Source organism: Apostichopus japonicus, chromosome 8, assembly GCF_037975245.1.
Source record: "Apostichopus japonicus isolate 1M-3 chromosome 8, ASM3797524v1, whole genome shotgun sequence".
In the NCBI taxonomy this organism is placed as follows: domain Eukaryota; kingdom Metazoa; phylum Echinodermata; class Holothuroidea; order Aspidochirotida; family Stichopodidae; genus Apostichopus; species Apostichopus japonicus.
Genome location: NC_092568.1, coordinates 4,465,678 through 4,609,856, shown reverse-complemented (window position 1 = coordinate 4,609,856; position 144,179 = coordinate 4,465,678). Strand labels below are relative to the sequence as shown.

General features: G+C 36.6%; 4 protein-coding genes, 1 long non-coding RNA gene and 1 other non-coding gene across 9 annotated transcripts; 4 read left to right on the top strand and 2 right to left on the bottom strand.

The window, feature by feature from the left end:
• Positions 1-14,844: 14,844 nt before the first annotated feature.
• Positions 14,845-17,390, top strand: LOC139971583 (uncharacterized). Its single transcript, XM_071978197.1, has 4 exons — positions 14,845-15,130; positions 15,810-15,881; positions 16,011-16,103; positions 17,122-17,390. The coding sequence occupies exons 1-4, from the start codon at positions 14,986-14,988 to the stop codon at positions 17,325-17,327; spliced, it is 516 nt and encodes a 171-aa protein (XP_071834298.1). The 5' UTR covers positions 14,845-14,985; the 3' UTR covers positions 17,328-17,390.
• A 49,754-nt stretch (positions 17,391-67,144) lies between these two features.
• Positions 67,145-67,557, bottom strand: LOC139971558 (uncharacterized). The gene is made up of 2 exons (XR_011794420.1): positions 67,385-67,557; positions 67,145-67,303 (listed from the first exon to the last, which is right to left on the bottom strand). It is a non-coding gene; the product is annotated as an uncharacterized lncRNA (long non-coding RNA).
• A 5,975-nt stretch (positions 67,558-73,532) lies between these two features.
• Positions 73,533-81,985, top strand: LOC139970422 (ADP-dependent glucokinase-like). The gene is made up of 5 exons (XM_071976077.1): positions 73,533-74,054; positions 75,382-75,572; positions 77,723-77,819; positions 78,688-78,824; positions 80,040-81,985. Exons 1-5 carry the CDS (start codon positions 73,723-73,725, stop codon positions 80,705-80,707), a joined length of 1,425 nt encoding a protein of 474 aa, XP_071832178.1. The 5' UTR covers positions 73,533-73,722; the 3' UTR covers positions 80,708-81,985.
• A 2,238-nt stretch (positions 81,986-84,223) lies between these two features.
• Positions 84,224-119,528, bottom strand: LOC139970419 (neutral alpha-glucosidase AB-like). 4 transcript variants are annotated; one of them, XM_071976073.1, is made up of 27 exons: positions 119,449-119,528; positions 109,538-109,642; positions 108,594-108,830; positions 108,032-108,205; positions 105,687-105,717; positions 105,207-105,333; positions 103,742-103,838; positions 103,036-103,137; positions 102,375-102,453; positions 101,536-101,709; positions 101,000-101,061; positions 100,190-100,267; positions 99,364-99,439; positions 98,261-98,387; positions 94,791-95,014; positions 93,807-93,903; positions 93,577-93,678; positions 93,005-93,063; positions 92,209-92,393; positions 91,367-91,431; positions 90,386-90,462; positions 88,642-88,680; positions 88,051-88,125; positions 87,114-87,227; positions 86,602-86,711; positions 86,144-86,247; positions 84,224-85,421 (listed from the first exon to the last, which is right to left on the bottom strand). In XM_071976073.1, the coding sequence occupies exons 1-27, from the start codon at positions 119,511-119,513 to the stop codon at positions 85,315-85,317; spliced, it is 2,892 nt and encodes a 963-aa protein (XP_071832174.1). In that variant the 5' UTR covers positions 119,514-119,528; the 3' UTR covers positions 84,224-85,314. The 4 variants fall into 4 exon arrangements, with proteins under 4 accessions (XP_071832174.1, XP_071832175.1, XP_071832177.1 ...); XM_071976074.1 differs by lacking the exon at positions 119,449-119,528 and adding an exon at positions 117,142-117,268; XM_071976076.1 differs by lacking the exon at positions 119,449-119,528 and adding an exon at positions 116,777-116,805.
• Positions 119,529-120,924: 1,396 nt separating this feature from the next.
• LOC139971273 (glutamate carboxypeptidase 2-like) lies at positions 120,925-143,856 on the top strand. Its single transcript, XM_071977584.1, has 17 exons — positions 120,925-121,548; positions 126,077-126,233; positions 127,367-127,498; positions 131,041-131,166; positions 131,585-131,768; positions 132,523-132,613; positions 132,768-132,857; positions 133,663-133,748; positions 134,666-134,785; positions 135,183-135,268; positions 135,811-135,942; positions 137,347-137,429; positions 137,634-137,724; positions 138,185-138,443; positions 142,019-142,100; positions 142,273-142,365; positions 142,797-143,856. Exons 1-17 carry the CDS (start codon positions 121,328-121,330, stop codon positions 142,999-143,001), a joined length of 2,238 nt encoding a protein of 745 aa, XP_071833685.1. The 5' UTR covers positions 120,925-121,327; the 3' UTR covers positions 143,002-143,856.
• Trnac-aca (transfer RNA cysteine (anticodon ACA)) lies at positions 134,406-134,478 on the top strand. Its single transcript has one exon. It is a non-coding gene; the product is annotated as a tRNA-Cys (tRNA).
• Positions 143,857-144,179: the final 323 nt, after the last annotated feature.

The window sequence follows — 144,179 nt, the reverse complement described above, 5'->3', positions numbered from 1 at the left end:
GAACCACATCAGATTCGAGGGCCATGGGGTGAGGATGGTTCCAGACCCGGCCTTCATTGCCAAGAACCAGGCCCTGACCTTCTTGCCGGGAGACATCTTCATCCCGGAGATTAAAACCCTGTCATCAGTGGCCGAGGACAAACGATGGTGCCCAGTCAGGGCTTTGAAGTGGTATTTAAGCAGGACAGAGAAGTTAAGACAAACAACTTCCCTCTTTATCCTGCCACGACCACCCTACACATCGGCCTCCAAGGATACCCTGTCCAGATGGCTAGTGGAGACAATACGCCCGTTCACAACGGGGGCTGCCCGGCCAAGAGCCCACGACATCAGAGGGATCTCAGCCTCCACAGCCCTCTTTGCCGGTATCCCGATAGAGGACATCCTCAAGGCGGCAGCGTGGAAAACACCAACTACGTTCGTCGCCTGCTATCTAACTGACACACTACACGCCGAGGCGGCATTTGGTAGCGCGGTGATGCGAGGTCCGGCGGGTAATAGGTCCCACCCCTCGGGCCTCCCACCATCGGGCAGTGCCACTCGGTGCTAAGGTTGTGAGGAGACAGGTAAGCGAGGAGCGAAGTAAATATTCCAAAACTTACTGGTTTGGATATTTACGAGTGACGAGCTTACCTGTCTCCATTCCCGCCTCCCTCCCCCGAGGAAGGTGGGACACAGCCGGACGGGGGAGCGGTCGTTCGACTTGACTCACGACTCCAGGCACCACACCAGATAGACAGAGCCAACTACGACTAGAGAGTCTCCGGCCAGGTCTATCGGTGAGTGTAACTTTATGTTTTTCGTATGCGTTTATATTACATGTTCTACTACGTATACGCTCTCACCTAAGTTGTTTTTGCGGTTAACAGGTGTCGGGTCTTACAAATTAGGCTCCTTGTTAGGATAAGGGGTAGTTACGCCTGCAGGGTCCAGGAGAGTGTTCCCCCTGCTCCGCTGCGCCGGAGAGGGTTACACTCCCCCCTGCTAGGAAGGCGTCAGTGACTTTTTGTTAGGGGCTAACCTAAGGGAGTTTTCTCGACAGGAGTTGTTGGGGCTGGCTAGAGGGTCCTAGCCACCCCCTATCTTCGTAACCGTGAGGCCACTTTTTAGGAATGGTCTCATGAGAAAGGAGGAGTGACCGGGGGGGGCCCGGTCATAGAGGGCGCACAGTGTTATTATTTTACCAAGACTTTATAGGCACAGTAGAATGAAGTGCTAAGGTTGTGAGGAGACAGGTAAGCTCGTCACTCGTAAATATCCAAACCAGTAAGTTTTGGAATTTATATGCTAAAGGCCAACCGATGAAGGTGTTCCACTTAGTTAGTACCACAATGATGGTCAGGGCCTTTTTTGAGAAATTCTAAGTGGGGGGGGTGGCCATTTCACAAAAGGGACCATCTAAGCGAAGGGCCACAATCAGTTGGCGAATATAGTGTACCAAGAAAATCTATGCCAAAATGCCCCCCAGGTGGTGACAGCCCGATATTCATTAGGTTCTATATCCATGAGGTTCATTGTTCATAAGGTTCGCTATTCATAATGAGCCAAAAGGTTCATTGTTCATAAGGTTTGTTATTCATAATGAAAAAAAAAGGTTCGTTGTTCACAATTGGTAAAAGGGTTCGATATACATAATGATTAAAAAAGGCTCGTTATTCATAATAGGACGAAGGGTTCGATATTCATAATTTAGAGCAAAGGGTTCGTAATCCATAAATAGATATATATAGATTCATAATGGAACAGAGGGTCCGTTATTCATAATAGGCATAGCCGAAGAGGTTCAGTATCATTCACAATGAGGAAAAGGACCCCCTTTAGGAAATGTACAAGTTTATGCCGTTAATATGTCGAAAATGTAGGTTTTGCTGCAGGGGGTATACAGTAGGGTGAAGCATGGTCTTGATAGTGTGTGGCTCATATTCTCTGCAAAATTATGCATCCGCCCAGCATCTGGTGGTGCCCCCCATAGGACAGTTGTGCCCCCTGTGTCCCCCCTCTATGAATAAAAAGTATGTTGAGGCCAGTGGTTGAACACTATAGGCGTCTGCGAAAATAGAGGACGTCTTTTGCACTTGTATGATGCACTTCTCTCCTATGATGAATAACGAATCTTTTTTCACATCATGGATTTCGAACCCTTTGTTCAATTATGAATATCGGACCCTTTCTCCTTTTATGAATAACGAACCTTTTTTCCCATTATGAATAACGGACCCTTCGCTCCATTATGAATATCAGACCTTTCTTTCCATTATGAATAACGAAACCTTTTGTCTATTATGGATTACGAACCCTTTGTCCCATTATGAATAATGAACCTTTTTGTCCATTATGAATAACGAACCTTTTTGCCCATTATGAATATCGAACCTTTGTTTCCATTATGAATACTGGACCTTATGAATTATGATCCCTTTTTATTTTGAATAACGAACTTTATTTCCATTATGAATAGCGAACCTTTTTATAAAAATAATGCTTGTTATGAATAACGAACCTTATGAACAATGAACCTTATGAATAGTGGACCTTATGGATATAGGGCAGACCCCCTCCCCCCCCCCCCCCCCAGGTTGCCTGTAATGGTGTTACATGGTACTTCCCAGGCATTGCAAATTGCATCAAAACTTTTTTTGAGATGACATGTTTTATGAGAATTTTTGGGATTTTAGAAAGCTCCTAGATGAAATGTGGTGCAATATTCATAGGATATTCCTTAGTACTATGGTTGTGTGTGGGGAGGGGTGTCCTCTGAGAAATTTTTTGATTTAGAAACCTAGATGAAATATGGTGCAATATTTATAGGTAATTTCCCAGTATTTGTTGTGTGGAGAAAAGTTGGGGGAGGGGTGCGAGAGGATTAAGGGGTGTCCCCCTCCCTCTTTGAGAATTTTTGGATTTTAGAAAGCTCCTAGATGAGATATGGTGCAATAAAATAGGTTATAAGACAGTACTGGTTAGGTGTAGGAAACGTGGGGAGGAGTATAAGGGGAGGGATTCCCCTTTAGCACCCCATTTTGAAAATGTTATTTACTAGTACACTATGGTTGTGTGTGGGGAGGGGTGTCTATTGAGAATTTTTTGGATTTTAGAAACCTCCTTGTATTTTGGTGCAATATGTATATGTTATTTCCCAGGCCAGTAGTACTTGTTTATTTGAAAATGCTGACTCAATTGTTAAAAAAAACATCAACTTACAATACTCACATTTTTATAGTAGTAGTAAAAGCATGCTAGGCGGCCTAGTAATTTTTTTGTTGCGAAACTGAAGGTGGCACTGGAGTGTCATAGTATCATACCGATCTGGAGGTCGATGAGGTTTAGTCATTGTTATGGCAACAACGAAATATTAAAGTTTGCTATGGCATTCTGATGGTAGACATAGCTTATAAATGCCATAAGATGTCATGTGTAAATTAATTCTTAGGTTTGTGTTATCTTTTAAATTTTCTTTTAAATGCCGAAATAGGGACCTTTATTAGGGGTGGGGCCAAATGAGCTGACTGGGGGCCATGTAGGGGACTGGGGGGCCCTGATGATGGTCCCTTTTGTTAATATCTGAGTTAGTGGTGCATGGTAACTGGTTGTTTCCAAACCCCACCAGCTGTCATTAGCACGGGACCTCTTGCAGGAAAGCCCAACTTTAGTATTTTCTTCGTCTGCACTATACCCAGCAAATAATTTATCCAGTATCCCTTCTCATTTCGTACACAATCTGGTCAAATTCCTACACCAATGGAAAAATTGTGTAGCAGTTTTTTGCATGCATAACCCTAGTGTTTTCAACGATTTTAAGCTAAAGAAATGAAAAACCTCAGAACTGCTAAAAGCACTAAATTATTCCCTGGTACCCCCATTCTCCATGCTCTAAATATCAAAGCTGTTGTCTGGACCTGAGTCCTGACTCGGGTCCACTTTTGCTGGACTGGGACTCGGGGGGCCTTGGACTCAGCAGTCCACTAAATGAAATGCAAGTACTCAGATATAATTAATTAATTGTAACAATAATGTTATATCTGCACATCCCACATCAGCACTATAGTAAGCCTATCAGTTCTTCACCAAAGGTATATATAAGGATCTGCATCCATTTATATTAGTACTGTTAATGAGGTTACATCTCTATGTTCTGACATCTCTATGTTCTGACATCTCTATGTTCTGACATCTCTATGTTCCGACGTCTCTATGTTCCGACAATTTTTTTGGACTCAATTTTTTTTACCCAAATTTTTTAGGACTTAACTTTTTTTGGACCCAAATTTTTGACCAACATGTTTTCGGACCAACTTTTTTCGGACCAAAACAAACTCATAACAAACTTTGGGCCCTTCTTTTTCATGAAAAAAATTGTGGTGCGTCCAAAAAATTGTGTCCCCCAAAAAAAGGTAGGTCAGAAAAAATGTTGGTCCAAAAAATTGAGTCCCCCAAAAAAAATTGGGTCCCCAAAAATTTGGGGCCCAAAAAATTAAGTCCACCCAAAAATTTGGTCCTAAAAATGGGGGACCAAAAAGATTGAGTTTCCCCCAAAAAATTGGGTCAGAAAAAATTTTGGTCAAAAAAAATTAAGAGTCCAAACAAATTGTTGGAACATAGAGACATCGGAACATAGAGACATCGGAACATAGGGATGTCACCGTTAATCAGGATAAAATGAACATGCTATGAATTTATCTATGTTTTTCTAGCTCTGCACAGGTTCACTACACTCTTTTAAAAATTAATCACTATATACAATTGCTACCATGCAGTACCAGTTAATCTCTTTAAAAATAGGCCTCTGATTCCACTTAAGTCATATATGTACTGTAGTTAACAGAAAGTAATAGCAAGGAACTGAAAAGTCTGTATAGGCCCCAAAGTAAAGCACTCTATAATTGCTAGAAGTTTCCAAAGAGTACATTCCTGGAGGTCTTTACTTGCCAAATTGTTCTCAGATATTTGAAATGAACACATAAGAAGACTGAATGTCCCAGTGAGGTACATTTCCTCCAAGGTGGTAATAAAACAGTTTAAGAATTTTGATCAAATGTGACCATATTTGAATATCTGGCATATTTGGGGCCAATACAGCATAACATTAAGAATTTAGAAGATTGGGTTCTGAGAAGATTCTGTGCATCCCAAATGAACACTATAGTAAGCCTATCATTTCTTTGTAATAGGTATATGGATCTGTTTTCAGTGATATAAGTTGGGAAAAGTAAAACATTTCGAAACATTTCAAATTATTACACGTCTTAATTCTTCCAAATATTTTAGGCACCATAATACACGATTGTTTGCTTTGAATTTATCTACAGTAAAATCTAGCACTGTACACTATTTAACAAATTATACACTAAACACTTGCTAACATGCAGTACTAGTTAGTTTATCTCTTTAAATATAGGCTCTCACTTTAGTTTTATTGTTGACAGAAAGTTAGCCAGAACTTAAGAAGCTTAGCAGATTAGTTGTCTGTGAGCCACACTAAATTCAGTAGGGCTAACAGTGGGTTCTTTGTTATGCCTGAATAGTTTAGGACAGGCAATCAATGTACCTATCCATAGGAGCCAGATGAACCTGTAACAATGGAACTTGAACTAGTAAATGGTTGTGATTTACCAGGCTACTTAAAGGTAGTCTGTATAGTCCCCAATTATAGCACTCTACTTACTGTAGGGTGATCAATGTAGTAGTAATGTTGCTTTAAATGTTGCCTTAATTGCATAGGCATACAGGACCATTTCAGTTTGGGGGGGGGGGCAAAAATTGTTTTGCCCGAAAGTTATATATATATATATATATAATATATAACGAAAATCCACGTTTACTCCAAAAGAAAATATTATTAGAGAAAACCAGAGAAATAAGATATGACTCATAATTGACAAATAAGGAGTAAGTTTTAGAAAATATATCGGAATTTTCAGTCCCCCTGGGACCTTCGTCAGCAATACTTGGCAGTCGAATGAGAAGTACAAAATGTGACACAACGAAAGTATGACGCTAGATAAGTGTAAGTTGCAATGATGGAATTAAAACCAAATAAACCATGACTATACAGGAAGCGGAGAATTTTTGTTAGATTCTCTTTAAGAGAATCCTACTCCACACACTTGAACATTAGAACCGAAACAGTACCGCTTACTCATCAATTTTTAGAGCAAACTTTAGGTAAATTGTTTTTTTTACCCCGCTTGACTATATATGAAAAATGCATCAGTAGGGTCCACGGCCCGCTGAGCCCCTAGCATCATCTATATAGACTTAACCTTTTATGAGAGCTTCTGCCGGGTCTCTTGACCCTTATTTGTATACATGCCTTTTCATTTATTTGAAAAGATATAATTAAAATTAGGCTTAATTGGTATTCCGCCTGGAACAAGGCAGACATTTTGGGATTATGACAATTACACATTTTATGCTCACCTAGTTCTAACAATATAGTTTGTAGAAGACACTTTCAAGGTCTGTATTCCTTTAGAATAATCTCTTTCATGTTTAAGAAGCATAGATGCAACATGGTGCTATATTTGGCATCAAGGGCTGATTTTTCCCACTTATTGCTAATCATTTGAATATTGGTAAATGCATTTTGGGAAATGCATCTTGGGAATTCCCCCTCCCCCTCCCCCTTCCCCCACAAAATCAAACAAAAGGTACCACAAATGTTGTGATCTGATATTTAACTTTAATCAAAGGCATATTGTTTACTTAAAAATATCCTGGAACACAAAGATTTTGGCATTGGAAATTGCCACAGAAGCAATCTAATTTATAAAATCAAGGGCTTTGCGCCTTTGACACTCAATGTGATAATGACATTATGTCGCCAGCATAAGTCAAAACATTTTTTATTTAACCTTGGAAATGTGTTTGCCCCTGCCATGAAAACTTTCTGCGGATGCCCATGGATATACCACCCTTTTAGTGAAAGGTTTTGCCTTGTGACAATCAAAAATTTTGTTTCCTCCTCCCTTCCCCCTCCCCCCCCCCCTTCACAGCACAGAGAAGCACAGTACAGTACATGCCCACATAGCTGGAATCCATCTTTCAATGAGGTAGACACTCAGCTTGTATACACAGAGAAACATGCTTGGATTGTTTTAGTCTGGGAGCCTGTCCCATATGATTTCACCCCATTTAGCCCAGAAGGTTTGACCCCTTAAAGTTACTTAGACCATCTAGGTCATTCACAAAAAAATTGTCAGCTCAACCCCAGTGGTCGGGTTCGGACCCCAGACCCCCTGAAAAATAACCCCCCGGACGGGGTAATTTCACCCCATCTAGCCCATGGACCAAACTTTGTCAGAAGGAAGTAGTATGGCTGTACATTACAAAAAAGGCAAAACTGACAAATTTCCTGGTTGGGAAAGGGTTGTCAGACCCCCCACTAGGTCACCCCAGTCGGGTTGATTTCACCCCATCTAGCCCATGGACCAAACTTTTGCAATACCAAACTTTGTCAAAAGGTAGTAGTATGGATGTACATTACAAAAAAGGCAAAACTGACAAATTTCCTGGTTGGGAATGGGTTGTCAGACCCCCCACTAAGTCACCCCCAGTAGGGTTGATTTCACCCCATCTAGCCCATGGACCAAACTTTGTCAGAAGGAAGTAGTATGGCTGTACATTACAAAAAAGGCAAAACTGACAAAATTCCTAGTCGGGAAAGGGTTGTCAGACCCCCCACTAGGTCACCCCAGTCGGGTTGATTTCACCCCATCTAGCCCATGGACCAAACTTTTGCAATACCAAACTTTGTCAAAAGTTAGTAGTATGGATGTACATTACAAAAAGTGTAAAACTGACAAAATTCCCAGTCGGGAAGGGGTTGTCAGACCCCCCACTAAGTCACCACCAGTAGGGTTGATTTCATCCCATCTAGCCCATGGACCAAACTTTGTCAAAAGGAAGTAGTATTGATGTACATTACAAAAAGTGTAAAACTGGCAAAATTCCTAGTCGGGAAGGTGTTGTCAGACCCCCACAAAGGTCACCCTCACCCAACCCCAAAAGGCGAGTTGATTTCACCCCTTCTAGCCCATAGACCAAATTTTGTCAAAAGAAGGTAGTATGTCTGTACGTTAAAAAAAAGGAATATCTGACAAAATTGCTGTTCGGAAGGGGTTGTCAGACCCCTACAAAGAGCCCCTACCCAGTGTCTTTTACCCATGAACTGAGATGATAAAAATATAAACATAATTATTACAAAAATAAATATTTAATGATTATATTTATGAGAGGAGATATTCTATGTAATTCAAAAGAGCCTTCAATGTCCATTATGGCTTGCCTTTCTTAATTGCTTCATCTTTTTTGGTGACAAGCAGTCCAAAGTTGCTAGGCAAGGAAGTGACTGAAACACAATGATGCTCCTGTTTTTGGTCAGTTTAAAACATTTTGATTTTTTTTTACTATAGCACCTAAGTAAAAATTATGGGTAGGCATCCCTGGCCTAATAAACATACTGATATAGATGAGAATCTTGTGGGAGGAGTTTCTCCTGCCTTTTGCTGGAAATGTTTTAATTCATAAGACAATACATTGACCCTCTTTGTCTTATGTCTGTATTACTGTACAACCTTGCCCACATCCTGTTATGTGACCATAGTTGGTCCTCCACTTTCACCAAATTGCTCTATTCCCATGTTTTATTCATGTAAAAAATAAGACCTGCTATAGTTAATGGCCTGCAACCCAGTTATCTGCTTGGTCCCATAATATATGGTGTTACAGCAGAGGTGGAACAAAAAAATATTGGGGACCCTTTGGCATATTAGATATCGTTATTGGAACATTCTTCTAATTTCTGAAGCCTTTTCAAATAGTTATAGATATGACAGGTATATAATTGGTTAATCAAAGAAGTTTATTTGGGGGGGGGAGGCTTGACCACTCAATTATATTATTGAAGCTTCCCCCCCTCCCCTGCTTCAGCTGTTTTTGTGTTACGAATGCATACTTTCCTTGTGCAATTGTTTTCATTTCATTTTTGGCATTTCCTTAAATATATATGTATCCTATGGGTTAGATTTCTATAGTAGCTCACATTGTACTATTGCAACCAATAATTAAGTACTCATATTGTTTCTTTTTAAACCTACAATTGGTAACATATGCCAGTATAAAGATTATTTGGTTGAAATCAAGGAATATTTACAAAATCTGGAAGTTTAATTTGATTTACATCATAGGTGAAAAGGCAGTATTCCCCCCCCCCCAAAAAAAAAAAAAAAAAAAAAAACCAAGAGCATATTTCAACTATTTGATCTGTATTTAGTGTCTGATTTAGGGGGTGTTGTGGCGGGTGTACCCTTCCCCTTTCAGACCACCCCAAAAAAGTTGTGTTCCAGACAAGAATGCTGGAAAATAAGTGCATTATTCAAATCGTGCAGACACTACTTGTCTGAAAAATCAGATATCTGGATTTCCCTTTATTTTTATATCTAATAATTTTCACATTTTGAACCCAAATTTGGCAAATCAATCTTGATCGGGGCTTCATAACTGCGGTTTATCTGTCGAAAATCCTGTAACTGGTAAGCTTTACCTTAGCAATTTGTTTACAAATCACACTTTACTTAAAATATTTGCAGAAGAGGTGGATTGATAAGATGGACACAACAGAATTATGCAAGTGACCTGATGGTGAACAATGACAGAGACGTACTGTATCATAGGAACTAATCAAAAAGACATAGACCTTTAAGAATAACCATTTGCATTTTAAAACCTTTAAATCGCATTGTGCCCAATAACAGAAGGGCCTTAAAACTGAGTGAGGCCACATTCGCCATGTTTGTTCAAATGCAATGTTTGGTGGGGTTCTAGCTGTAACTATTTCCTCTTTTGTGGATGGTATTTCCTAAATTAAATTATCTTGTTAAATAATAATTATTATAGTTTTCCATGACTGTTTGTCATATTGAAGACACAAGTATGGTAATTGCCAGTCCAAACAACCATGTTGAACAAGCAAACTTATTCTACCAACATGAACTGGGACTGGTCCTGTTGAAAGCATGTTGTTATTTTCTACATTTTTCATGCAAAGGAATCTGCTTTACAAGTGTAAAAACTTTTCATATTTAACATTTGTTCCTGGTTCTACATGTATCCATTTCTTGCTTTTACGGTATATATTATGTTACACAAATACAAAAGTGGCCCATGTGACCAGAATGGGTACATCTTTGCTTTCAGACCATTTGGTAAGTTTTTCCATGTTTTATAATACAATGTCTTGAATACTTTCTTTAAACAAAATTCTGGTCTATGATTAGATTGCGTGAATTGAATTGGCTGGGTGGGGGCACCTTTTGGGGGGGTCCGAAAACCCCTTCCCGACCAGCAATTTTGTCAGATTTTCCTTTATTTTAATGTACAGACATACTAATTCCTTTCGACAAAGTTAAGTCTGTGGGCTAAGATGGGGTGAAATCAACCCGCCTTTTGGAGTGGGTGAGGGTGACATTTGTTGGGGTCTGACAACACCTCCCCGACTGGGAATTTTGTCAGTTTTACTTTTTGTAATGTACATCCATACTACTAACTTTTGACAAAGTTTGGTTTTGCCAAAGTTTGGTCCATGGGCTAGATGGGGTGAAATCAACCCGACTGGGGGTGACCTAGTGGGGGGTCTGACAACCCCTTCCCGACCAGGAATTTTGTCAGTTTTGCCTTTTTTGTAATGTACAGCCATACTACTTCCTTCTGACAAAGTTTGGTCCATGGGCTAGATAGGGTGAAATTAACCCGACTGGGGGTGACTTAGTGGGGGGTCTGACAACCCTTCCCCAACCAGGAATTTTGTCAGTTTTGCCTTTTTTGTAATGTACAGCCATACTACTTCCTTCTGACAAAGTTTGGTCCATGGGCTAGATGGGGTGAAATCAACCCGCCTTTTGGGGGGTGGGTCAGGGTAAACTTTGTGGGGGTCTGACATCACCTTCCCGACCAACAAGTTTGTCAGTTTTTCCATTTTTGTAACATACTACCATGTTACTTCCTTTTGCCAAAGTTTGGTCCATGGGCTAGATGGGGTGAAATCAACCCGACTGGGGGTGACTTAGTGGGGGGTCTGACAACCCCTTCCCGACCAGGAATTTTGTCAGTTTTGCCTTTTTTGTAATGTACAACCATACTACTTCCTTCTGACAAAGTTTGGTCCATGGGCTAGATGGGGTGAAATTAACCCGACTGGGGGTGACTTAGTGGGGGGTCTGACAACCCCTTCCCGACCAGGAATTTTGTCAGTTTTGCCTTTTTTGTAATGTACAACCATACTACTTCCTTCTGACAAAGTTTGGTCCATGGGCTAGATGGGGTGAAATTAACCCGCCCGGGGGGTCTTTTTCAGGGGGTCTGGGGTCCGAACCCGACCACTGGGGTTGAGCTGACAATTTTTTTGTGAATGACCTAGATGGTCTAAGTAACTTTAAGGGGTCAAACCTTCTGGGCTAAATGGGGTGAAATCATATGGGACAGGCTTTTGGCCTATTTGGGTTTAATTGTTATTTCAAAATTTCATCAATATGAAGGTGTGACATTGCAAAGAAATAAAAGACAATTTGGTTTCCTTGTGAGGTTATTTTACAATAAAATGCATAATTGGACTTAACTTACAGAAAATATTTATCATTACAGGCCTTACAAGTAGTTTGTGTCAGTGAAGTTACTTGGTGCATTCAAACTATCCATGGGAAAGGCAATTCTAGGATGAACAGGAAATTTTCCCATTTGGTAGTTATTATGTAGACAACAGTATACTCCCATCTTATAAGGAAGAAACCATTGAAATAGTGCACTTGTTTTCTTTGCAACTTCGAAAGGAATGTATCAGATTTCATTTATAAACATGCCTTACAGCCAGATTGAACTCTCATGAATTCACTGTGTATAGTCATTACAAGAAGACCATAGGCCTATGTGAGAGCTGGATGGGATCATATGTCTTGCTACTGGGAACAGTCACTAGAGAGGAGGAATGCATATGGTATCACTACAAGCATGTACTGTAACCCATTTGCACAGTGATAAAGCTTATGCATTTGGAAAGAGTCTGCATAGAGAAAATTCATGCTCTGTCCAGGGAGTTGTTATGGACAACTCCCTGGTTAGACCAGTAGTCTCATTTTATTCACAACAAATGGGCACTTTATGAATAAACCATTTACTTTTTTGGGGGGTCATGTTGGGGGGGGGGGTTTCTTTTAGTTTTGACTTCAAAGGTTTGTTAACTGCCAGGTACATTGTATTACTGTAGCGCTTCCATGGTATTAGCACATACAGTCTGCTTTATAGATAGTCAAGTTATCTGATTAAAATGTGAAACTCTCAGTACAATCTAAAGAAGAGAAGTTTATTTCACTGGTAGCATTGTATCAGACCTTAAATGTTTTGGTTCCTTGTATATCATATTTATTAACGGGGTCACAGCCTCACAGGGTCAAATGTGTGAATATGCAAATTGTAGAACTGCAAATTTAAGTTAGATTTTAACAGGTACATTACATGATGGTTATATTAAACTTGGTATCATGCATATTACTATTACAGAACTTAAGAAACCACAGTGGTTATTAACCTTTAACACACGGCTAAGTACCGTTGTCTTTGAGATATTGCTGCTCTTGTTGTTTTATCTTACTTGTTTTTTGAGTTAGTCATAAACTAACATTTTTTGTCAAGTTTTGCATTTCCACGGTAACTCACATTAATTTTTGATGTTTTTTGTTTTCTCTTTGTACCATATATTTTACTAACACAACATTACTTCTTCTATAGTAGTTACCACAATGCTGACGGCATACCTAAGTAAAAAAAAAAAAAAAAAAAATCAAAAATTTGCTTCATGTAGATTGTATAGGGAAAATTGAGTCGGTAACTCACGTACATATCTAAAAGCGCCAAAACTGGTAAACAAATTTTACTTAAAAAGTGTCCTCATACTAAGTGAACTCTAAGACAAGTGAAATTTGGTAGTTATACCTTACCTACTATAGTAAACATATAGGTTGCCAAAAAATTCCTATATCATTGTCCAGTTGCATAAAAATGATGCAAGACACGGTAACTCACGTTACAATTTGTCCACGCATAACAGTTAATAAAAAATAAGTTGCTGACACAATTCAATCTTACTAATTTTTATGTAACAGTTTCAAGCTTTAATAAAATTACTTCTTGTGTTCACTTTGTAACACAGTGTAACTGTTATTAACTTATTTGCAGTTTCATATTATGTAGGAATCACTGCAGTGCTCCATATCATTCAACAGTAGAGCCAATGAACAGTGGAGGAAATGGCCAAAACAATTGACATCAATGATAAAGTTTGTTAAATTGCAAGTGGCGAGGTTAAATAGGCCCTGTGATAGTATTGAGGAATATTTCATGTTGGATGTATCTATATGGTTATGGGTTACTATGTCTAACACTGTCTAACAGCATTAGCAGCCCCCGTTTCTTATATCTGGCCTAGCTTAATGTACCAAAATCAAAATTCCTTTTAGCATACGAAAGGGTTAAATTGTAAGACATTTACACGCACATTAACTAGTGTTTGCAAGGGGTATCCGGGTACCCACCCGTCGTGATACTACCCGGTTCCTAACTTATTACCCGAATCCTATGCAAAGTGTGACATTTTTTTTTGCATACCGATGGTTATGCAAGATTTTCCCATTGACTTAGTGTGGTGTTAGGCTACCATGTGGTCAAAGATAATAGCAATAATATAAGTATTCCATAGATATCTTTTAACTGTGTCACAATTTCAGCAAATAAACAGATGGTTAGGCTAGATTACCCGATTGACTTAGTGAGGTGTTAGGCTACCATGTGGAAGAAATTGAAAGAATTTTTACAATTATTATTTTTTCATTCATTTATTTCATAAATGGAAAGACTGACATTTACCAGATGTTATTAATGGATTATAGACGGGATAACTAAAAAATAGTAATAATCGCAAGTGGTTTTTAACTAATTGTTATTCCATAATTGTCTACTACACTGACATTATAAGCATGATAATACTGTATGATAACTCACGTAACATGGTAACTCACGTTACCATTTGCATCACCTACCCGACTTAAACATAGTGGGGTGCACAACATTTCTTTACTTGTTTCACATTTGAGATGATGAGTAGAAACCAAAATCCAATTATGAGATTTTTAATAGTGTCATATTTGATGTATGGGGAAAAAATAATAATTTCAATAACTCATGTTACATCAGCTACAGTACATAGAGGTTTGAATAAAGCAAAAAATATATTATTTTTGATTATATATTCAAAAGGTTGGTAGTGATATCTGAAGTTAGTGCACTATGTAAGCAATAAATAAACAAATCAGTTGAGTATTACCATTTAATTTCTTAGGAGAACAAAAACAAATCTGTTAATAATTTGTGCACAAAATTTGCATTACAGCATCCTTTCACTTCATATGCAAATTTCTAAAATTCAATCAATATTTAGGAAGGTATCATATTGATTCCACAAACTTGGATATGTTTGCAACAACATTTAACCAATGACAAAATGTGATTGCAGATTTTATATTTTGAGCCCATGTCCACTTTTTCATGGAAATGCCCATTGGACATTTCTGTAATTTTAGTTGAAGTGGCATTTCTTACATTATTTCAGTACTTCTCACTTAAAAGATGAGCTAGCTACTTGGAACTACATGGAGCCAGTATCGGGTGACGTATGTATAGGTTTATTTCAGGTTAGGATGTCTAAAACATCATTTCGCTTCTGCTTTTAACTGCTTTCAAAGTCACTGCATGTGTTTTCTTGATGTTATATGTTTTGTGATGTTATCTCTTTTTGTGTAGTTTCATAAAAGGATCACCACAACAGGACTGCTTCCATCATGTTGAACTAAAGTGCGATAAGGAAGGCTTTGAAGTGAGGTACAAGTGTTTGCCCTGGGGGAGCACCAAGCTCAATGGCTTGCTGAGCACTTGGGCCATTCTATGGCTGTTCACCATCAACATTATAGGCTTCCAAGCAGCACCCTAGAAAAGGCAAAAGTAGCAAAACTACTCATGGCAGTCGACTCTGGCAAGTCTTCAAATTTTGTTGGGAGGACCTTAGACGAGATCTCGTTGGACGAAATAGGTAAGTTTACAGAAGTTAAAACTGCAATGAGATGGCTGGGCTGTATAAATAAATCACCCGCACGTAGGAGAGCAGAACTACTGCACAACTATCGTATATGTGTAGATTTTGACTCGCAGATGAAACGCACCAAAACAAAAAATGAAATAAAAGTGACATTATGCAAAGTCTGCTGACAATGCTGGGGCATTTTGTACTACAGATCTTTGAAGATGACACCACCTATTTAAGAATGTATTTCTGATACTAGTCTGTACCTTGGGTCATTAGTTTTTAAAGACATATCCTTCATTCTCTAGATTCAAGTCACTAAACTGCAATATAGATGGTAGCTGCGGGTTGAATTTGTTGTTTGTGTGGAAAATTTATATATAAAAAAAAAAGCATGTTCATAAGTGCATCTTAAGTTTGCCTAACATTTATGTTTGGATCAATTACTGTTGATGTACTACTGGATTCAAAGTTTGCTAATATGAAAGCTGGGTAAATTTTAAAGAATGAGGGCAGTGAACCAATTAGTCTACTAAGTATGACATACTTAACAACTCTTATAACATTAGTTAGGGTCTTCCAAATCTTGTATAAAACAATCCTTACATTTTATGAGAAATCATGTTACTTTTTGAGTGTTATGTAGGTTGCTGAGCTAATTTCATAGAAAAAACTTTTTCCTCTACAGAACTTACTCAGGTCTTGGAGGAGGAAGGTGAAACAATTGAGCAGAATGAAAAGATGGATAAAATGACTTCAGGTGAGAAATGTCACTTGTTGTGGCTTTGATCTAAAGACCTACTTCATTGAATGAATCAAAGTTTTGATGTGTATTAGTTTTATGTGTGCTGCTGTAAATGTAATGCATAATTTTATTTCTGTTTTACAGAAATTCCTGAACATTCTGAACAGATGTGTAATAGAGCTAAGGATGCTCAGCCAAGTACCTCAAAAACAGAAAGGAAACCAAAAAACACTTCCGGTAAGAAATGTTAGTTGTGGCTTTGATGTATATTGAGTGATGAAGGCTACTGAGTAGACAGATGGACTGTCTGCGTACTTTGTATGTTTATGGATTTCTTTCTCACCTGGTGATGGAGAAAAAATGAGAATAACTAACTAACTTTCCAAATGCTCATCTTGGAAACACAAATTGAGAAGCACTAGCAAAGCCTAGTTTCATAACAAAATACTTAAACTTGAGGCATAAAATTTGCTATGGTTGGTGATAGTCGATTGAAACAAACTTATTTTAAGTACATTTATTTTCTATATATGTCCTGCTTTTTGAAGAGTGGTTAGCTCCTTTGTAGCAAACTTTAAGCAGCTTTTTGCATTTTGTCGCCATTTTCCACCCTTGTGACATGTCCATCAAGTTTTCTACATGTATCAATCACAAAAAAGCAAACTAAGATATTCAGCAATTCTTTTTCAGAAAATTTCTTTGAGACAATGTTGAAAGTTCTAACTTTTTTCCTTTAATTTCACCATTTGAAGTTAGATTTCTTCTTTTGTATGACGTTATGGCATTGTGAGGTCAATGAGGTTGTGAAAATCATACAAAAGGATGCAGAAAGTTGCAAACTTCTATTACCTAAATATTGATATATTTCTTGTCTTCAAGTATTATATAGATACTGCATACTTACTAAGACATGTCCTTGTTAAGTTTAAATTGTTATCTTGTCCTTTGATAAGAGAATAGTCTATCATATGCGTCCTAGCCACTTCATGTGTTGTTTCTGACAGGAATGTGTCATAAACTATGAATTCCACCTTCTGAAATTGATGAGTATACAGTATGAAAATATTAATATCTCAAAGAGTCAAGGAATTTATTTTGGTATGTTGCATGACTGATAGAAGTTATCCATTTATGTTTTTTGCAATGCCACAAAAATTTTCGACCTTGAGTCACTGTCTAATTTTGAAAATAACAATTATATTGATAAATGAAGTGACTTAGTTTTCCTGTATTTTTGCATTTCTCTCTTTAAAAGGCATTCCAAGAAAGTGGCCAGAAGAAGACAAGGATATTTTAACTAAACACTTCAAGAAATACATCAAGAGAGGGACCCTTCCTGGAAAGGATAAGATTTTAGTATGCATGGAAAATTATCCAGCCAATTTTTCAGGAAGGACCTGGAAAAACATTAAGGATTGCATTAGAAACATTTCGTCATCATTAAAACTGCCAAGCATTTAGACGCGACATTTTTAAATTTTTTGGCTTTGTGTAGATGCCAAAGTATAAGTATTTTCCTAGAGTGGCAATGGTTTATTAGAGAATACTGAGTACACTTTTTGAGTACAATATCTGCTATCTTTCTGCTACATTTTTTCTGTTGAGAAAATAGTCCAGAATTGTGTTTGAGAGTTTGTGGAGGGGGGGGGGGGGCGGGGACATTTGCTGACAAGTATTATACAAAATTGGGGACAAGCATTATTACAAAATGACAAAAGTCCAGCGTATTTTCATAAAGTGGCAATGCCAGCTGCACTGGCATTATTAGAGAATACTGAGTACAGAGAATATACAGTTATGCATTAAGCATATACACATTCCACCATATTTGTACAAAATGACAAAGTCCAGAGTAATTTCCTAGATTGGCAATGCCAGCTTCTCTGGCATTATTATAGAATACACAGTAAGGTTTTTTACTGAGTACACTTTCTGTTCCATTTTTTGCTGCAGAAAAAAAGTCCAAAAGTGTGTCTAATCTGAAGTATGTACCTAGACTGGCTATGCCAGCTTCACTTATAGAAAACACAAGCATTATAGGAGAATATACAGTTTAATGCATTAGGCATATACACATTCCACCATCTTTTTACAAAATGACAAAAGTCCAGCATATTTTCATAAAGTGGCAATGCCAGCTGCACTGGCATTATTAGAGAATACTGAGTGCATATTCTGTGTACACTTTCTGCTACAATTTTTTGTTCAGAAAAAAAGTCCTGAAGTGTGTCTGATAGATTGATAAATCATTAGAGAATACACAGTTAGGTATTCACTGAGTACACTTTTTGCTGCACTTTTGTTTTTGCAGGGAAAAAATGGCCAGAATTGTATCTGATAGCAGGTTGTGGGGAGTGGGGGGGGGTCATGAGCATTATATAGAACAATACACAGTTGTGCATTTGGTTTTGAAACAACTTTGTTTGTCATGGCTGCACTGCATTGATGTCAAATGGGGTGCCTTTGCCTACCTCAGTATTTGAGACAGTGGTCAGATGCTGGGGTATACACTGTAGTCCGTAGGACGGGGACATTAAATGGCGGTCCCGGTAGCAGGAATGGGAGCAAAATCACACACCTGCCTCGTTATCCTTTGAACACTTATCGTAAAGAGAAGGCTTGAAATAAGCCGGTGTTCGTCCACGATCTAACACGTATATATGGCCTCAAATAAGCTAATGTCAGGCTTCTTCATCTTTGGGTCTCTAAACTAAACTATTTAACATAAACAAGAGCATATACGCTTTCCATTATTTTTGTACAAATGACAAAGTCTAAAGTATTTTCCTGGAGTGGCAATGCTAGCTGCATTGGCATTATTGGAGAATATAATTTCCAAAAGTGTATCTGATTGTGTGTGGGGTGGGGGCACGATCATTATAGGAGAATATCCAGTAATACATTCCATATGCATTCCATCATCATTGTGCATTGACATTATTGGAGATTATAATTTTTTTTTTCTCAGAAATAAAGTCCAAAAGTGTATCTGATTGTGTGTAGGTGGGGGCACTAACGTTATGATAGGAGAATAAACAGTTATGCATTGAGCATATTCCACCATCTTTGTACAAAATGACAAAATTCCAAAGTATTTTCCTAGAATGGCAATGCCAGCTGCATGGCATTATTGGAGAATATGATTTTTTGTTTTCAGAATAAAAGTCCAAAAGTGTATCTAATTGTGCGTAGGTGGGGGCACGAGCATTATAGGAGAATATACAGTTATGCATTGAGCATATTCCACCATCTTTGTACAAATGATAAAGTCCAGAGTATTTTCCTAGAGTGGCAATGCCAACTGCATTGGCATTATTGGAGAATAAAGTTTTTTTCAGAAACAAAGTCCAAAAGTGTATGTGATTGTGTGTGGGTGGGGGCTCGAGCATTATAGGAGAATAAACAGTTATGCATTGAGCATATTCCACCATCTTTGTACAAAATGACAAAGTCCAGAGTATTTTCCTAGAGTGGCAATACCAGCTGCACTGGCAATAATGGAGAATATAATTTTAATTCAGAAAAAAAGTCCAAAAGTGTATCTAATTGTGCGTAGGTAGGGGCACGAGCATTGTAGGAGAATAAACAGTAATGCATTGAGCATATTCCACCATCTTTGTACAAAATGACAAAATTCCAAAGTATTTTCCTAGAGTGACAATGCCAGCTGCACTACCATTATTGGAGAATATAATTTTTTTTGGAAAAAAAGTCCAAAAGTGTATCTAATTGTGCGTAGGTGGGGGCACGATCATTATAGGAGAATAAACAGTTATGCATTGAGCATATTCCACCATCTTTGTACCAAATGACAAAGTCCCAGAGTATTTTCCTAGAGTGGCAATTCCAGCTGCACTGGCAATAATGGAGAATATAATTTTAATTCAGAAAAAAAGTCCAAAAGTGTATCTAATTGTGCGTAGGTGAGGGCACGAGCATTATAGGAGAATAAACAGTTATGCATTGAGCATACTCCACCATCTTTGTACAAAATGACAAAATTCCAAAGTATTTTTCTAGAGTGACAATGCCATCTGCACTACCATTATTGGAGAATATAATTTTTTTGGAAAAAAAGTCCAAAAGTGTATCTAATTGTGCGTAGGTGGGGGCACGATCATTATAGGAGAATATACAGTAATGCATTAAGCTTATATGCATTCCATCATCATTGTGCATTGGCATTATTGGAGATTATAATTTTGCATTGAGCATATTCCACTATCTTTGGGGAGGAGGGTGGGGGACACGAGCATTATAGAAAATACACAGTTCTGTATTGAACATAAGCATATATGCTTTCCATTATTTTTGTACAAAATAACAAAGTCCAAAGTAGTTTCCTAGAGTGACAATGCCAGCTTCACTTGCATTATCCGAGAATACACAGTTAGGTATTCACTGAGTACACTTTCTGCTACAATTTTTTGGCAGAAAAGATCAAAATCGTGTCTGATAATGGGTGATGTGGGGGTGGGGGTGGGGGAAATGAGCATTATAGGAGAATACACAGTTCGGCATTGAACATAAGCATATGCTTTCCATTATTTTTGTACAAAATAACAAAGTCCAGAGTATTTTCCTACATTGGCAATGCCAGCTTCACTTATAGAAAACACAGGTATTGCTGTATTTTGCTTCATTTTCCCCTGTAACACAAAGAGTACAATGTTTTTCACATTTGTTATTATGGTTATTATTAGTTATCACTTGTTTGTATTTGCTATTATCAGTTATTTTGGTTTTTATTGAACATAATTGAATATATAATTGAAATATATTTAACATGTGTGCAAAGTAGTTACCACTTCTTTAATGCTTTGTTGTCATCTTTCTATCTCTCAAATGTGTTGAGCTGCTAAGCTATTTATGCTAATTCAAGATTCACTTTGCAACACTGTGTTTGCAACACTGTAAAAGTGTTTAATGTAACAAAGTTAACTGTTATTATTTCTATGTGGTTTTCTGAGTCTAAAACAATTTTGCAGCTGCTCCATTTCTGAACCTTTTATTCTGAAACTAGTACTATGTATTTATGATGAAGCAAAAAGAAGTTACTATTTGGAGTTGATAAATCTGTTCTTTTCTATGACTCTTACACGGTTTTAGGGATCAAATGGCCCAAATCGGGCTCAAACACAGTCTTCATGAACAATATGTGTAACTTCATTTCTATGGTTACTCAAACACATGTTTACCTGCTCGACTTCAGTTGCCCAATCAGATCACATGAACAACTGAAACAAATGTCTACAGGAAATCTGTACACATGGATTATCTGTGAATTCCTCAAATTGCTTTCTGGGATAGCTGACGCATTTGTATCATGCAACCGGTGTCAAAGCTCAACCTCGTAATATTTCAACCAAGTTAGTGTACAAAATGTTAAAACGAAGTGGACTGACAGTATAAATCGAAACATTTCATCATATGGGCTATTTTTTAAAAGTGTGCTTATATTTTTTGCCCCTAACCCCTAAATAATTCATCAGGGCAATGCAGTGTTTGCAATTCCCACATCTGGCTGTGCAATCCCACAAAGAACATTTGTCTGCTGAGGAAATGCCCGAACTCTTTTCTTGCATATATGCAATTACTTAATGAGCAACTGATCCACTTGTTCATTAGCCTATATACACATAAAATTTTTTGAAAATTGATCAGTCACACAGAAATACGTCTTAGAAGAAAAGAAGCTTGTTTACATATCTTCTAGTATGGTTAGAAAATTAGACCTCGTTTCTTTAAAATTGGCAACACAATACTTAAGTTCAAGACATAATTAGGTGTAATAACTTTCCCATTCTGAAATACTGTCCAAACTAGTAATGGAGAAACATTTGCAGGAATTTAATGTCTCATAAATGATAACAAGACTGAAGTGAACAAAGCTTTTCAAGAAGACAATTACATTTACAGCACAACATGAGACTGATGATAAATAACGTTCAGTGATTTTGTATTATAGAATATTGAGAATCTGCAGCAATTGCTACTATGTTTCCATAAATTGTTTAACAGTCCCATTCAGGGTTTGCCAAATTTAAACTTTGACCATCCCAGTTTATTGCACTGAAATGTCAGTGAAAATAACACATTTCTGTGCATTTTTCATATCAATAGTCATTAGCTTTATTGAGTTATCTGTCGTTAAAAATGCTGAACTGAATAAATGCTGCCATAATTTTTAAGGAGGGTGTAGATTCTACAAACTTCGATCAATATATGCAAGTCCCGCCAAACAGATCACCCGCCAATCAAATCTCTCTGTGTTGTTTATGACCGTTATAAACCTAGGCCTTTACTATCACTTTCATGTTTAAGCTGTTCCTTCTCTTGAAAGGTATCTTTCTATCGGTTTTACCGATGTAGCTTGCAAATTGTGTAATTTGCTTCCATTGCAATGAATACGCAGGTGATTTCAGACGTTTCCTCCGTGGAATTTTAAATAGTGTTCGATACGAATGGAATTGCATTGAAGACTATTTTGTTTACATTTGTGTAATGAACCTTACTAAAATAGGCAGTCGCAGTGATATTAGGGTAAATCGATACCGCCATAAGGGCAACAGAAATATTTCTTTCGATTGTGACAGCTTTTCTCCATATACCCACCTGGTCAGAGTGAATTTAGGTTAACAAACATTGAATCTACTTCGGAAGTTTGTTTTCAGAAATTCATAAGCAAACTGTGAATTGGACTTTAATTTGATATTACCAATTGTAAGCCTGAATTGAAATACGATAGGCATGCAGATAGATAACACTGTTCAGTAAAATTAATTCCCAGAGAAAAGTTGTTTGACACAAGCAGGGAGCTGCTAGTAGCAGCTCCCTGACACAAGTACTGTCCACTGCCACACAGTAATACCTAATAAAGTAAAACATGATACCCTCCCACCAGGGAGCTGCTACTCTAACAGCAGCTCCCTGCTCCCACCCTCACCCTTCTGCCAATCAAGGTAGGCCATGTGTAGTTAATTTGAATGCCTTTGCCTACTGAAATAAAGGACTGAAGTCTTTGTGTTTCAGCTAATAAAAGACCTTGGCAGAAAGCTAATCCACCATGAAAGGGTCAATTACTTCCCCTAAGGCAGCTTTAATTGCTGTGTGTCCTTATGTGAGGACATTGCTACCTTCTACATGTGCAATATCAACAAACTGAGTTAAGCCACAAATTTGATTGTAACTTTGTGACTCTTTCAGCTCAAGCTTTTGAATGCCATAAGTTCTATAGGATCTCTGATTGGTCCTTCCTTGGTAGGCATGTACAGGGCAAACAAATGAGAACAGGGGATTCATGAAATAAGAAGAATGCAGTATCGTTGTGAAGAACTCATCACCCCCAGTACCACTGTGGATACTGTTGATAGGCTTGTTTTACATGCAATTTTTATGCACATTTCTAGTTATTAACTCTCACTATTTATTCCCATAGCTACTTTCAGATGAAATTGTTAATACTGGTGGATCCTGGGGGCCACGAGGGGGCTTAGCATACTAAAAAACTACCAAATTTATAGAAAATTCAAAACTCTCTTAAATGCAGCAACTTTCCAAGGGGGAAGGATTGTCCCCTTCTCTGAGACCCCTCTTCAGGACCACGGGTAGATACCCCCCACCCCCGCCCTCCCGAGGGCAATCAAAATAACTTAAAAAGAATTTTGATTTTGGACTTAACATATTACCAGTTTGCATGTAGGAACCCTGAAAATTATTTCTTAAACAGTTCTGGGGGGGGGGGGCGGTTCCTGCCCCTATGCCCCTCTACCAGTACCTGATCACTATCACTTCATTTTGGTCTTTTCCAAACGTGAATTCTGGAACCACTGATACCAGGAGCCCTATTAGAAGTGGCCCAATAAATGGGGATTGTGATTATAAAGGAGGCAGTGAGGCCTTGGCCCCAACACTGGTCGGTTGAGGGAAAATCACTTTCAACAGTTGGATAAAAAATATTCACCGGTGGAGGAGGGGGGAGCATGGGCTGAGGTAATTATTTTCTGGATATTCGATTTCATATTCCGCATTACAAACACAACCATTCCCAACGATCTAATTTGCCAAATTTAATGGGTGGAAATTATGCCCCGCCAAAATGTCATATTTAAGGCGCATTTTGTGGTCCATAGCATGGGACTCTCATGCAGAGACTGTTGCATTATTGCCACTAGTCTCCGGTTGGCTACATGAAGTTTTCCTTGTTCTCTCTAACCTAGGTAAGATTGTCCTCAATTTCTACCTTTTGGTCAAATTAGGTAATAATAAGCGAACCATAAATGTCTTGAGATCTTAAATGTGCTGGTTTTCTGCTGGTGTATATACTAAATGGTTAGCGAGGCCACAGCTGTGGGGTAATTTTGAGTGATGTCACAATTGACGTCACTTCGGGATTCCCCCAAATTGTTTCGTCCAGCTGCTACAGTTTGGCATACTTTGTATGTATGTCTTGGCCACATTTTACCATACTTCGTTTCTATGATCCAATACTGAAACAAACTGTCGCATTATTGCCATTAGTCACTGTTATTTGAAGATTTCCTTGTTCTCTCTCCCGTAGTGTCCTGACGTAGGAATACGCATCTGGCTGTTTGATGCAGGGTTTGTTGCAATTAATACGCAATTCATTCTGTTATGTGTAATTATCACTATCTCGATATTCAACAATTTCAGTTGATACTATGGTCTTGTACATTTATCAGAAGCCTTCCTTTGATTATATGGCAGATTTGCTGCGGAAAAGTGAAGAAGCCAATCAGGTTTGTCAAATGGGCTCATTTCCCCCAATATGGTATCCAAGCCCTCCATCCTCCAGTGAACTATCACTTGGTCTTAGATTGTTTTCTACAATGCAAGACGCATGACGTAGTATCATTGCCAAAACCTACATATAACATATTTCAATCAGAGTTGGCCTTGAATTTATTCCTCCACATGCCCTTTTTCCATAACACTCCACAGGATTTCTTGGTTTCTTCAAAGAAGTAGAATTTTGTTCTTTTCTCTGCGCAACTTACGTGATGTGTACTTAAGCATGCTATCTCATACAGCATGAGAGTAGCTAAACCAATTGTCATAACACAACTGCAGATTGCCAAAGCATAAAGTAAATATTTTTCTGACTTAAGCTACATGTCCGAGTGAGGAGGAGATCGATTTTTTTTTGTCAAATTTGGCTCTAACATGGAATGGCCCATGAAGTCATCTCCAGTTAATACTTTATTTATCAAAGTAATATTTGCATTGTTTGCAAGGTTGAAGGTTAAGGTCATGAGAAACAAATGGAATCTCACTGTCTGTATCCCACAAGGTAAATGAAGGTTTCTACTTTAGGGTGCTATTAGATACATTAAGGTATACTTATATCACATTATAGTTCTGTACCCCACAAGCCATACACGGGTTCTCAAATTATATTTAGGTCCTATAATTATGCAAATAATAAGTATTTTCCTGTACAGATTATCGCTATCAATTAGATGAATTCATATCAAGGAATTTCCATTGTTTGCTGGGTCGAAAATTTAAGTTCTTTAGAGAAAAATTGTATTTAATTTCACTCTCTGTACCCCACAAGGTATCCTGGCACTCATACAACATGACCAGAATACAGCATCAATAGGTGAATTTTCATATTCCAGTATAAAACCTGGGTCAAAGTTATTGTTTGGCATCTTATAGCAACGAAGGCATCTACTTTAGGCTGCAACTTAGATGCATTAAGGTATACTTATATCACATTTGAATTTTGTACCCCACAAGCTACACTTGTACTCATATAATATTTAGGTCCTACAATGAAAAGAATAAATTTACTGTACAGATTACCACTGTCAATTAGATGAATTCATATCAAGAAATTTCCATTGTTTGCTAGGTAGAAGGATTTAGTTCTTTTGAGCCAAATTGAAGTTTTATTTCACTTTCTGTACACCACAAGGTATCCTGGCACTCATACAACATGGCCAGAATACAGCATCAATAGGTGAATTTTCATTATCCAGTATAAAGCCAGGGTCAAAGTTATTGTTGGCTTCTAATAGCAATGAAGGCATCTACTTTAGGCTGCAACAAGGATGCATTAAGGTATATTTATATTACATTAAAGTTCTGTACCCCACAAGCTACACTTGAACTCATATAATCTTAGGTCCTACAATGGGAGTAAAAAAGTATTTTCCTGAACAGATTACAGCTGTCAATTAGATGAATTCATATCAAGGAACTGCCATTGTCTGCTAGGTCGAAAGTTTAAGTTCTTGTTAAGTTCTTGAGAGACAAATTGTAATTTAATTTCACAGTCTGTACCCCACAAGGTATCCCGACACTCATACCACATGACCAGAGTACAGTATCAAGTTAATTTTCATTATCCTGTATATAAAGCACTGTAAAAAATATTGTTGGCTACTCATAGCAATGAAGGCATCTACTCTAGGCTGCCATTTAGATGCATTAAGGTATGTTTATATCACATTAAAGTTCTGTACCCCACAAGCTACACTGGTACTCATATAATCTTAAGTCCAACGTTGCGAATAAAAATTTTACTGTACAGTATACCATGGTCAATCCATGAATTCATATCAAGGAATATCCATTGTTAGCTAGGTAGAAGGATTTAGTTCTTGTTAAGTTCTTGAGAGACAAATATTAATTTAATTTAACTGTCTGTACCCCACAAGGTATCCTGGCACTCATACCACATGACCAGAGTACAGTATCAACAAGTTAATATTTATTATCCAGTATATAAAGCACTGTTTAAAAATATTGTTGACTACACATAGCAATGAAGGCATCTACTTAAGGCTTCCACTTAGATGCATTAAGGTATATTTATATCACATTAAAGTTCTGTACCCCACAAGCTACACTGGTACTCATATAATATTAGATCCTACAATGCGAATGATAATTATTTTTCTCTATAGGTTATCGCAGTCAATAAGAGGAATTTATATTGAAGAATTTCCATTGTTTGCTAGGTAGATGGATTTAGTTCTTATTAAGTTCTTGAGAGACATATTGTAATTTAACTGTCTGTACCCCACAAGGTATCCTGGTACTCATACCACATTACCAGAATACAGCATCAATAGGTGAATTTTCATTACCCAGTATATAAAGCACTGTCAAAGTTATTGTTGGCTACTCATAGCAATGAAGGCATCTACTTTAGGCTGCCGCATAGATGCATTAAGGTATATTTTTTGCTAGGTAGAAGGATTTAGTTCTTGTTAAGTTATTGAGAGACAAATTTTAATTTAATTTAACTGTCTGTTCTCCACAAGGTATCCTGGCACTCATACAACATGACCAGAATATAACATCAATAGGTGAATTTTCATATTCCAGTATAAAACCAGGGTCAAAGTTATTGTTTGATTTCTAATAGCAATGGAGGCATCTACTCTAGCTGCCACTTAGATGCATTAAGGTGTATTTTTATCACATTTAAGTTTTGTACCCCACAAGCTACACTGGTACTCATATAATATTAGGTCCTACAATGCAAATGATAATTATTTTTCTGTATAGATTATCGCTGTCAATTAGTTAAATTTATATTGAAGAATTTTCATTGTTTGCTAGGTAGATGGATTTAGTTCTGATTAAGTTATTGAGAGACCAATTGTAATTTAACTGTCCGTACCCCGCAAGGTATCCTGGCACTCATACCACATGACCAGAGTACAGTACTACAAATTGTAATTTAACTGTCTGTACCCCACAAGGTATCCTGGCACTCATACAACATGACCAGAGTACAGTATCAACAAGTTAATATTTATTATCCGGCATATAAAGCACTGTAAAAAATATTGTTGGCTACTCATAGCACTGAAGGCATCTACTTTAGACTGCCGCAGAGATGCATTAAGGTATATTTTTGGCTAGGTAGAAGGATTTAGCTCTTGTTAAGTTTTTGAGAGACAAATTTTAATTTAATTGTCTGTCTGTACCCCACAAGGTATCCTGGCACTCATACAACATGACCAGAGTACAGTATCAACAAGTTAATATTTATTATCCAGTATATAAAGCACTGTCAAAGTTATTGTTGGCTACTCATAGCAATAAAGGCATCAACTTTAGGCTGCCACTTAGATGCATTAAGGTATATGTTTGGCTAGGTAGAAGGATTTAGTTCTTGTTAAGTTCTTGAGAGACAAATTTTAATTTAATTTAACTGTCTGTACCCCACAAGGTATCCTGGCACTCATACAACATGACCAGAATACAGCAACAATAGGTGAATTTTCATATTCCAGTATAGAACGAGGGTCAAAGTTATTGTTTGGCTTATAATAGCAATGGAGGCATCTACTCTAGTTGCCACTTAGATGCATTAAGGTATATTTATATCACATCAAACTTCTGTACCCCACAAGCTACACTGGTACTCATATAATATTAGGTCCTACAATGCGAATGATAAGTTTTATTCTGTATAGATTATCGCTGTCAATTAGATGAATTTATATTGAAGAGTTTTCATTGTTTGCTAGGTAGATGGATTTAGTTCTAATTAAGTTCTTGAGAGACATATTGTAATTGTAATTTAACTGTCTGTACCCCACAAGGTATCCTGGCACTCATACCACATGACCAGAACACAGCATCAATAGGTGAATTTTCATTATCCTGTATATAAATCACTGTCAAAGTTATTGTTGGCTACTCATAGCAATGAAGGCATCTACTTTAGGCTGCCATTTAGATGCATTATTTTTAAGGTATATTCATATGACATTTAAGTTTTGTACCCCACAAGCTACACTAGTACTCATATAATATTAGGTCCTACAATGCGAATGATAAGTTTTTTTCTGTATAGATTATCGCTGTCAATTAGATGAATTTATATTGAAGAGTTTTCATTGTTTGCTAGGTAGATGGATTTAGTTCTAATTAAGTTCTTGAGAGACATATTGTAATTGTAATTTAACTGTCTGTACCCCACAAGTTATCCTAGCACTCATACCACATGACCAGAGTACAGTATCAACAAGTTAATATTTATTTTCCAGTATATAAAGCACTGTCAAAGTTATTGTAGGCTACTCATAGCAATGAAGGCATCTCCTTTAAGTTGCCACTTACAGTAGAGGCATTAAGGTATATTTATATCACATTTAAGTTCTGTACCCCACAAGCTACACTGGTACTCATATAATATTAGATCCTACAATGGGAATGATAAGTATATTTCTCTATAGGTTATCGCAGTCAATAAGATGAATTTATATTGAAGAATTTCCATTGTTTGCTAGGTAGATCAATTTAGTTCTTATTAAGTTCTTGAGAGACATATTGTAATTTAACTGTCTGTATCCCACAAGGTATCCTGGTACTCATACCACATTACCAGAATACAGCATCAATAGGTGAATTTTCATTACCCAGTATATAAAGCACTGTCAAAGTTATTGTTGGCTACTCATAGCAATGACGGCATCTACTTTAGGCTGCCGCATAGATGCATTAAGGTATATTTTTTGCTAGGTAGAAGGATTTAGTTCTTGTTAAGTTCTTGAGAGACAAATTTTAATTTAATTTAACTGTCTGTTCTCCACAAGGTATCCTGGCACTCATACAACATGACCAGAATATAACATCAATAGGTGAATTTTCATATTCCAGTATAAAACCAGGGTCAAAGTTATTGTTTGATTTCTAATAGCAATGGAGGCATCTACTCTAGCTGCCACTTAGATGCATTAAGGTGTATTTTTATCACATTTAAGTTTTGTACCCCACAAGCTACACTGGTACTCATATAATATTAGGTCCTACAATGCAAATGATAATTATTTTTCTGTATAGATTATCGCTGTCAATTAGTTAAATTTATATTGAAGAATTTTCATTGTTTGCTAGGTAGATGGATTTAGTTCTGATTAAGTTATTGAGAGACCAATTGTAATTTAACTGTCCGTACCCCGCAAGGTATCCTGGCACTCATACCACATGACCAGAGTACAGTACTACAAATTGTAATTTAACTGTCTGTACCCCACAAGGTATCCTGGCACTCATACAACATGACCAGAGTACAGTATCAACAAGTTAATATTTATTATCCGGCATATAAAGCACTGTAAAATATATTGTTGGCTACTCATAGCACTGAAGGCATCTACTTTAGACTGCCGCAGAGATGCATTAAGGTATATTTTTGGCTAGGTAGAAGGATTTAGCTCTTGTTAATTTTTTTGAGAGACAAATTTTAATTTAATATAACTGTCTGTACCCCACAAGGTATCCTGGAACCCATACAACATGACCAGAATACAGCATCAATAGGTGAATTTTCATATTCCAGTGTAAAACCAGGGTCAAAGTTATTGTTTGGCTTCTAATAGCAATGGAGGCATCTACTCTAGCTGCCACTTAGATGCATTAAGGTGTATTTTTATCACATTTAAGTTTTGTACCCCACAAGCTACTCTGGTACTCATATAATATTAGGTCCTACAATGCGAATGATAACTATTTTTCTGTATGGATTATCGCTGTCAATGAGATGAATTTATATTGAAGAATTTTCATTGTTTGCTATATAGGTAGATGGATTTAGTTCTTATTAGGTTCTTGAAAGACAAATTGTAATTGAACTGTCTGTACCCCACAAGGTATCCTGGCACTCATACCACATGACCAGAGTACAGTAGGACAAATTGTAATTTAACTGTCTGTACCCCACAAGGTATCCTGGCACTCATACCACAAGAAAAGAGTACAGTATCAACAAGTTAATATTTATTATCCAGCATATAAAGCACTGCAAAAAATATTGTTGGCTACTCATAGCAATGACGACATCTACTTTAGGCTGCCATTTAGATGCATTAAGGTATGTTTATATGACATTTAAGTTCTGTACCCCACAAGCTACACTTGTACTCATATAATCTTAAGTCCTACAATGCGAATAAAAATTTTACTGTACCTAATACCACGGTCAATCAATGAATTCATATCAAGGAATATCCATTGTTTGCTAGGTAGAAGGATTTAGTTCTTGTTAAGTTCTTGAGAGACAAATTTTAATTTAAATGTCTGTACCCCACAAGGTATCCTGGTACTCATACCACATTACCAGAATACAGTATCAATAGGTGAATTTTCATATTCCAGTATAAAACCAAGGTCAAAGTTATTGTTGGCTTCTAATAGCAATGAAGGCATCTACTTTAGGCTGCCACTTAGATGCATTAAGGTATATTTATATCACATCAAAGTTCTGTACCCCACAAGCTACACTGGTACTCATATAATCTTAAGTCCTATGATGCAAATTATCAATTTACTATACAGATATCCATGGTAAACTCTTTGAATTCATATTGAAGGATTTCCATTGTTTGTTAGGTAGAAGGATTTAGTTCTTGTTAAGTTCTTGAGAGACAAATTGTAATTTAACTTGTCTGTACCCCACAAGGTATCCTGGCACTCATACCACATGACCAGAGTACAGTATCAACAAGTTAATAATTATTATCCAGTATATAAAGCACTGTAAAATATATTGTTGGCTACTCATAGCAATGAAGGCATCTACTTTAGGCTGCCATTTAGATGCATTAAGGTATGTTTATATGACATTTAAGTTCTGTACCCCACAAGCTACACTTGTACTCATATAATCTTAAGTCCTACAATGCGAATAAAAATGTTACTGTACAGAATACCACGGTCAATCAATGAATTCATATCAAGGAATATCCATTGTTTGCTAGGTAGATGGATTTAGTTCTTATTAAGTTCTTGAGAGACAAATTGTAATTTAAATGTCTGTACCCCACAAGGTATCCTGGTACTCATACCACATTACCAGAATACAGCATCAATAGGTGAATTTTCATTACCCAGTATATAAAGCACTGTCAAAGTTATTGTTGGCTACTCATAGCAATGAAGGCATCTACTTTAGGCTGCCGCATAGATGCATTAAGGTATATTTTTTGCTAGGTAGAAGGATTTAGTTCTTGTTAAGTTCTTGAGAGACAAATTTTAATTTAATTTAACTGTCTGTTCTCCACAAGGTATCCTGGCACTCATACAACATGACCAGAATATAACATCAATAGGTGAATTTTCATATTCCAGTATAAAACCAGGGTCAAAGTTATTGTTTGATTTCTAATAGCAATGGAGGCATCTACTCTAGCTGCCACTTAGATGCATTAAGGTGTATTTTTATCACATTTAAGTTTTGTACCCCACAAGCTACACTGGTACTCATATAATATTAGGTCCTACAATGCAAATGATAATTATTTTTCTGTATAGATTATCGCTGTCAATTAGTTAAATTTATATTGAAGAATTTTCATTGTTTGCTAGGTAGATGGATTTAGTTCTGATTAAGTTATTGAGAGACCAATTGTAATTTAACTGTCCGTACCCCGCAAGGTATCCTGGCACTCATACCACATGACCAGAGTACAGTACTACAAATTGTAATTTAACTGTCTGTACCCCACAAGGTATCCTGGCACTCATACAACATGACCAGAGTACAGTATCAACAAGTTAATATTTATTATCCGGCATATAAAGCACTGTAAAATATATTGTTGGCTACTCATAGCACTGAAGGCATCTACTTTAGACTGCCGCAGAGATGCATTAAGGTATATTTTTGGCTAGGTAGAAGGATTTAGCTCTTGTTAATTTTTTTGAGAGACAAATTTTAATTTAATATAACTGTCTGTACCCCACAAGGTATCCTGGAACCCATACAACATGACCAGAATACAGCATCAATAGGTGAATTTTCATATTCCAGTGTAAAACCAGGGTCAAAGTTATTGTTTGGCTTCTAATAGCAATGGAGGCATCTACTCTACCTGCCACTTAGATGCATTAAGGTGTATTTTTATCACATTTAAGTTTTGTACCCCACAAGCTACTCTGGTACTCATATAATATTAGGTCCTACAATGCGAATGATAACTATTTTTCTGTATGGATTATCGCTGTCAATGAGATGAATTTATATTGAAGAATTTTCATTGTTTGCTATATAGGTAGATGGATTTAGTTCTTATTAGGTTCTTGAAAGACAAATTGTAATTGAACTGTCTGTACCCCACAAGGTATCCTGGCACTCATACCACATGACCAGAGTACAGTAGGACAAATTGTAATTTAACTGTCTGTACCCCACAAGGTATCCTGGCACTCATACCACATGACCAGAGTACAGTATCAACAAGTTAATATTTATTATCCAGCATATAAAGCACTGCAAAAAATATTGTTGGCTACTCATAGCAATGAAGGCATCTACTTTAGGCTGCCATTTAGATGCATTAAGGTATGTTTATATGACATTTAAGTTCTGTACCCCACAAGCTACACTTGTACTCATATAATCTTAAGTCCTACAATGCGAATAAAAATTTTACTGTACAGAATACCACGGTCAATCAATGAATTCATATCAAGGAATATCCATTGTTTGCTAGGTAGATGGATTTAGTTCTTATTAAGTTCTTGAGAGACAAATTGTAATTTAAATGTCTGTACCCCACAAGGTATCCTGGTACTCATACCACATTACCAGAATACAGCATCAATAAGTGAATTTTCATTACCCAGTATATAAAGCACTGTCAAAGTTATTGTTGGCTACTCATAGCAATGAAGGCATCTACTTTAGGCTGCCGCATAGATGCATTAAGGTATATTTTTTGCTAGGTAGAAGGATTTAGTTCTTGTTAAGTTCTTGAGAGACAAATTTTAATTTAATTTAACTGTCTGTTCTCCACAAGGTATCCTGGCACTCATACAACATGACCAGAATATAACATCAATAGGTGAATTTTCATATTCCAGTATAAAACCAGGGTCAAAGTTATTGTTTGATTTCTAATAGCAATGGAGGCATCTACTCTAGCTGCCACTTAGATGCATTAAGGTGTATTTTTATCACATTTAAGTTTTGTACCCCACAAGCTACACTGGTACTCATATAATATTAGGTCCTACAATGCAAATGATAATTATTTTTCTGTATAGATTATCGCTGTCAATTAGTTAAATTTATATTGAAGAATTTTCATTGTTTGCTAGGTAGATGGATTTAGTTCTGATTAAGTTATTGAGAGACCAATTGTAATTTAACTGTCCGTACCCCGCAAGGTATCCTGGCACTCATACCACATGACCAGAGTACAGTACTACACATTGTAATTTAACTGTCTGTACCCCACAAGGTATCCTGGCACTCATACAACATGACCAGAGTACAGTATCAACAAGTTAATATTTATTATCCGGCATATAAAGCACTGTAAAATATATTGTTGGCTACTCATAGCACTGAAGGCATCTACTTTAGACTGCCGCAGAGATGCATTAAGGTATATTTTTGGCTAGGTAGAAGGATTTAGCTCTTGTTAATTTTTTTGAGAGACAAATTTTAATTTAATATAACTGTCTGTACCCCACAAGGTATCCTGGAACCCATACAACATGACCAGAATACAGCATCAATAGGTGAATTTTCATATTCCAGTGTAAAACCAGGGTCAAAGTTATTGTTTGGCTTCTAATAGCAATGGAGGCATCTACTCTAGCTGCCACTTAGATGCATTAAGGTGTATTTTTATCACATTTAAGTTTTGTACCCCACAAGCTACTCTGGTACTCATATAATATTAGGTCCTACAATGCGAATGATAACTATTTTTCTGTATGGATTATCGCTGTCAATGAGATGAATTTATATTGAAGAATTTTCATTGTTTGCTATATAGGTAGATGGATTTAGTTCTTATTAGGTTCTTGAAAGACAAATTGTAATTGAACTGTCTGTACCCCACAAGGTATCCTGGCACTCATACCACATGACCAGAGTACAGTAGGACAAATTGTAATTTAACTGTCTGTACCCCACAAGGTATCCTGGCACTCATACCACATGACCAGAGTACAGTATCAACAAGTTAATATTTATTATCCAGCATATAAAGCACTGCAAAAAATATTGTTGGCTACTCATAGCAATGAAGACATCTACTTTAGGCTGCCATTTAGATGCATTAAGGTATGTTTATATGACATTTAAGTTCTGTACCCCACAAGCTACACTTGTACTCATATAATCTTAAGTCCTACAATGCGAATAAAAATTTTACTGTACCTAATACCACGGTCAATCAATGAATTCATATCAAGGAATATCCATTGTTTGCTAGGTAGAAGGATTTAGTTCTTGTTAAGTTCTTGAGAGACAAATTTTAATTTAAATGTCTGTACCCCACAAGGTATCCTGGTACTCATACCACATTACCAGAATACAGTATCAATAGGTGAATTTTCATATTCCAGTATAAAACCAAGGTCAAAGTTATTGTTGGCTTCTAATAGCAATGAAGGCATCTACTTTAGGCTGCCACTTAGATGCATTAAGGTATATTTATATCACATCAAAGTTCTGTACCCCACAAGCTACACTGGTACTCATATAATCTTAAGTCCTATGATGCAAATTATCAATTTACTATACAGATATCCATGGTAAACTCTTTGAATTCATATTGAAGGATTTCCATTGTTTGTTAGGTAGAAGGATTTAGTTCTTGTTAAGTTCTTGAGAGACAAATTGTAATTTAACTTGTCTGTACCCCACAAGGTATCCTGGCACTCATACCACATGACCAGAGTACAGTATCAACAAGTTAATATTTATTATCCAGTATATAAAGCACTGTAAAATATATTGTTGGCTACTCATAGCAATGAAGGCATCTACTTAAGGCTGCCATTTAGATGCATTAAGGTATGTTTATATGACATTTAAGTTCTGTACCCCACAAGCTACACTTGTACTCATATAATCTTAAGTCCTACAATGCGAATAAAAATGTTACTGTACAGAATACCACGGTCAATCAATGAATTCATATCAAGGAATATCCATTGTTTGCTAGGTAGAAGGATTTAGTTCTTGTTAAGTTCTTGAGAGACAAATTTTAATTTAATAAAATTGTCTGTACCCCACAAGGTGTCCTGGCACTCATACAACATGACCAGAATACAGCATCAATAGGTGAATTTTCATATTCCAGTATAAAACCAGGGTCAAAGTTATTGTTTGGCTTCTAATAGCAATGGAGGCATCTACTCTAGCTGCCACTTAGATGCATTAAGGTGTATTTTTATCACATTTAAGTTTTGTACCCCACAAGCTACACTGGTACTCATATAATATTAGGTCCTACAATGCGAATGATAACTATTTTTCTGTATGGATTATCGCTGTCAATGAGATGAATTTATATTGAAGAATTTTCATTGTTTGCTATATAGGTAGATGGATTTAGTTCTTTTTAGGTTCTTGAGAGACAAATTGTAATTGAACTGTCTGTACCCCACAAGGTATCCTGGCACTCATACCACATGACCAGAGTACAGTAGGACAAATTGTAATTTAACTGTCTGTACCCCACAAGGTATCCTGGCACTCATACCACATGACCAGAGTACAGTATCAACAAGTTAATATTTATTATCCAGCATATAAAGCACTGCAAAAAATATTGTTGGCTACTCATAGCAATGAAGACATCTACTTTAGGCTGCCATTTAGATGCATTAAGGTATGTTTATATGACATTTAAGTTCTGTACCCCACAAGCTACACTTGTACTCATATAATCTTAAGTCCTACAATGCGAATAAAAATTTTACTGTACCTAATACCACGGTCAATCAATGAATTCATATCAAGGAATATCCATTGTTTGCTAGGTAGAAGGATTTAGTTCTTGTTAAGTTCTTGAGAGACCAAATTTTAATTTAAATGTCTGTACCCCACAAGGTATCCTGGCACTCATACCACATTACCAGAATACAGTATCAATAGGTGAATTTTCATATTCCAGTATAAAACCAAGGTCAAAGTTATTGTTGGCTTCTAATAGCAATGAAGGCATCTACTTTAGGCTGCCACTTAGATGCATTAAGGTATATTTATATCACATCAAAGTTCTGTACCCCACAAGCTACACTGGTACTCATATAATCTTAAGTCCTATGATGCAAATTATCAATTTACTATACAGATATCCATGGTAAACTCTTTGAATTCATATTGAAGGATTTCCATTGTTTGTTAGGTAGAAGGATTTAGTTCTTGTTAAGTTCTTGAGAGACAAATTGTAATTTAACTTGTCTGTACCCCACAAGGTATCCTGGCACTCATACCACATGACCAGAGTACAGTATCAACAAGTTAATATTTATTATCCAGTATATAAAGCACTGTAAAATATATTGTTGGCTACTCATAGCAATGAAGGCATCTACTTAAGGCTGCCATTTAGATGCATTAAGGTATGTTTATATGACATTTAAGTTCTGTACCCCACAAGCTACACTTGTACTCATATAATCTTAAGTCCTACAATGCGAATAAAAATGTTACTGTACAGAATACCACGGTCAATCAATGAATTCATATCAAGGAATATCCATTGTTTGCTAGGTAGAAGGATTTAGTTCTTGTTAAGTTCTTGAGAGACAAATTTTAATTTAATAAAATTGTCTGTACCCCACAAGGTGTCCTGGCACTCATACAACATGACCAGAATACAGCATCAATAGGTGAATTTTCATATTCCAGTATAAAACCAGGGTCAAAGTTATTGTTTTGCTATTAATAGCAATGGAGGCATCTACTCTAGCTGCCACTTAGATGCATTAAGGTGTATTTTTATCACATTTAAGTTTTGTACCCCACAAGCTACACTGGTACTCATATAATATTAGGTCCTACAATGCGAATGATAACTATTTTTCTGTATTCACTATCGCTGTCAATGAGATGAATTTATATTGAAGAATTTTCATTGTTTGCTAGGTAGATGGATTTAGTTCTTTTTAGGTTCTTGAGAGACAAATTGTAATTGAACTGTCTGTACCCCACAAGGTATCCTGGCACTCATACAACATGACCAGAGTACAGTATCAACAAGTTAATATTTATTATCCAGCATATAAAGCACTGTAAAAAATATTGTTGGCTACTCATAGCAATGAAGGCATCTACTTTAGGCTACCATTTAGTTGCATTGTTTTTAAGGTATATTTATATGACATTTAAGTTTTGTACCCCACAAGCTATACTGGTACTCATATAATGTTAGGTCCTACAATGCGAATGATAAGTATTTTTTTGTATAGATTATCGCTGTCAATTAGATGAATTTATATTGAAGAATTTCCATTGTTTGCTAGGTAGAAGGATTTAGTTCTTGTTAAGTTCTTGAGAGTCAAATTTTAATTTAAATGTCTGTACCCCACAAGGTATCCTGGTACTCATACCACATTACCAGAATACAGTATCAATAGGTGAATTTTCATATTCCAGTATAAAACCAAGGTCAAAGTTATTGTTGGCTTCTAATAGCAATGTTCAAAGGCATCTACTTTAGGCTGCCACTTAGATGCATTAAGGTGTATTTATATCACATTTAAGTTCTGTACCCCACAAGCTACACTGGTACTCATATAATATTAGGTCCTACAATGCGAATAATAAGTATTTTTTTGTGTATAGATTATCGCTGTCAATTAGATGAATTTATATTGAAGAATTTTCATTGTTTGCTACGTACAGTAGATGGCTTTAGTTCTTATTAAGTTCTTGAGAGACAAATTGTAATTTAACTGTCTGTACCCCACAAGGTATCCTGGCACTCATATCACATGACCAGAGTACAGTACGACAAATTGTAATTTAACTGTCTGTACCCCACAAGGTATCCTGGCACTCATACAACATGACCAGAATACAACATCAATAGGTGAATTTTCATATTCCAGTATAAAACCAGGGTCAAAGTTATTGTTTGGCTTCTAATAGCAATGGAGGCATCTACTCTAGCTGTCACTTAGATGCATTAAGGTATATTTATATCACATTTAAGTTCTGTACCCCACAAGCTACACTGGTACTCATATAATGTTAGGTCCTACAATGCGATTATTGCTGTCAATTAGATGAAATTTATATTGAAGAGTTTTCATTGTTTGCTAGGTAGATGGATTTACTTCTAATCAAGTTCTTGAGAGACATATTGTAATTGTAATTTAACTGTCTGTACCCCACAAGGTATCCTGGCACTCATACCACATGACCAGAATACAGCATCAATAGGTGAATTTTCATTATCCTGTATATAAAGCACTGTCAAAGTTATTGTAGGCTACTCATAGCAATGAAGGCATCTACTTAAGGCTTCCACTTAGATGCATTAAGGTATATTTATATCACATTAAAGTTCTGTACCCCACAAGCTACACTTGTACTCATATAATCTTAAGTCCTACAATGCGAATAAAAATTTTACTGTACAGATAACCGCGGTCAATCGGTGAATTCATATCAAGGAATATCCATAGTTTGCTAGGTAGAAGGATTTAGTTCTTGTTAAGTTCTTGAGAGACAAATTTTAATTTAAATGTCTGTACCCCACAAGGTATCCTGGTACTCATACCACATTACCAGAATACAGTATCAATAGGTGAATTTTCATATTCCAGTATAAAACCAAGGTCAAAGTTATTGTTGGCTTCTAATAGCAATGTTCAAAGGCATCTACTTTAGGCTGCCACTTAGATGCATTAAGGTGTATTTATATCACATTTAAGTTCTGTACCCCACAAGCTACACTGGTACTCATATAATATTAGGTCCTACAATGCGAATAATAAGTATTTTTTTGTGTATAGATTACCGCTGTCAATTAAATGAATTTATATTGAAGAATTTTCATTGTTTGCTACGTACAGTAGATGGCTTTAGTTCTTATTAAGTTCTTGAGAGACAAATTGTAATTTAACTGTCTGTACCCCACAAGGTATCCTGGCACTCATATCACATGACCAGAGTACAGTACGACAAATTGTAATTTAACTGTCTGTACCCCACAAGGTATCCTGGCACTCATACAACATGACCAGAATACAACATCAATAGGTGAATTTTCATATTCCAGTATAAAACAAGGGTCAAAGTTATTGTTTGGCTTCTAATAGCAATGGAGGCATCTACTCTAGCTGTCACTTAGATGCATTAAGGTATATTTATATCACATTTAAGTTCTGTACCCCACAAGCTACACTTGTACTCATATAATATTAGGTCCTACAATGCGAATGATAAGTTTCATTCTGTACAGATTATTGCTGTCAATTAGATGAATTTATATTGAAGAGTTTTCATTGTTTGCTAGGTAGATGGATTTAGTTCTAATCAAGTTCTTGAGAGACATATTGTAATTGTAATTTAACTGTCTGTACCCCACAAGGTATCCTGGCACTCATACCACATGACCAGAATACAGCATCAATAGGTGAATTTTCATTATCCTGTATATAAAGCACTGTCAAAGTTATTGTAGGCTACTCATAGCAATGAAGGCATCTACTTAAGGCTTCCACTTAGATGCATTAGGGTATATTTATATCACATTTAAGTTCTGTACCCCACAAGCTACACTTGTACTCATATAATCTTAAGTCCTACAATGCGAATGATAAGTTTTATTCTGTATAGATTATCGCTGTCAATGAGATGAATTTATATTGAAGAATTTTCATTGTTTGCTAGGTAGATGGATTTTGTTCTTATTAAGTTCTTGAGAGACAAATTGTAATTTAACTGTCTGTACCCCACAAGGTATCCTGGCACTCATACCACATGACCAGAGTACAGTACAACAAATTGTAATTTTACTGTCTGTACCCCACAAGGTATCCTGGCACTCATACCACATGACCAGAGTACAGTACAACAAATTGTAATTTAACTGTCTGTACCCCACAAGGTATCCTGGTACTCATACCATATTACCAGAATACAGTATCTATAGGTGAATTTTCATATTCCAGTATAAAACAAAGGTCAAAGTTATTGTTGGCTTCTAATAGCAATGAAGGCATCTACTTTAGGCTGCCATTTAGTTGCATTGTTTTTAAGGTATATTTATATGACATTTAAGTTTTGTACCCCACAAGCTACACTGGTACTCATATAATGTTAGGTCCTACAATGCGAATGATAAGTAGTTTTTTGTATAGATTATCGCTGTCAATTAGATGAATTTATATTGAAGAATTTCCATTGTTTGCTAGTTAGATGGATTTAGTTCTAATTAAGTTCTTGAGAGACATATTGTAATTGTAATTGAACTGTCTGTACCCCACAAGGTATCCTGGCACTCATACCACATGACCAGAATACAGCATCAATAGGTGAATTTTCATTATCCTGTATATAAAGCACTGTCCAAGTTATTGTAGGCTACTCATAGCAATGAAGGCATCTACTTAAGGCTTCCACTTAGATGCATTAAGGTATATTTATATCACATTAAAGTTCTGTACCCCACAAGCTACACTTGTACTCATATAATCTTAAGTCCTACAATGCGAATTAAAATTTTACTGTACAGATAACCGCGGTCAATCGGTGAATTCATATCAAGGAATATCCATAGTTTGCTAGGTAGAAGGATTTAGTTCTTGTTAAGTTCTTGAGAGACAAATTTTAATTTAAATGTCTGTACCCCACAAGGTATCCTGGTACTCATACCACATTACCAGAATACAGTATCAATAGGTGAATTTTCATATTCCAGTATAAAACCAAGGTCAAAGTTATTGTTGGCTTCTAATAGCAATGTTCAAAGGCATCTACTTTAGGCTGCCACTTAGATGCATTAAGGTGTATTTATATCACATTTAAGTTCTGTACCCCACAAGCTACACTGGTACTCATATAATATTAGGTCCTACAATGCGAATAATAAGTATTTTTTTGTGTATAGATTATCGCTGTCAATTAGATGAATTTATATTGAAGTATTTTCATTGTTTGCTACGTACAGTAGATGGCTTTAGTTCTTATTAAGTTCTTGAGAGACAAATTGTAATTTAACTGTCTGTACCCCACAAGGTATCCTGGCACTCATATCACATGACCAGAGTACAGTACGACAAATTGTAATTTAACTGTCTGTACCCCACAAGGTATCCTGGCACTCATACAACATGACCAGAATACAACATCAATAGGTGAATTTTCATATTCCAGTATAAAACCAGGGTCAAAGTTATTGTTTGGCTTCTAATAGCAATGGAGGCATCTACTCTAGCTGTCACTTAGATGCATTAAGGTATATTTATATCACATTTAAGTTCTGTACCCCACAAGCTACACTGGTACTCATATAATATTAGGTCCTACAATGCGAATGATAAGTTTCATTCTGTATAGATTATTGCTGTCAATTAGATGAATTTATATTGAAGAGTTTTCATTGTTTGCTAGGTAGATGGATTTAGTTCTAATCAAGTTCTTGAGAGACATATTGTAATTGTAATTTAACTGTCTGTACCCCACAAGGTATCCTGGCACTCATACCACATGACCAGAATACAGCATCAATAGGTGAATTTTCATTATCCTGTATATAAAGCACTGTCAAAGTTATTGTAGGCTACTCATAGCAATGAAGGCATCTGCTTAAGGCTTCCACTTAGATGCATTAAGGTATATTTATATCACATTTAAGTTCTGTACCCCACAAGCTACACTGGTACTCATATAATCTTAAGTCCTACAATGCGAATGATAAGTTTTATTCTGTATAGATTATCGCTGTCAATGAGATGAATTTATATTGAAGAATTTTCATTGTTTGCTAGGTAGATGGATTTTGTTCTTATTAAGTTCTTGAGAGACAAATTGTAATTTAACTGTCTGTACCCCACAAGGTATCCTGGCACTCATACCACATGACCAGAGTACAGTACAACAAATTGTAATTTTACTGTCTGTACCCCACAAGGTATCCTGGCACTCATACCACATGACCAGAGTACAGTACAACAAATTGTAATTTAACTGTCTGTACCCCACAAGGTATCCTGGCACTCATACCACATGACCAGAGTACAGTACAACAAATTGTAATTTAACTGTCTGTACCCCACAAGGTATCCTGGCACTCATACCACATGACCAGAGTACAGTATCAACAAGTTAATATTTATTATCCAGTATATTAAGCACTGTAAAAAATATTATTGGCTTCTTATAGCAATAAAGGCATCTACTTAAGGCTTCCACTTAGATGCATTAAGGTATATTTATATTACATTAAAGTTCTGTACCCCACAAGCTACACTTGTACTCATATAATCTTAAGTCCTACAATGCGAATAAAAATTTTACTGTACAGATAACCGCGGTCAATCGGTGAATTCATATCAAGGAATATCCATTGTTTGCTAGGTAGAAGGATTTAGTTCTTGTTAAGTTCTTTAGAGACAAATTGTAATTTAACTGTCTGTACCCCACAAGGTATCCTGGCACTCATACCACATGACCAGAGTACAGTACAACAAATTGTAATTTAACTGTCTGTACCCCACAAGGTATCCTGGCACTCATACCACATGACCAGAGTACAGTACAACAAATTGTAATTTAACTGTCTGTACCCCACAAGGTATCCTGGTACTCATACCATATTACCAGAATACAGTATCTATAGGTGAATTTTCATATTCCAGTATAAAACAAAGGTCAAAGTTATTGTTGGCTTCTAACAGCAATGAAGGCATCTACTTTAGGCTGCCATTTAGTTGCATTGTTTTTAAGGTATATTTATATGACATTTAAGTTTTGTACCCCACAAGCTACACTGGTACTCATATAATGTTAGGTCCTACAATGCGAATGATAAGTAGTTTTTTGTATAGATTATCGCTGTCAATTAGATGAATTTATATTGAAGAATTTCCATTGTTTGCTAGTTAGATGGATTTAGTTCTAATTAAGTTCTTGAGAGACATATTGTAATTGTAATTGAACTGTCTGTACCCCACAAGGTATCCTGGCACTCATACCACATGACCAGAATACAACATCAATAGGTGAATTTTCATATTCCAGTATAAAACCAGGGTCAAAGTTATTGTTTGGCTTCTAATAGCAATGGAGGCATCTACTCTAGCTGTCACTTAGATGCATTAAGGTATATTTATATCACATTTAAGTTCTGTACCCCACAAGCTACACTGGTACTCATATAATATTAGGTCCTACAATGCGAATGATAAGTTTCATTCTGTATAGATTATTGCTGTCAATTAGATGAATTTATATTGAAGAGTTTTCATTGTTTGCTAGGTAGATGGATTTAGTTCTAATCAAGTTCTTGAGAGACATATTGTAATTGTAATTTAACTGTCTGTACCCCACAAGGTATCCTGGCACTCATACCACATGACCAGAATACAACATCAATAGGTGAATTTTCATTATCCTGTATATAAAGCACTGTCAAAGTTATTGTAGGCTACTCATAGCAATGAAGGCATCTACTTAAGGCTTCCACTTAGATGCATTAAGGTATATTTATATCACATTTAAGTTCTGTACCCCACAAGCTACACTTGTACTCATATAATCTTAAGTCCTACAATGCGAATGATAAGTTTTATTCTGTATAGATTATCGCTGTCAATGAGATGAATTTATATTGAAGAATTTTCATTGTTTGCTAGGTAGATGGATTTTGTTCTTATTAAGTTCTTGAGAGACAAATTGTAATTTAACTGTCTGTACCCCACAAGGTATCCTGGCACTCATACCACATGACCAGAGTACAGTACAACAAATTGTAATTTAACTGTCTGTACCCCACAAGGTATCCTGGCACTCATACCACATGACCAGAGTACAGTACAACAAATTGTAATTTAACTGTCTGTACCCCACAAGGTATCCTGGCACTCATACCACATGACCAGAGTACAGTATCAACAAGTTAATATTTATTATCCAGTATATTAAGCACTGTAAAAAATATTGTTGGCTTCTTATAGCAATAAAGGCATCTACTTAAGGCTTCCACTTAGATGCATTAAGGTATATTTATATTACATTAAAGTTCTGTACCCCACAAGCTACACTTGTACTCATATAATCTTAAGTCCTACAATGCGAATAAAAATTTTACTGTACAGATAACCGCGGTCAATCGGTGAATTCATATCAAGGAATATCCATTGTTTGCTAGGTAGAAGGATTTAGTTCTTGTTAAGTTCTTTAGAGACAAATTGTAATTTAACTGTCTGTACCCCACAAGGTATCCTGGCACTCATACCACATGACCAGAGTACAGTACAACAAATTGTAATTTAACTGTCTGTACCCCACAAGGTATCCTGGCACTCATACCACATGACCAGAGTACAGTATCAACAAGTTAATATTAATTATCCAGTATATTAAGCACTGTAAAAAATATTGTTGGCTTCTTATAGCAATAAAGGCATCTACTTAAGGCTTCCACTTAGATGCATTAAGGTATATTTATATTACATTAAAGTTCTGTACCCCACAAGCTACACTTGTACTCATATAATCTTAAGTCCTACAATGCGAATAAAAATTTTACTGTACAGATAACCGCGGTCAATCGGTGAATTCATATCAAGGAATATCCATTGTTTGCTAGGTAGAAGGATTTAGTTCTTGTTAAGTTCTTTAGAGACAAATTTTAATTTAAATGTCTGTACCCCACAAGGTATCCTGGTACTCATACCACATGACCAGAATACAGTATCAATAGGTGAATTTTCATATTCCAGTATAAAACCAAGGTCAAAGTTATTGTTGGCTTCTAATAGCAATGAAGGCATCTACTTTAGGCTGCCACTTAGATGCATTAAGGTATATTTATATCACATCAAAGTTCTGTACCCCACAAGCTACACTGGTACTCATATAATCTTAAGTCCTTTGATGCAAATTATCAATTTACTATACAGATATCCATGGTAAACTCTTTGAATTCATATTGAAGGATTTCCATTGTTTGTTAGGTAGAAGGATTTAGTTCTTGTTAAGTTCTTGAGAGACAAATTGTAATTTAACTTGTCTGTACCCCACAAGGTATCCTGGCACTCATACCACATGACCAGAGTACAGTATCAACAAGTTAATATTTATTATCCAGTATATAAAGCACTGTAAAAAATATTGTTGGCTACTCATAGCAATGAAGGCATCTACTTTAGGCTGCCATTTAGATGCATTAAGGTATGTTTATATGACATTTAAGTTCTGTACCACACAAGCTACACTTGTACTCATATAATCTTAAGTTCTACAATGCGAATAAAAATTTTACTGTACAGAATACCACGGTCAATCAATGAATTCATATCAAGGAATATCCATTGTTTGCTAGGTAGATGGCTTTAGTTCTTATTAAGTTCTTGAGAGACAAATTGTAATTTAACTGTCTGTACCCCACAAGGTATCCTGGCACTCATACCACATGACCAGAGTACAGTACGACAAATTGTAATTTAACTGTCTGTACCCCACAAGGTATCCTGGCACTCATACCACATGACCAGAGTACAGTACGACAAATTGTAATTTAACTGTCTGTACCCCACAAGGTATCCTGGCACTCATACAACATGACCAGAGTACAAAATCAACAAGTTAATATTTATTATCCAGTATATCAAGCACTGTAAAAAATATTGTTGGCTACTCATAGCAATGAAGGCATCTACTTTAGGCTGCCATTTAGTTGCATTGTTTTTAAGGTATATTTATATGACATTTAAGTTTTGTACCCCACAAGCTACACTGGTACTCATATAATGTTAGGTCCTACAATGCGAATGATAAGTATTTTTTTGTATAGATTATCGCTGTCAATTAGATGAATTTATATTGAAGAATTTCCATTGTTTGCTAGGTAGATGGATTTAGTTCTTATTAAGTTCTTGAGAGACAAATTGTAATTTAACTGTCTGTACCCCACAAGGAATCATGGCACTCATACCACATGACCAGAGTACAGAACGACAAATTGTAATTTAACTGTCTGTACCCCACAAGGTATCCTGGCACTCATACAACATGACCAGAGTACAAAATCAACTAGTTAATATTTATTATCCAGTATATCAAGCACTGTAAAAAATATTGTTGGCTACTCATAGCAATGAAGGCATCTACTTTAGGCTGCCATTTAGTTGCATTGTTTTTAAGGTATATTTATATGACATTTAAGTTTTGTACCCCACAAGCTACACTGGTACTCATATAATGTTAGGTCCTACAATGCGAATGATAAGTATTTTTTTGTATAGATTATCGCTGTCAATTAGATGAATTTATATTGAAGAATTTCCATTGTTTGCTAGGTAGATGGATTTAGTTCTTATTAAGTTCTTGAGAGACAAATTTGAATTTAAATGTCTGTACCCCACAAGGTATCCTGGTACTCATACCATATTACCAGAATACAGTATCTATAGGTAATTTTTCATATTCCAGTATAAAACAAAGGTCAAAGTTATTGTTGGCTTCTAATAGCAATGAAGGCATCCTCTTTAGGCTGCCATTTAGTTGCATTGTTTTTAAGGTATATTTATATGACATTTAAGTTTTGTACCCCACAAGCTACACTGGTACTCATATAATGTTAGGTCCTACAATGCGAATGATAAGTATTTTTTTGTATAGATTATCGCTGTCAATTAGATGAATTTATATTGAAGAATTTCCATTGTTTGCTAGTTAGATGGATTTAGTTCTAATTAAGTTCTTGAGAGACATATTGTAATTGTAATTGAACTGTCTGTACCCCACAAGGTATCCTGGCACTCATACCACATGACCAGAATACAGCATCAATAGGTGAATTTTCATTATCCTGTATATAAAGCACTGCCAAAAATATTGTTGGCTACTCATAGCAATGAAGGCATCTACTTAAGGCTGCCATTTAGATGCATTATTTTTAAGGTATATTCATATGACATTTAAGTTTTGTACCCCACAAGCTACACTGGTACTCATACAATATAAGGTCCTACAATGCGAATGATAAGTTTTATTCTGTATAGATTATCGCTGTCAATTAGATGAATTTATATTGAAGAATTTCCATTGTTTGCTAGGTAGATGGATTTAGTTCTTATTAAGTTCTTGAGAGACATATTGTAATTTAATTTCAATGTCTGTACCCCACAAGGTATCCTGGCACTCATACAACATGACCAGAGTACAGTATCAACAAGTTAATATTTATTATCCAGTATATCAAGCACTGTAAAAAATATTGTTGGCTACTCATAGCAATGAAGGCATCTACTTTAGGCTGCCATTAGTTGCATTGTTTTTAAGGTATATTTATATGACATTTAAGTTTTGTACCCCACAAGCTACACTGGTACTCATATAATGTTAGGTCCTACAATGCGAATGATAAGTTTTATTCTGTACAGATTATCGCTGTCAATTAGATATATTTATATTGAAGAGTTTGCATTGTTTGCTAGGTAGATGGATTTATTTCTAATTAAGTTCTTGAGAGACATATTGTAATTGTAATTTAACTGTCTGTACCCCACAAGGTATCCTGGCACTCATACCACATGACCAGAATACAGCATCAGTAGGTGAATTTTCATTATCCTGTATATAAAGCACTGCCAAAACTATTGTTGGCTACTCATAGCAATGAAGGCATCTACTTTAGGCTACCATTTAGTTGCATTGTTTTTAAGGTATATTTATATGACATTTAAGTTTTGTACCCCACAAGCTACACTGGTACTCATATAATGTTAGGTCCTACAATGCGAATGATAAGTATTTTTTTGTATAGATTATCGCTGTCAATTAGATGAATTTATATTGAAGAATTTCCATTGTTTGATAGGTAGATGGATTTAGTTCTTATTAAGTTCTTGAGAGACAAATTGTAATTTAACTGTCTGTACCCCACAAGGTATCCTGGCACTCATACCACATGAACAGAGTACAGTACTACAAATTGTAATTTAACTGTCTGTACCCCACAAGGTATCCTGGCACTCATACCACATGACCAGAGTATAGTATCAACAAGTTAATATTTATTATCCAGTATATTAAGCACTGTAAAAAATATTGTTGGCTACTCATAGCAATGAAGGCATCTACTTAAGGCTTCCACTTAGATGCATTAAGGTATATTTATATCACATTAAAGTTCTGTACCCCACAAGCTACACTTGTACTCATATAATCTTAAGTCCTACAATGCGAATAAAAATTTTACTGTACAGATAACCGCGGTCAATCGGTGAATTCATATCAAGGAATATCCATTGTTTGCTAGGTAGAAGGATTTAGTCCTTATTAAGTTCTTGAGAGACAAATTTTAATTTAAATGTCTGTACCCCACAAGGTATCCTGGTACTCATACCATATTACCAGAATACAGTATCTATAGGTGAATTTTCATATTCCAGTATAAAACAAAGGTCAAAGTTATTGTTGGCTTCTAATAGCAATGAAGGCATCTACTTTAGGCTGCCATTTAGTTGCATTGTTTTTAAGGTATATTTATATGACATTTAAGTTTTGTACCCCACAAGCTACACTGGTACTCATATAATGTTAGGTCCTACAATGCGAATGATAAGTATTTTTTTGTATAGATTATCGCTGTCAATTAGATGAATTTATATTGAAGAATTTCCATTGTTTGCTAGTTAGATGGATTTAGTTCTAATTAAGTTCTTGAGAGACATATTGTAATTGTAATTGAACTGTCTGTACCCCACAAGGTATCCTGGCACTCATACCACATGACCAGAATACAGCATCAATAGGTGAATTTTCATTATCCTGTATATAAAGCACTGCCAAAAATATTGTTGGCTACTCATAGCAATGAAGGCATCTACTTAAGGCTGCCATTTAGTTGCATTATTTTTAAGGTATATTTATATGACATTTAAGTTTTGTACCCCACAAGCTACACTGGTACTCATATAATATAAGGTCCTACAATGCGAATGATAAGTTTTATTCTGTATAGATTATCGCTGTCAATTAGATGAATTTATATTGAAGAATTTCCATTGTTTGCTAGGTAGATGGATTTAGTTCTTATTAAGTTCTTGAGAGACATATTGTAATTTAATTTCAATGTCTGTACCCCACAAGGTATCCTGGCACTCATACAACATGACCAGAGTACAGTATCAACAAGTTAATATTTATTATCCAGTATATCAAGCACTGTAAAAAATATTGTTGGCTACTCATAGCAATGAAGGTCTACTTTAGGCTGCCATTAGTTGCATTGTTTTTAAGGTATATTTATATGACATTTAAGTTTTGTACCCCACAAGCTACACTGGTACTCATATAATGTTAGGTCCTACAATGCGAATGATAAGTTTTATTCTGTACAGATTATCGCTGTCAATTAGATATATTTATATTGAAGAGTTTGCATTGTTTGCTAGGTAGATGGATTTATTTCTAATTAAGTTCTTGAGAGACATATTGTAATTGTAATTTAACTGTCTGTACCCCACAAGGTATCCTGGCACTCATACCACATGACCAGAATACAGCATCAGTAGGTGAATTTTCATTATCCTGTATATAAAGCACTGCCAAAACTATTGTTGGCTACTCATAGCAATGAAGGCATCTACTTTAGGCTACCATTTAGTTGCATTGTTTTTAAGGTATATTTATATGACATTTAAGTTTTGTACCCCACAAGCTACACTGGTACTCATATAATGTTAGGTCCTACAATGCGAATGATAAGTATTTTTTTGTATAGATTATCGCTGTCAATTAGATGAATTTATATTGAAGAATTTCCATTGTTTGCTAGGTAGATGGATTTAGTTCTTATTAAGTTCTTGAGAGACAAATTGTAATTTAACTGTCTGTACCCCACAAGGTATCCTGGCACTCATACCACATGAACAGAGTACAGTACTACAAATTGTAATTTAACTGTCTGTACCCCACAAGGTATCCTGGCACTCATACCACATGACCAGAGTATAGTATCAACAAGTTAATATTTATTATCCAGTATATTAAGCACTGTAAAAAATATTGTTGGCTACTCATAGCAATGAAGGCATCTACTTAAGGCTTCCACTTAGATGCATTAAGGTATATTTATATCACATTAAAGTTCTGTACCCCACAAGCTACACTTGTACTCATATAATCTTAAGTCCTACAATGCGAATAAAAATTTTACTGTACAGATAACCGCGGTCAATCGGTGAATTCATATCAAGGAATATCCATTGTTTGCTAGGTAGAAGGATTTAGTCCTTATTAAGTTCTTGAGAGACAAATTTTAATTTAAATGTCTGTACCCCACAAGGTATCCTGGTACTCATACCATATTACCAGAATACAGTATCTATAGGTGAATTTTCATATTCCAGTATAAAACAAAGGTCAAAGTTATTGTTGGCTTCTAATAGCAATGAAGGCATCTACTTTAGGCTGCCATTTAGTTGCATTGTTTTTAAGGTATATTTATATGACATTTAAGTTTTGTACCCCACAAGCTACACTGGTACTCATATAATGTTAGGTCCTACAATGCGAATGATAAGTATTTTTTTGTATAGATTATCGCTGTCAATTAGATGAATTTATATTGAAGAATTTCCATTGTTTGCTAGTTAGATGGATTTAGTTCTAATTAAGTTCTTGAGAGACATATTGTAATTGTAATTGAACTGTCTGTACCCCACAAGGTATCCTGGCACTCATACCACATGACCAGAATACAGCATCAATAGGTGAATTTTCATTATCCTGTATATAAAGCACTGCCAAAAATATTGTTGGCTACTCATAGCAATGAAGGCATCTACTTAAGGCTGCCATTTAGATGCATTATTTTTAAGGTATATTCATATGACATTTAAGTTTTGTACCCCACAAGCTACACTGGTACTCATACAATATAAGGTCCTACAATGCGAATGATAAGTTTTATTCTGTATAGATTATCGCTGTCAATTAGATGAATTTATATTGAAGAATTTCCATTGTTTGCTAGGTAGATGGATTTAGTTCTTATTAAGTTCTTGAGAGACATATTGTAATTTAATTTCAATGTCTGTACCCCACAAGGTATCCTGGCACTCATACAACATGACCAGAGTACAGTATCAACAAGTTAATATTTATTATCCAGTATATCAAGCACTGTAAAAAATATTGTTGGCTACTCATAGCAATGAAGGCATCTACTTTAGGCTGCCATTAGTTGCATTGTTTTTAAGGTATATTTATATGACATTTAAGTTTTGTACCCCACAAGCTACACTGGTAGTCATATAATGTTAGGTCCTACAATGCGAATGATAAGTTTTATTCTGTACAGATTATCGCTGTCAATTAGATATATTTATATTGAAGAGTTTGCATTGTTTGCTAGGTAGATGGATTTATTTCTAATTAAGTTCTTGAGAGACATATTGTAATTGTAATTTAACTGTCTGTACCCCACAAGGTATCCTGGCACTCATACCACATGACCAGAATACAGCATCAGTAGGTGAATTTTCATTATCCTGTATATAAAGCACTGCCAAAACTATTGTTGGCTACTCATAGCAATGAAGGCATCTACTTTAGGCTACCATTTAGTTGCATTGTTTTTAAGGTATATTTATATGACATTTAAGTTTTGTACCCCACAAGCTACACTGGTACTCATATAATGTTAGGTCCTACAATGCGAATGATAAGTATTTTTTTGTATAGATTATCGCTGTCAATTAGATGAATTTATATTGAAGAATTTCCATTGTTTGCTAGGTAGATGGATTTAGTTCTTATTAAGTTCTTGAGAGACAAATTGTAATTTAACTGTCTGTACCCCACAAGGTATCCTGGCACTCATACCACATGACCAGAGTACAGTACGACAAATTGTAATTTAACTGTCTGTACCCCACAAGGTATCCTGGCACTCATACAACATGACCAGAGTACAAAATCAACAAGTTAATATTTATTATCCAGTATATCAAGCACTGTAAAAAATATTGTTGGCTACTCATAGCAATGAAGGCATCTACTTTAGGCTGCCATTTAGTTGCATTGTTTTTAAGGTATATTTATATGACATTTAAGTTTTGTACCCCACAAGCTACACTGGTACTCATATAATGTTAGGTCCTACAATGCGAATGATAAGTATTTTCTTGTATAGATTATCGCTGTCAATTAGATGAATTTATATTGAAGAATTTCCATTGTTTGCTAGGTAGATGGATTTAGTTCTTATTAAGTTCTTGAGAGACAAATTTTAATTTAAATGTCTGTACCCCACAAGGTATCCTGGTACTCATACCATATTACCAGAATACAGTATCTATAGGTGAATTTTCATATTCCAGTATAAAACAAAGGTCAAAGTTATTGTTGGCTTTTAATAGCAATGAAGGCATCTACTTTAGGCTGCCATTTAGTTGCATTGTTTTTAAGGTATATTTATATGACATTTAAGTTTTGTACCCCACAAGCTACACTGGTACTCATATAATGTTAGGTCCTACAATGCGAATGATAAGTAGTTTTTTGTATAGATTATCGCTGTCAATTAGATGAATTTATATTGAAGAATTTCCATTGTTTGCTAGTTAGATGGATTTAGTTCTTATTAAGTTCTTGAGAGACATATTGTAATTGTAATTGAACTGTCTGTACCCCACAAGGTATCCTGGCACTCATACCACATGACCAGAATACAGCATCAATAGGTGAATTTTCATTATCCTGTATATAAAGCACTGCCAAAAATATTGTTGGCTACTCATAGCAATGAAGGCATCTACTTAAGGCTGCCATTTAGATGCATTATTATTAAGGTATATTTATATGACATTTAAGTTTTGTACCCCACAAGCTACACTGGTACTCATACAATATAAGGTCCTACAATGCGAATGATAAGTTTTATTCTGTATAGATTATCGCTGTCAATTAGATGAATTTATATTGAAGAATTTCCATTGTTTGCTAGGTAGATGGATTTAGTTCTTATTAAGTTCTTGAGAGACATATTGTAATTTAATTTCAATGTCTGTACCCCACAAGGTATCCTGGCACTCATACAACATGACCAGAGTACAGTATCAACAAGTTAATATTTATTATCCAGTATATCAAGCACTGTAAAAAATATTGTTGGCTACTCATAGCAATGAAGGCATCTACTTTAGGCTGCCATTAGTTGCATTGTTTTTAAGGTATATTTATATGACATTTAAGTTTTGTACCCCACAAGCTACACTGGTACTCATATAATGTTAGGTCCTACAATGCGAATGATAAGTTTTATTCTGTACAGATTATCGTTGTCAATTAGATATATTTATATTGAAGAGTTTGCATTGTTTGCTAGGTAGATGGATTTATTTCTAATTAAGTTCTTGAGAGACATATTGTAATTGTAATTTAACTGTCTGTACCCCACAAGGTATCCTGGCACTCATACCACATGACCAGAATACAGCATCAGTAGGTGAATTTTCATTATCCTGTATATAAAGCACTGCCAAAACTATTGTTGGCTACTCATAGCAATGAAGGCATCTACTTTAGGCTGCCATTTAGTTGCATTGTTTTTAAGGTATATTTATATGACATTTAAGTTTTGTACCCCACAAGCTACACTGGTACTCATATACTGTTAGGTCCTACAATGCGAATGATAAGTATTTTTTTGTATAGATTATCGCTGTCAATTAGATGAATTTATATTGAAGAATTTCCATTGTTTGCTAGGTAGATGGATTTAGTTCTTATTAAGTTCTTGAGAGACAAATTGTAATTTTAATGTCTGTACCCCACAAGGTATCCTGGCACTCATACCACATGAACAGAGTACAGTACGACAAATTGTAATTTAACTGTCTGTACCCCACAAGGTATCCTGGCACTCATACCACATGACCAGAGTATTGTATCAACAAGTTAATATTTATTATCCAGTATATTAAGCACTGTAAAAAATATTGTTGGCTACTCATAGCAATGAAGGCATCTACTTAAGGCTTCCACTTAGATGCATTAAGGTATATTTATATCACATTAAAGTTCTGTACCCCACAAGCTACACTTGTACTCATATAATCTTAAGTCCTACAATGCGAATAAAAATTTTACTGTACAGATAACCGCGGTCAATCGGTGAATTCATATCAAGGAATATCCATTGTTTGCTAGGTAGAAGGATTTAGTCCTTATTAAGTTCTTGAGAGACAAATTTTAATTTAAATGTCTGTACCCCACAAGGTATCCTGGTACTCATACCATATTACCAGAATACAGTATCTATAGGTGAATTTTCATATTCCAGTATAAAACAAAGGTCAAAGTTATTGTTGGCTTCTAATAGCAATGAAGGCATCTACTTTAGGCTGCCATTTAGTTGCATTGTTTTTAAGGTATATTTATATGACATTTAAGTTTTGTACCCCACAAGCTACACTGGTACTCATATAATGTTAGGTCCTACAATGCGAATGATAAGTAGTTTTTTGTATAGATTATCGCTGTCAATTAGATGAATTTATATCGAAGAATGACCATTGTTTGCTAGTTAGATGGATTTAGTTCTAATTAAGTTCTTGAGAGACATATTGTAATTGTAATTGAACTGTCTGTACCCCACAAGGTATCCTGGCACTCATACCACATGACCAGAATACAGCATCAGTAGGTGAATTTTCATTATCCTGTATATAAAGCACTGCCAAAAATATTGTTGGCTACTCATAGCAATGAAGGCAAATCTACTTAAGGCTGCCATTTAGATGCATTATTTTTAAGGTATATTTATATGACATTTAAGTTTTGTACCCCACAAGCTACACTGGTACTCATATAATATAAGGATCTTACAATGCGAATGATAAGTTTTATTCTGTATAGATTATCGCTGTCAATTAGATGAATTTTTATTGAAGAATTTCCATTGTTTGCTAGGTAGATGGATTTAGTTCTTATTAAGTTCTTGAGAGACATATTGTAATTTAATTTCAATGTCTGTACCCCACAAGGTATCCTGGCACTCATACAACATGACCAGAGTACAGTATCAACAAGTTAATATTTATTATCCAGTATATCAAGCACTGTAAAAAATATTGTTGGCTACTCATAGCAATGAAGGAATCTACTTTAGGCTGCCATTTAGTTGCATTGTTTTTAAGGTATATTTATATGACATTTAAGTTTTGTACCCCACAAGCTACACTGGTACTCATATAATGTTAGGTCCTACAATGCGAATGATAAGTTTTATTCTGTACAGATTATCGCTGTCAATTAGATATATTTATATTGAAGAGTTTGCATTGTTTGCTAGGTAGATGGATTTATTTCTAATTAAGTTCTTGAGAGACATATTGTAATTGTAATTTAACTGTCTGTACCCCACAAGGTATCCTGGCACTCATACCACATGACCAGAATACAGCATCAGTAGGTGAATTTTCATTATCCTGTATATAAAGCACTGCCAAAACTATTGTTGGCTACTCATAGCAATGAAGGCATCTACTTTAGGCTACCATTTAGTTGCATTGTTTTTAAGGTATATTTATATGACATTTAAGTTTTGTACCCCACAAGCTACACTGGTACTCATATAATGTTAGGTCCTACAATGCGAATGATAAGTATTTTTTTGTATAGATTATCGCTGTCAATTAGATGAATTTATATTGAAGAATTTCCATTGTTTGCTAGGTAGATGGATTTAGTTCTTATTAAGTTCTTGAGAGACAAATTGTAATTTAACTGTCTGTACCCCACAAGGTATCCTGGCACTCATACCACATGACCAGAGTACAGTACGACAAATTGTAATTTAACTGTCTGTACCCCACAAGGTATCCTGGCACTCATACAACATGACCAGAGTACAAAATCAACAAGTTAATATTTATTATCCAGTATATCAAGCACTGTAAAAAATATTGTTGGCTACTCATAGCAATGAAGGCATCTACTTTAGGCTGCCATTTAGTTGCATTGTTTTTAAGGTATATTTATATGACATTTAAGTTTTGTACCCCACAAGCTACACTGGTACTCATATAATGTTAGGTCCTACAATGCGAATGATAAGTATTTTCTTGTATAGATTATCGCTGTCAATTAGATGAATTTATATTGAAGAATTTCCATTGTTTGCAAGGTAGATGGATTTAGTTCTTATTAAGTTCTTGAGAGACAAATTTTAATTTAAATGTCTGTACCCCACAAGGTATCCTGGTACTCATACCATATTACCAGAATACAGTATCTATAGGTGAATTTTCATATTCCAGTATAAAACAAAGGTCAAAGTTATTGTTGGCTTTTAATAGCAATGAAGGCATCTACTTTAGGCTGCCATTTAGTTGCATTGTTTTTAAGGTATATTTATATGACATTTAAGTTTTGTACCCCACAAGCTACACTGGTACTCATATAATGTTAGGTCCTACAATGCGAATGATAAGTAGTTTTTTGTATAGATTATCGCTGTCAATTAGATGAATTTATATTGAAGAATTTCCATTGTTTGCTAGTTAGATGGATTTAGTTCTTATTAAGTTCTTGAGAGACATATTGTAATTGTAATTGAACTGTCTGTACCCCACAAGGTATCCTGGCACTCATACCACATGACCAGAATACAGCATCAATAGGTGAATTTTCATTATCCTGTATATAAAGCACTGCCAAAAATATTGTTGGCTACTCATAGCAATGAAGGCATCTACTTAAGGCTGCCATTTAGATGCATTATTATTAAGGTATATTTATATGACATTTAAGTTTTGTACCCCACAAGCTACACTGGTACTCATACAATATAAGGTCCTACAATGCGAATGATAAGTTTTATTCTGTATAGATTATCGCTGTCAATTAGATGAATTTATATTGAAGAATTTCCATTGTTTGCTAGGTAGATGGATTTAGTTCTTATTAAGTTCTTGAGAGACATATTGTAATTTAATTTCAATGTCTGTACCCCACAAGGTATCCTGGCACTCATACAACATGACCAGAGTACAGTATCAACAAGTTAATATTTATTATCCAGTATATCAAGCACTGTAAAAAATATTGTTGGCTACTCATAGCAATGAAGGCATCTACTTTAGGCTGCCATTAGTTGCATTGTTTTTAAGGTATATTTATATGACATTTAAGTTTTGTACCCCACAAGCTACACTGGTACTCATATAATGTTAGGTCCTACAATGCGAATGATAAGTTTTATTCTGTACAGATTATCGTTGTCAATTAGATATATTTATATTGAAGAGTTTGCATTGTTTGCTAGGTAGATGGATTTATTTCTAATTAAGTTCTTGAGAGACATATTGTAATTGTAATTTAACTGTCTGTACCCCACAAGGTATCCTGGCACTCATACCACATGACCAGAATACAGCATCAGTAGGTGAATTTTCATTATCCTGTATATAAAGCACTGCCAAAACTATTGTTGGCTACTCATAGCAATGAAGGCATCTACTTTAGGCTGCCATTTAGTTGCATTGTTTTTAAGGTATATTTATATGACATTTAAGTTTTGTACCCCACAAGCTACACTGGTACTCATATAATGTTAGGTCCTACAATGCGAATGATAAGTATTTTTTTGTATAGATTATCGCTGTCAATTAGATGAATTTATATTGAAGAATTTCCATTGTTTGCTAGGTAGATGGATTTAGTTCTTATTAAGTTCTTGAGAGACAAATTGTAATTTTAATGTCTGTACCCCACAAGGTATCCTGGCACTCATACCACATGAACAGAGTACAGTACGACAAATTGTAATTTAACTGTCTGTACCCCACAAGGTATCCTGGCACTCATACCACATGACCAGAGTATTGTATCAACAAGTTAATATTTATTATCCAGTATATTAAGCACTGTAAAAAATATTGTTGGCTACTCATAGCAATGAAGGCATCTACTTAAGGCTTCCACTTAGATGCATTAAGGTATATTTATATCACATTAAAGTTCTGTACCCCACAAGCTACACTTGTACTCATATAATCTTAAGTCCTACAATGCGAATAAAAATTTTACTGTACAGATAACCGCGGTCAATCGGTGAATTCATATCAAGGAATATCCATTGTTTGCTAGGTAGAAGGATTTAGTCCTTATTAAGTTCTTGAGAGACAAATTTTAATTTAAATGTCTGTACCCCACAAGGTATCCTGGTACTCATACCATATTACCAGAATACAGTATCTATAGGTGAATTTTCATATTCCAGTATAAAACAAAGGTCAAAGTTATTGTTGGCTTCTAATAGCAATGAAGGCATCTACTTTAGGCTGCCATTTAGTTGCATTGTTTTTAAGGTATATTTATATGACATTTAAGTTTTGTACCCCACAAGCTACACTGGTACTCATATAATGTTAGGTCCTACAATGCGAATGATAAGTAGTTTTTTGTATAGATTATCGCTGTCAATTAGATGAATTTATATCGAAGAATGACCATTGTTTGCTAGTTAGATGGATTTAGTTCTAATTAAGTTCTTGAGAGACATATTGTAATTGTAATTGAACTGTCTGTACCCCACAAGGTATCCTGGCACTCATACCACATGACCAGAATACAGCATCAGTAGGTGAATTTTCATTATCCTGTATATAAAGCACTGCCAAAAATATTGTTGGCTACTCATAGCAATGAAGGCAAATCTACTTAAGGCTGCCATTTAGATGCATTATTTTTAAGGTATATTTATATGACATTTAAGTTTTGTACCCCACAAGCTACACTGGTACTCATATAATATAAGGATCTTACAATGCGAATGATAAGTTTTATTCTGTATAGATTATCGCTGTCAATTAGATGAATTTTTATTGAAGAATTTCCATTGTTTGCTAGGTAGATGGATTTAGTTCTTATTAAGTTCTTGAGAGACATATTGTAATTTAATTTCAATGTCTGTACCCCACAAGGTATCCTGGCACTCATACAACATGACCAGAGTACAGTATCAACAAGTTAATATTTATTATCCAGTATATCAAGCACTGTAAAAAATATTGTTGGCTACTCATAGCAATGAAGGCATCTACTTTAGGCTGCCATTTAGTTGCATTGTTTTTAAGGTATATTTATATGACATTTAAGTTTTGTACCCCACAAGCTACACTGGTACTCATATAATGTTAGGTCCTACAATGCGAATGATAAGTTTTATTCTGTACAGATTATCGCTGTCAATTAGATATATTTATATTGAAGAGTTTGCATTGTTTGCTAGGTAGATGGATTTATTTCTAATTAAGTTCTTGAGAGACATATTGTAATTGTAATTGAACTGTCTGTACCCCACAAGGTATCCTGGCACTCATACCACATGACCAGAATACAGCATCAGTAGGTGAATTTTCATTATCCTGTATATAAAGCACTGCCAAAACTATTGTTGGCTACTCATAGCAATGAAGGCATCTACTTTAGGCTCCCATTTAGTTGCATTGTTTTTAAGGTATATTTATATGACATTTAAGTTTTGTACCCCACAAGCTACACTGGTACTCATATAATGTTAGGTCCTACAATGCGAATGATAAGTATTTTTTTGTATAGATTATCGCTGTCAATTAGATGAATTTATATTGAAGAATTTCCATTGTTTGCTAGGTAGATGGATTTAGTTCTTATTAAGTTCTTGAGAGACAAATTGTAATTTAACTGTCTGTACCCCACAAGGTATCCTGGCACTCATACCACATGACCAGAGTACAGTACGACAAATTGTAATTTAACTGTCTGTACCCCACAAGGTATCCTGGCACTCATACAACATGACCAGAGTAAAAAATCAACAAGTTAATATTTATTATCCAGTATATCAAGCACTGTAAAAAATATTGTTGGCTACTCATAGCAATGAAGGCATCTACTTTAGGCTGCCATTTAGTTGCATTATTTTTAAGGTATATTTATATGACATTTAAGTTTTGTACCCCACAAGCTACACTGGTACTCATATAATATAAGGATCTTACAATGCGAATGATAAGTTTTATTCTGTATAGATTATCGCTGTCAATTAGATGAATTTATATTGAAGAATTTCCATTGTTTGCTAGGTAGATGGATTTAGTTCTTATTAAGTTCTTGAGAGACATATTGTAATTTAATTTCAATGTCTGTACCCCACAAGGTATCCTGGCACTCATACAACATGACCAGAGTACAGTATCAACAAGTTAATATTTATTATCCAGTATATCAAGCACTGTAAAAAATATTGTTGGCTACTCATAGCAATGAAGGCATCTACTTTAGGCTGCCATTAGTTGCATTGTTTTTAAGGTATATTTATATGACATTTAAGTTTTGTACCCCACAAGCTACACTGGTACTCATATAATGTTAGTTCCTACAATGCGAATGATAAGTTTTATTCTGTACAGATTATCGTTGTCAATTAGATATATTTATATTGAAGAGTTTGCATTGTTTGCTAGGTAGATGGATTTCTTTCTAATTAAGTTCTTGAGAGACATATTGTAATTGTAATTTAACTGTCTGTAGCCCACAAGGTATCCTGGCACTCATACCACATGACCAGAATACAGCATCAGTAGGTGAATTTTCATTATCCTGTATATAAAGCACTGCCAAAATTATTGTTGGCTACTCATAGCAATGAAGGCATCTACTTTAGGCTACCATTTAGTTGCATTGTTTTTAAGGTATATTTATATGACATTTAGGTTTTGTACCCCACAATCTACACTGGTACTCATATAATGTTAGGTCCTACAATGCGAATGATAAGTAGTTTTTTGTATAGATTATCGCTGTCAATTAGATGAATTTATACTGAAGAATTTCCATTGTTTGCTAGGTAGATGGATTTAGTTCTTATTAAGTTCTTGAGAGACAAATTGTAATTTAACTGTCTGTACCCCACAAGGTATCCTGGCACTCATACCACATGACCAGAGTACAGTACGACAAATTGTAATTTCACTGTCTGTACCCCACAAGGTATCCTGGCACTCATACAACATGACCAGAGTACAAAATCAACAAGTTAATATTTATTATCCAGTATATCAAGCACTGCCAAAAAATATTGTTGGCTACTCATAGCAATGAAGGCATCTACTTTAGGCTGCCATTTAGTTGCATTGTTTTTAAGGTATATTTATATGACATTTAAGTTTTGTACCCCACAAGCTACACTGGTACTCATATAATGTTAGGTCCTACAATGCGAATGATAAGTATTTTTTTGTATAGATTATCGCTGTCAATTAGATGAATTTATATTGAAGAATTTCCATTGTTTGCTAGGTAGATGGATTTAGTTCTTATTAAGTTCTTGAGAGACAAATTTTAATTTAAATGTCTGTACCCCACAAGGTATCCTGGTACTCATACCATATTACCAGAATACAGTATCTATAGGTGAATTTTCATATTCCAGTATAAAACAAAGGTCAAAGTTATTGTTGGCTTCTAATAGCAATGAAGGCATCTACTTTAGGCTGCCATTTAGTTGCATTGTTTTTAAGGTATATTTATATGACATTTAAGTTTTGTACCCCACAAGCTACACTGGTACTCATATAATGTTAGGTCCTACAATGCGAATGATAAGTAGTTTTTTGTATAGATTATCGCTGTCAATTAGATGAATTTATATTGAAGAATTTCCATTGTTTGCTAGTTAGATGGATTTAGTTCTAATTAAGTTCTTGAGAGACATATTGTAATTGTAATTGAACTGTCTGTACCCCACAAGGTATCCTGGCACTCATACCACATGACCAGAATACAGCATCAATAGGTAAATTTTCATTATCCTGTATATAAAGCACTGCCAAAAATATTGTTGGCTACTCATAGCAATGAAGGCATCTACTTAAGGCTGCCATTTAGATGCATTATTTTTAAGGTATATTTATATGACATTTAAGTTTTGTACCCCACAAGCTACACTGGTACTCATATAATATAAGGTCCTACAATGCGAATGATAAGTTTTATTCTGTATAGATTATCGCTGTCAATTAGATGAATTTATATTGAAGAATTTCCATTGTTTGCTAGGTAGATGGATTTAGTTCTTATTAAGTTCTTGAGAGACATATTGTAATTTAATTTCAATGTCTGTACCCCACAAGGTATCCTGGCACTCATACAACATGACCAGAGTACAGTATCAACAAGTTAATATTTATTATCCAGTATATCAAGCACTGTAAAAAATATTGTTGGCTACTCATAGCAATGAAGGCATCTACTTTAGGCTGCCATTAGTTGCATTGTTTTTAAGGTATATTAATATGACATTTAAGTTTTGTACCCCACAAGCTACACTGGTACTCATATAATGTTAGGTCCTACAATGCGAATGATAAGTTTTATTCTGTACAGATTATCGCTGTCAATTAGATATATTTATATTGAAGAGTTTGCATTGTTTGCTAGGTAGATGGATTTATTTCTAATTAAGTTCTTGAGAGACATATTGTAATTGTATTTGAACTGTCTGTACCCCACAAGGTATCCTGGCACTCATACCACATGACCAGAATACAGCATCAATAGGTGAATTTTCATTATCCTGTATATCAAGCACTGTAAAAAATATTGTTGGCTACTCATAGCAATGAAGGCAAATCTACTTTAGGCTGCCATTTAGATGAACATGTTGATATTACATTAAAGTTCTGTACCCCACAAGCTACACTTGTACTCATATAATCTTAAGTCCTACAATGCGAATAAAAATTTTACTGTACAGATAACCACGGTCAATCAATGAATTCATATCAAGGAATATCCATTGTTTGTTAGGTAGAAGGATTTAGTTCTTGTTAGGTTCTTGAGAGACAAATTTTAATTTAATTTTACTGTCTGTACCCCACAAGTTATCCTGGTACTCTTACCACATTACCAGAATACAGTATCAATTCGTGAATTTTCATATTCCAGTATAAAACCAAGGTCAAAGTTATTGTTGGCTTCTAATAGCAATGAAGGCATCTACTTTAGGCTGCCACTTAGATGCATTAAGGTATATTTATATCACGTCAAAGTTCTGTACCCCACAAGCTACACTGGTACTCATATAATCTTATGTCCTATGATGCAAATTATCAATTTACTATACAGATATCCATGGTAAATTCTTTGAATCCATATTGAAGGAATTCCATTGTTTGTTAGGTAGAAGGATTTAGTTCTTGTTAAGTTCTTGAGAGACAAATTGTAATTTAACTGTCTGTACCCCACAAGGTATCCTGGCACTCATACCACATGACCAGAGTACAGTATCAACAAGTTAATATTTATTATCCGGTATATAAAGCACTGTCAAAGTTACTGTTGGCTACTCATAGCACTGAAGGCATCTACTCAAGGCTGCCTGCATAGATGCATTAAGGTATATTTTTGGCTAGGTAGAAGGATTTAGCTCTTGTTACGTTCTTGAGAGACAAATTTTAATTTAATATAACTGTCTGTACCCCACAAGGTATCCTGGCACTCATACAGCATGACCAGAACAGAGCATCAATAGGTGAATTTTCATATTCCAGTATAAAACCAGGGTCAAAGTTATTGTTTGGCTTCTAATAGCAATGGAGGCATCTACTCTAGCTGCCACTTAGATGCATTAAGGTATATTTATATCACATTTAAGTTCTGTACCCCAGAAGCTACACTGGTACTCATAATATTAGGTCCTACAATGCGAATGATAAGTTTTATTCTGTACAGATTATCGCTGTCAATTAGATATATTTATATTGAAGAGTTTGCATTGTTTGCTAGGTAGATGGATTTATTTCTAATTAAGTTCTTGAGAGACATATTGTAATTGTAATTTAACTGTCTGTACCCCACAAGGTATCCTGGCACTCATACCACATGACCAGAATACAGCATCAATAGGTGAATTTTCATTATCCTGTATATAAAGCACTGCCAAAACTATTGTTGGCTACTCATAGCAATGGAGGCATCTACTTTAGGCTGCCATTTAGATGCATTAAGGTATGTTTATATAACATTAAAGTTCTGTACCCCACAAGCTACACTTGTACTCATATAATCTTAAGTCCTACAATGCGAATAAAAATTTTATTGTACAGATTGAAGGATTTCCATTGTTTGTTAGGTAGAAGGATTTAGTTCTTGTTAAGTTCTTGAGAGACAAATTTTAATTTAATATAACTGTCTGTACCCCACAAGGTATCCTGGCACCCATACAACATGACCAGAATACAGCATCTATAGGTGAATTTTCATATTCCAGTTTAAACCCAGACGAAAATAATTCCTGGCTTTTAAGCAAGAGTCAAGAAAACCCCGGTTTTCCCTGGATATCCAAGCTTTATTCCTGCCTCAGGTAGCCAGGAAAAGCCAGGACTTTGAAAGTCCAGCCTTTTCCTGGCTTCACCCAGCCTAACAAGTCCACACTAGGCAGGAAAAGCGAGGGCAATGCTGTCCTGGCTAGGCAGGAAAAGCCAGGACTTTGAAAGTCCAGCCTTTTCCTGGCTTCACCCAGCCTAACAAGTCCACACTAGGCAGGAAAAGCGAGGGCAATGCTGTCCTGGCTAGGCAGGAAAAGCCAGGATTTTGAAAGTCCAGCCTTTTTCCTGGCTTCACCCAGCCTCACAAGTCTACAATAGGCAGGAAACGAGAGTGGAATGCTGTCCTGGCTAGGCAGGAAAAGCCAAGCTTGCCTTTTACCCAGTATTAGCTAGTTGTAAGATGGTCAGCCCTTACATAAAGTTTTCTTTTGTACCATAGTTTTACTTGTTTATTAGTTCAGTGCTCACTGTACAGAGGGCTATACATTTGTACAGTATATTTGTAAGTTGTTTTGTGGTCGGGGGGATTAAGATTTCTCTCTTCTGGGTTGCTAAGCAACTATCTTTGTTCTTCCTGGAAATTAGCTCTCACAGGAAAAGGGGTCTGTGTATATATATTATAGGGACAAAAGAGTTTTGTGAGGGTATAGGAAGTTAGGCAGTTGGCCATGAGTATTGGAGCAAGACAGTTGCAAAAGAGGAGAAATATAGTTTTAATGCTGGATAGTTTGTTTTAAACCTTAATTTACAAAATCAAGTTACTGTAGTCCTTATTATTTTTTGGAAGGAGTGATATTCACCTGACAGTCTGGCACGCATTTTACTATAAAGGACATTATTTACTATAAAGGATATTATTTACTTACTGTAGAGGATATTATTTTACCGTAAAGGATATTCTGGGACACCATTTGTTTAACTGACATTATTTTACTGCAAGGATACCCTGGGACACTATTGCTTATTAATTAAAGGATACTATTTTGTTGGGATTGGACATTTATCATACAATTTATTCTGTTCAACTATACTGATGTCGTGGAAGTTGTTCTTCCTGGAAATTAGCTCTCACAGGAAAAGGGGTCTGTGCATATATATTATAGGAACAAAGGAGTTTTGTGAGGGTATAGGAAGTTAGGCAGTTGGCCATGAGTATTGGAGCAAGACAGTTGTAAAAGAGGAGAAATATAGTTTTAAATGCTGGATAGTTTGTTTTAAACCTTAATTTACAAAATCAAGTTACTGTAGTCCTTATTATTTTATGGAAGGAGTGATATTCACCAGACAGTCTGGCATGCATTTTACTATAAAGGACATTATTTACCATAAAGGATATTATTTACTTAGAGGATATTATTTTACCATAAAGGATATTCCAGGACACCATTTGGTTAACTGACAGTATTTTACTGAAAGGATACCCTGGGACACTATTGCTTATTAATTAAAGGATACTATTTTGTTGGGATCGGAAATTTATCATACAATTTAATCTGTTCAACTATACTGATGTCGTGGAAGATCTGTACCTGATGTCACCAGCACGCCAACTCACCAGAACAGATTTATAAATTAAGTGTATTTACTTTAACATTTGGGTGCACCTCACGACTCTAAGTCATTTGATTTAATTCTTTGACTGGGCCCAGATCAGCTGTATATTGTTTGTTATTCATAATTATAATTTATTTTGATCCAATCCAGTTGAGTGTTCCATTTTTATGTGTCTTGTTCTGTGTTTGGTCATCACACCAAACCCAGAGTTCTCTGATCAAGAACAAACATTTATTTTCAGTGGCTAACACCCTTACATATAATTCATGATTTTAAGTTATGAAAATTTCCTATACCACAAACACACTTAAACCTCCTATAAGCTAAAAGTAACTGCCAACTAGCCAGCAAGATAATTTATATAGGGTAAGCATGGACACCTGGCTTTTCCGGGGTAATCCTGGGTATGTATACCTGGCTTTTCCTGGCTCCTCACTGATATAAACAGGGACCTGGCTTTTCCTGGGTAATCCTGGGTGTGCATACCAGGCTTTTCCTGGTTTTTCCTGGCTCTTCACTCACACACTAGAGACCTGGCTTTTCCGGGGTAAACCTGGGTTAACCATCCAGGCTTGTCCGGCCTTTACCTGGCTCTTCACTCACACAATAGAGACCTGGCTTTTCCGGGGTAAACCTGGGTTAACCATCCAGGCTTGTCCGGCCTTTACCTGGCTCTAAATGAGTTATATAAACCAGGCTTTACCGGGCTTTTCCTGTCCGAATTACCATTTTCAAACCCAGGAATTTCCCTGGATTTCCCTGGGTTAAATCCAGGCTTTTCCTGGCTTATATTCCAGGGAATTCCAGGGTTTTCCTGCCTTAAATTCGTCTGGGAAACCAGGGTCAAAGTTATTGTTTGGCTTCTAATAGCAATGGAGGAATCTACTCTAGCTGCCACTAAGATGTATTGATAACACATTTAAGTTCTGTACCCCACAAGCTACACTGGTACTCATATAATATTAGGTCTTTAAATGCGAATGATGAGTATTTTTTTGTATAGATTATCTCTGTCAATCAGATGAATTTATATTGAAGAATTTCCATTGTTTGCTAGGTAGATGAATTTAGTTCTTATTAAGTTCTTGAAAGACATATTGTAATTTAATTTCAATGTCAGTACCCCACAAGGTATCCTGGTACTCATACCACATGACCAGAATACAGCATCAATAGGTGAATTTTCATTATCCAGTATATAAAGCATTGTCAAAGTTATTGTTGGCTATTCATAGCACTGAAGACATCTACTTTAGACTGCCTGCATAGATGCATTAAGGTATATTTTTGGCTAGGTAGAAGGATTTAGCTCTTGTTAAGTTCTTGAGAGACAAATTTTAATTTAATATAACTGTCTGTACCCCACAAGGTATTCTGGCACTCATACAACATGACCAGAATACAGCATCAATAGGTGAATTTTCATATTCCAGTATAAAACCAGGGTCAAAGTTATTGTTTGGCTTCTAATAGCAATGAAGGCATCTACTCTAGCTGCCACTTAGATGCATTAAGGTATATTTATATCACATTTAAGTTTTGTACCCCACAAGCTACACTGGTACTCATATAATATTATGTCCTACAATGCGAATAATAAGTATTTTTCTGTATGGATTATCGCTGTCAATGAGATGAATTTATATTGAAGAATTTTCATTGTTTGCTAGGTAGATGGATTTACTTCTTTTTAAGTTCTTGAGAGACAAATTGTAATTGAACTGTCTGTACCCCTCAAGGTATCCTGACACTCATACCACATGACCAGAGTACAGTACGACAAATTGTAATTGAACTGTCTGTACCCCACAAGGTATCCTGGCACTCATACAACAAGACCAGAGTACAGTTTCAACAAGTTAATATTTATTACCAGTATATAAAGCACTGTAAAAAATATTGTTGGCTACTCATAGCAATGAAGGCATCTACTTTAGGTTGCCATTTAGATGCATAAGTTATGTTTATATTACATTTAAGTTCTGTACCCCACAAGCTACACTTGTACTCATATAATCTTAAGTCCTACAATGCGAATAAAAATTTTGCTGTACAGATTACCACGGTCAATTGATGAATTCATATCAAGGAATATCCATTGTTTGCTAGGTAGAAGGATTTAGTTCTTTTTAAGTTCTTGAGAGACAAATTTTAATTAAATTTAACTGTCTGTACCCCACAAGGTATCCTGGTACTCATACCACATGACCAGAATACAGCATCAATAGGTGAACTTTCATATTACAGTATTAAACCAGGGTCAAAGTTATCGTTTGGCTTCTCAATGGAGGTATCTATTCTAGCTGCCACTTAGATGCATTAAGGTGTATTTATATCACTTTTAAGTTCTGTACCGCACAAGCTACACTGGTACTCATATAATATTAGGTCCTACAATGCGAATGATAAGTATTTTTCTGTATAGATTATCGCTGTCAATTTGCTGAATTCATATCAAGGAATATCCATTGTTTGCTAGGTAGAAGGATTTAGTTCTTGTTTAGTTCTTGAGAGACAAATTGTAATTTAACTGTCTGTACCCCACAAGGTATCCTGGCACTTATACCACATTACCAGAATACAGTATCAATAGGTGAAATTTCATATTCCAGTATAAAACCAATTTCAAAGTTATTGTTTAACTTCTAATAGCAATGAAGGCATCTACTTTAGGCTGCCACTTAGATGCATTATTGTATATTTATATCACATCAAAGTTCTGTACCCCACAAGCTACACTGGTACTCATATAATCTTAAGTCCTTTGATGCAAATTATCAATTTACTATACAGATATCCATGGTAACTTCTTTGAATTCATATTGAAGGATTTCCATTGTTTGCTAGGTAGATGGATTTAGTTCTAATTAAGTTCTTGAGAGACAAATTGTAAGCGTCTGTACCCCACAAGGTATCCTGGCACTCATACAACATGACCAGAATACAGCATCAATAGGTGAATTTCATATTACAGTATAAAACCAAGGTCAAAGTTATTGTTGGCTTCTAATAGCAATGAAGGCATCTACTTTAGGCTGCCACTTAGATGCATTATTGTATATTTATATCACATCAAAGTTCTGTACCCCACAAGCTACACTGGTACTCATATAATCTTAAGTCCTTTGATGCAAATTATCAATTAATTAGATATCCATGGTAAATTCTTTGAATTCATATTGAAGGATTTCCATTGTTTGCTAGGTAGATGGATTTAGTTCTAATTAAGTTCTTGAGAGACAAATTTTAATTAAATTTAACTGTTTGTACCCCACAAGGTATCCTGGCACTCATACAACATGACCAGAATACAGCATCAATAGGTGAATTTTCATATTACAGTATAAAACCAAGGTCAAAGTTATTGTTGGCTTCTAATAGCAATGAAGGCATCTACTTTAGGCTGCCACTTAGATGCATTATTGTATATTTATATCACATCAAAGTTCTGTACCCCACAAACTACACTGGTACTCATATAATCTTAAGTCCTTTGATGCAAATTATCAATTTACTAGATATCCATGGTAAATTCATTGAATTCATATTGAAGGATTTCCATTGTTTGCTAGGTAGATGGATTTAGTTCTAATTAAGTTCTTGAGAGACAAATTTTAATTAAATTTAACTGTTTGTACCCCACAAGGTATCCTGGCACTCATACAACATGACCAGAATACAGCATCAATAGGTGAATTTTCATATTACAGTATAAAACCAGGGTCAAAGTTATTGTTTGGCTCTTCAATGGAGGCATCTATTCTAGCTGCCACTTAGATGCATTAAGGTGTATTTATATCACATTTAAGTTCTGTACCCCACAAGCTACGCTGGTACTCATATAATATTAGGTCCTACAATGCGAATGATAAGTATTTTTCTGTATAGATTATCGCTGTCAATTTGATGAATACATATCAAGGAATATCCATTGTTTACTAGGTAGAATGATTTAGTTCTTGTTTAGTTCTTGAGAGACAAATTGTAATTTAACTGTCTGTACCCCACAAGGTATATTGGCACTCATACCACATGACCAGAGTACAGTACGACAAATTGTGAATTAACTGTCTGTACCCCACAAGGTATCCTGGCACTCATACCACATGACCAGAGTACAGTATCAGCAAGTTCATATTTATTATCCAGTATATAAAGCACTGTAAAAATTATTGTTGGCTACTCATAGCAATGAAGGCATCTACTTTAGGTTGCCATTTAGATGCATTAAGGTATATTTATATTACATTTAAGTTCTGTACCCCACAAGCTACACTTGTACTCATATAATCTTTAGTCCTACAATGCGAATAAAAGTTTTACTGTAGAGATAACCATGGTAAATTCTTTGAATTGATATTGAAGAATTTCCATTGTTTGCTAGGTAGAAGGATTAAGGTTTTGTTATTAGTTCTTGAGAGACAAATATTAATTTAATTTAACTCTCTGTACCCCACAAGGTATCCTGGCACTCATACCACATAACCAGAGTACAGTATCAACAAGTTAATATTTATTATCCACCATATAAAGCACTGTAAAAAATATTGTTGGCTGCTCATAGCAATGGAGACATCTACTTTAGGCTGCCATTTAGATGCATTAAGGTATATTTATATTACATTTAAGTTCTGTACCCCACAAGGTACACTTGTACTCATATAATCTTAAATCCTACAATGCGAATAAAATTTTACTGTACAGATAACCACTGTCAATCGATGAATTCATATCAAGAAACATCCATTGTTTGATAGGTAGAAGGATTTAGTTCTTGTTAAGTTCTTGAGAGACAAATTTTAATTAAATTTAACTGTCTGTACCCCACAAGGTATCCTGGCACTCATACAACATGACCAGAATACAGCATCAATAGGTGAATTTTCATATTCCAGTATAAAACCAAGGTCAAAGTTATTGTTTATAACTTCTAATAGAAACAAAGGCATCTACTTTAGGCTGCCACTTAGATGCATTAAGGTATACTTATATCACATTTTAATTTTGTACCTCACAAGCTACACTTGTACCCATATAATCTTCTGTCCTACAATGAAATTAATAAATTTACTGTACAGATTACTACTGTCAATTAGATGAATTCAAAAATTTCCATTGTTTGCTAGGTAGAAGGATTTAGTTCTTTTGAGCCAAATTGCAAATTGAAGTTTTATTTCACTTTCTGTACGCCACAAGGTATCCTGGCACTCATACAACATGGCCAGCATCAATTGGTGAATTTTCATTATCCAGTATACAGCAACTGTCGAAGTTATTGTTGGCTTCTAATAGCAATGAAGGCATCTACTTTAGGCTGCAACAAGGATGCATTAAGGTGCATTTATATCACATTTAAGTTCTGTACCCCACAAGCTACACTGGTACTCAAATAATATTTAGGTCCTAGAATGCAAATGGTAACAATAACACAAGAAACATGATTCAACAATATACAGTTGCGTGTGATAGTAATTAGGTAATCTCCTTCCAGGCTACACAGTAAAGGTTAATCTCATTTACTTGAAGGGATCAATATATCCTAGCTTACCTGGTAGCTCCTAACTTTTATACCTTTATTTGTTTAGATTCTTATGGTTTTCGTTCCCCGATCCGTATTATAAAGCAAGAGATGTAGTGTAACCTTGAACTTAATTAGTTTTTGTTTACACCACAATCATCATATGTTTTGTTCATGGAACAGCTTAAAACCCTTTCTTGTATATTCAGTTGAGCTACAGCAAATCAGGATTAAACAACACCACACAATACAACACGATCCTTAAAAGTGTCATTTATTTAATTAACTGTCCAATTAATTAAGGAATAATTAAAACACTAATGTGTATGCTAGCCACCATTGTTCCTCACAAGGTATCTTCATCCTCACCGTTACCCCTAAGGTATCCTCACGCTCATTGCTGTTCCTCACAAGGTGTTCCCCATAAGGTATTAAGTGTGGGTATGTGTGTGTTTATACGTGTGTGGGTGCGTGCATGTATGTTTTAATGTATAAATTCTGCCACGCGTAACTGACTATGGATTGACACACCTGGGGAGGGTGGGGTGGGCTTCAGGAAGGTGAGATTGAGGGAGAAATGAAGAACTGGCAGAGGAGCCACCTACATGTCTGACTCAGCTCCTGTGGTGTCAGTTGCAAAATGTTATTGACATACCCCATGGGATTTCTTAATATTTACCGCTTAACTGTTCTCTTTCACAAAAAGTATATTAAATAAAATAGTGGTACTTGTACTGAATCAGAGAAAATACTTATGTTTAATCACAGGGACAGTTACACTGCCATTAAGAGAGGATTGCAATATGAGACCTGAAGATTCTATTATGGTGATCCCAACTCCAACAGTCCCCAAATCCAACAGCCCCAACCTTGCTCTTGCTTGATCAGAAATAAACACATTCCTTTACGTGGTAATCGTAAAGGCAATTGGCTTAGGGAAACTGCAGCAGTTTATCACAAGATTGAATTACAGCGGGAGATCTGGGTCATTATCCTTACAATTCTTTCAGACACCAGGCATTTTATAATCATTTGATGGGGGGTGGGTTAACCTGTATAGGAGGATCATGTTGAGGCAGAGTGCAATTAACTTTGTAGCAGTGTCCAATTGTCACTCTGAAAACGTCTTTTCTATCACTTGGCAACATTTAGACATCGTTACGTAATGAAGTCTGCCAGGTGGCCAGTATACTAGATATCACCCTATAAATGCACCGATGTCGATCCTTTCCAGGGTCGACATAATGGCGCCCCCGAAACTACCGAGATCCAGCTGGACACAAGACTTCTGCCATGACTCAGCATATATTGCTGCGTACAGTGTAATGCTATGTGTGCAAACACTGTTGTTTACAAAAAAATCCAAACCATTGCAGACGTACACGAAGTACAAGTCTGTTACTATACTGGCAGCGTTGTAATTTTCTGTGAGGTACCGGAATAAGAACAGACTTAATTTTCTGCCTACCAAAGGACACAGAAAGCAGAATGTCTCTATTTAAATACGGCAGCATTTTGTCAATGGTCATCCTTTTTATTGCCATTTACTTCAAGAGAAATCAAGATACCGAATTGCGAGGGCAACTTGATAGCGTGCTCAATAGCCTTCGAAAAGCTGAACATAAAGCAAAGTTGCATCCACGTCCCCGTGTTGCAATAGGATTAGGGGCTTGTCTAGATGGAGTTATTGATGCCGTTCCTCTCCTAGAGGAATTAAACATCGAACCTCCTCCAGAAGTCAAACATTATGGATCGATTGAAGGGAAGAAGGAACTCTCTGAGACCTTTGCATTTTTCTTTTCTAAGGGTGCCGCAGGAGAGTGAGTTTCATGTAATGTAGGCCTAACGGTATAGTACAGCCTCAGTCCAAACTTTTAACGCACAATTCTTTTGATTAGGCCAACTACCAGCCCTATATCTATGGTTACTAAACCGTGGCATAGGCCAGTATGGTATCGTAGGTCCAGATAGTCCATATGTAGGCCCAAATAGTCCACTTACCCTAACAACGTGATTAGTTATAAGTTCAGTAGGGGCTATAGCGCTAACAGAGGCTAAATCTCAAGCAGTAGTAGCCTACACAAATCTCGACTGTGTCCAAAATCTCTCATTGACAGCACGTATAACTAATCTAATAAAAAACCTAAGTCCATGATCACTGAGAGGTTGACAAAGTTTTGGCCCCCATGGGAAAACGCGACATCCTTTCGCCTCCAAATTCATACAACGTTTAGAGGGTATATACGAAATTTATCACAACCCCCCTCACCGGGATAATTCCTTTATTTTACAGGGGCAAGGGGCTTGTCAAGCAAGTTAACTTTGCCAATTTATCACCCATTGACTTTGCACGTAAAACGTTTTTCGAAAAAAACCTTGGTCCCTGATCACTGAGAGGTTGACAAAGTTTTGGCCCCCACGGGAAAATGTGACAACGTTTAGAGGGTATATATATATACGAACTTTACCACTGGCGAGGTTTCCAGAGGTCCTTTAATGTATGAAACATGAGGGTGTGGGGGGGGGGGAGAAATGAATGACTGCATTAAATGACCATTTTATACCACGTACAGTACCCAGCCTTAATAATCCAAAGGGGACAGTAACTGCCCATGTAGTAAGCGGAAGTGGAACCACATCAAACCGTAAGAGAGTCGTAGTAAGCTGTAGCCATCTGTTAGTTATCTGCACCTACACGAAGTAGACCCAGGATGCTAAATTCATAATAATCCTTAGCACGTCATGGAAACGCATACTGGACCAGTTACAACTCGTTCTGGATACATAGTTTCACGCATCTTTGCCTTTCCAGGTCACTGAAACTGCTGAATCGCATTGCGCTAAGGTTCATTCCAAACTGTACGTCACATGATCTGGGAAAGTGTGAAAGGGTCTTTAGGCTATTGCCCAATACAAACCCAATATGACTCAATATTGCACTGAGATCTAACAGCACGGTTTCCAGGATCCTTAAGTTTAGGCTTAAAACTGGACTGTCACGGTTTTGAAGTGCAGTAATAGGTGACATGGGATTTCAATGGTAGATTGTATAATTTACATTGTGTAGTTAGTGACATAGATTTGTAACACAGCTCACTGAGACTACTGTACTTTCACTCTGAACATGTTATTCTTTTTATGTTTAAGGAGATACCTGCATGACAAAGCCCTGTTTGAAGATGTTTTAAAATTGGTGGAGAAGAAACCCAGTGCAGCGTGGTACATCGGTGGTAATGCCCCAGCTATGGCCAACAGATTAGCCAAGGAGGGCTGTGAGGTACTACTAGGCGGTCGCATGTCCCAGAAATTAAGGGGTCAACTCCAGGAAGGGGTGAAAGGTGAATGGCTAAATTTAAATAAATTTTCTGAACCACAAAGGATACAATTAAGAGAGCAAGAAAATCTGCTGGAACCGCATAGGGGGTATGGAGAGGGGGGGGTGGCTTTTTGATGACTTCTATATAGCTCAATTTGAAATGATCATTTTGTTCCACATGGGTGTCATGCATGAAGTTTAGCTTGTATTCCAGAGAAAATTTCTCAGATGTTAATCAGGTTAGTAAAGACTAGGTTAATAACCTAGAGTGGCAATGTACAGAGTTAGTATTCAAATTGGAACATTTTGCTCTCAATTCTGATTTTTGAAGGTTATTTGGAGGGTCTGAGATGTTCAAACAATATGGACAGTCCAACTCTTAAACTATCCTTACAGTCTGAGCAACAAGCAGAACCACCTTATCTTTGCAACAACAATTGTTTTGTTTTTTCGGACATATATCAGTACTTTGAACTCAGCTATGAAGTTTCTACTGGCTGAGGGACAACCACAAACTCGTAAACAAATTAGAGATCAATCCAACTTGTGTTGATGGCATAGGAAGTAAACTGCTTTGAGATATGTGCATATCAGGCATACACTATTGAGGTGCTCTGGTAAAATTCTGTCTGCCAGAACCGAAAAATATATTTGAAGGGTAGGAACATACTGCGCATGGTATGAATAAATGAGGGTGAATGTGCATGTACAGTAGAGCAATTGAAGTGAAAGAAACATCCGGGTTTTGAAGGAACTGATTTGCTTGCCTGCTTATGCCTTGCATGATGTGATTTCTGTCTCTTTCAGTACAGAAAGGTTATTTTTTGAAAAGTTTACTGACATAGAACAAAATGCAATGAGATGCAAATTTTGGGCAAATTCAGGGAGAATACAAATAAAACATGAAGAAAGAATTATTAGAGGCAAAGGTTGAAAGTCTCACTGTTTGTACGTCAGTTGATGTCATTGAGATTCAATTAGCCAGTTTTAAGTTGCATTGTTCTGCAATATTGCAGAAAAAAAGATATTGTTTGGTTCTGTTCATTACTCTGACATGTTTACTATTGATCTTCATATCATACTGTATGTTAATAACTTGATGAATCCACATAATAATTAGATACAGATTCAACACACCATTGTGGATTATCTTTGTTTTTATTAATTAATTATTAATTGATACAATGTAGCACACAGTAAATACATGTATGTTTTATTTAAACAAAGACTTTGAACACACACTATCTCTAAGCCTGAGGATGAATAAAAAGTTTGAGAGAGAGACCATTTTTGAACCATGATTTATAAATTTGTTTCTCCCTTTCAAAAAAAAAAAATCAAATTTTTGTATCTATTTTATTAATGCAATTTAATACTATAAAGTAAAGAGAGATGTGAATCAGATGACCAGATGTCAAACTATGGATATTCTGTGTTTTTAATGTTAATTATTTCTACTTAGAAAATAAACAACCACACACTTTTTGATTACTTGTGGAAGGTTGGAGGAATCTACTGTTTGTGGTGGTGATGTGGCATGGTTGTGTATGTGTGCATTCTGTGTGTATGATACACTGCTTGTAAACATGATGATTCAGAAAGTACAGGATGGTTGAACTAATTTGCGTTGTGACCAGAATGACCCTACTGCTTCTTTTAAGGTGAGGGTCACTTGAGGTCAACCGATAGTGAAAAGTGTGAACAGTGTTAACAATGGCTCATAGGTTACAGCTTGGAGGAACTGCATGCTTGGTGTGTAGATCAACTGTACCATTTCAATTGCAAAGACCACTAACATTTCGTTGTAAGTCAAAGTCACTTGACTTTGGCAGATCTTGTCAAAGAAACAAAAACCTTAAAAAAAACAATAACTCATTCATTATGCTTGGCAAGTGCAAGAACCTGTGTTATTGTTGAGATCAAAGGTCATTTGAGGTGAAGAGAGGTAAAAAAAGCTGGAAATAGTTGTAAGCAACTTAAATCGTAAAGTGAAGCATTGGTCCAACGGACATTAGTGTAAGAACCTTTATCATTACTTTTTAAACTCAATTGTGGTCAAAACTTTTAAAAAAAATGTTTATGCATTGTTACTGTTGAATGTTTTCATATAAAATGTGGCAAGGAATCACTAAGACATGCTGCTTTCTAATATTTCTGTTTCTTACTTCGTAGTTGTCGGCACTCCTCTGGAAAAGGATGATGTACACTTAATAATGGAGTACAAAACTGGAGAAGTTTGGGGGAAATATAAGACGCCAAGAGCTAACAGGTAGGAAATAGTGGAATTAATAAATCTGTAATAATCTATACTCTGAACAGTGACCTTGTACCTTACAGAGCTTAGCATCTTAAAACAAAATCTCGACGGAAAATATAATGGTCCAATGTTTATGTTAATCACCAAATTACACCAAAGGGTACATGCCTATCGGATGTATTTGTTGAGAAGAAGAACATAATGTAATATTATTACAACCCAAACATCAAAGATTAATTTCTCCAGACTCATCGAAACATCATGAAGGCTTCTTGTGTTGAACTGTTTCCTTAACACTTGATCTGCATTTCCTTGAACAATGTGCAACTAAATTACTGGTTCAAGGTATATAGGCTACACATGTTATTGCGATACATATAAGAGCATCAGAGAAGTAAGATGGAGTACGTATAGTGAAGAGAATTACATTTACTAACAACTGGTAAACAACCAGTATAAGTTAAGAGCTTCATTACTCTTACTTCACATGATACTCTCTGTATCAATCATGTTGGTTTGGTATAGCGAGATTACAGAAGGCATATGACGGGTTTAACCCTTCTGCTGGTATGATGTGCTCAGACAAAATGCGCTCATGAGAGCTGCTAGAAAAGCAGAGTTGTGCTTTAAACCATGAGTGGTGTAAAATGATGAAAAGTCTGTCACAAGAAGTGTTTCACTCTGTGACTCGTGAATGAAATATGATCGAATATAGAGTAGAACATTTGTATAAACCATTACGTATTTTATGAACCAAATAATATTACTCTCTCCCTCCCCACATCTCTCCCCCCCCCCCTCAAACATTATTGTTCCCAGACCTGTGTGAACATGGTTTTACCTGATTATGAAATGTTCTTTTGTTTTCTTCTATCTGTAGGTTTATTGTCCACTCGGACTCGTCCAATCCGATGCTGGAATCTTTAGATGAGTTTAGAGAGGAATTAGGTGCATTCAAACCACAGGCAGTTGTCATCGGAGGACTACAGATGATGGATAATTTCCCATTTAGAGAAGGTAAATAGCACCTTAAATTGATGGGAAGACTGGATTCAATTTGTACACATCCTTCAATAGCAAGGTAGAAAAGGTAACCCCTCTCCACCCCCCACCACCCCCTTTACTATCGGTACTTTGATATCTACAACTATCAACTTTGACTCATTTATGTCAAATACTTTCTTTTAGTCTCAACAAGGAGTATTACTTATTCAGTATGTTATGTCCCCATACTCCCTGTGCAGATGTGATTCTACTTCTGTTGTAGTGCAAGGTTGTGTCTTCACACACAACTGCGTGATGTCTTAGTTAATCATCACCCAGCTTATCTTGTCCAACTCTGTTGCTGGTACCTGTATATTATGCAGTCATGGTCTATCTACTGTTATAACTTTGGTATGAGTTTGAGCTGGCCTCTCTACTGTAGCTTTTAAAACCTTGAGTTTTTTGTGATGTATGGTACATTTAGTACTGCTGGTATTCCAATGCTGGTATTCACTCTCCAAGTTGTTCAAAATAAAGCTGCATTTCTTGTTTCTAGAAGTTTATTCAGCCATGTCACATTACAACTGACATTGGAGAGTGTTTTGGATACCATGCTACATGATAATGTAATTCTGGATACTCACTTGCCAAACTTGTTCCACCTAGAGATCTGCTGTCTATATGTAGGGCTCCCCAAAGTTGGAAGTAATGTAGTATATTTATAGTTACAAATTTATTTTCTGTAATTCTCTGCAGGTGAAGTTAAAATTGGTGAGCAAACACCTCCCCCCCTAAACCCCAACTCCTGCCCTTCACCCCTACACAATCAAAAGTAGTTCCTTCATTAACAAGTATACATGTTCGTGCATTTGTATTCATGACTTAATGCTGAGTCAAACTTTTAGTTAAATTGGATCTTAAGGTTATGTCAGTAACTATTTTAAAATAAAATAAAACTGTTAGCAAACTGCTTATCCACTAGAGAGCCTGTGTAATAGAATGTGAAAAAGTAAGTTGGCCTGACGTTTCGATCCTAGCAGGATCTTCTACAGAGGCTAAATGACAAATACCCTCTTCATTTAGCCTCGATCTGTAGAAGATCCTGCTAGGATCGAAACGTCAGGCCAACTTACTTTTACACAGTTACTATTTTACTTTGTTAGTCTTGTTTTTCTATTTTATTATATATGTCAAGATGAATAGATTTACATGTTCACTTCACCCCATGAACCAACTTTCTTGCAACAGAGGAGAGACAATCCAGACTTTTGGAACTACAGAAGTTGATGGTTGGCTTATCACCAGACATCAAGACGCATTTTGAGTTTGCGTCCTTTGCCGAGGAACAGATGCTCCGTGACCTACTGCAGTACATAATTCCATATTCGAACTCTATCGGTATGAACGAACAGGAACTCCCAAACCTTTACAGTCTTCTGAATTACGGGAATGTGAGTCTGCTAGCTGATCCTTACCCCCGGACAGCCACAATTCTAGACCAGATGAGGTTTGTGTTCAACTCTCTCAGAAACGATCCAAACGCCGAAGGGGAAAAGAGATTGTCCAGACTCCATGTCCATACTCTAGCATTCCAAGCGATTATGACAGCCAAGGATTCCGGCTGGAAGAACACCATGTCTGCAACGGCCAAAGCGGCCCTGACGGCAAACAGGTACGTCTGCGGAACCTCCAAGGTGGACGTCACCAAGTCTAGAATCATCATGGATGAATCATTCTCCATCTCCGAAGAGGCTGGAAGTGAAAGGATGCCTTTCAGAAATGACAGGCCTGTGTCTTGTTGGGATGAAGGGGAAGTAGCTATCTGCGTGGCTCCGGTATTGGTTTGTACTGATATTAATATGACTGCTGGGGGTGGGGATAATGTCTCATCGGCTGGGCTGGTGTTACAAATATGAACCAGTCATGGTGATTCTAGGCTACAAAGTGAAACAGTCTAACTAACAAAGGTATGGTCATTCCAATTGGTTAGTAACTATCTGTATTATTGTAGGTTTTCAGAGGAGGAAAGGCAAGTTTCAGTTGAATTGCAACAGAAAATGCCTTTTATCTATTTATTTGGTTTTGAGACTTTTAATGATGTGGTTCAGTTGTGGTGTTTGGTAAACTATTAGTTGGAGGTATCTTTAAACTTGGTGCTTTAAAATATTATTATAAAATAATTACTTTGTTTCTAGACTTTTAGTTTCTCTCTTTTATGTTCCAAGTGTATATTTTTGGAATTATTTCACTGCCCAGCATCATATTTTACCAAAATGTAACTGACTTGAGAATGCTTCTGGTTAACTAAAAAGACTTTTGAAATGTGTCACAAAGTTATTTCATATCAAAGTTTTTAAATTATTAGACTGGCATTGGTTTGTTTTAAGCCATTGCCTTGATATAAGAGTTGAGAAATGTTAGAGAAACAGTTTATGTTACAAAAAATTAATTATTTTAACCAATTTTCATGACTAAATATGTGTTGAACTCCTTTCTACAAAGCTACCAGTTTATCAACAACCAATGCAATAATATTTCTCTTGATTTATTTGAAACATTTTTGATCCAGAGGTCTCGTGGGAGTTACATCTTGATCCAAAGATTTAATTGGTGAGGAGTACACCTCTTGAAAGATTGCCTGATATCAGTAGTGCCTTCGTAAAGTGTTATTCGTAAAGTGAAAGATATCATGTTTATAACTATGTCTGTACATTTTGATTTTACTTGGAATATAAATGGAATTGCAATACAATTAATAACAAGTCTTTTAACTTTTACATTATTCTATAAAAGTTTTGGACTTTATATATAGTATTATGGAAGAGAGATACAGTAAAAGAAAGAAGTTAGCTTTTTTAACAAGGTTACCACATTATATAGTCACAATCTTTTAAATGTTTTGGTTTGCATGTAAGAGGTCGGTGGGGGGGGGGGGGGCGGTTGGGGCTGGCATTAATATATATTAATTTAAAGGTAAAATCTTTTCTCTTTACTCATCATCATTTATTGAGTGCTTCAATCTGTTTTCAGTTGTGCATTACCTACATCCTGAGAACAGAATATAGACAAGACAAGCCTTTATAGTACTAACAATTGCCAAACATTATGTCTTGCATGTTTGATATTGTTTCACTGCATTCCATGGTTTAAATGACATTATCTGATATGTAATAAATATATATATATATATCAGACTTTCTAATCTGTTCTGCTTTTTTTTGATGATCTGTGATTATAAAAACAAACATAAAAACAAGTAAAGTATAATACTTTTTACCTTCCATAACTTTATTGCAAATACTCAGTAAGAAACCTTCAACACCCATCATGGAGATATCATTGATACCCAGGAAACTATCATCAAACCAAATCCCCCCCCCCCCCCCAGCCCCCGGAGGTATCACCAAGAACACATGGATGAAGCCAACGCCGATGGAGGTATTCAAACAATGAACCTTCAAATCATGAACTTTTTACAACACCCATGAGGTGTTCAAACACCCAATAACATACCACTGGCACCTGTGGAGGTACTAACACACATAGTTATGCAAGAACTCAACAAGGTGTATAAAAACCAGTGGAGATCCTCAAAACTCACAAACATTCATGAGGTACTCTGGACACTGTTTTATATTTGGTTGGGGGAGGTGTTAGGGGGTGAGGAAGGAAAGAGGAACAGATCTTTTCTGCAGGGTCACAGGTTACTATTTTCTTTTTCTTTCGTGGTAAGGTTAGTGTAACCCTTTTATTTTGGGTGGGGGGATGTGGGAGGTTGTCTTTTTTCTCTTTTGTTTTCAATAGGGACTAGTTAGCACACACATTAACGGCAATATTGTAGAAGGTGATAGCTATGTGATCAAAGTGAATCAGTTTTGTCATTGCATATGTATTTTTTTTCTATGCCAGATGGCTGAAACATAACTGCAAGATTATTCACTTTCATACTTTTCTGTTTATACCTTCAAATCTCCTTAAACCTGATCAACTGTCAAAAGTATTAAATTTTGCAAAAGAGAGAAAGAAATTATACTTGATACACTCATGTTTTACATAGTAGTTACCTGTTTCACAAGCTACAACGAAACCATGTCTTACAGTTAAATTAATTTTCTTGACTGTTTGGAGTTATTTAAATACCGATTAATAGCCATTATTAAGAGTATCACTCGTTACCATTATTTGCACTAAGCTCTGAAAGACAGTTCATCTAAGGTTGTAGGAAGTTCTGATCTGAGACGAATATCAACATTTCTTTTCCTTCGTGGCTTATCTGAAGGTGAAGAAAGGATTTGAGCAATCTGTTCAGAAATCCGAAAACTGTTAAATTGATATAATCTGCAGGTGCTGCTAGACCAATTCTAGTATAACAATTCTTCCACATGGTGAAATATTTGCACTGTTGTTATTCAGTGTAATTGTACAAATTATAGCTCTACAGAGGTTTAGCATAAGAAGAAATTAGTATGATTCTACCTGAAATATCTTAAACATTTACACTTTTCATCCCATTTTATTTCATCCAACCTAGGAGGAGAAGGTTGGAGGAGGAGATGGGGTTAGTGGAAGGCAAACGCTTGTACAAAAAATAATCAAGAGGAATTCTCCTTTTGTTATATACTTTTGAACATTAAATGAAATATCAATGTAACAAAACTTGTAAATTGAGACGAAAAAATCAAAACGCAATCAATGTATTGCAGTGCTACTCAAGGTTCTCGTCTTTCGCCAAATTATGTCATAGCGGTCTTATTGAAATGCCCTTGACCAATCAGAGGTTTTGTTTCAATGAATCGTACCGATACGTAGAGACTATTCTTCCCCCTCTTCGAGTACCAAACAACAGCGACAGAGAACTTCAAGAAATTTAGCTAAAACTTTCTCGACTCTTGTAAATTAGTGCTCTTAAATAAAGACATTTACACACTACCATGATACAGCCTTTATCCCTGGCACATTTCGACCTTAATGAAGGTGGGCCTTTTTATTATAAAATGTAACTAACATATCTTCAAAGTCACAAGTAACATAAGAAGTTTTGGAGAAATATTGAAGACTTTTGTCCAACAAAGAATGAAACGGATATTGTCTTTGAAATAAACTGTAGCATCTGATAACACAATGAACTTCTCTGTGACTGAAACCCTTTAGTTTACCTATCGACCTCTGATGGGGTAGTTTACTTTCTTCTTTGTCACTGTAGAAACATTCCGTTATTGCATCTCATGCAGTCCAGCAATGGAATTTTTTTTTGATTGCGTATAAAATGAAGGACACACAGACAAACAGATATCAGTTGATCAAGATAACTACTTCAGACTTAATATGGCAATGACTCTACTATACTGAAGTGATAAATAAATCAGGGATGTGCTCACGGCACTGGGCGGCACCGGGCGGCTGCGCCCAGCAGTTCTGAATGCCGCCCAGCACAAACATTTCCGCCCGGCACTTTTTTGATGATAATTTAACAAATTTGACCATAACCAAAATCTGGGAGAATACATGGCACAGAATAGGAAAAATAGCTCCACCTAAGCATACTTCATGTGCAACATTTGTCCAGTGGGGAGGGGGTACCCCACCCATGAGATCCCTCTCCCACGGTGTGGATCACACTACCGCACAATCTGCCCGACACTCAAATATTCCTGAGCACATCCCTGATAAATGATTCCTCGATGAACTGCCATTGGAAGTCCATGGTGTACTTGGAAGTGGACATTAAGTGAAATAAGTTGTATTATGGTATACGGTAACTTTGCAATGTTTAAGAGTACAAAATAAGGTATCTTAAAGAGCATCTGTAATGACAAGCTCTGCCATTTAGTTTTATCCTTCGGCTATGTGTGATTTCATCAATGGTTTTTTTGATAAGATTCTATCTCAATGAGATTAAGTTACCTTGTAAGGGTCTTGAATCAAAATGCTTCAAGTATTAAAGTAAAACTTACTCCAACATCACCCATGTATTAAAATTTACGGTTAAAAATTCTTCTATATGGGTGAAATATTTCATAACCAGTTCTCAAAATATACAAACTTGACCTTTCCTCCATTCACTGTATAAAATAGGGCTAATTTCATTGTGGCTGTTCAGATTGAAAACGGCAACTTAAGATAGTGTTTTTAACTTGCCTTATATACACACAGCACCTGCATTGTCCATCAGCACAGATACACAATGTTAGAGGACATGCAAAGTTACCGTATACTACTACACACACCATAAACAGAAACATAACAAACACAAAGAAACAAGAGGTGCATAGTAATGAAGGCACCGGACCACTACAGAAATGTTACTATCTCCCCCATCCGTCCTTCACAAGCATCCAGTCTCTATCTCATAGCCAAACACCTGGTCTCCGAGTTACGTAAGAAAAACAATTAAACGTCACAAAGCTGTCATGATCAGAGAGCAATCTCGAACTGTCTCCTCTGCATTGAATCACAGCAACAAATACATTACTCAAAAAGTTAAGAAGAAAAAAAACTGCTTTTCGGTCTACTCTGGATTATCCTATGTGAGAGAGATCTCAAAGTCTTCGGCTATGTTTATGGCAGGTTTACGTATGGAGAGCACCCTCTGGACAGAGTAACCAAATTCCAGAGACTGGGTGTTACCACCTGTCGAATGAGTAGAAATAGATATGCAATTGTCATACAACATGGCATAGTCTGTAGTACAAATGCACAAGTTCTTTTATAATTTAATTTATTTATTATTCCATAATCAATGGGGGACACAATTCTTGGATGTTCATATAGTTGCCTGTCACATGTTAACATGTCATGAAGGAATGTTAAGGCAGACGCAATCCCAAAAATGGATGATTGCTTATATTAAGCTGTTTAAAGGTGTTATATTGTAAACATCTCTGTGGCATACTTTAAATATGATGGCTTGATTGGTTTCTCCTTTGAATGGTCTGAGAGTTTGTTGATGACAAACATCTTATGATGCTCATCAATGGGTAACAGGTAGCTGATTTCATTATAGCTATTCTGAATGTTCATTAACTTTAACATTAAATTTTGCAGACTTTGTGGACAGCCAGTTAACACTTCATCCACAGAGGTTTTATTTTTTATTCATGTAATATAAAGTGGAATTAATAGTTGCATATTTTGCATGTCCAACCATCATATTGACTGAAATGTGAAAAATTTTGGATTTCAAATTTCCTTGCGATTTGATATTTTATATGATAATTATATGATATAATAATGCAAATAGGGCTACAAATTAGCTACAGTACATGCTGTGAGGTCCTCTCAACCTCATAGAAGGTAGTTCGCTGTTTATTAAAGCAAAAAGTTAAAACAATTCACAAATCCTCATTATTTACCTTGACTAATAAGAGAAACATGATTGGGTGATTCTGATAAACCTATAATGACCACTCTCTCCAGCCAGGATTTGCTATTATATTCACTCACTGGAGCTAAATTTCTGTAAGGAGAGAACAATATGGAAGTGTTGAAATAATGACAATTAGAAGGAGTAATTGTTTCCACTTTTAATTTAAAAAAAAATCTTTTCACATGAAACTCTATAATTACTTCTGCATGTAAAAGAGTAATGATAAGAACTAAGTATAAGTTTTTGTGTGGAGTTGGACAGGGGAAGGGGAATGTAGTGTTATACCCCCTTCTGAACTCCCCCCCACCCACCCAACCCTTCGCCACCCTTCCCTTCCCACCCCCATCTTTATGCTGAAACCACACATGACTACTATTCCGGACAATTTGCACAAAAACTCAAGAGCATTTAAATGAAAAGTGAATGAATCATAAACTAACTTACTTTGATATCAGTTTATTATCTTTAAACTCAAACTGCCTGTAAATGTATTGACCTTTCTGGAAATTATAGGTGTGGCCGTCATCGGTGTATAACTGGCCCACAGCAGATCCCTGCAAAGTAAGAAAGGAGGTGTTCGTGAAAATGGGAGAATCTTCTATGAGCCTGAAACCTGACACCCCCTGCACCCCTATAAATGGGGGAGGGGGCGGTGTATTAAACAATGGATGGACAATTCAATCCATTGCAATTGAATAAAATTGCTATCTTTTTCTCAGGAATGCAGTATCCATAAGCAGACTGCCATAAACAACACAAACAGTGTTTTGTTTGCAATAATAACAGCAGCTGAAGTCTCTTTTTGGGTTTTTCTTTTAGTAAAAATTGATGCATTTGGGATTAAACGTCAAACTTAATTGCTTTCATCTAATTATTCCATAAAATATATAAGACCCTTATGAGAATAATCATCACATTAAAGATTTCCTCTAAACAATCTCTTGTGCATACTGTACCTGTGCATCTAGAGCTATTTTTAGCGTATATGGGTCACCAGCGCCGAGACTGGAGCAGCGCCGAACTCTCTCCTTTGTGGGAAGTATACTGCCACCACGCTGGAACACGGGCACCTAGTAGGATGGACATTTAAAAACACAGAAAACCGATGAGGTGTAGAACATTGAGCAAATATTGAAATGAGTACAAAGAAATTGATAATATGAATGTAAATATAGTGAACAAGAGGATTTTAAATTAAACCATGAAGTGAAAATATCTCTGGAAATGAGTTACATTTCCAAACAGTGGATTCTGAACCTTGGAACAATACCAGTATTTCCTAATTTCAAACATTTGATTTGTATTACAAAGATTTCATAATTGACTCAATTGCTATTAAAAAAATTTGGTTGTGACTGTCAAATTCAAAAGAACTTTAATTTATTCTGAAATATGATCAAGTATTTTTGAGGCTATCAATTTAATTGGTTAACTACAGTATGATATCTTATGAATATAGGATCATACAATAAAATGTAATATAATATAATACAGAATTAAAAGTCAAGATGGAACCTTATTTCACATCATAACTGTTCAGCGACATGACGGTGGAATATGTCAAAATTGTAAAGTTCTGGCATTATTCTTTATTCAAACCCATCAAACTAATACTTGATTAATCCTCTGGAATATTATAAATATAGCAGGAGCCATTGCTAAATAAGTACGTAATCATTTAAGTAATGCCATCTGAATTTATACCGACAATTTTTTCGTGGTAGTTAAATTCCCTGTCTGGTATGTACGAAAGACTATTCACTTAAAACAGAAAGAAGAAAAAACATTCTAAATGTCTTCTGAATCATTTATCAACAGTAAGCTCTCTCCCAGGTAGGTAGGTACGGTACGGTAGGTAGGTATCTAGCCTCTAGCTGGCTAGGAGTGTCTTACCGTTGTCAAGGAGACAGAGAGTGACACCTGTGTGGGTCCTGTCATCTTGTCAAATGTGTCCATTCTGTACCAGCGCTGGATTGGGATAGAGAGAAAACTTGATGAAATTAGAAAGGGCAAAATACCACACAGAGAAAAAATGATATTCAATCTTTCAGGGTTTTTTTTCATGATTTCATTCTTTATTTATTTCCATGCATTTCAGTGGTTTTGTAAAGGTCAATGGAAGAAGGTAACTACCAGTTTATTGAGTGTTGATTGCTATGTTCTCACTGTATATCAGAAGATAAAACCACAAAGTCCTTCAAACAGCAATTTCTTAGGTACCTTTGGGGAGCTACAGCCAGTAGCTAGTCGGCAGGCTAAGCTAAAGACACATTTCTCTGTTGCTTTCTGGTTACAACCATCTCAAAAACATTCTCCCAATAACCACATTGAAAGAAGAAAGACAACTGATAAATTTTTCTGCTTACATAATTTGGTTTTCAGGGAATGCATGTGTAAAAAGGACAATGTACAACTTCTCATAATTCCATGTGCCCGATTTAAATCTCTTGCTCATGCAAACGCTTGATCCCTAGATCCACTCACCGTTTCCTCTTTCACCACTGTGTGTCTCACCATGCTGGTCTGGTCATTGATTTAAGGGAAAAGAAAATGTGTTGCTGATGGATGCAAGCATGCTTTAAACAGACGGTGCAATAGGCAAACAAAAACACAGCCATTTCAAACAAAAAAGGAAGACCAGCAGCGGCTGATCAAATATATCTTTGATGGCATGATTACGGTTTGCTATCTTTGTGTGGTGTGTGTGGTGTGTGTGCGTGTCTGTGTATGCGTTTGTTTTGTATTCTGACAGAGGACTTGAACAAAAGAATTCCAGGTCCTCGGTTGTGATTTCTAAAGAATCACCACGTCCTCAGAAGAATTCTATTGTATGGGGTATTGTTAAGGTTAGGGTACGTGGATTTGAACAATGGAAAATACAATGGGGTCCTCGGTCTGAATGTAATACAAACATGCGTGTGTGTGTGTGTAAAATGTAATGGCTATTTTGAAGCTGAAGTGAAGGACACAATCAGCCTCAGTTATTTGTACAAATCTATCTCCATATATTGTTTTATTTTTTTATTACCTATGCCTCGGAAACTCTATGGGGGTGATGCTGAATGCTTCTCAATACACACTCTTTGAAATCTGTACTATGCATTGTGTAATACAGAGACGGAATGTGAGATACAACTCCTGTCACTGCAGAGGGTGGGGGGGGGGGAGTTACTGCATAGTTCCAGTTAGTTTTCAGGAAGTAATTACAGTTGTTCGGATGGCCTGAAGTTTCAATACCTAAGCAAGATGATTCTGCCAGTCAGGCATTCAAACTTTATGTTTTAATACCTAAACAGGCTTTTTGGCAGTAGTTAAGCAGTTTGTTAAAAATTTCTATTTGTTTTATCTTACTCATTAGCAGTGATGATGCCGGTGAAAGATGGGTAACAAACAGAAAACATTCTGAGTCTCAGAGACAGAGTCTCAGAGAATGATCATCGATAAAGAACAATTGGTTTTCACAAGTTGCTGTTTCCAATATCTTGGTTTTGAATTTAGTCTTGATTCAAGAATATTGAATTACAGTAGGTAAACTTTGGTATTTGACATTCCCAGTGATGCATGTAACAGCTGCTACATTATTATTATAAAGTTTCATTCAAATTTGTTTTGGCAGAGCTTGATGTTACGATGCATAATATGTAATTGAACAGGAATATATAACAGAACAGGAAATATATAACAGAACAGGAAATATGTAAAAAAGGGCAGAATGTGTAACAGAGAACAAACCATGTAATTGAGTAGACTTTTGTTTTACAGGAGAAAAGAAATATTGATAGATCACAACATGGTTGGGCAAATGTTGTTGAGATACCATGATTCAAGAAATGGTATAAACAAGGGTTGCAGAAAGTGACAAGATGAACAAACAAAATGGGATGCAAACAAATAACTGTACTATTTTTTTTTCAAATGGCATGCAACACCTACATGGCAAGAAAGGATGACATTAATGGATGCACCCACATGACAATACTGAATGCAAACTGTGACAATGATTTTTCAAGCCAGATGGCATCTCCTCCAAACACTCACCCTTAAATCTTGTAATAACTGCACAACAATGGTATACCTAAACCTCGTACCTTTAAGAGCCTTGGTCCAGCCTGGATTTATTGGCTTTGTGAATGACCAATTTTTTGGGTGGGTGAGCAGGCTTTTAAGCTTTACTGCCAACCCTGTGCAGTACTAATGAATGTTAATTGTCCAGACCACTCATACTTACTGTGTTTTGTCCCGGCAGATAGACGGAAACAGACGTCGCTCCGGCATCGGTGATTGGTCGAACCAAAAGTGATGAGCCTTGAATAAAGAAGAGAACAAATGATATAGTCGTAATTATTAAATTAAAGTCATGATTAATTTATGAAAGTGAAAAACATTTTAATGATTATGAAATATGATAATTCATGAACTACAAAAGTAATTAGCATAATGAGGCATATAACCACAACTATCACAGATTTAGTCTACCAACCAGACAAAAAACACAGGACTTTTATTCTTGGGGTCATTGGTTCAAATACCATTCTAGCTAATGATGTTTGATCTTCCAAAATTTTACTGTTACTTGCCATCTGTATTTTCTGTTCATTACATATGAAAACATCACTGAATTGCGTTGTTGAACTCTTGAAACTGTTCCGAGTAATTTTCTTGATTGTATCAATGATACTGGTTTGTTTTCTCTGGTTATACATTCGCAGTAATAGCGGTTGCAGGGTACCATGGTTTCTGACCGGTACCCTCGGAAAGAAGTAACACCAAGTACCACCAGCTAGAGGCTGGATAGGGAAGTGTGTAAAGCAATCTTTTTATACCTAATACGCATAGCTGGTCACCAGTGTGAATACATTTATAACAATAAAGTCTCCTTCAAATCTTTATAATTTCCTAGTCAGTTTATTTGTTTATTTATTGTTCCTTTATATGAGGAATAAAATAAAGGATGGTTTAAAAACATAAGATTTCAAACACAGACAGCTCCCACCCTCCCCTCCTGTAAAGTCACTGTTCCCCACCCTTCACTCCACCCCTCTCAAATGATGTTAACATGGAACTCATACTGTCATACCTATCATATACTGATCCTCCATGGCAAATGTTTTACTGTCAGCTTCCACCCCGCCCCCTGTAAAGTCACTGTTCCCCACCCTTCACTCCACCCCTCTCACATGATGTTAACATTTAACTCATACTGTCATACCTATCATATACTGATCCTCCATGGCAAATGTTTTACTGTCTTCTGGAAACTCCACCCACATAGGTCTGTATTGGAAGAGGGAAAATATGATTAGAATATGAAATAATTAAACTTAAATTAACATCATCTCGTCTCAATTTATGAATAGAAACACAGCAGACGATATAAATCAAAGCCGGATCAATGACCTGTATCTCATTTTTAATAATCTCAAAACATTACATATCAAGCAATTTCCTGAAACTTATCATTATATGCATCTCAATCCATGAATTAATACATGAAACACTATAGACGACTTGCATAATTTAAACCTGATCGATGACTGGAATCTGAAGTTTAACAATCTAAATCATTAATTAGTGTGTCTCTACAAACAAAGTAAGGTACACTCAATTCAAATATGACCCATCATTTTATCAAAGATTTCCTTAAGTTGTGAAGTGAGAATGACAACTGAATTCTGTGTGGTAAGATTGACTTGCATGTAAATAGATCACAAACTAACGGAAATATCTGCTTGTATGTGTGCTGGCAAAAAGGACGGGCGAGAGGAAGGTTGTGATTGGATACAGTCTGCTGTCAGCTGTCTCAAAAGGAATTAGTATTTGGATTAGTAGCATCCTACATGGGTAGTATCCAACAGACCCCTCCCTCAATGTCTTCCCTCCATCCCCCCCCCCACCCCCTCCAGCCCTATGTCCACACAAGATTAAAACCTTGATGAACGTGCAAATCTTACAAAATCCCAAATTAATCAACAGAAGTGGAAGAGGCACAACCACTGGTACTCTCCTCCCCACCCCCATCACCCCCTCCCAAAAATAAAATGAGTCTGTTACCTCATTGGTGGGACACCAGTTTGAGAAGCTTGGTAGAAGAGTGTGTACCAGTATGGTAGTAGGGCATATCTATTACGGATGGCTGTACGAATCACAGCTGTGTTTTCCTCTGGGTACAGCCAGGGTTCCCTACGTTTAGTATCAAGATGAGCATGTGCCCTGAAGAATGGTTGATATGCTCCTGCCTGAGAAACAAACAAAAATCACATGACAGTTATACAGGTGAATTCTACCAGGAGTACAACAGCTAACATCAAAACATTTAAAAAATAACAAATTAATTTAATCCCAACTGGCAAATATATTTCCACAAATGTCAGAGGCTAACTGGAGAAGCCTGAGTTAGCTTCTGAAGAATATCATGCTCGGAGCGAAACGTCAGGCCCTCTAACCTTTACGTACATATTTAACTTTCTGCAGTAGATAAGCAGATTGCTAAGTGTTCTCCCTCTCAGAAGATCTTAGAAGACAAAAGTATTGAGGTTTGCCCACTGATATCAAAGACAAACGCCGATTCCATTGCACCTCAAAAGTTTTTTTTTTTTAAATCTATGTGCAAAATCTTTTATCCGAAAAGATTACAATTTGAACTACAAAATGTATTCAACATTAAAGGAGTTTGGGTATCATAATACAGGTATTATGCTATGCTAACTACAGTTGTAGGAGTTAGTACTAATTCACCAAGCACCTGAAAAAATAGTCCATATAAAAGCACACAAAGTGAATAATTAATACTAATAATTAATTAATTATCATTAATAATTAAATGTAGCCTACTCTAACTGTTACTTACTTGATACCATCTCGTTAAAAGTTCTGTATCCGGGTTCTTGAAAAAGCCTCCTACGTCAGCTGAAAGGAGGATCAACAACTAACATTGAGAAACAGGGATCGTTTGCTTTCATGGAATGCAGATGACATAGTAACAACTTAAGAATAGAGACAAAGTTGCTTTAAGTTTAGGTATGGACAGGGTAACAGTATGTCCTAGAGTAACCCCTCGATAAGGAGAATAGCAAAGCAAGGTGTGATAATCACAATAAAAGGAGCTGCGCAGGTCACCATGGATGGAATTGATGGCCGACAGGTATCTATCAGATTCATATGTGCTAATGGAGGTCTGGTGTATTGCAGGTCAACATGAAAGTTTGTATATTATTATAAAGCAGACATATAAAACTTACGATAAAAATAATAATTATCATTTTTATTATAAAACTATGGTCTACTGTATAGTAGCTCTACTTGCACATCTACTTTAAACCCACCAGACCTATTCTGTGAAAAACAGTAAAACAGGATCAAAGTAAAGACTCAAAGGAACACAAGATTCATATTAATCAGAAAGAAACCAAAACCACTTACCACCGATAAAAGGTATTCCCGCGATACTGATGCTAAGACACATTGGCAAGGATGCCTTCAGGTGTGACCATTCTGCAGCATTATCACCCGTCCAGATGGCACCTACGAGGACGACAAGACAAAACAGTGTTTTACGACACAATGTGATTCCCCACAGCAAGCAACTGCTGAGTAAACACTAGGACGTTGTATATTTGATTCACACTCACTTGGTGTTATTGTCCACTTACCATAACGTTGTGAGCCGGCAAAGAATGCTCTAGATAGGACAAATGGTCTCTCACGGCCATCCGTTCGGGCAATCTGCCCTTCAGCTGTTGCTCTGTGCTGAAATGGAAAGGAAAAACAGATTGATTAATACAAATTTACCCTCCTTGTGAACAAACATGAGAAAGAAACTTTGGTTTCTGTGATAAACTGCTTGAAATGATGGCACCATGCTGTCACCACCTGCTTTGTGTTAAGTCAGAGGGCCTGACGTTTCAATCCTAGCAGGATTTTCTGCAGAGGCTGAATGACAAGCCTCTGAAGAAGATCCTGCTAGGATCGAAACATCAGGCCTTCTTACTTTTACACATTCTCTTACACAAGCTCTTCAGTGGATAAGCAGTTTGCAAACAGTTTTGTTTTATTTTGACCACTTGCTTTGCTCAGATCTGAAGCAATTCATAGGTTGACATCTTATCCTTGAAGTATCGCTATTAACCAGGTGATGGTAAATCGTCGTTAAGTTACATTTGGTCAACAAGGGAAATGTTATATCACAAATACAGCAACTTTGGAATCAAAATATTATGAAGAAGATGGTTGCATTCTGAGCAAAATATTTCCCATCATCCATAAATCTTGAACAGAATCTGTATCTTGCATGAATGTGACAAAGGATGTTTAAAGTCTTGATGAAGTTGTTTTCCTGTTTCCCATTTTTCCAAAACCAATATCAGTACTTTGACTAAACCTTTTAATCTTTTATGCCAAATATACCAAGCCTAAAGCTTCTTTGCATACAGGAATCAGGCTGAATATGTGACAAGACTCTCACGGTGAATAACTGCATCATTGCGAAGAGGGCAGAAAAACTCCAGTCTTTTAATATGAATTCACAAGTAATTTGAACAAACCCCTGAAGTGGGAGTTGGAACATGATGTTAGAAGACAACCAGCTACTTTATTAATAGAAGGCTCAACTCTTCTATCCACCTCCACACACTCACCACATAAAAACCATAGATATTATGAACATCTCTGTGCTCCCATCCTCCAGCGTGTTTGGCATCTTTGTGCATGGTGACCTCAGGACCATTGAAGACTGAGGGCTCGTTCATGTCATTCCAGGTGAAGAGATTGTGAGTGGAACCCTCGTACAGCTCTGGGGACATTTTGCTGGCCCACCAGGCACGTACATCCTCCCTGGTGAAGTCTGGATAGCTAGATGACCCTGTGTTTAGGGAAAGAGGGGGCAGGGGGGGGGAATACAACAAAGACATTGTCTCATTAATATAAAGCATGGCTTTCAACTGATAAAATGACAATCAACTATGAGAAAACTTTGTGAATGTCCACCTGGCATCTGATGCTGAACTATTATCAAAATGTACAGTTGTGAAAACTTATCATTAAACAGTAAAATCCACAAGAAAAAAACTGTTGTCGCAAATATAATCGCAGGTAATGGTCCAGTGAGAATATGAGTAGCTGATATAACCACCAGTAATGGCTCGGTGAGGTAATATAACAGCCGGTAATGGCCCGGTGACGAGTAGCTGCTATAACCACCAGTAATGGCCCGGTGATATAATGAGTAGCTGATATAGCCGCCGGTAATGGCCCGGTGAGACTATAATGAGTAGCTGATATAACAACCAGTAATGGCCTAGTGAGATTATAGCTGATGTAACCGCCGGTAATGGCCCGGTGAGATTATAGCTGATATAACCACCAGTAATGGCCCAGTGAGATTATCATGAGTAGCTGATATAACTCTTGTCAAAGTCCTGTTACATTCTTTCGAGGTATCACCGTCAGTTAGATTTGCGAGCATTGTCTAAAAGTTTTGAAAAATGTAATGCATGTAAAGGGAGACCTTTCACAGCCCTAAACTTGGAAGTTCTTTGAAATCTGGTCAGGGTACATAAGACTGATTGGAATTTTCACAGCAATCCAACTACTACACGAATAATGGGTTTCACAGTTTTCTGTTTAGCCCAACAAACACCCACTAGCAAATTCGAACATAGAGTAAGCCAAGAATATGATACAAAACTACGGTTGCCAATACAAAAAAAAAAGGATTTCCATTTTGTTTGCATATCAATCACTAATTATCAAAGATTCTTGAACAGAGAGTAAACTTGTTAAATAATATTGAAAATAAGTTAAGTTATTTCTTTTACAAAAATATCCAAAACTTTTGACATAAATATCACAAAATACTACAGTACACATTTCACTTCAATTTCTATAGAATAACTAAACATTGGCAAGACCCTATAGAGCAGCTACAACACTGTTGCATACACTAAACACTATTACTACACATAATTCTAACCGTCTCCGACTAAGAGGGTTCAAAACAATAACTTATGCAAGAGAAAAACAGGTGTTCACTTATGGAAAAGTTTTAATCATAAAGAAGCTTGAATGTTTACTGATACGATTAGTGAAATCATAAATTTGAGAAAATTAAATCTCATGTGAAATTCCAAAGGTGCTATAACGCATTGAATATTTAAAGATCAACAAAGGGTGGATTTTGTTTTATTGAGTGAGTTGAAGGCAAAAGCTGTGCCATGGAGCATTATTTACCATGTAGTGAACCCAATCACATATATGTAATAGTAATATAGAGAAGAGATCAGACATTTCACAATCTTCACAGAGCATGTAAATGTTACCAGTATCTAATCAGTGCAATAAGATAAAAGATGTGCCAATTTGAAGATTGAAAGAAAGAAGAGAGATTTGGAATACTGAAATGAAAATTTAGGATATGGTTTTACAAAAAAACACAAGATTTTGAAATTTACTGTTTTTGCAGAAGAGCATGATAAGAAGAGCCAGAAGTAAGATGTTATTAAAAGAGTGATTTTTTTTTAAAAAGGGTGCTTTTGAAAGCCATAGCAATTTGCATATATTAATATTTCCCAATGTCAGATATGAATTTGTTCAAAATAATTTTTCTTTTTTTTTTCTATTCTACTTCACTGCAATGCAAGCTACTGTACACACCAGACCACAATCACAAGGACATATGTTCTAGTCTGTTAGATAGACCATCACTCAGAAGCAGTCATGGTTGTAAAGTTTATTCTAGCCTTTAAGGGAATTCAACCTTGCCAGTCTGACAAAGGTAGGATATCATTAAATAGTTCATGAACGATTCACAGGAAGTTCAACTCTCTTTTTGCTAGAAAATATACAACTATTGAACTGGACTTAACATCTTGTAACTGAATGGTTTAATGGTTGAAATGAACTTCTCATTACTACAAATACACAAGGCTTGAAATAAGCACCTCGTGGAGGTCAGGAAGGCCCGAATAAAGCATGGCTTTTGTTCATAGGATGTCAAGGTCTCCTTCATTTCCATTGAGATAATTGAGGTAAAAGGAAACTGGATTCACAAACAAAAATAAATGGTAAAATGTAACAGTCGACAATTCCTGTATCTTTGAAATTTGAGGGTTTGTTTGACTTTTTCAATGAAACTATTATCAAAATGTTCTGCCTTAAATTAATATGGAACCGAAGAAACTAGTTGTGAACTTCTGTGAATGTACTATTGTTTCCCAAAGTAAAGCAAAAGTCAGCAAGGATACCAAATTTGGTCCATAGTGTGTAGATTTGAGAGGAGATTTTATCAAGACACTCTACACGACATGGCTGCCAGGTGGTTCTGAGATGGACGTGCTCCATTCTACTAGTATATATGTCTTTGGTAAACTACCTACTCACCTGGCCAACACCAACCAGTATACTCTTTGTCTGCGCTATTCTGCACAAAGAAGCCATTACTTCTGGCCTCTCTGTACAGTGTATATTTCTTACATCTTTTCAGATGTGGATCCAGCGTTGCAACTAACTATTTAAGGGCAGCATTATTGGAAAAATTGGAAAAGTATCAAAATAGATATCAGAAGGAGAAAGTAAAAAAAGGTGATGAAATTATGAAAAAAGGGCAAAGTATAAAAGGGCCACAAAAAAAAACATGATTACGCCAGGTATGAAACATCTTAGAATGACAATATTCTGTACTTTTGCTTTTTACAAAATAAAATCCCTTGATGTAAACATGTTAACATCACATTAGCATACTCGTGAATATTCATAAATTATCACAGCCAATAATTATGCCGAAACAGACAAGTGAAGAGTGAAGCAAACATTTTCTTTCAGACCTCTGTACCAACATTTCTTCTTTTCTTTTTCATTATTTCTGAAAGAAGAAAACTCACTATGAGACATTGGAAAGTATCTTCCAAGTTGTGAATAAAAATAAAAATAAAAATTTTGATACCTAATTTTGATAATCAATCCACAGTGAGGGAGGAAGCTGCATTTTAACATATATGTATCATACCTGGCATAACCATGTCAAGGATGGTCAGGAAACTGAGATGGGTTAATAGTGGAGGCAAAAAGTAAAGAGGTTAGCAAGGGTTTTGTTTTCTTTTGTTGTTTGTACCTGGCCAGCACCATCCTTGAAACTCATTGTTGTCTTTATTTCTTATAAAGTAATCCTGATCTTTGGCTTCCTTGTATAAATGGTATCCATTGTCTTGCTTGATATGTGGATCCACAATGGTCACCATCTGCACATGCAAATTAGATTCAATGCTCATTTGAATATTCAACTAATTAAAGAAAGAATGAATACATCAGTAGGAAGTGACAACAAGTTTATTCAAAAGAGGAATCTGCAATCACAACCTATAAACGAGACTTCAACATATCATAGAAATCAAAATGCATAGGGATGCCTAGTACTCTTAGCAATTAAAAACTATTATTTTCAAAGTCGGGTATATGTCATTTTTATGATATGATATGATATTTTCACTGTTGGGGATATGTCATTTTATGATATGATATGATATTTTCACTGTTGGGGATATGTCATTTTATGATATGATATTTTCACTGTTGGGGATATGTCATTTTATGATATGATATTTCCACTGTTGGGAATATGTCATTTTATGATGATATTTTCAAAGTCGGGATATGTCATTTTATAATATGATATTTTCACTGTTGGGGATATATCATTTTATGATATGATATTTCCACTCTTGGGGATATGTCATTTTATGATATGATATGATATTTTCAGTGTTGGGGATATGTCATTTTATGATATGATATTTCCACTCTTGGGGATATGACTTCCCCCCCATTTGAAGAATCTTACAAATAATGAGCTACAATTAGTGGATGGCTTTGACTACTAGTGTCTTAGGATCAAATTACTGGGTCAAAAATTAAAGTTAAAATGACCAAAATGATTTCAAAACTATTTGCCTCCTGGATATACTCACCTTTGAGGATCAAACTTACAGTTTACAATAGTAATAATTAACATCGAAAAGACTGCACAATACTGCCGTAGTTTGCTCATTAATAACCAAGTTCATATTTGAAGGCAAACACTAGTATTCCCTGTTGATAAATTCTAAGTTTGGATACTAGATTTCAAGACAGATAATACCCCGATAGGTTCATTCAAAATGTGATGAAATTGGCATACTCATGTAAACTACTGGATTTATCGGGCAACATCTCTCTTACCTTCCGACCCTTGGAGGCGATGTTATTCTGCATTTCGATTGGGTTTGGGAACTTATGTTTGTCCCAAGTCATGTATCTGCGTGAAATAAGAAATACACAGTAAAGGATGAAGCACAAATACACCCATGACTGACTTTATCATACTCAATAATTGTTTAGGTGTAATTAGTCAAAACTTTATTGCTTAAAACTGTCCAAACTTAGGAATAACTCCACTTTTAAGTAAATCAGATCAATTAATGTTTGTTCCTCTCTTTCCAACAAGTTGAGAGAAGAAGGATGTGTGTGTCCTGGGGGGGGGGAGTAGGTGGTGGGGGAGTTGTATTAGCTATTTACCCAATTTTTATATTCACTCTACAATCCTCTGTAGGTTACATATAGAGCTATAATTAAAGATCAAGAGAGACAATAACATGGCAAGGCACTCAAGGCAAATTTCAAATGATTATTGAATGGGGCACCAAGGCATATATTTTAACAAAAATGAGAGAAAAAAAGTTTATAGGAGTGACAAGAGTGTGGTCAATATTTGGTCACCACTAAACATGTAGTACATCAGTTTGTCTATTCAAGTTTCTTTTGAATAATTATGCCAATAATAATTACTAATATGAAAAAGTATCGAGGTGATATAAAACTTTTAAGAATAAAAACGAATGAATGAATTACTCACTAAATTTATATTTATTTGGTTGAAAATGTGAAAGTGTGATGCATTGCAATCATATTGTGGGTAACAACAGTTGTAAGATTGATAAAACTGCAGAATAACCGCATAATTAGAGTTGATAACTGATTAGAATTCAAACCAGTTCATATCACTCACCTCTTTCCGTTAGTGTGTTCAATATCCAACCAAATGACGTCATACGGTATATCATGCTCATCAAACTTTTCATCAACTCTGAAAAAGACAAAAGAATTCTGGTGAAAAGTATATCATTATTATTAATGCAAAGTGGCTCAATTTTACACAAGTGTTTGTAAAATTTATTACCAAGGGTGAAGCATAATCATAACAACAACAATCATAATAACCATAACAATAAAAATGTAGATATAAACATATTCAAGAATGAATTGTAGTCTTGATCGGCCACAGACCAACTAAAAATAAAATTTGAGTGCTAGTAATTGTTTCTATCGCCATTCCAGTTTTCAAGATTTTCACCTTCAAAATAGTTATGCTCAATGTCTGGAATGCTAATGAAGCTATATTTAGGATGTCAGCACCTCGGGGTGGGGGAGGGGGGATATATGTTAATACATTGTTTTACAAATTCTGATAACTCAACTAAAACATGTTGCTCACTTGATAAAAATAACAGAGTACCCATGATTTTACATATACCATGTATCCTTGATGTTAACAGATTAAGAAACATGATGGCAGCAAGCAACAATTACCAATGAAGAAATGTAACATATGAGAAAGAAAACTACTAAATTAAAAAAACAATATATTAATAACTTAAAACAATGCAGAGAGACAAGCTAGACATAAAAGTGCTTAATTATAATGAAATATAAAAAATTACTTGATATTAGAAAACAAAAGTAAAACTAAACTACTTCAACCATTTGAGAAAAAAGAAGGATTCTAAATATAACGAGATATTTCTAAAGGTTTGCTTACGTTTTCACATCTTCTTCATCGTTATAGTTCCATCTGCACTGATGATATCCCAGAGCAAACATCTGTCAACACCAAAACAACAAACAATGGGATTAAATGGAAAGCAATATCTGTGATTGACGGGAAATATGATAGCATTGGGTGGCAGGTGGGGGCAACTGTCTTTACCCATTATACTGGTTTGCTTAGGAGAGGCAAATAAAGGTAGGAAGGAAAGGTTTACATGGGGCGTGAGGGATGAGGTGAGAGTACTAAATTCACGGACTGAACAGATGGGTACACTCATGTCATCCTAGTCTCTCAACCTATAATGTTATGTTTCAATCAGTTATGCTTTTAAACTGGGAATAACCTACTACAATCCTGAAATTTGTTCAACTGATGACTTATGTGCAGTGTGTACATTATCAGATTCCTTTAAGCTGTAAATACCACATTCAAATCAACAGTTCTTAAACCAGGTGGCATGTAAGTATTATAATTAGCCTTTAGACAATACCCTATTCTGACCATTAATCTTTTGGCTGGTGACTTACCGGAGGCATGTACGGTAGCCCAGTCAGAGAGGCATACTGGCTGAAGATGTCGTAGGGCTTTGGACCCATCAGGAAGAAGACATCAATGATACCGCTCTCCGAGATCCAGTGAGTGTTCATCTCGGGAACCTCCTGGTCTCCCTTCACATAGTCCATCATTCTTCCAAACATACTCTGAAGATAAACCCATGAGATCGATGACAAATGAAATCGTTGATGTGTACAAACATTGAGATTACTGTTGTACAGTTGTAGGGAAGTGTCTAGTTAAATCATACAACACTAAAGCAAGTGTTACATAATGAACGACTTCTCTCTGACAGCAACAATAACTCTGTTTATTTGCAACTTGAAGCAGTGACTTCTCTTAACAAGACACTATTATATAGTATATACTGCCATGCAAATACACTTAACACAAAAGATTCTGCAAAATATTCACACTACTGTACCAAAGATACCATACTGTGGTAAAATTTTCTTTGATATACAAAAGGCCTTTAGAAAAGGAATTTTTCACTCAAGGCTGGAAATTGTCAGTATAATTAAATGCTTGAAACGCTAATTAACTGATGACTCTATGACAAATGGATCTGGGAAAACTGCACAAAAGGCAACCAGCTACTTTAGATGCAGATATTAGTGATGGAATAAATAATAAATTTCTGTGTGTCATGTGTGAGAGACAAGTATGTGTGAGGGACAAGATAATGAGGTAACCATTAATAAAAATCGACTAGCAAATCTGGAATTCAATGCAACTAGAGCAGATAGCCAGATTCCTTTAATGAGTGATGCTTAGAAAATACAAATTAGAAATGAAAAAGCCTGTTCTTTACCTTGTCTGCTGTGTTTGATGTGATATCTATCCAGGTCTCTGCTGCGTTCAACCAAAACAGACCGACAGTACGATCAGAACTGTGAAGATAATCACGACAAAATAACATTTAACTTTCTATCTCACTTAACAGCAACTCAAATCAACGTAAGCATTGTGTGTGCCTGAATGGTCACAATCACTTTGTTTCTGAGGATACAAAACATTTCTAATCTTAATGTAATACTGAAACAATCTATGAAATTCCATATAGACAAGCTTAGAACTATAGACTACATTCCATTATATAGACTACATTCCATTATGACCATAGTCCATTGTTCTCATGTATCCATGACAATCCCATCCTTTTTCATAAACCAAGGTGGTCCACAGACCAGTGTAAACTCTACATAATGAAACATTTTCAACTAATGTACAACAGTGATGTCACACACTGTTGTTACCAGATGAAAATACAATAAGACTGATAAATTTTTTATGATATTTCTGTACCAGAATGTATATAAATAATGGTCACAGCCATTGATGAAAACTATGCCAGTCAAGTATGTTATCTCCCTGTATTTATTTGCTAACATTAAACGAGATATCTGTCATTTGGTGATCTGACCTTCCTATAGAATTAAAGGTACACAGAAAACCTATGAAGGCGTACTCACTTATGAGCTAGCATCAATGGAACAGACCCATACAAGGCCATGCGGCTATCTAGGTCGTATTCAAATACATCCAAATTGTATAGCCTGTACGGCTCGTCTGATCTGAAAACAAAAAGATGTAACAAAGGTTTCCCGATGCGACTGATATAACTTAACATATGAAAAAGTTTCCATTTCAGAAGAACAGTTCATAGTTGTATCATTTCATTTAGATATGATACAGTACCACTCAAAAACAAGAACCAAACCATACACTTTGGATAAAAATAGGAACTGAATGTTACCCTAAACCTTGCTTTCAGCTCAGCCCCACTACAGTCACAGCCCTTACCCTTACCCTTACCCCCCCACCCCAAAAAAAACAAAAACAAAATGAAAAGTACTTGAACAAACCAAAATGGTTGTACAATCACTGAAGGCAGAAGAGAACTCTTCGATCAATTCTTATTTCTGGAGCTTTTAATATTGAGCTGACCTCAACCATGGACAAATTACAATGTTGAAGTGATAATAATAACTTCAATGTATGTAGATTGTACTTGATACCAGACAGAAATTAATGGTAAAATCTTGTGTTATTCATGAAAGTTGCTTTCTGATGTCTCACAATGGCTTGATAACATTAATCTAATAAAGACTGTGCAGTTTGTGCTGTGTGATTCTTCTAACTTCAATTCATTACAAGCATCAAGGACAGAGCACTCACTTAGTTGTCTTCAGTGCTAATGTATCGGCATGTTCTGGTATACCATAAAGGTGTTCGTAACCAGGGAATGTAAAATCCATAGCAACCGCAGAAGGACCTGAAGACAAAGAGAAGTTTATAAATGCAACTATTAAATGTGGCACTGAATTACAATATGCAGGTTAAGACATCACACATTCCTTATGAAACCTAATTAATTTACACTGGCTCTTTAGTGGATAAGCAGTTTGCTAACAGTTTCTTTTTATTTTGAAAACTAATGAAGTCTAATCTGTATGTTACAGCAGTTGGTTGAAACATTAACTTCGGCATGAACTGTTTATTTCTTGTTAAGTCCCTTAATATTAATACAAACAATTCCAACACTAAGCCTATCTGGGCAGATGACACCATATTTTCTATATGCAGATACAGTAGCTACGGTAGGCCTAACCTCAACATATTAAAGAAAAAAAAAGTATGAGCAAAAGTTGTTGTCACAGTCTTGAAAGCATAAACAACTGAAAATTCATTTACTGATGAAGAGAAACTTAGATATCGAGGAATAACTGTAAATAGTGATAGGTGGATCAAAATGCAATATTGCTATGACAGTATTACGTGAAAGAGTAATAAGCTGCTTTATAATAGAGTTTGACATATTTCACAAAGTGTAGAGAGTGCCACAAGGATGAAACATTACCATTTGGTTTACTATCGTGATGTGTTTTATAGAGTTTGACATATTCCACAAAATGTAGAGATAGTGCACAAGAATGAAACATTACCATTTGGTTTACTATCGCAATGTGTTTTATAGAGTTTGACATATTTCACAAAATGTAGAGATAGTGCACAAGAATGAAACATTACCATTTGGTTGACTATCAAGATGTACGTGTTTTATAGAGTTTGACATATTTCACAAAGTGTAGAGATAGAGTGCCACAAGAATGAAACATTACCATTTGGTTTACTATCGCAATGTGTTTTATAGAGTTTGACATATTTCACAAAATGTAGAGATAGTGCACAAGAATGAAACATTACCATTTGGTTTACTATCGCAATGTGTTTTATAGAGTTTGACATATTTCACAAAGTGTAGAGATAGAGTGCCACAAGGATGAAACATTACCATTTGGTTTACTATCACAATGTGTTTTATAGAGTTTGACATATTTCACAAAATGTAGAGATAGTGCACAAGAATGAAACATTACCATGTGGTTTACTATCGTGATGTGTTTTATAGAGTTTGACATATTTCACAAAGTGTAGAGATAGAGTGCCACAAGGATGAAACATTACCATTTGGTTTACTATCGTGATGTGTTTTATAGAGTTTGACATATTCCACAAAATGTAGAGATAGAGTGCCACAAGAATGTAACATTACCATTTGGTTGACTATCAAGATGTACGTGTTTTAAAGAGTTTGACATATCTCACAAAGTAGAGATAGATCACAAGAATGAAACATTACCATTTGGTTTACTATCGTGATGTGTTTTAAATGTCTCCTCCCACATGCCATCCGCCTTCTCATCTTCTATTTCTGAATCATCCGCAACCTCTTCTTCCTGCTCTTCTCCCTCTTCCTCTTTTTTCTCCTGAAAGATTTTAGGGAAAAAACGACCACCATCATGAATATACTTTCAGATTTCCTGTTTTTATCTATTATATTGTTTTCTGTTTACTGTTCTGTTAACTGTTTTAATTAAGACAGCTATATGTATGCTATCTCAAATCACTTTATGTTTTGCTATGTAATGTAGCCACCTTAGTAATCAAAACATCCCTTATTGCACTAATAATGGGTTCTTGGTGTTAGCAGATTCTAAAAGACTTGCAAAAGTCTTAAATCTGATAGAATAATGACCTACTACAGGAAAAAACCATTAATAGCAAATGAAAGATAAGAGAAAGGGAATGTTGGAAAATATAGGAAAGGGGAGAAACTTACCTCTTCATTCTCATCCTGAGGAGGATCAACACTAAGGAGAAAGTAAAAAGAAGAACAAAAAAATAAATACTTTGGCTACTACTTCTGAAACTTACTTGTAGATAACTGTAAAACCTGAAATGTACAGCAGATTGTTGCATTTCAATGATACTATACATCTCTGTGAATTATAAAACATTTTATTCATTCATCATTTACTTTTTGCAATTGTTCCACATGGATGATATGAAGTATTTCTGCTTGTCAAAAATTGATACATCAGCAAGTATTTATAATAATTGGATGACAATATTCAACAACCTCACTAAAGCAATACAGATAAGGCTGGACCTAGGTGCATCTGTGTGCAGGTTAGACTAGCCCTAAGTACATGTGTACGCAGGTTAGACTAGACCTTGCTAAATATGCATGCAGATTAAGCTAGACCTAGATATATCTGTATGCAGATTAGACTTGACCTACATGTGTATGCAGACTTGACAAGGCCTACAGAAGTACATGCAGGTTAGGCTAGACCTATGTACTCTGTATGCAGATTATTCTAGACCTAGGTACATCTGTTTGTAGATTAGGCTAGACCGAGGTACATCTGTATACAGGTTAGGCTAGACTTAAATTACATCTACTATGTTGTATTGTTGTAGACCACTTGACAACATTTAGAGGTTAAGTGAAATTGCAGAGAGAAAAAGAAATGCTATGTCATTGTACATTGAGGATCCAATCAGTTCTAAGGTATTGTCCTATGCTAGGAGTTAGTCAAATAACAATCACTCATGTTCCAAAAGCATTTTACCTGCATCCATAAGTCGTTTCTCCTCATTGAGACATTTAATTGTCTCAGCACTTGGGAATAACATAACAGGTCGTATTATCAAGGAATGTATTAACTTAATCATTTGTTGGCTGCTTTTTAAGCATCAGTATAACGTTTAATATGAATTAATACAAACTTCTACTACAGAGCAGTTTTGTATATAACATTCTAAATCTGCATAAATCAGTGCAATTTTTTTCTATCAATGCACATGAAAGTTGAATCACCTGTAAATTTACATGCAAAAGGATTTCTCAAACAATCAGCCATCTCACACCAATATGAATGAAGTAGTGCAGTTGCATTTGTGCTAGTTGCCTCGTGCATTGAATTATGCATACATGTACATGTTTCAGAGAGTTAGCATATCTTAGGATGAACGATACAAAATTTGGCGAGTCGACAGTGAGAGAAACCTCCTGGGGTACTCCTAATCTAAAACACACGCTGAGATTTGATATTTTATAACCAGATAAAAATAAAAGGTGATAAGATCAGCTGGTGGATATGGAGTGAGAGACAGAAATGTTAATTACAATTTAAACAGGGTGTTTGATTTGACGACTTGAATAAAACCACAAAAAATAAAAAAATTGCTTCTAAAGCCAACTTGTGCTGAGTTTCCTCTATGTACAGGTACAGTATTATGATCATGGAAATTAACAAAATCTCTCTGTATGCAAGAAAGGGCAAATTTTTAAGGATTTTTCTGGTTGTCCACATAGGACAAGCAGGTCTTAGTTTTTGGCCGGAAAAAAAGTAACAACTTTAGATCAAATCAGTGTGTACACTGTAGGAGAAATGCATAGGTTTGGTGTATATTGAACACTAAGTCTGTATCTTTAGGCCAGTAAACTCAAATTCTAATGGATCACAATACTGCGACTATTTTAGTTTTATGTCAATATCTTCCAAAGTGACGAAGGGCGACACCAATGTTATCGTTCTACCTATTTGGGGATCTTTATGCAACATTTGCAATCTGAATTTGATGTAAACATCAAGACATTTAATACCTTGGGAAGGTCTCTCACTACTACAGTACCATATAGATATACAATATAGATTAACAATGCTTCCTGCATACCTCCAACAAATTCACAAATAAACTTGACAGGTACGAATCCAAGTTCAAGTGGTTTTGCCATTATCTGATTTCCCTTCCGTTTGGAATTTTGTCGCAATTAGTCTGGGGCACGATGTTTACTATAAGAAACTGTTAATTTCAAAACAATTCACAGAGTAGTAAAAGAGTTGGAACAAGTGAACCTAAAGGCCCTTCCTTGTATAACATAAGGAAAATTGAAGTGGAAGTTAATGTCAATAACCAGGAAGTCTAATTACCAGCTAATTGCAAGTTTGGGAGGCAATAATCACTTAACAATATATATCAGAGTATTAAATATACAAGTTAGGGAAATTGAACTTGGAATCATACATACATAAATCTCACTAACCTCTAATCAAGAACAAACCACTCTATTAAAATATTCACGCAGAGCAGAAGAAAGGTGGAAGACGAACTCACTTCTTTTTGGTCCGAAGGTGTTCAAAGTTCATGAGTCCTCTGGAGTTGACCCTGGTGACTAGCTGACCATCATACAGGATGTCCAAGCGGAACGGCTGGGCGGTCAAGACAAAAGACATCGCGTTACCGTGTGAACCCTCCAGAACACTCTCGCTCTTTTCACCTAGTTGCCAACTGCATGTTGAGAAAAGAAAGAATTGTTTTCCTCTGAACGACTAAAAACAGCTTTTTCTGCATCATTTGGTGTATATGCCTTTTACCTAACAAAGATCTGGTCATTTATGGAAAAAATAAGAGCAGTTTAAATAGTCTGTTTTTTTGGGTGATATACAATATCAATCTACTTATTAGATTCCAGAAAAATACTTTGCTATCATTTAACTCCTCTTCAAATTAACCAACCTGTGCTCCACCAAACACCTACTCATTATATTCTACATCATAAAGTGATCAAAAGATGATTAAAAAGCTGAGAACATCCATCCAAGTCAACAGTCTCTCTAAATCAGTTATAAACGAAAGTAAACATAACAAAACAGAGAGATCAGTACAGTATACTCACCTAGCAACTTCTGGTTCAGCTACTAGCACATCAGGGACTTCATATCTGGGCTTCAGAGGGCTAACTTCATTGATCTTCATCCTGACCATTTGATTCTGAAGTGCGTAAAGTTCCAGCTTGAGGAGAATGCCGGTCTGTGTGTTCAGGACGTTGAGATGCAGTACTCCATTCTCCAGCCTTGCTGAATCCAGGTCAGCGGCGTATGGAGAACTGCCTGGTTGGATGCGACGGTTACGTCTAGAAATGAGAGAGAGAGAGAGAGATATGGGAATAGTGTTACACGGGTATAAATAGAGAGAGGGAAAGGGGTGTTGGGAGTAAGTGGTAGGGATTGAAAAAAAGAGAGAGATAGGGGAATAGTGTTACATGGGTATTAGTAGAGATGGGGAGTGGGGGTAGTGTAGGGGTAGGGATAGAAATAAGAGAGAAATAGGGAAATAGTGTTGCATGGGTATAACCAGAGAGGGGGAGTGGGGTGGGGATTGAAAAAAGAGAGAGATAGGGAAACAGTGTTACATGTATATAACCAGAGAGGGGGAGTAGGGGGTGGGGAAAGAAATGACAGGGAGACAGGGGAACAGTATTACATGGGTATAACTAGAGAGGGGGAGTGGGGTGGGGAGTAGGGGGTGGGGAAAGAAATGACAGAGACAGGGGAACAGTGTTACATGGGTATAACTAGAGAGGGGGAGTGGGGTGGGGAGCAGGAGTGGAAATAAGTGGGGCCAAACAACAGCATGCCTTGCAGTACTGATTTTTTCATTAACATGTCCAGAGCAAAATTGAAATACTTTCATGTAGTTAATGTAGACTCATTAGTTAGAGTCAAACGTCAAGAAACTTAAGAAACAACTGCCAAATCTTGTCTGCACAACTTCTATTGATCGATTTCCAAACATTTAACGTCTCAAATATATATGAAAATTTCTTGAGCTACAACTTACTTGCAAAATCCACTTTGGTCACATTTCTTAAAGTTGGATTTATCCACTGCTCTTGCCATTCCAGATAGTATTACCAGCACTGCTACTAGCAGATGCAAGCCTCTTCTAAAAACCAAATAACAAAAAAGAAAAGAACAAGAATTTAAACATTTATAATCCATAAAAGGTGTTTTAACTCGTCATCAAGGTTTCAAATTTTGTATTCCTTCTATAAGAGTCTTACATCATTGGTTATCCTACTGTACAGTATGTAAAATTACAGTGGGCAAGTAACAAACAAAACTACTAGCTCTGACTGCAGGAAAATCAACCTGTGATAGCGTGTAATATAAAAACATTTTCCAAACAACTTGTGTGGAGTATCGTTTTGTACAAAACATTGTTAATAGTCCCTTCACTCTGGAAATTAACTTTACATACATATATATATATATATATATAAACGGATGAATCATAATTATATATGGCGTTATAATATATAATGGCCTTAGTAAGATTATTATCAAAAATTATTATAAAAATTACACAAGTTGAATGTTGATTTTTATTATGATAATTATGAAGATATTGAAACACATACTGTACATGCATTTCATTATCATATTAAGTATCTTCTGCCAGTACCCTAATACATATTGATATTAATCTTTATGGAACTGGAGTTGGAAGAAACAAATAACTTCACACTGAAGGCAATGGCTTAAAGTACTTTCCAATAATACACAGTCTTTCTTCCACAGTAGTCGAAATCACCATCTGAACAAACTTAACTAGATGAGAAGGTCCCACATTTTCAAGATAAACTAAAATGTCTATACAAAGTTTGTTTGGAATTACTAAATTTTTGTGAGCTTTGTCCAAGTTGTTAAGCGATGCATTCCTTTTCAGATAGGTCAAGTTGAGAATAAATCATTTCTCTCCCCTTAGCCCCCCCCCCCACCCAAACCTTGACATGCTGACATCAAATCTCAACAAGAAAACATCCATCCAATTCTCTGCCTGTTCAAGTTAACACCTGCAGTAGAGTACCAGCATATCCTCAATTAGGGATTACTGTAGCTTCAATTGGCTAGTTTGACGTTTCCTCTTGCGATATATATATACAGAGTACAAAACCCTCCTTAAAATAAGCCAATAGCAAGGTCCATTAGCTTAAACTTTTCCTGTTTGTAACAAACCCACAGTCGTGTATAATAATACTCACATAGCTATCCTGGCAATTAAATATTGTTCTAAACAAAGCTGGAAGAGCTTGTCACTCTGTGATGTCAATAACAATCTTTGTTAACTGAATTTGCATAAAATAAATAAATTATCTGTCGGGTAAAGGTGAGATTAACCTCATCTCTGTACACCAGCTGGATAAGAAATTGATGCATTCATTTCAAAATATTACCCAAACTTGTACTGAAGAGGGAACTGTGAGTCTGTGCAATAGTTATACTGGGTTATTCAATTTACATATGAGGGGTGGACTATTTCAATGCAAACTTTTATTTGTCTAAGACTATATATACTTTTAGTACGGCGTTTGAATTTAAACTGTATTGAAAATCTTCCAAAAAACACAGGTACATGGAAGTTCACAATATGGACCACTGCTGCAGGAAAAAGATCTAAGTCTAGATAAACATGAGAAACTGTATCAATCACAACCAAGGGCGGCGGAACCGGGGGGGGGGCACGTGCCCCCCCCACTTTTCATCAGGATAAAAATGTGCCCTTCTTCTACATAAAAATTGTACTCTTGATCACCTTATTAGGTCAGCGATATTTCAGTAGGAGATCTAATCCTAATTTAGAAGTATTAATGAATTTCTGTGGGTCAAACTCAAATGTTTACTACCACAAGGCTTCTAACATTCTGGTGAGTGCCATTATGCATATATTCAATTTGTCAAAAAATCCTAATACATTTTCAAAAATACATTGCTATATTACATTGTGACTTTGTAATAAGCAGAAGCCATTTATAGCCTACTATGAATAATGAGTTTAGTTTTAATATCCCATAACCTACCCCATCCTTTCGTATTTTGATATATTTCATTTGCTTTCATGCATGTATCGATCGCGTGTGTATGGACTTGGACTTTATAATGATTTCACCTCATTTTGTCTCGAAAGAAAACTTGTTCCTTGTTTCCAATTTGCACATTGGATATTGCAGTGCTAGTATGCATTTTTTCCTTGAGAGGGGGGGAGGGGCAGTGGCGGAGCGTCCATACAGTCAGAGCGGGCGGATGCCCCCCCTGACGGACTCAAAATGACTGCTGGCGCCATTTTCAGCTTTTTACCACTTTTTACTTATTCGCGATTATTGACTATTTTATTGCACTTTCAAATACCTCTTGACATTTGTCACATTTTGTTGGTGTAATTTTCTGACAAAATGGCGATGACACCTATTTATTGTTCGTTTATCTGCAAATTAGCAAGGCACGGAAAGGGTCATTTCCGGCGATCTAGGGAGTATCTTTACTCAAAAAATTTCTGAACGCTCCGCGCCAACTTGTGGTGGCGCTCTGCTTAGATAGTGTCGAAAGTGCCCCCGGCCTACATACCATTCTCGCCCCCCTGACCATTACCCCTAGCTCCGCCACTGAGGGGGGGGCGGTGATGGAGTGATGTGTATATGCATATAAGATAATACAATAAGAGTTATAAAGGGTACTAAATATCAGGCTGCATCAGTCCAATTAAATTTCTGCAAAGTGCCCTTCGACGTCGGTGCCCCCCCAGATTAAAAGTGCTTCCGCCACCCTTGATCACAACATACAAAACCAATCAACCAACCTCCACCCGCCATCCAGGAAAATCTACCACTGGAAGATCACACTAATAATACTGTACACAACTATGACAGTTTTTATTGTCCATGTGTCTTTTAAATACAATATTTAAGAAGTAGTACAATGTGTAACATGGGGACTTCTTTTCAAAAAATAGTATGAGTTTGTCCCCCCAAAACAGTCTGTGGTTTGAAGAGATTACATAAATTGGGGGTCTTTTTTTTGGGGGGGGGGGGTATTTCATGAACTTTGCTAAGAAAGATAGGACAATAGGGATGATTTCTGTTCAGTACTTCCCACCCTCAACTGACTCGGTTACACTACCTTTCACCTTGACCTGCTTGGTGAGTGGTGGATATTGTGACCCTGGAAAGATTCAACGACTGACGAGGTGATATTTCCCTACCTTTTCAGGACATTTCTAAATGAAAGGTCACTTAGTTGTAATATTCATGGTGTTATATTTTACATTTTTTGTAATTTAATGACAGTGACAAGATTTTTCCACATTTTTTTTTCACAGCTATTGTCAATGTTCTTTTCTTTCCAGTCTTTTTATTGTGACCCTCCGAATATTTTAGCGACCCTAGAGGGGTTTTAGCGACCCCTGGTTTTATTACCAGAGATCTAGACCAGTTACGACAGCCGCATGGTATTATACATGCTTTGTTAGCAGTATACAGTAATGGTAAGATGCATAACTATGTAGTACATGATGAATACCCACACCTGACTGAATTTATATATCCATAGAGAGCTAGCTCGTCAGTGTTTTGACATCACTGAGCTACATGTATGTCTGGCAGTTGACACCGATATCACAATGTGTGTAGCAACACTAGTTCTAACTAACCTTTATGTGTTTCCTGATGGCTCTGATGCCCCAAGGAAGTGATCAAGGCAACGAGGATGTAAATTTATATAAATGAAAACATCACAGCTCATTAACAATAAGCAACGACTTGGCAAACCAAGCAAAGATGAGTCTTTGCAAAAAACACAGTATGGTACAGCACATTGAAGTAACACATGCATCCAGGTACTGTATATATAGTTAAAACAGTTTATGCTGAACACATGACATGTTGTTGGTATTTATTAACAATTTGTTAACAAAATGAATATTTAACTTCAATGTCCTAAAAGTAGGACATATTTACTAATATATTTCATATATATTAAAGGATTTTTTTCTGTTCTTCTTTAAAGGTATTGTTGTGTGTACTGTACAGTACAGTACACTGGTTTAGAGAGTTATTAACTTCAGTGCTACTGTACCTTATAAATCAAATGCTCACCAAATATGCTAGTGCTCTGTAAGATTTAAGAGCAAGGTATAGAAAGACAGGTAAAATCTGTACACATTTTGTTGTTAAGTACTATATACACAGTACTACACACTCAGTCACACTGTGTACATAGCAACAATGTACGCCTAAATTTTAAATTACATCAGCCACATATGATAGCAGTTAACTTGTTATTACGTAAACATCTTAAAGACCACAGGCATAGAGTAGATACAGTACTTTACATCAGAACAAGATCCCATACATTCAGTGAGCACTTGGACACTGCTGTATGGAATATGGAGTTCGCCTGTTGTATCGTTACAGTCTCTCAGGAGTGCAAACTCTGAGGAAATTAGTTAACTGTATGATCAGATTATAGATATATCCTATATAAATGTCACTGTATATGTACAGTACAGTAGTCAACCCATGATAAAACTAAAGAGCATCCTTTAGTTTCAATGAAAAAGTTTCTAAGTTATAACTGTCTAGTGTGATGAAATGCTTACTTAGTATGTACAGTACGAGCAGACTTTGTACAGAGATGCTGCGCAGTCCACAGAACTATCACGGTAGAGTACTAATCTTTAAAGATGATAGTTTGAATGTAAAAACTTTAGGTAAAAGCAAGAAACTGTCTTCAAGTGATCAAATGTTTATTATGTCAGTTAACATTTTAGATCTATCTAAAAACTGCCCGAGTAGTGAGCATGGTGATGCAGGAATTGAAGGTTTATTCCAGAGGAGATAATGTGAATATCATTTTAAAGAGAGAATTATTCAGAGCTGTTAGTTCAAAACCTCATCTCAATATCTCATCCATAGATCTTGATATGAAGGATTGGATGGGACCTATCAAGACTGACCCGCTAAGCCCCTCTCGTACACCAGGAAGTGGGTTACATTAGGGGGGTTCTACCATATGATGTCATCTTGATTTTTGTCCTGCAAAAGTGTTTCTTTCTTGTTTAATATAATTTTGGTTTTAATTACTTCATATGCTTACAGTAGCTGTCAATGTCCTATTTGTAAATTTTATCATGATTCACCATTTGTTGTAGTACATTGTTATCAAGTACCGTCAAAAAGTGATACTCATAAAACAATGTCAACATTTTCAGCTCAATTGCAGTTATAACATCATTCCCTCTTCTGTTGCTAGTTGCATTCTTCACCAAATTTGGAAACTTCCTCATTTTTTCATGCTCTATGACAATGTGGTTTTGATCTGGAGACATATAGAAAATTCCCAATAATTTTGTAAATATAAGCCATCAACTTTAATGGCAACGGGATTTCTCCATTAATAACAAGAATTCATTAACAAGGTTAGGCAAGGCTCTGAATCATGATATAGCGATTAAAAGGTAATCGTAATGACAGCAATTAAACACACTTCATATTACTTTTTATCATAAAAACAAAAATGATTTACATGGAGAAGAGGATAGAGAAGGTTCCAATTTCATGGCTATGAAATGCTCCTTTAAATTTCCCACTTTTGTTTCTGGCTATAGTTTTAATTTGTTTCTGGCAATTACCAATAATTAAAATCGTGTCAATTTGTCCACAAAGCTGATGAATATTTTACAATCTTTCGACTAGCGGTCTAAATCATACCAGAGTATAGAGTGACCTAATTTATAGCTCAATAGTGCAGACGACTCCAGCCTAGTTTCTCCCTTCAGTCACCAACACATTTATCTGATGGTACAGTACATTCATACAATATCATAGAAATTGATCTAGGAAGAATGCTGACACAGTGTATTGCTGTGTTTTTAAGTTGGTGGTCTCCATAGTCTTCTACCGCACCCCCCCCCTTCCCCCTCTTGAAGACAATGACTTTCACTACGCACTTCAATTCCTTCACTTTCAGCATCAAAAAATTCTTTCGTACAGTTTCAAAAATTAAGAAAAGTCTTAAATATTGGGAAACTGGCATTTTTGCAAAGTCTGCTAAATGATTGATAACAATATGGAAAAGTGACTGGATGTCCATATGTTTGGATATGAAAGGAACCATTAATTAATTGCCAAATATAGTGTAGCTTCAAGAGGGGTTTTGTGGTTACATCATTTGCATTCTATTCTGGTCAATAGGGCTGCTTTAAAATAGCTGCTTTTAGCTGTATATTGAATTTCTGTAAAGAGTATGTTCTCCTTAAGGCACATATGCAGTGATTGACCCTGAAAACTATTAATTTTTAAATTTTGGTTTAATTTCTTAATCCACAGGGGGCTTCTTTGTAAGAAGTACCCTTAGCTTGCTATTGTTAGAGCATGAATCTGCTGTAATGTTTATTTATCAGGGACATTCAAGGAAGGGTTTGCGATTGTTGTTATTGGTTTGTTGCGATTGTTCTTTTCTTTACTTTATGTTGTATCTCTTACATTGTGTTGGTCAAGTAACCATTTGATTGTACTTGTAATATGTTGCATTCAATAAAAAGTATACATGTGTTACACAGAAGGTTAGGTACTTTGTTTTGTGTTGGAAATGCACTACCTCCTTTATTGATTCTTGTCCCACAGACAACCGAACCCCTTTGATGAAAAAACGGTAAGGTACCTAAAACCATAACCTGTTAGTTCAGTCCACCGAAAACTGCATGAGATATGAAATAAAGCTGAAACATTATAGAGTTTGAAATTGAAATTTACAAGATATCATACTTTAAACTATATATATATTACACAGTAAATAGAAGCTAACACAACAGGCTGACTAACTGTAGCTGTTGACTGAATAACACCTTTCTTGGGTTCCATTTGAGTTCCCATTTACTTGCATCTTATCGGGTAGCCTTTGTACCAGAGCTCTTTGAAAACAAAACTTAACATAGTCTTCAACAGGGAGCCTAGGCCCCTAGTTAGTCCCAGCAAGAGCCATGTTAGCCTAAGAAGTAAGAGCTTTGTTCTTCAACAAGAAGTGTTAGATTATACCAGGCCTGGAGCAGAGCTATTTCAATAGGTTTGCCTTGATGTAACTTGTATTGCAAGGGAAGACCAATGCTAACTTCGAAATATTAAAGTTAACCTCATTAGGACTAGGCTAGTTCTGTACCCCTACTGCCTAGGCCTAGCCTATGTTACTAGGTTTTTACAAAGAAAATACAAACTGAATTCATTTTTGTTTGCTTGTGTGAACGTACTTCGTGCAATCCATGGCAATTATCCTTTAATAGTAGCCGATACAGACGGCCTAACGTTAGTTCACTTTGTCAGTCGCATCTAGCCTAAGCATATATCTGTACCATTAGTTTAATTACCAACGTTAGGCTATCGTACGCTTGTTCGAGCGTTAGCACTAACTTAGGCTACCGAGGTCTCGGTCACATTATTATAACGGTACACTGTGCGATTAACACGTAGCTTAAAGAACGTCTTATTAGATAGAAGAAAAGAATTTGGACGTAAATGATACCCAAAATAAGAAAATTACATGCGAATGTATAAACTTGTCTTTCATGACGATTAAAGGTAAGAAAGTGGCAAATGAGAGTGATAAAACACTTACGAGAACATGACACCGTGGTTTCGGATGTGCGCAGCCATTTTGCTGTTATCAAGACTCATAGTAGATAAAACAACATACAGTACATTACAGTGATTAGGTATTAAAGGGCTGCTATGTTATATGCCATAAACAGAGGGGGTCGGGCCACAAATATGGAAATGATTGAAAAGTGGCAGAAATAACTTTTGGTTCCGCTTTATTTGGTAGTTATTTCATTGCAGATCCGAAGCGAGGTTTTAGCAAACGTTTTGGGGAGGGTTAGGAGGAGAGTGTTCAATTAAGGATAGAGATGATTTTTTTTGGATTCTCTGTTACGTAATTGATGACGCAAGTGTTAATCTTCGAACATCTTCTGAATCGTAATAAGAACTTCATAAGAATCTTCATAGAACTGAATTGAACCTTGAGATACTGGGTTAAAAGGGGGGTTTCGGGAAATGGCGATTGGAAATAAACATACAAATGGCCTACATAGTTCTCAACGGTTACATGGTATGGAATATCCGTCTCGCCTTTGCTGGTCAGTCATGGTGGCGCAACCAGATTTTCCCCGGAGAGAACGTCAGGCGCCCTGGGTTAAAACTGTCACTGTATTGTTATATGTTTAAAGTTGCAAAGTTCTCCTAAACTCACCGTTTCCCATCCCCACAGGGGCGTAGGTACGAGAGGCAAGAATAACATAAAAAAAATAAGGCAAGGAGACGAGAGAAATTAGGAAGGAATTTTAATATAATGGATCATTTTTAAATTTGTAAATCGCAGTGAAACAATTACTAACATATATTAAAATGCTACTATTTATCTTATTAATACTTCCTGTTGAAACCTCCTATTGGTCAGCTTGAGTGCAAATTCCAATGCCCCATGCAACCCTACCATCATCCATCCTCCCCACCCGCAATCCCGCTGCACCATCAAATGAACCGGCCGTTAGTCCGAGTATAAAAAAGAAAATGGGAAAATGGTGAATGTTGTGTTCTATTTAGTGCGGATACAGTACCATTTGAAGATTAAATGCTTCATTCTAATGCCCACAATTTTGTAAATATACCCCAGAGCTTCCAGTGGATTCGCCCCATGCTCCTCGCCAGGGCGTAATTGCCCCTGGACCCCATGCCCTTAGGGGGAGAGCTTTTTGGCCTTTGGCGTCGTAGGGTCAGTCCAACCTGATCCCTCTCCCCCCCCCCCCCATGATTATGCTGGGCCCCTAATGAAGTTCAGCTACGCCTCTGCATCCACACGAATGATCCAACTTACTACATTTATGAGCTGATATAGGGTTAATTACAGCTTCACATGTGTATTCTGCAGTATGAAGGGAACGACATTATTTTCAGGTTTCCACGTTATTGTAGAAAAGTTCTTATAATCACTAATTTTTCAGCCATAAATGTATAGATTCATACATGCCCATCTCATCATTTGGGAGTGACGTGAGAACAGAAGCATTAAAACCTTTCTCTTGTGGACATATCAATATAACTGAACGCAACAAATTTTGTTATTATACGGGTTTTTATTCGTATACAGTATAGGTCATTCCTATATAGGTCATTAACATTTAAGATGATATGAAGAAGTGGCGTGCAAAAGATTTCAAAGGTTGGGGAGGTTGTAAATTCTAAACTTCCCCGACCGATCTAGGTAGGTATGAACCTTGAAGGAACGACCAGAGGCGAATAAAGAATGTTATACAGGAGGGTGTGGGCCTGGGGATGTTGAAGCCCATTCCAATGTAGAGGTCAAAACCCCCACCCCCATAAAGAAAATTACACGTCAAATGGTGTATTCTGACGCATATAAGCTGTGTAAAAGTAAGTTGTCCTGACGTTTCGATCCTAGCAGGATCTTCTTCAAAGGCTATATATATAAGCTATATGAATTAGTCCAAACTATAAACGTAAGGTTGTGTTAATAGTACTCGTAGCAGTGGTTTTATTCTTCCCGGATGATTCTACAAAATCAACTGAACCATTTCTCCCCGAGTGAAAGATGGAGGGTATAGTGTATCCGTCCTCCCCTCCTACTTGCGCACACCAAGTCTGACTGGAAGCTATCACTTTAGCTGTGAGATTCACTCTTTAACAGTTACTTGCTATTCATGGCCACTGCCCTCAGCCGGCCTACCAATTTCTAATTGAGTTTATTTTTCTAACGAGAGAGAAATAAATTTGGTCGGTGGTGCCATCCCACATCCGACCACCGCCCACCACCAACTAGCATCACTTACAGACTGCGCGCGCTGAATCTTTTACAATAAAAATGTAGGACCTGTTTGTGATAAGAACAAACCAAGGTAATACTCACCTTTCAGATCGAAATTTTCCAGTAGTTTCACCAAATCTACCAAGAGGCTTGATAAAGCAAATCATCGACGGAATATGCTTTCTTCTCGGGACACAGCATCTACAGATATCTAAATAAAACGTGTAACCATCCACTTAAACTTGTGAACATCAGGTGAGCTGATTTATAAATGTGGTAGCGGCTCAATTTTATCATTTATCCTATAAAGCAGCAACTCTCGGCTAGTAAATATATGCTTGCTACAAGTCTGTCCATCACACCAATAAGTGTGAAACCCCATTAGAGTTCGGCCGGTTGTAAACTGAGAAATTAAACTAATAAGCAAACCTTGAAGAGCGACGGATGATTTACTCAGTGCCAAATTAATTTAGCAAGAAGATCTTAAATTGTCATCACGACAGGGGAAAAAGATAAATTTTAGTTCATTGTAGAAGCAGTGAGTTGTTATAAAACAACTCCCTGCATGGTAGAAGGTTGTTGCATCCGGAGGTACGGACGTGATCTTAATTGTTAGCAAATATAAAATGATTTGTATGAAGACTATCAAAGTGACACGAGCAGCAACGCTGCAGAGGCTCAGATAAGCGTCTATTTGAGATATTTGTTTTGAAAGGCACTATTTCTGAGCAGGTTATACCATTTGTTTGTGCGAAAAAATATATGACATACGCGGAATAACGGTGTTGTTTTCTTTCATTCCATCTCTTCTCATTGCTGATGCCAAGCCGTAAATAAGAAATGATTGGGTTTGAAATGACCGGTTTGGTCCTTTTGGGACACATCAGGCGAAGGTAGGAATCGAACCCCGGATCTTGTGTCACGAACCGAAGTCCGTATCACTCGATCACTCTACTGGTGTGTGAATGCGTATACACAGGCTTTGTATAACTGTTATTGAGGGCGTATTACCCAAGTGTTATGATTGTACAGAGTACACCCCTGGTGCTTTGAATATGACAATTTTACACAGAATAACCACTCTTTATAGGCAAGCCAAGCCGTAAATAAGAAATGAATGTGTAGCAAGTGGTATGACAGATATATAGTAAATAAAAAAAGAATAACACACCAGAAAAATTCCACTTCACGACCGGTTTCGTCCTTTTGGGACTCATCAGGCGAAGTTATTCTGTGTAAAATTATGTGGTTATTCTGTGTAAAATTGTATGAACTGACAACAGACATTCATACGCTTTTAAAGAAAGTCACCCAAGATAGCGCCTGGGCGCGAAACCTAAACAACTTGAGCCGCTCTTAACCCCACTCCCCCTTATATCAGGGCTGTAACCGTATGCTTATGACGATGCCTTATGTCAGGTGAGTATCAAGAGTCCCTTGGAAAGGGAATTGGCCTATAGATATGCTACACTTTATCAGGTTAAGATGCTTAGCGATCTACCGTGTAATGTTTACAAGTGATCACATGATCTAAGGCATAGTGTCGACTAGAAGTGACGTTACGAGATTGTTCCGCGTGATCAGAAGTTCCGACTCTAGACTTTTGTGAAGCCATGTACAGGAGCAGTTATTATTAAGGTAGTTATGGCGCTTATTATACCGGTAAACAGGTTTGTTACAATCGCTGCAGCAAGTGGCCCACCGGTTTTTTTGTTAGCATAATAGTAAAAGAGCGCCAAGTGCAAGGTTTACTACACTCTTAAAAGTGCATCTAATGGTAGCATCACACAGCTGGGTATAGTCATGCTTCCACCGTTGCACAGTGCGTTGGCAGTTCATTACATGCCCGCAATTATTTTATAGTGTAAAACAAAGGAAAACCAAGTTGTTGTGGCGCTCTGCGACACTTCATACAGTGTCCACATACGTCAGTTTATATCTTTGTTGCCAGTGTCCAATTAGCGTCAGGATAAACACAGCGATGGGAGGTTCATCGAGATCTGTTATGATCATTGCTGCATCGGTTGGTGTTGTCTGTATCGTTCTCGGCTTCCTGATAGGTTGGTTCTCCTCTCCTAGCAACACACCCAACGATAATGAAGCCTTCAACATTTGGATGGATGCCCTTGCTGATGGAGACACCGGTATCGGTAAAATGATTCAGGAAGAAATGATGGCGGAGAATATAAAAGAAAACCTCAAGTAAGTATATATGCTATAAGACATATGTTTAAGTGACGTCACATCCGGCACTTCAAACCAAAAGTGTTACTGTCGTTAGATCGACCACCCTTCATTTAGACGCCTTCTTCATACAGGGGCCGTATAGCGATATTGACCTTTTCTTGAATATTTCCTGGCAAAAGGTGTGTCACTGTGTGCGTGGGGGGGGGGGGGGGTGCGAATGGCCCGGAGAATAACGTTTTTAAATAGCGTCATGTAAGCTAACATTTGGAGAAAATTGCTTGAGGTCATTTTCGGTTGAAAACTTTCTAGAAACGTATATAAGAATACATTCTAAACCAGATTATGTACATTCCAACGCCCTTTGTTTACCTAATACACATCAATACCGTACGGACTTAGTTTACAATGTAACATGATGCATTGGTACATCACATAAGAAACACGTCGGTTGGGTCGTTTGTATGAGATCATGTTGACATATTGTACGATGATCTGATTCTGACATCGAATCCAAACCATTCTATAAAAAGGATATTATATTTCCCCCGTGATTTGTCTATGAAGAATTCCCGACAATCATGCACCACAGACCTTTTGGGAATTACTGTTGTTGTTTATCTCACATGGTCTAAAGCAAAACAACCAACATTATTAAAACGAAGCCATGGATTGAACTTTTGCATCCTTAAGGAACAATGGCAGATTGTCAGGAAAGGTCTCACGATACCACATCGGCCAATCAGAGTCAAGAATGAAAATAACCGATAGAAATGTATATTATAATTTATAGAGCTGGTATGGGTGCTTTAGTGTAATCCATGTCTGTAACATGCAAATCCTTGGAATCACTGAAGTTTATTCAACAAAAATGCTGTAGGGAGTATTTATGTATATATATATATATATATAGGCCTATATAGCATATATATATTTATATATATATATATAGGCCTATATATAGGCCTATATATATAGGCCTATATATAGGCCTATATATATAGGCCTATATATATAGGCCTATATATAGGCCTATATATATAGGCCTATATATAGGCCTACATATATATATATATATATATATATATATATAAATATATATATATGGGTTTATACACGTTAAAGTGTTCTACATAATTTACCGCAGAATGTGATCCACGACATACGCCACCGTAAAAAAAAAGTAACCATTGAACTTTGCAGCAGAGTAAATGCCATTCGCTGTTTTGGATCGCTTCTCGGCCTTTTGGCTAAGATCATGCATTATGCATGCATTATGTTCCCTTCAGCCAGTTGGGACAATTTCCTAATGCTAATACCTCTCTAAACTGTCCTGTAATATGATGCTCTCAAAGCACTGGGTATGACAGTACAAACAGTTCCTAACCTTGATCTGATAGAAACATGATATTCATACTGCCCGTACTTATAGTATACGAGTACTCTGAAGCGGGACATGACACTACAGTATAGAAAAAAATTGTCCCAACTGGGTGAATGGTTCCCTTTCTAGGGAAATCGTGATACACACCTGACGATGATCACACAGTCACAGTCTCGATGCAAGGGGACTGGGGTTAAGACACAGTCACAGTCTCGATGGGGGGGGGGGGGACTGGGTTGAGAGCGGATCAGTTGGTCAGTTTCTTTGGGTTTTTCTTGCCTAGATTCTTTCTTGAGTGACTTTTCTTCAAAAGTACCTTTTGTTCCTGAACCTATTATGCGTCATCTTTTCAGCCCCTTAGTTCTGAATATCCTGCAGGGATTTGTTCAAGTTTTTGCTTCAATTGATTCATAAATATGGTTCAATCTAAAAAAAAGGATCGTCATTTGTGTATATATCAATATGTTGATATTATATTTTCAATGACTGAAGTTAAACATATCGACATAATGTCTGTTCAACTAAGAAAGGAAACAAACTAAAACTATATATTTATTAACTTTATTGTTAAGTATCAATTTCTTCCCATGACTTTAATTAGAATTAGCAGAGTTAACATCATCAATAATATGCATGTATACGATTTACAGATGATCTAGTTTGATATTACGGCAACGTGTGGAATTTTCTGTCATATTGTGTGATACCAAAAATACTTGTGATCTACGTTTTTGCCATTATATCTTGAAGAAAATATCAAAAATAAAAAAGCAATTGCAAGTCATATCACTTTCCATGCAGCGTCCACCTTCCATTAATAGAACCATCCATGTAAGACTAATGTTAAGTTTCGGGTTCTGCACAATATTTGCAGTAGTCCAACATCATCATTGATTGGGACATTACGTTTATGACATTACGAGCTAACAATAATGCCGACCAACTTTGCTAAAAATATTTCATACTAGTATTATATCAAACAAACAGAAAAGTGTTTTTATAAGGGGGGGGGGAGAAGTTGCCCCTGTGCAGCTATAATGGTCTGCATCGTTATTATGGAATTGTGTCTGCCTAGCATCGAACAACGTAAGAAAAAGACAAAGACAAAAAATACTAGCATATAGTTGGATGGTTCAGAGTTGGCTTGATGCACGCAACATTTAGTGTGTACTCACTTGGAAATTTGTTCAGTCGATTTGCATCATATTCCAATGACTTAAAAAGTCATAAGGAACATATATTTTAGAATAACCTTTATGTTATCACACTGGGGTTAGGTTGAAAGAAAAACAGAAATAGAGGGGCCTACGTTTTTATTTACTGTTTACGAAGTAACTTAATAATTCTTTTTGGTTTTGAGAAACTAATTTTCCACCCTCTCAAACATCAATATTCATAGTGACCCGTTTCCAATTAGTGCTCAGTTTAAATATTTGATTAATTCTAAACAAAAGACCAAAACAAAGACGATTTCTGACATTTATTTTCATACCTCGGAAGTAGAAAATGATGAAATGCGACATGCATCAAGAATAGAAGACGTAGTGTTGTTTTGATTCCATACATTGCGCACAATTTACATGTTAAATATCTCAATGAGAAAGACTGCTCTTTTGGTAGTTTATAAGTAGGTGAACACTAGCACTTTTAGGGTTTCGTACATATTTATTATATCCAAAGACATTAACCTTTAAAGCTGCACGAACCTGACAGGTTCATATGTCAAACACTTGTCGCAGAGAGCTGTGTAACTTTGTTTTGAAAATATGCGAAGCTATACAAATGAAGAAGGAATTGTAAACCGAAACACAATCCATCATTTAGACCAATAGTAAACTCGATGGAGAATTTGAAAGTGTTTAATTTAGACAAATTTACAGAATATAGGTATTCGTTCTACAATGTAATATATGTGATACACTAACGTGACTTGGGGTGTGGGTTGGGTGGAAGTGGGGTGGCTAGGTGGGTGGGTGGGGGCGGAAGTACAGTCAGCAACAACAATGAAACAGTATTCAGAAAAGTAAAGTATCAAACATGCATGCCATGGCAATTCAACGACTCAACTTTATCAGAGGCGATTAAACCGAGCTAGGACAACTTGCAATATAACTATGATAGAGCTCTGAACTTTAAGCCTCCCCACCCACACACCCCACCCACCCCCTCACACTTCACTCTTCATTTGATTAAATGCAGATTCATAAACATGGTGAGACAACGACAACAGCGATGCATTTACCTCGGAAGTGTTTTTTGTTTGTTAGAAAATCGACCTTGTGCTTCGAAATTAAAATATAAACGTATATATATATATATATATATATATATATATATATATATATATATTTATATATATATATATAGGCCTATATATATATATATATATATATATATATATATATATATATATATATATATATATATATATATATATATATATATATAAATATATATAGGAATAACGGAAAAACTGTTAAACAACTATGCTGCATTTAGAGAAAGGCTGGATCTCGAGTGAGATACAATAATTGAATTAGGTAAGTGATTGGAAGTAAAGCAGCCAATGCTTGGTTTTTGCAGAGCTTTCGAGCAAAACTAGCTCATCTTCAGTGCATGATCACCGAAAGTGACAAGGAGTAGCAGGAATTGAAACTATTTTATAAAGAAGATGTCGGCATGGTTGTAAAGGCAAAGCGACTTACTGATTTCTGCTAAATTGAGCAGAAGTTTTAGAAATTCGGATTATTTTAATCCGATTCCGTTGTAATTGTAAAGGAATTGTTTTGGTTTATCTGGGACGGCAAATCGTTTCTGATGTTTAAACCGAATGGTGCCGTGGTCTTTAGGTTTAGTTCCCAGAAATTTTCTTTCGCTTTCCTAGATTTATCTGTCCAAGAATCGTTCTGGTCAATGGCAATAACACGCAAATTCTCAATTGAATGATTTTGGAGATTGAAGTGATTGTATATATACATGAAGTGATTGTATATATATATATATATTTTTTTTATACAATCACTTCATATATATATATACAATCACTTCATATATATATACAATCACTTCAATCTCCAAAACCATTCAATATATATATATATATATATATATACATACATATATATATATATTTATATATTGTATATGATCAATTTTCAACAGGTATTTAACCTCACAACCGCATCTCGGAGGAACAGATGAAGAGAAGGAAACCGCTACGTACATCAAGGAGCAATGGGACAAACAGGGATTGGACTCAAGTAGGATAGTCAAATATGATATTCTATTATCTTACCCAAAAAAGGAACAACCAAACTATGTAAGACGAATTTTATTTAAGACTTTGTACAATTTCAATATGACGTTAGTTTAAATGATCACATCTTATTTTATATATGTAAACTTCCATAACTTACTTTTCAAGTGAGATCTGATAGAATCGTATGAAAAGACGAATGAATTGAAACAAACGACTGATTTACGACCAACAGTGTATTATATAGGTTGGAAACACTTACGTTTATACAGCCTATATGCATGAGGTCTTTGCATTGGTTTTATTATGTTATAAAGCTCAAGCCGTTGTAATATAGTTTCCTGTTAATGTCTTACATATAGGTTAATAATTAAAACAGGAATTACTTAGGTTCATAAATTTGAGATCAGAGATCATTTTTAGGACATTGAATACACTTTAAGGGTGTTAAGGAATGGATGAACACTTCTGCATGGTAATGTTGAGTCGTGGGATTATTTAGAATGTTGAGAAAGATGACATTAGAGGTCAGATAATAAAATTAAAATAATTCATTTTTTTTTCTAACCAGAACACAAAGGGAGCTGTTGAAAGCTTCCAAACTCACAATTCTTACTTCGGGGCTATATATGGTTTTGGTTATACGATATGTACTATGCTGTTTCTGTGACCGTATCCAGGTCTTCGTGTTCAGATATGGACCATTTGTTCAACAACAGTCAACAATCAACAGTCAACAATGTCAAATTCCCTAGAAGGGGGTTTCATTTAATAAAAGGTTTAGAATAACAAAACAAATCAATAAATAATGGATAAAGGTTCTCTAATAATCAGCCAAATTGAGACAATTTCCTCATGCTAATACCTCTCTAAACTGTACTCCAATATCATGCTTCAAAGCACTGGTATTGACAGTTCAAACAGTTCCTAATCTTGATCTGCTAGAAACATGATATACATACTGCTCGTACTGACAAATACGAGTGCTCTAAAGCGGGACATGACACTACAGTATAGAAACAATTTGTCCCAACTGGGTGCTAATAATGATTGATGATATGTTGTTTACTAGAGAGGTTCTTAAGGTACAGATCAAAGCTCACCTACGAATAATGATACCTTTACTGAACAAAACCTATTGAAACCTCTGAATTCCGTCGAAGGATTATAAATGATACTTTATACTTTTCCTATAGGTTTACATTTTGAGTGCAAATGGAAGTAAAGAATTTCGGACTGCCGCCGAAGAAGCAGAATTGACTCCTGGAGATAAACATCCCAAAACAGTTTCACCATTCAACGCATATGCTAAAGCTGCCACGGTAGAGGTGAGGAAAGCACCGTAGCCCGGGAACAGAGTCCTTCAGCGGCTGAAAGGTCACCAGCGACTTTCATCGGCCACCCCTCTCTCATCCCGCCTCCAAATCCTTCCCCATCCTTCCCCATCCTTCCCCATCCTTCCCCCATCCTTCCCCATCCTTCCCCCATCCTTCCCCATCATTCCCCATCCTTCCCCATCCTTCCCCATCCTTCCCCATCCTTCCCCCATCCTTCCCCATCATTCCCCATCCTTCCCCATCCTTCCCCATCCTTCCCCATCCTTCCCCATCCTTCCCCATCCTTCCCCCATCCTTCCCCATCCTTCCCCCATCCTTCCCCATCCTTCCCCCATCCTTCCCCATCCTTCCCCCATCCTTCCCCATCCTTCCCCATCCTTCCCCCATCCTTCCCCATCCTTCCCCCATCCTTCCCCATCCTTCCCCCATCCTTCCCCATCCTTCCCCATCCTTCCCCCATCCTTCCCCATCCTTCCCCCATCCTTCCCCATCCTTCCCCCATCCTTCCCCATCCTTCCCCATCCTTCCCCCATCCTTCCCCATCCTTCCCCCATCCTTCCCCATCATTCCCCATCCTTCCCCATCCTTCCCCATCCTTCCCCATCCTTCCCCATCCTTCCCCATCCTTCCCCCATCCTTCCCCATCATTCCCCATCCTTCCCCATCCTTCCCCATCCTTCCCCATCCTTCCCCATCCTTCCCCATCCTTCCCCCATCCTTCCCCATCCTTCCCCCATCCTTCCCCATCCTTCCCCCATCCTTCCCCATCCTTCCCCCATCCTTCCCCCATCCTTCCCCATCCTTCCCCCATCCTTCCCCATCCTTCCCCATCCTTCCCCCCATCCTTCCCCATCATTCCCCATCCTTCCCCATCCTTCCCCATCCTTCCCCATCCTTCCCCATCCTTCCCCCATCCTTCCCCATCCTTCCCCCATCCTTCCCCATCCTTCCCCCATCCTTCCCCATCCTTCCCCCATCCTTCCCCATCCTTCCCCCATCCTTCCCCATCCTTCCCCCATCCTTCCCCATCCTTCCCCATCCTTCCCCCATCCTTCCCCCATCCTTCCCCATCCTTCCCCCATCCTTCCCCATCCTTCCCCCATCCTTCCCCATCCTTCCCCCATCCTTCCCCATCCTTCCCCCATCCTTCCCCCATCCTTCCCCCATCCTTCCCCCATCCTTCCCCATCATTCCCCATCCTTCCCCATCCTTCCCCCATCCTTCCCCCATCCTTCCCCATCCTTCCCCCATCCTTCCCCATCCTTCCCCCATCCTTCCCCATCCTTCCCCCATCCTTCCCCATCCTTCCCCCATCCTTCCCCATCCTTCCCCCATCCTTCCCCATCATTCCCCATCCTTCCCCATCCTTCCCCATCCTTCCCCATCCTTCCCCATCCTTCCCCATCCTTCCCCATCCTTCCCCATCCTTCCCCATCCTTCCCCATCCTTCCCCATCCTTCCCCATCCTTCCCCATCCTTCCCCATCCTTCCCCATCCTTCCCCATCCTTCCCCATCCTTCCCCATCCTTCCCCATCCTTCCCCCATCCTTCCCCATCCTTCCCCATCCTTCCCCATCCTTCCCCACCCTTCCCCCACCCTTCCCCCATTCTTCCCCCATCCTTCCCCATCCTTCCCCATCCTTCCCCATCCTTCCCCATCCTTCCCCATCCTTCCCCATCCTTCCCCATCCTTCCCCATCCTTCCCCATCCTTCCCCATCCTTCCCCCATCCTTCCCCATCCTTCCCCATCCTTCCCCATCCTTAGAAAGTCGAGATGTTCGGATTCCTAAATACTACTTCGTGTCATGCACCTATATATACATATACACATAATCAGAGGATCATTCCTCCACTCCCCCCCCCCCTCCCCTCTCCACTGGCAGACAGAATACTACAAATAAAATCTAGCGCACCGTACATAAATATAACATGAATCTGTGGTACAGCATAAACAGTCGAAAATACTTCAATAGTGTGTCAAAAGTTACAAGATATATCACCATGTTGAATTTAAGCACCCTCCATTTCTCCCAGACCCCTCCCTCACACGCTATGAGAAGTAACCCCCCCCCCCCCCACATAAAGCAATTTTGGTTGCGCCCCTGCCCATAAGTAGTACGACGGAAGTTGTTAGGTATAGGTTTATTGGGTCAACAATTTATGTATACTATATACACTAGGGCATATGCCGCATGGAACAACACCCCTTCCACATTTCCATAATAACATAACGCGGTAACCTATTTTTATGGTTTCTCTTTGGTTTTCTCTTTCCGTGATGGATATCCATCAGCTAAATGATGATAAAAGATGATATAGGCTATGTCATAGGCATATGAACACTCAAATGTCTATATCTTTCTTGAACTGAAAACTCTTCTGTTAAATACTGTCAACTATCTGTAGAGGATTGAAGAAAAACCGTTGGCTATTATCTTAAAATTCAATTTAGTTTTACAACTTACTTGACTATAAAACGCAATCCATAAAAAGCAATACCCAGTAATTAAGGTGCAATAAAATCCTTGTTTTATCGCAGTATTAGTCTTTGTTTGAGATAAGAATTCAAAGTTCATTTAAATAGCGGTAACCGATATATATCTACTTTGTGATAATTCGTACGATGTAACCCTTTGTAAAAAATGGCCGGTCGAGAATTTCAAGATATAGAAATCCCAACAAGTCTGGTATATAGTACAAGTTATAATTCACTAAACCATATGATCTTTAACAAAACAACGGAAACCAACTATGACAATACCAATTACAACCTCTCACTCTCTTACGTCACATTTAAGACGGTGACCCCGCTATGCATGGTCTCAGAAAATACATCACATGATATGTATTTCTGAACCCATGATCTTAAAGGAATATTCCGGTGGCTAAACGTTGATTTGCTTAATAACGTTAAAATCGTTAATTGCTTAATAAACAGGCATGCTGGAAATTGTCCGCGATTTTAGGTGGAAGCCACATCCTCAAAGCTTGTTTTAATGGCGTAGATATGAGGGTTTTTCCCCTTCAATTTAATGGTATTTTTGTGAATGCACCTGGCAACAGCAGGATGAATTATGTCAAATATTGAAGGTCTGTAATAAAGCTCCCCAAATCTGCTAGATAGTCAGATAATGGCCACCAATTTTAACATGGCGTTTTAACGCCACTCAAAAAGAAGTTACGCTTTAATTATCTATGCTAACAATCCTCAATTTCTGGAATAGTATTGAGGACCATGGTCTTCAGGGAAAAGTAGGTTACTTTTGGACACTTCTAGCCATTTTTAATGTGCTAAAAAGGGGACGGGTGGGGGATGCCGATGACGTTTGGCCTAAGTGAGAACGATAATTTAGCAGTTTTGAGTTTCTCATTGGAGGGTAGACTACATTTCCATAACAACTCCCTGATTGCATCATGAGCAAGAATCACACTATGTTGTCAAAGTGTTTTACTGTATATATGTCATCTTGCATGGTTTTCACAAATTAAAAAATAAGCTGTTCTTCATAGTTTTCTACTTTCCTACATACAGGGTGACTTAGTATACGTCAACTATGGTAGAGTCGAAGATTTCCAGAAGTTAGAAAGAGAGCTTGGAATAAATGTGTCAGGAAAGATAGCCATTGCACGTTACGGCGAGATCTTCCGCGGGGACAAGGTAATGTATTGCCAGTCGTTACACTATTCTTGTATAGGCACCATTTTAATTTAACTCTGATTGATTGAAAAAAAAGCAATATTATTTTAGAGAAAATATAGAGTTTTATCCTTTCGGGTGATAGTTGATAGCTCTTGCAACCAAAAGAAGAGTGAACGAATTACATCATCGTCATGGCAACTGCTGATTATTATTTTTCTCATTTTACATTTCTTTATAATTTCCCCCCCCCCCCCAAGAAATTTATCTGGTGATGAAAATATTGTTTATAATATATATATATATATATATATATATTTTTATGAAACATTGCATTCATTAATAGCTAAACAATCATTCCCCTTGTAAACAACCATATCTAGAGTAAGGCACCAGATGTTGAGAAGGTTCATTCACGTGATATACTCTTTCTATACAGGCAAACCAAGCGTTTCTTCACGGAGCTCTGGGTCTCGTTCTGTATTCCGACCCGGCAGATTACGCAGTTGATGACGAGGAGAGGGTCTATCCAGACACCTGGTTTCTCCCTGGGACAGGAATACAGAGAGGAAACGTCATCACAGTAAAGGGAGATCCCCTGACGCAAGGATATCCAGCAAAAGGTATAACCATGCTGTTTTATTATGAATATATATACAGTAAGTTGAAAGAAATGGTCATCGACATATCTCAGCGCTTCCAAAATTATAGTTCATTTGCCAGTTGGGCCTTTTACACCTATGTCATTTGCCATAGCAACAGTTACCATGGAACCATCAAAGGTATAATGGAATTGTCGAGTAGTACCAAAATATGTGGTTGCCATGGGAACCAAGGTGAAAGGTCACGTGGTTAAAGGTCAAATGTATATTTTAAGCGCAATTTTGTGTCAAAGACTCCTCCTAAACGGCTTGCTGGCGATGAGATATGCAACTCCGTGGATTGCCTCCTGGATAATTATTTCTAATAAAGAGATCTTGACTAACGTATAGTCATGATCACAAAATTATGGACTGGAATATAGTTTGTTTGTCCTTCCAAGTATCCAGTGGAAGGAAACGGGCAAGAATGCTGGTATATTGCTTTTGTTACATACCTCCATGGAACAACAGCAGACCTGGTTTGTGATGTAATTTCCTTGCTCTGCAGATTAATCTAGTTGTAATTATAGGTAAAGTATAAGAATTATACAGTTATAACAATATTTGTAGTTATACTGTTATCACCGTAGTAATGTTTGCTGTCGCAGTAACCGGATGGACGTTACATGTATAACTTGAGAGAAAACAATACACACTTCCGTAATTACATTCTGCTTTGTTATACAATGTGTACTCATCTTCAATTAGCCTTGCTTTGGTTTTTCATCTTCTTTAGACTATATGTACCGTAATGATGAGAGTGAGGTCACCCTCCCCCAAATTCCCATACAACCAATAGGATACAACGACGCGAAGCAGTTCCTTCAGTAAGTCTTCTATTGTCTTTATTAATTACAACACCAACAGCAAAAGATGGAAATTAGAAATTTAAATCGAATCGTCTTTTTATTTTCTTCTATATTTTCATCCACCATATTATTTTGACTGTATATTTATTCCCTTTATTTCTTTACTCTGGAGGTTACTTGCTGGTGATAATGTACCGGAGAAATGGGCTGGTAGTATTCCAGGAGTCACTTACAAAGTCGGACCAGGTTTAACTGACAATAGGTAAGAAATATATATTGAGGGATACTCAACTAATTTACTGTATTTAGAAAGCTATACATGTACACTATACACCACACTAGACTAAGAACGAATGTATGAATGGATGAATGAAATGAAACGAATGGAGGGATGAATGGACGGTTGAATAAATGATCAACGAATGGATTATGAATGAATGGATGGATGAATGAATGAATGGACGGAAGAATGCGAGAAAGGATGGGTGGTGAGGGAGGGAGGGAGGGAGGGAGAGAATGGAAGGGAAGGGAATGGAATAGTGGCATTGGTAAATACAATTAGACACGTAAATATTATTTAAGAGACAGTACCTTAAAACTGTCGACAAACAGTGTTCTTCCTTACCACCCCCCCCCCACTAGATCCCCACCCTTTGGTTATCATTTAGTGGCGAGCAGAGTAACTAACCGGCTGACTGCAGTGCGGAAAACTTTTAACACTCTCCTGAATTTCCTATTGTATTACATGTAATATCAGCATGAACTGTACTTTTGTGCCTCTGCACCTTAGAGAGCGTTTGAAAGATTTGGCGTTTCATAAATGTCCTTGATTGGTTGATTGCTCTTTAAGCATATACGACACATACAGTATATGATAGCAATCGGTGAAGTATCTGATAGCAAATGTAAAGTTTGGAGGACTTAAATGTATAAATCCAAACCTCCTCTTTCTTACAAATCAACGGAAATGTTTTAACAGCGATTACATATCACATTGACAATCCTTTCACAAATCCTTTCACAATAACATTTTATAATTATTATGTTGCTATACTTGTGCCCTACAGGAAGGTACGGTTAGAGGTGAATAATTACAATGAAAGGAGACCGGTTCACAATGTAATCGGTATCATCAAAGGAAGCCTAGAACCAGGTAAGAAAGATATAGGAACTGGTTTGAGAGTTCCAGAGTAGATGAACAAAATATATATATATATGAACATTGGAAATCTTACTTGGATATTATGAACAATTTCAAAGGAGCATATATTTTTTTTGTCTAACACGGGATTCGAATCAGTGGCACCAGGACTACAATTCTGACCTTTATAATCACCCAAAATAACTTTTCTTTTCAGATTGAAAAAGAGGGAATATTGTCCTAGCAGTGACGTTAGCAATACAATATTGGCTACATGTAAGGAAGAGAGAGAACAGAGCGAGTGTGGAGAGAGGGGTGGGAGAGAAAGAAGGGGGTGAAAACGAGTAGAAGAGTTTGTGACGTAACGAGTTGTTCAAAAAAAAATACATACAGACATACATCTATATAAATATATATATATATATATATATATATATATATATATATATATATATATATATATGTATATATTTATATAGATGTATGTCTGTATATATATATATATATATATATATATATATATATATATATATGCATCATGTTTGATCTCTGGAGTAAGGCAAAATATGTCACCAAAAACAGAACTAGTATTGTTCGATACAGGTGTCAAACGCCTACAGTGGAATTACGACCTTCCTTACCGGTTTCGAACCTCTGGACATACAATCAGCGTCCATGGCCTAGTTGGTTAGGGTGTCCGCGTACAAAGCGGGAGGCCCGGGTTCGAATCCCGGTGGAGGCTGGAAGTTTTTTCACTGTTGTTGATTTTCCAACTCATTACGATTTTAATATATATGTATATATATATATATATATATATATATACATACAATATATATATATATACAATACAATACATACAATATACAAGCAAAAGAAAAATCCTGGAATTCGTCACCAATCATATTTTGTTTTCTTCTACATCATAGATCGTTACGTCATTCTGGGTAACCATAGAGATGCCTGGGTGTTTGGAGCTGTAGATCCTTCAAGTGGTACTGCCACCATGCTTGAGTTATCTCGCAGTCTTGGTAAACTTGTCAAAGAAGGTGAGAAGGAGGAGTAATGGTATAACTACATGGTGAAGGGGGCGAGGACAAACACAGGACTTTGTGTATAGGTTTGTCCTTCCTGTTCTGACCAGGATCCTCCCTCGCACTCCCTAACGCCCCACCCCCCCAATCCTGTCATAAAGACAGACCCCCTCACCCCCCCTTCCCCTAAAGAAAACAGAAAAAAGGAAAAAAGAAGAAATGAAATCGTATATCTTCCGGTAAATTGTAAATGACCAGCTATGCAATAAACGAATATTATACTACCAAAGCTTTGCTTTTTATTAATATTTCCCTCCCCTTCTCCCTCCCCCTTCTCCCTCCCTTTCTCAGTCCCATCCCCGCCCGCTTTACGACACTTGCTGATATTGTCGATACATTGACTCTGTTACAGGTAAATGGCGGCCTCGAAGATCTATTGTATTTGCCAGTTGGGGAGCGGAAGAATACGGCCTGATGGGTTCTTATGAATGGGTTGAGGTAAACAATGTGTACAGTCTATCATTCTGATAATTAACAAGGCATTGCCCAAGATATTAACTTGCACGTGAGCAGACATATACACTGTACAGTGATCATATCTCACCGGACGCCAGGTGCCTGATGGGTAGTATATAGGTGGGGAAAATTGTTCTTATCTTTTGTATAAGATAAGCATATTTAATATACTTTGATTGACTTAAAATTTTAACAAATGAAAATAGGTTTGCACATAAAGTGTTATTTGTTTTAAAAATCTTTCTGCATTATTTTTACTCTTCTCGCTGGAATAAAAATATGTTTCATCGCCAAACGGTAACAGAATACAGTATAGCTGTTCGAGCTTACAAGAGGGTTATGCTATTGGTTGAGCTATTTCTACAAGAGGTCGAGGAAGTACTTTACCCCCCCCCCCCACCCTCCCCTCATCCGGCCCTCCTTTCCAAACCCCGCGACTCCTATGTCCAACGGCTCCGAATAGTGTACGTATACTGAAATTTGGATTCGTGTCTTATACTGTTGATGGTCGGTTTTTATTTTAGGAATTCTCGAAGACGATTGGTGAGCGAACCGTTGCCTATGTTAATTGTGATAGTGCAGTAAGTGGCAATTACACCTTTCAAGGCCGCTCAACCCCCAACTATTTTGATGTACTTTTCGAAGCTACAAAGAAAGTAAGTGATATTGACAATTTTGTACCTCTTTTTTTTCTTCTTTTTTTTTTAAATTAATTTCATTACAATCATTCAATCTGTATTCTTCAATTTCTGAGTGAATCAAGTTTAAACTATGGACTGAGAAGTACTGCTTTTACTTCCAAGTTAAAGGTCTACGGACACCTATGAACAACATCGTCCTAATCACTCTAAAAGGCATTAGAAATCATAAAAATAGCTGCAACTCCTATCAAAATCCATCAAAGATTGACCATTTTTAAAGTCTTTTCTTAATTCTAGTGTTATTCATGAATCAACATTAGCTAATTATGTATATTGGTGATGTAAAGGGAGTGACTGCCTAATTTTCTGTTATGTTATTCCTTTGTTTTTACAACCTTCTTTCAAGGACACTAATCACAAGTTTGTGGCCTATAAAAGGTGTCTTCTTTGAAAAGAGGAACATCATATTATTGTGGGTTTGTGATTAGGAGTTAACTTATTATAGCCTAACACAAGAGATTTTAGTGAGTGCAACACTCCATGTTATAATTTGCACATATTTAACGAGTTTCCGAGATTTATTAAATTTCCCAAATGTGTATGTCTTGGAAACGAAAAGAGCCTTTTCAAAGATTTCAACACATTTTGAATGAGATTATGTCACACAACAAAATGCACTGAATATGGGGCAAACTGTAGTATACTTTAACCATTTTCTAAGATGTTCTCTGGTTCTCAAATATTAAATTTATTTCGTACCTACATTATTCAAGACAATAATACAGGGATTCCCTAAGTTCCCCTAATTGGGGTACATGAACCCTCATGGGGTGCGTGAGTCCATCCTAGGGGGTTCGTGAGACGTTTCTGAAAGTCAAAACTAGAGTACTTCTTGTTGTACTAAAATCTGATATAATTTAGTAATGTACAAAAGTCGTACCTCTTTTCTCTTTCCATACATATACGTTGCAATAGTAGTACCGTACCGTGCATGTGATAAATAACTGAATTATGAACAGACACCGGCCGCATGACTATGGTGAAGTTGGTGAATGCATGACAGTACTTCGTGAAGATAAAGAGCTGATCTGATCTTGAAGTTTCCAGATAAATATTTTCATCTCTTGTGTTTTTTCATTACAATATTACACTATGAACTTGATCTTTTACGAAGCACTGTTATGCGTATTATAGTATAATAAGGACTCAGATCGTGTCTCGAAAAGTTGGGGGTTCGTGGACAACTCTGACATCCACAGGGGGTTCGTGGGGGGATAAAGTTAGAGACACCCTGCAATAATATGAAGTGTATAATAATGATAATATGTTGGTACATACATGTATGGAGTGGTAAAGTGGTTACGTACCCCCTGAGAACGTTTAACAATTATAAGGGTATATACATCTCTATATTAACAGGTTTCAGATGCGTCGAATCATGGTGGAATTCTGTATAATAACTGGTTGGAGAAAACACCAAGCGAAGGGTCCAATCTACCACGGTATTGTTACAAAATGGCGAACGGTATCGCTGCCTATAGTACCGTTAATGTGAATTAAAGACACCTTATAATTAGTTAGGAAAATATTTATTTAACCTTCTTGTTAATGTTTCAGATATAAGCACAAAGTTAAGGTCACGTGTCATGTGTATTGTTTCATCAGAAAAATATTTGCTCTTCATTAATCTGTTCCTTATTCTGCAGGACACCAGATTTAGGTTCCGGAAGTGATTTCCGACCATTTATTGGACTCGTTGGTATACCAGCTATCGACATCAGATACACGAGGGACTCCGTACGTATATGCACTTTAAAGTATAAACGCCTTATAAACTAAAGACTGCCATTATGATCAAAAGGCCCTTTAGGCAGTCGTTCAATCAATTTAAAGGAGGTAGGGGTGGGGAGGGATAAGTAAGTTTAGTAAACTATCATGATGGCAATTTGCATTTAGGAATCGGGACAGAATAGTTGTTATATATATATATATATATATATATATATATATATATATATATATATATATATATATTGCAGAAGTTACAAATATGAAAGGAAAACAACAACAAAAGGAATTAAGCAACAGATTTCACCTCCTGCTGGCACTTAAAGATTTCTCAGATTGACAAAAAAATACGTCAAGACTAACCAACCACTACCTCAAGTTTATTATAGTTGTAAACGTTTCTTCATCATATATCTTTGTCATAATTTTACTAATTAAAACTTTTGATTTTTAATCTCTCTAAATTCAGAGCCTAGGATTATCCAGTTACCCTCTCTACCATTCGATGTACGAGACATTTCATCTCATGTCTGCCATAATGGATCCGACCTTTGAACACCATCTGGTGGTTGGCCGTGTTTGGGCAGAGATCGCTCTAGCTTTGTCGGATAGTCTGATAATCCCGATTAATTGTAAGGCTTATGCGGAACGTATGAGATCATCGGTTACCGTGCTGAAGACGAATTACGAAGCTAAAATGGCTGCACGACCCAATCCGATTACATTCGGTGAGCAAAACACAGACGACGAAGAACAGAGCAGAGCAGTACATATCGTACATATAGTCAGGGGCGGATCCAGGGGGGCCGACCCGGCCCCGGCCCCCCCTTTTTGGAAATCAGTTGCGTTTTTTTTATGTGGGAGTACTTCAAATTCCTAATAGGCATAACTTGGTGAAAGAAAAGCCTAATATATATCCAGCTGCTCTTTCCTGAAACGCGATCGTTTTTATTCCAAATTTGAAACTAAGGCAATTATCAGGCCTACGCGACATCACGTATTAATTAGATACGGCTCAGTACTATAGTGCTGACTATTACTGTCAGGGAAAATCAATGCACAGTTAGCAAGTATATCATAATTATCTGAATGAAAGGGGGTGTAGGCGGTTTTACACTATCTAACGCAACGTAGTCGCCAATAACCTGAAGTATTTTTAAGGGAGGGCCCGAGGAACATGAACTTATAGCATGCTCCTCGTGGTGAAACATAATTGCACCTATTAGGTGAATTGAGTGTACTGTTAATAGTAGGAGAGACTAGTGTAGGTTCTTATGACCAACTAGACCGGTTTCTGCTCTCAAACTTTATAGGAGGAGCTTCATCAGTAGTAGCCTTTGAATTTTTTATATTCGGCCTGGGCGTCTCGTTCTCAAAATGCATCTATTTTCTGTGCACGAGTTTTTATGGACTCATAGTGCAGATATAAGAGCATCTAAAAGAGCTTCGTGTGAACCTTGAGAGTCAGCTGATTCTTCGTTAGTATGAAACCTTGAGTTAACAAGTAAATCTTTGAGATTTGGGGCCCTTTTGTAGGCTAGAATCGGTTCTTTTGGAAACAGTTTGGATAATTCCGCGTGCAGGGGCGTAGCGAGCGGGGGGGGGGTGTGGGGGTGTCACACCCCCCAATAATTTGGTCGCTGTCGGCAAATTTTGGGTCTGTCGGCAAAAGGAGAAAAGGTGAAGAGAGCGGAAGGGGAAGAAAGAAGGAAAGCTGAATAGAGAAAAGGAGAACGGGAGCTTCTTTATCGGTTATTTCGATTTTCCAGTTATTCATCTGATAAACTCATTCACCAATCCAATCACCCGACGCCTGCAAGTTAAAAACCTCTCGGCAAATAACTGATAATGTCACGGCCGTCAGTATAGCTATACTGTAGCCAGGCTCAGCTAGACGAGTGCCAGATTTGCCGGCAACTCAGTGAAAGAAATGGAATTAAAGGCTTCCGTATAGGCCGCAGCCCATGAGTCGTGCTATCGTGTGACAACGTGTTGTTATTATCCGCTGTTCAGAATGACGTCATCGCAGATGTCATTCGTTCTCCGTGGAAAACTTAAGGACACGGCTCACGAATTGTACACAATTTTTAACGTTTCTCGCTTGTATATCAATGAATGTTGTTATTTCTCATTACCGGAAAGTCTTCTGAACATTTTCATCACGAAGTTTCACTATTTCAACGATCGGTGAAAGAGAAAACACAGTTCGATAATTGGTCCCAATTAATTCTTCTTCTGCCGACTGCCATAAAAATAATATCGAAATGGAAATTCTACGGTGCCAAATTTGACTTAAAATAAGCACCAGACTGCATCTAAGGGCGTTTCAAAAATAAAAATTTTCCAAAGGGGAGGGGGACACCCCCTCCCCTTAGACCCCTCCCCCATTTCAGTCACCACATCCAGATCCGTCGGAAAATCTAATCCTCCATACCCCCCCCCCCAACAAAAAAAACTTCGCTACGCCCCTGACCGCGTGTTGCGAGATTAAGTGCCAATGTTTCAAAAGTACATTTTTCAAATGCGTGGTTTTGATATGGGGTGTATAGGTAAGCTTGAACACCATTGGTGGTTCCTTTTGTTTAGGTTTGGTAGTGAGGTATTGCCCACGGTTTTCAAATTTTATGCCTTTCGTGGCTAAGGCAATTTCCTCTTTCTTATAGTTACGGAGTAACAGTTTCTCTGTGAACGCATTCTTTTTCTGTAAGAAATCAGTCTCATTGTTACAGAGACGTGCGTATCGTAAGACTTCCCCTTTAATGAAGCCTTTAAAAGTGGCAAGTGGGTGTGCAGAGTTTCTGTCGAGGTATTGGAAGGTTTCCGTGGGTTTGGTGTAGACTTTGGTGTCTAATAACCCATTGGTTTCAAACCTTGGACCTTTGAAGATTTTCAAATCTAGGTATGTTACCTCGGTGTGTAATATTTCTACCGTAAACTTTAAGAAGCGGTGAATTTCATTCAACCTGTTTACTAGTTGTTCAAGTTCCTGAGGTGAACCGTCGTAAAGCAATAGAATTTCATCTCTATAGCGGAGCCATTTTAAGATTTTATTATCTGTCGGTAAAATCTGGTTTTCCAGTCTATGCATGACGATATCACAGATTTCCGGAGAGGCTTGGCTACCCATGGCGCAACCGATCTTTTGTAGATAGAATTGGTTATTGAACTTGAAACAGTTTCTTGTTAAAAATAAGTTCAATTAGTTTGCGCATGGATATGGAAGATATTTTATTTATTCCATATTCGCTTTATTCCGCCTTTTCATAGACTTCTTGACATATATCTAATGCCTCCTCTTGGGGAGTATTGGTATACATGGCGACGACATCGAGTGTAGCAAGTACTACTGCTTTTGGTAAAGGGGTGGCTTCCACAATTTTCAGAATGTGATTTGTGTCTTTCACATAGGTGCTTTGTTTTAATACAATAGGAAGCAAGAAATAGTCCACAAATTCCGATATTTTTTCGGACGGTGATCCGTTTCCGCTTATTATCGGGCCTTCCCTTAAAAATACTTCAGGTTCTTAGCGACTACGTTGCGTTAGATAGTGTAAAACCGCCTACACCCCCCTTTCATCAATAAGTATATCATAATTATCTCATTGAATATATCTTGTTTTATGTTTTTTCTTGGGGTGAATCTGGTGTCATAATTTTCGCGCAAAAGAAAAAACGAATCGACGCAATAATAGTGTATCCATTGTACATGCACTGTTGAGCGTTGTTAAATATGTGTCTATCGAGAAAAAATATGTGCACAAAAAAGCGTGTCTGCAACGTTTCTGGTTTTTCTAGTTTTTGGCGAAATGTTTCACCATTTTGCATCTAAGCACTCACAATTAACCAAAAATTTCCAAGGGGGAGGGGGACAACCCCTCCCCCTAGACCCCTCCCCCAGTACACAGATCACTAAAGTGCTACCATCGGGATGTCGGCCCCCCCTTTCTCAAAATCCTGGACCCGCCCCTGCATATAGTACATATCGTACATACAGTACTGCGTTAAGATGACTGTCTCTGTTATCAGATTCAATTTCTTTGTAAAGCGGTTAAAGTTTTGTAGAAAGTAAATGTTTGGTTTTTAGTATGATTTTTTATCGATTATTCACGTTTCAAATAGTGAAGCAAAACTGTGTGGTTTACGAATGATTTTACAGGAAACGTTAACTGTTACGGATTAAGTAACTTCAGAAAATGACGTGATTTACAGACATGGCCTACATAATATACGCCATAATATTCTCCGTGACGAACAATATATGCGTATAGATAACAATTTATCTCAATAATTCACTTTTTTTTAGATGCAATTGATGATAATTTGAACAAGTTTACGGATGCCGCGAATCAACTTCATGAACGAATAGAAGAAATGGACAAGAGAAAGTAAGTACTACTTTCTGTTAATTTCCAGTTTCTCGAACTTAAATACGAAAAATTCTTAGTGAATTATGTTTTAAGAAATAGTCACGAAAATTTTAAGAATAAGAGTAGTTCGTATATATACAGCCCTTCATTAACGCTCTGTTTTGAGTTCATTTTATATTTTACTTTTCAGCCCTTTCGCAGTCCGTGCAGTTAATGATCAACTCATGTTTATGGAGAGAGCCTTCATTGACCCACTTGGTCTGCCCGGAAGACCACGAGAAAGGTAAAAAGACGGGGTAAGAGGGGAGGGGCGGCGAGAGGGGCTATACGAGAATGTCCTATGACAGCTGCCCAACTTATATCATGCAGTAATCTTTCTGTTGAATCAAGGAGTGCAATTAGTTTTGTATATACTCCAACAGCGTCAAACTTCTCGTCTTTGTGAGAATGGAAACTTTATTTTAGGGATGGTGTTGAAAGGAATTATAGTTTACTATTTGTATTACACTAATTTAAACTCAATATTTTGGGGACCCAACGTAATACTGAGCATTAGGTTGTTTTCTCGCCTTTATGCCCCTTTTCTACGGTCGCTACGTTATGGCATGAGACTAGAAAAGTTCAAACCAATTAAAGGTAAAGGCATATATTATTTAAAGTGTGTCGAATCGAATCCGTGACCTTATATCCTTGTGTTCTTTTTTATACAATCAGGCATGTCGTTTTCGCGCCTAGCAGTAAGGACTCCTACACTGGTGTGGCGTTCCCTGGTATCGTTGATCTTATGTTTGATATAGAAAATCAACCGGATCCAGAGAGCCAATGGAAAGAGGTTGAGAGATACATGTCTGTTGTCGCTTTCACATTAGACTCTGCTGCCACCACTCTCATGGAAGTAGACATCCTCGCTAGAGAATAGTCGAATCGTGGAAGAAACGACCTAGCATATCTGAATTATATCAGAACGGTCACCAGACTCACCGACATTTTTTTGTAGTAACAACAATACGATTTCAATCTCTCTATTTGGACATTAACACTCGCGGCACTCTCATAGAAAGTAGTCGCACTATTTCTATGTAGGTTACGTCAGAAAATACTTGATAAAATTGTATCATATCAGAAAATTTACTTGCTTTGTTTGCTGACAAAGTGTTCAATATTCATATCTCTATTTTCTTCAATTAATCTATTTGGACAAGCGAATTTCCGGCAGTTACATGGAAGTTGTTGTCTATTGCAAGGGAGGTTTCGTTGCAAATCTGAATCATGTCAGAACTGTCACTTAATGAACTAAAATATTTTAAAAATTATAACAATATTTCTACTTTTTTTTCAATATGTCCCATTCTTGACAATGATTTCGTTGTCTTTTATATATACCAGAATAAAATGTCAGTTGATGCTTTGGCAAATGTACATTTTTTAGTTTATTTTCTCTTACAGGTAATTATTTAATTCCACAAGAAACTTTCTATTTATGATTGATATGAAATTTCTTCTGAAATTATTTTCCCTTTGCTTCCCCGAATCGGTATTGTAAGAAATAAAAATATCAATTCTTGTTTCTACTTCGTGTACTGTGTCTTCCTGATTCGCATAATCATCAATTAAATCTCCAACAGGGGCCACAAATATTCATAAACACTGTTCTTAATTCGTATATAATAGTACGAAATTATGATACTGTAGGGATTGCCTGTGAAGTGTTCAGTGTGATTAGTGCGAATTTATGCAATGAATATTTTTTATTAAATATCTTTCCACATTATAATGAGACTACTCTTATTCGGTCGTTATTTGGCATTTCGTCTATTTAATTATAATTGAGCATTAAGATAGCTGGTTGCCTATAAGAAACCATATGTACTTCATGGAGAAACTGGTAAAGTGCAGACCCTCTGATGAATTTTCTGCGGCCAGCAAAAAAAAAATCAAACCTCTGTTAATACAAGAAAATATCATAATGAGCTAATCATTAACAGTAGTATCTTCTTGCTACTAATGATCATCGATTATGGTCTTATTTCTCATCTAAAACTATCGCCCTCTTAAAAGTTCCTTCAATGAGATGACGTATTCTTCATCACTGCTTGT

What these genes read in the sequence shown, in the direction of transcription:
- LOC139970419 (XM_071976073.1), bottom strand. Translation starts at nt 119,513, where the DNA reads ATGATTTGCTTTATCAAGCCTCTTGGTAGATTTGGTGAAACTACTGGA. An exon ending in ACTGGTGTCCCACCAATGAG is followed by an intron (nt 91,432 to 92,208) that starts GTAACAGACTCA and finishes CTTCCAATACAG; the next exon opens with ACCTATGTGGGTGGAGTTTC. An exon ending in TGTTTCTCTTATTAGTCAAG is followed by an intron (nt 85,422 to 86,143) that starts GTAAATAATGAG and finishes CTCATTCGACAG; the next exon opens with GTGGTAACACCCAGTCTCTG.
- LOC139970422 (XM_071976077.1), top strand. Translation starts at nt 73,723, where the DNA reads ATGTCTCTATTTAAATACGGCAGCATTTTGTCAATGGTCATCCTTTTT. An exon ending in TCTAAGGGTGCCGCAGGAGA is followed by an intron (nt 74,055 to 75,381) that starts GTGAGTTTCATG and finishes TTTATGTTTAAG; the next exon opens with GAGATACCTGCATGACAAAG. An exon ending in AAGACGCCAAGAGCTAACAG is followed by an intron (nt 77,820 to 78,687) that starts GTAGGAAATAGT and finishes TTCTATCTGTAG; the next exon opens with GTTTATTGTCCACTCGGACT.
- LOC139971583 (XM_071978197.1), top strand. Translation starts at nt 14,986, where the DNA reads ATGGCTGTTCACCATCAACATTATAGGCTTCCAAGCAGCACCCTAGAA. An exon ending in GATCTCGTTGGACGAAATAG is followed by an intron (nt 15,131 to 15,809) that starts GTAAGTTTACAG and finishes TTTCCTCTACAG; the next exon opens with AACTTACTCAGGTCTTGGAG. An exon ending in GAAACCAAAAAACACTTCCG is followed by an intron (nt 16,104 to 17,121) that starts GTAAGAAATGTT and finishes TCTCTTTAAAAG; the next exon opens with GCATTCCAAGAAAGTGGCCA.
- LOC139971273 (XM_071977584.1), top strand. Translation starts at nt 121,328, where the DNA reads ATGGGAGGTTCATCGAGATCTGTTATGATCATTGCTGCATCGGTTGGT. An exon ending in AATATAAAAGAAAACCTCAA is followed by an intron (nt 121,549 to 126,076) that starts GTAAGTATATAT and finishes AATTTTCAACAG; the next exon opens with GTATTTAACCTCACAACCGC. An exon ending in CAAAGGAAGCCTAGAACCAG is followed by an intron (nt 133,749 to 134,665) that starts GTAAGAAAGATA and finishes TCTACATCATAG; the next exon opens with ATCGTTACGTCATTCTGGGT.